The sequence below is a fragment of the Choloepus didactylus genome, chromosome 7, assembly GCF_015220235.1.
Source record: "Choloepus didactylus isolate mChoDid1 chromosome 7, mChoDid1.pri, whole genome shotgun sequence".
Lineage (NCBI taxonomy): Eukaryota > Metazoa > Chordata > Mammalia > Pilosa > Megalonychidae > Choloepus > Choloepus didactylus.
The window spans coordinates 108,417,425-108,537,951 of record NC_051313.1 but is presented as its reverse complement, the minus strand read 5'-3'; the positions used below and the strand labels follow the sequence as shown (position 1 = coordinate 108,537,951).

The following is a 120,527-nucleotide window of genomic DNA, read 5'->3' as shown; positions in this document are numbered from 1 at the left end:
ACCCTCTTTGGGGTAGACCTTGAGGGTGGGCCAGCATGGGGGAGGGTCTTTTACCCTGTGTCAGAGCCTACCTTCACCAACTATATCCAGAAAGGGAGATTTTTCAGAAACAGGGCAGCAGTTGGAATGGAATTTTCTTAGTACTTTACAACTGCCTTCAGTAAGAACAAACCTGCTTCTGTGATTAGGTGGAGGGGTGGGAGGAAAATTTTACGCATAGCCTAGTTGTCAAGGGGATGATTTGCCGACATGTTTGAGAACCCCCTAACCTATAACCCCCACTGCTGTCTTACCCCAATTTGGGATGCTAAGGTGGAGATCACCTTTCTGGCTTTCTCCTGGAGATAGCTGGGGCTTATTGGTGGCTTACCGGGCTGGGACATGGCAAAGCAGGGGCCAGAGAGTGGGAGAGCTTGGGACTCAGGTCTGTAACTGCCCAGCCCCCTTTCTCTGCTCTTGTTTCACTCCACCACCACTCACTCACTCCCCACTTCCCTACCCATGGGAGGAGACACTGATGAATTCCTATTCTCCCACAAAAGACAGACCCTGTGAATGAATCAGGCAAAGTGCTTATAATGTGTGTTGTGTGAGCGTGGCCTTGTGAGAACATGTGCGTGTCAGGGATGAGGTGGCATTTATATGTGCAGCGACCCTTGGTGTTTCCCTTCCTTGGTGGCTCTGGGGTATGTGTGTGCGTGTGTACCTGAGTGAATGTGTGTGTGTGAATCGGGGTGTGTATGTCAGTGGTTTCTACTTCCCCTGGGATGCTGACCCAGGAATAGTGGACATGGTCACAGTCCTATGTACAGAGCTTTCTTTTGTATTAAAAAAAATACTCTTTCAATAAATGTATCATTTTTGTGCACAGACTGTGGGGTCTTTGGCTCTGTTTTTCCACATAGGGAGGGAGGGAGTTGCAACCATGAAGCAAACCCCCAAAAGTTGGCGCACCGAGAAGCAAGCCCCTTTGCTTGATGAAAACTGAAGTGCTAAGGAGTAGTGTTCTAGTTTGCTAATGCTGCTGGAATGCAAAACACCAGAGATGGATTGGCTTTTATAAAAGGGGGTTTATTTGGTTACACAGTTAACAGTCTTAAGGCCATAAAGTGTCCAAGGTAACACATCAGCAATCGGGTACCTTCACTGGAGGATGGCCAATGGTGTCCAGAAAACCTCTGTCAGCTCGGAAGGCATGTGGCTGGTGTCTGCTCCAAGTTCTGGTTTCAAAATGGCTTTCTCCCAGGACGTTCCTCTCTAGGCTGCAGCTCCTCTTCAAAATGTCACTCTCGGTTGCTCTTGGGGCATTTGTCCTCTCTTAGCTTCTCCGGAGCAAGAGTCTGCTTGCAACAGCTGTCTTCAAAATGTCTCTCATCTGCAGCTCCTGTGCTTTCTTCAAAGTGTCCCTCTTGGCTGTAGCAGCTTGTTCCTTCTGTCTGATCTTATATACTGCTCCAGTAATTTAATTCAGACCCAGGCTGAATGGGCGGGCCAACTCCTCCATGGAAATTATCCAATCAGAGTCATCACCCACAGTTGGGTGGGGTGCATCTCCATGAAAACACTCAAAGAATTACAATCTAATTAACACTGATAGGTCTGCCCACACAAGATTACATCAAAGATAATGGCGTTTGGGGAAACATAATACATTCAAACTGGCCCAGGTAGTTTGGGTTGTTGAACCCTGCCTGGTTTAATTTAAGGAAACTTTTTAGAGGCAGGGACCTTTCTTCCTGTGCATGGCTTTGTTGGGGGCTTAGGCCGACACGGAGGTGGGCAATTTTAATTAAGAGGAAAAGTGACACAACTAACCCAAAGCATTGCTGAGGAGGGCGAGCAACATATGGGTAGCTGACCTACTGAAACCTCAAAGGAAAGCCCTAGGGTTGGAGTTTGGGGTAAGTGCCAGTGATTTAGGTTACTAGGTTTGAGGGAGATGAGCGGATGTTGTGATGGGGGATGAGGAACGCAGACCCAGATAAGGGGAGAGGCATTTTAACGTTTACTGTGGATAGAAAAAGCTGTCTACTTTGCCTGCAGAGAGAAGAGCGACGTGACCCCAGATCCCCAGTTACCCTTGCAACGCCGCACATCCCCCGCCAATTCCCTTTCCTCAGTGCAGCCGCCGGTGGCCACCACGCATGCTCCACTCGCGCTCTCTTCCGCAGCGCTTGGCAGTGGGCCGCGGGGGGACCCGTAGATACACGGGTCGTGCTCGCTCTCTCTGTGTGACCCGGAAGGGAGCTGCTGCGGGGGGCGGGGCCAGGACAGCGGGACTGGCTGCTGGGTCCCAGCGAGCGCCAAGCCGGGAGGTGGGAGGTGAGAAGAGAGTTCCGCGTCCACCCGGTCCCTTCCCCACCCCTCCCCTGTTCCCTCCGGGGTCCCCTGACCACTCGCCGTGGGGCTGACGGAGATAACGAGGTCTTGCTCGCTGAGACTGGCTCGGTTCTGTCAGCCACCGCGGACCGTTCCCCCCCATCCTCACCCCGTCCCCCATACCTGTTCCCACTGCTAGGTCTCTTCCACTGCCCCCACTGTCTGTAAGCTTGGGCTTTATCTTGGTGCCTGCTGGCCTCATCCCCGGGTCCCTGCACCTCACATCTCAATTTACTGCTCCTGCTCTAGGCCTGCTCTACGGATGCTTCCCCGTTCCCCGCTTCGCACCAGTTGAGGCCTATTCCATTGCTTTTCTTCTCCAACCTGGTATAATCAGGAGCCCATCACCTCACCGTTCTCCGTTCTAACTGGTTCCCCCTGCTGACTGAATCCTTAACCCCACCTAGCCCCACATCCTTGTTTCCCCTCTCCTTCACTCCTGACTTCTATTCTCATCCTCTGTCCATATATTCCCACATGACTCCTGCCCTGATGCCCATCTCTCCCCTGGGTTTACCTTTCATTCTATTCTCACCATTCTCTATTACCCCATACACCTGCTTCATATCACACTAATCTCATCCCTATCACTAACATAACCATCACCCCACTCCCTTTTAGAATCTTTTGGCTTAATACCTCTCTCAGTTTATCTGATGACTGCCCCTACCTTCCTCTCTAACAATAATAATTAGGTTGTTTACTGAGCACTCAATATTTGCTGGTCACTGTTTTAAGTGCTTTACATACATGATCTTATTAAGTCTTTACACCAACTGTAAGAGGTAGGTATAAATATTATCACCGTCTGACAGACAAGGAAGCAGGCTCAGAGGTTAAGTAACTTAGCTAAGGCTTTATAGATAGAAAGGGAAAAAGCCAGAGTTCAAAGTCATTTATTTGACTGAAATCTATAATATATTGCCTCTAATAATACCCCCACCATCTCCTGGTCTCATTCCCTACTGCCTCAATCTCATGATTACCACCCTCTGGCTTGGACCTTTGCCATATATACAACATAAGTATGAAGTGGGACTTGGTCCTTTTCTCCCATAATTTGATTTGATTCCTATCCCCACCCCCCACAATGCTAACATATACTCTCCCCATCCCCAGCCTCCTTTCCGTCTCCATTCTCTGTATCTCCTGAGGCCCACCACTTTATGTCCCATTGCAAATTTGCCTCCTCATTTATACTCCTTGCCCTGTTGCTCCTCCATCTTGACTTTCTTCACATGTTATCTCACATGTTGCTGTCCTTCCTGCTCACCCATGCCATCCTTCTAAGTTCTGGTCTGTATCTGTCAGCTACCCTGCTGTTCTGTCCAGACTGCTTAACTGTCTCTCTTCTCCTATTACCTTTTACTCTTCTCATTCTCTTCTAACTCCTACTTCTTAAACTCATTCCTTTTATCCTCTTGATGTCCTTACTTCACTCTCCTTCTCCTATAATTAAATCCCAGAGTGTGTTCAGCTATTTATTCCATCCTGTATCTGGCCCTTATTTTTGGCCTCTAAATTCTACCTGCAACCTATCAGTCACGACCCCATCCATGTCTCAAGACTCCACCCCATCTAAGTATTCTTTTCCCTTTCCCATATTGCTTTTTTCTCTCTCCTGTGTGTCCCAGGAGGTCAGGATGGGGGCACGGTGTGCCGGGGACATCATGGTGCCCTTGGGGTCCCGGCTGCAGGCGTATCCTGAAGAGCTCCTTCGACAGCGGCCTGGGCACGATGGGCATCCTGAATACCTGATCCGATGGAGTGTTCTGAAGTGTGGGGAAGCAGGCAGGGTGGGTGTGGGCTCCGAAGGCAAGGCAGAGCACATCTTCATGTGGCTGTCAGCTCCTGAGGTCTACGCCAACTGTCCCATGCTGTTAGGTGAGCTGGTGCTATCTAAGGGACCTCAGCATGAACCAGCTGGGGGTTCGGGAAGCTTTCCCCGGGATCCAGGAGGCCTGGATGAAGTGGCAATGGGAGAGATGGAGGCTGATGTGCGGGCACTGGTACGCAGGGCTGCCAGGCAGCTAGCAGAGGGTGGGACTTCAAGCCTCACTGCCGCTGTGCTCCATACTATCCACGTGCTCAGTGCCTATGCCAGCATTGGGCCCCTCACCAGGGTCTTCAGGGAAACAGGAGCCCTGGACCTGCTCATGCAGATGTTGTGCAACCCTGAGTCTCAGATCCGTCGGAGTGCAGGCAAGATGCTGCAGGCCCTGGCAGCCCACGATGCTGGTAAGAGTCAGCATTGGCGAGAACGGGCCACAGGGAGTAAGAACAGGAAAAGAACAGATTTCCCAACTCTGTAAGAGAACCTAGTATTTGGTGAATATCAGTTCAATGCAAAGGAAAAGTATAGTGTAATAGGCTATTATAGGTGTTATATAAACAGGATAAAGTGGTAGCACCTGGTTTATTTGTCCATTTCCAGTACAATGTCAGAGAAGAGAATGGGGTAGGTTTGCATTTTTTAAATTGTGGGTTGAGATTTATTGGTTATGAAATCAATTTAGTGGGTTACAACCAACATTTTTAAAGAAATGCTAAATATCAGTGCACAGCCTTAATAAGGGTAAGTTTTGTAGTGTGAAATGTGTTTCAGTTAAATATACGCATGCTTATGCTGGGTTACAATGTGAAATGTACTTACTGTGGGTCTCAGTCACAAATAAGAGAGTCTAGAAAAGGTAGGTGGGAATATTGGGGCTTGGGGAGAAGATATGGATTGGGTGTGGATTACAGGGAGTCGGGCTCATGTTCTCCTGTCGCTGAGCCAGCAAGATGGCATCGAGCAGCACATGGATTTTGACAGCCGCTATACTTTGCTGGAGCTGTTTGCAGAGACCACGTCCTCTGAAGAACACTGCATGGCCTTTGAGGGCATTCATCTGCCTCAGGTACTCCAGCTGTTATGAAGTCTAGGGCATCTGAAAGGTGGTTCAGGACTGTGCCTCAGCACCAGAGCTACTTGGGAGCTTGTTAAAGTGAAGGTTCACTTCCCCCTCTCCACCCCAGACTTTCTTAGGATCTCAGATTAGAACCCGGGAATCTGTGTTTTAAAAGATATTCCCTGTGTGTTTCTTACACAAACCAAAATTTGACAACTACAGGCTCAGGCATGAGGCCTTTGTATTTTTCTGTAGAGGATGATACTGAGAGGAAAGGGGAAAAGCTAAAGCTGGGAGATGAACCTAGGCCAAGGATTGTACCCTACAGATCCCAGGAAAGCTGCTCTTCTCCCTGGTGAAGCGCTACCTGTGTGTCACTTCCCTGCTGGATCAGCTGAATAACAATCCAGAGCCAAGCGCTGGAGACAGAGGCTCCCATTCCCCCTCGAGGGAGGAGCTCATCTGGGAGAAGAGCCGTGGGCAGTGGGAGAAAAGCCGTGGGCAGCGGAAGCTGGAGTTCAGTATGGCTGTGGGCAACCTCATCTCAGAGCTGGTGCGGAGCATGGGCTGGGCCCGGAACCTCAGAGAACAGGGCACGTTGCATCCGCGGCCGACTCGTTCGATCTTTCAGCCCTGCGTTTCAGGGCCCAGCCTTTTACTCCCCACCATCGTCAGCACCCCCGGAAGGCAAGGGCGGGCTTTCCGCCAGCGCTCTGAGTTCTCAAGCCGCAGTGGCTATGGTGAGTATGTGCAGCAGACGCTGACGCTGGGGATGCGAGTGCGGATGCTGGACGATTACGAGGAGATCAGCGCCGGAGACGAGGGCGAGTTCCGGCAGAGTAACAACGGCGTGCCCCCTGTGCAGGCGAGTGAGCGTGTGGTGGTGGGACGCTGTTGGAGCTCTCTTTTGGGTGGGGACCATGCAGGGGGATTGGGATGATAAAAAGGGGTCAGCAGTTGACCCCTCGGGGAGGAGAGGGGGCCATTTGGAGGACCGAGAAAATCTGGTGGGGTGGGCTGTGAAGTCAGGGAGCGACTCAAACCCCGAAAGCAGAAACTGGGATCTGGAGAAACGCCCCCATTGGTGGAGGCCAGGCGGGAGAGTTGGAGCAGAAGCCATCAAGGTTAGAAAGAGATGAAAGTTTGGAATGCTCAAACATTGCTGGTAGGAATGTGAAGTCCTACGGCCACTGTGGGAAACAGTTTGGTGGTGCTTCAGAAAGTTAAACATCAAATAACCATGTGACCTGGCAATTCCACCCCTTGGTAGATACCCAAAAGAAATGAAAGCAGGGATGCAGACAGATACTTGTACACCAATGCTCTTCACAGCATTATTCACTATAGCCAGAAAGTGGAAGCAACCCAGTGTCCATTGACAGATGAATGGATAAACAAAATATGGTATATACATACTATGGAATACTACTAAGCTGTTAAAAGGAATGAACTTATGATACATATGACAACATGAATGGACCTTGAAGACATCATATTGAGTGAAATAAGTCAGAAGTAAAGGGACAGATAATTGTACAATTTCTCTTATATGAAGTACTTAGAATAAACAAATTCATACAGATGGAAAGCAGAATAGTGGTTGCCAGGGGTGGGGGAAGGATGGAATGGGGAATTATTACTAAATGATTATGAAGTTTGGTTTGGGATGATGAAAATAGTGTGGAAATAGATAGTGGTGGAAGTTACATAGTCCTGTCAGTATACTCAGTGTCAAAGTATTGTCCACTTACGATTTATATAGCATAAAATGATTTTTTTATGTTATATAGATTTTACCGCAGCTAAAAATAAATTATTAAAACATGCATACACAAAAGAAAGAAAGAAAGAGATGAGAAGTGAGGCCCATCCCCGGATAGGGGAATGAAGCCTTTTTTTTTTTGATATTTTTATTCAATTGTATCTTTTTTTTTTTATTATGGGAAAAAAGATATAACACAAACATTGCCATTTTAACCATTTTTTAAGTGTATAATGCAGTGGCATTAATTACATTCACAAAATTGTGCAACCATCATCACTATCTATTTCCAAAACTTTTCTTCACCCCCAAATAGAAAGTCTGTAGCCATTAATAACCATTTTGGTTCTTAATGCTTCTTGAAAGTCTGCACTCTTCCGATTTTTCTCCTTAATTTGGAATTTTATTAGTTTGTTATTCAGTTAAATTTGTTTCAGTGGAATTTTGTTTTAAAAATTATACAAAATCTTTTGTATAAGATCATCATGAATTTTCATGCTTTTGTTTTTATAATATAAAAATTTAGATTCATTTTAATGTTTGCTTAGGAAAGTAGGCAAGACAACTAAGAAGTTGCAACTTTTTTCTTTTCCCTACATCTAAAATAGTTTCAAGTAAGAATTCTTCCTTGAAATAAATTAGGTAATTAAAAAAAAATTCACTCAGAATCATAATCATAGGACCCTATTTTGGCTTTTTGTTGACAACAGTCCCATACAGAATAGCATTCTCTTTAGAATCCTCCAATCAACTTCCGTATGCTAAGCATTTCTAATGCTTATGTCATATTTAAAAAGTTATTTTCAAGTACTTTATTATAGATGAGGAGAGAGGCATTTCAAGATATAAATAACATGCCAAATTCTTGGAATTCACAGTAAGACAAAGAATCTTTACTGATTTTTTTTATGAAGACACTTTATTGTTTTCTGATTCTTTGGAACTCAGCAGGCAGTTTCAAGTTGTATTAAGCCAGTGATCTAATCTAAAAATTCAATAAGTAATAATAGGCAGTGACTTCTTATATAAGGTTTTTAACTCATTTAGATTTATTAGTAAGAATATTGGGTGACAATAGTGCTGATAATCTGGAAAGAAACCTCTTGGTGGTACTAGAATCTGATTTGTTGTAAAATACTAAGTAGCATATATATAAAACATTGTGACAGGGTTTGGATGGGATGCATGAAATACGGGTAGCTCTTCTTTAAATACGTCCTCTTTCATATCATACATGGAAAAACTGGGGGCATTTCCAAAAAATTAGGTAGAGATCATTTCAGTCATTTGATCCTTTGGATCAAACTTGCTAAAGATTTTTTTGTATTAATATATACATATAGACTTGTGAGTGTGCTAATTCTTTGCTCTCTTATAGTTGAAATTGTTTTATAATATAAAATTGTACATGTGTTAATAATCAAAATGTTGCATTTAAAGTATCTTGAAAACTGTGTGAACTGTTAATAAAGTATTAGAATTAAAATTTAAAAAAAAAGTCTGTAGCCATTAAGCAATAACTCCCTATTTCCCCCCTCTCCCCAGCCCCTGATAACTTCTAATCTACTTTCTGTTTCTGTGAATTTGCCTATTCTAGATATTTTATTTAAGTGAATCATACAATATTTGTCCTTTTATGTCTTGCTTATTTCACTTAGCATGATGTTTTCAAGGTCCATCCGTGTTGTAGCATGTATCAGAACTTTATCCCTCTTTATGGCCAAAAATTATATTGTCTGGATATGCCACATTTTGTTTATCCATTCATCTGTTAACTGGACACTTGGGTTGTTTTCACCTTTTGGCTATTGTGAATAATGCTGCTATGAACTTTGGTGTACAAGTATCTATTTGAGTGACTGTTTTCAGTTCTTTGGGGTATATACCTAGGAGTGGAATTACTGGGTCATATGGTAGTTCTGTGTTTAACTTTTTGAGGAGGAAGGAAGCCTTTTGCTATATGGGGGCTTTTCCATGTCCAGTCAGGTGTGTATCTGAGGGCCCTGTGCCCCTGGTCTGGGCCTGGCCATGGCTTCTCACAGCCTAGGGCTTCAGAGGGGCTGAGCCCTCTTTCTTCCTGCCTCCATTCCAGGTCTTCTGGCAGTCAACGGGCCGTACCTACTGGGTGCACTGGCACATGCTGGAAATCCTGGGCCCTGAGGACACTGCTGAAAATACAACTTCAGCCGCTGTGGAGAAGGGGGAAGGGCCTACAGTGTTGGGCACAGGTGAGCCCAGGAAGGACGTTGACACAGTGCCTCTGAAAAGAGGAACGGTGACTGAGATGAAGCCACCCCTGATCAGGAGCTGCCCCCCAAGATTCATAAATCTGCTCTATTCCTGATAGACACTGAGACCCCTCTGCCTATATCCTCAGCATTTCCCTCCTGGGACTGGAAGCCTGTAGATGGGCTCTACTCTCTGCCATACCTCCAGCCTGAGCCTCAGAGGACTGAGGAATTGGGATTCCTGACCCAAGCTGAGTGGTGGGAGCTGCTCTTCTTCATCAAGAAGCTAGACATGTGTGAGCAGCAGTCAATTTTCCAGAATCTTCGGGAGAATCTGGATGAGGTATTACAGACCTGAGATACCTGAGGGGTTTGCAGGGGGGCTAGAGGTGCGATTAGAGTTCTAGACATGGGATAGTTCTCAGGAGGAGGCTGGAGCTATGAAAGGTCCTGCTGGCAGAGGAGGCAAATGCTGTGAGGGTCTAGATGTAGAAGGCGTGCAGGCCAAGGTGGGAGGTGGTCACCCTTCCATTACTGTTCTCAGGAGCTCTGTGTCTGCTTGTCCCTGAAATGCACACCCCCTTCTGTTGACAGACCATGGGCGAAAAGGCCATAGGTGAGATCTCCGTGCCCATAGAGATGGCTGAGGGTCTGCTGCAGGTTCTCAGTAATCGGTTTGAAGGTAGCATCCTCAGTGACCTGCTCAACTCCCAAATCTTCACCAAGTATGGGCAGCTACCGGATGAAGTAAACAGCTCATCTTCTTCACGAAGTCACTCCTGTACCCCAGATCCAGAAGAGGAGTCCAAGTTGGAGGCCACCTTCTCAGAGGGAGAGACTGAATCCCCCAAAACAAAGGCTGAGTCCCCTAAGGCAGAAGCAGAACCTGCCAAGGCAAAAGTTGAGCCTCCCATGGCACAGAGCGATTCACAGCTGTTTAACCAGCTTCTAGTGATTGAGGGGATGGCGCTGCCCCCTGAGATGAAGGAGGCAGCCAGTGGTGAGTCAGGTTCTTGGGGAGAGCAGGTGAAGAAGTTGGAACAAGTCCTAGGTGGTCCCAACAGAAGAAGTAGATAGGGTAGAGGGAAGCCATTGAGTAACGTCACTTTTGGGAAGTGCCTGGAAAATGCCTGGAAAGCATGCATCCAACTTCCTTTGACCTTGATTATATCTTATCAACCATCTATCCGTTTCTTTAGTATCCATGGGAAAGAAGGGTCCATTTTCCAGGGTGTCTTCATCTTCATTGTTTGACCATTAATTCCTTTCTGAGAGTTATGAAAATTCTGAATGCAACTACAGTACTGAATAACGTATTTCAGTACCATTGGGATAACTGGGCTAGACCTTCAAAGACTTTCCAACTTGGAGGTGCCACAATTCTTTTAGCTACTGCTTTTCCCCCACCAATTTCAGAGATGGCTAGAAGCTTGCGGGGTCCCGGTCCGCGAAGCTCCCTGGATCAGCATGTGGCAGCGGTCGTGGCCACTGTTCAGATATCCAGCGTGGACACAAACCTGCAGCTTTCAGGGCTCCATGCCCTCTCGCAGGCTGTGGAGGAGGCCACTGAGCGGGACCACCCTTTGGTTCGTCCTGACAGATCCCTGAGGTTAGAATATTGGGGAGGGATGTTGGTTTAAGCTGTCAGTGATGAAGAAGTGATGGTAGAAAGAAAAGGAGCTTCGAGGTCAACAGTTAGAAAGGCTGGGGGTGAAAGAAGGGCCAGCCCCAGGAGCACCTGGGCAGGAAGATGGACTAGTGTACAGCTCATAATTTTTGAGCACTTACACTGTGCCAGACACTGTGCTTATTGTTTGACGTGCATGCTCTTTAAATCCTCCTAACACCAAGGAAAAGTTGATACTACTATCACCCCCATTGTAATGAATGAGGAAACTGAGGCTTAGAGAAATTAAGTAATCTGGAGTTCTACAGATAGCAGAGCCAGGATTCAAACCTAGGTCTTTTTGCTTCTAGAGTTTGAGTTTTTTCTTTTCTTTTTCTTCCCTACTTTCCTTTTTAGTTTTTGCCTATTTTCTTAGTTATATATATAATGCATGAATACATTCGCCTTTTAAAAAATCTGAAGAACATGAGGAAATGTGAAATGAAAAGCCAAAGTGCTATTTTGCCGTTGTTACCAACCTGGTGTGTAACCTTCAGACCTTCTATATATTTACATTTGAAAAATTTTGTGATGTTGTGTTTTGATATATGTATGTTTTAATATATGCAATCATACTCTACATTTTCCTACCACATTTTTTTTCTCCCATTCCGTATGTCTTAGAGGGGTTTCCATGTCAGCCTGCATGGAGCTGCTTCTTCATTTTCACTGCTGTGTAGGACTCTGCGATATTACTGTATCCAAGTTCAAATACAGTGTTCAAATGGGTCTGTTTTCTCTCATCCCTACCAACACTGGCTATTGTTTTTTTATCTATCAGATTGGGAAAATTTGAAAGGATTGGTATCTCATTTTAATTTCTTAGTTACATTGAATAATAAATGCATGCATTTATTATTTGTGTTTACTCCTCTGTAAATATTCTGTTCTTAACCTTTGCCTCTTATTGGGTTTTTGTCTTTTTCTCATTGATTAATAGACATTCTTTATACATTCTGCATTTTAAGCCTCTGTTATTTACATTTCAAATATTTTGCTTATCTATTTTTTCAAAATTATATTAGATTAATTTCTTCTGCTCCCTTAAAAAAATCATGAAATTATTATGATAAAAACCATCTCAAAACTAATGCAGAGACAACCACTGTTAACATTTTGGTCAACATCCTTACTTACATTTCTGTATCTATTTCTATATATATTATACATGTATATTAAGTTTCTTATGATAAATCTTGGCCACAGAAGGGAATATTTATTTAAAGTATAATTGATTCACATTGTAGTTGTCATAAAGCTTATGTTCTCAGAAGAAAAGCAGATAAAAACACAGAACTTTCCCAGTACCTTTATTTGCCTTCATCCCAGAATTTCTCCTTTTCTGTTCCTCTCCTCCATGTTTCCCAGGCTGCCTCCTCAGTATGCATTTCTGTTACTGTATACTGTTACTGTCAATACCTGCTTTTCCTCTTGGGACCAACACTGTGAACCTGAGATGCTGGAGGCACTTCTTCCTGTTCCTTCAGATCAGCATCTTCCATGAAGCCCTTCTGAAGCTCATGTTGTTTGTCACTTAACTTTGTTTCTGGTGTCTTTCACTGTGCTAAAGTTTTAGGTTTTTATGTTGCTATATTCATTTTTTTATGGCTTCTAGATTTTGTATTCTACTTAAGAGGGCCTGTCCTGTTCCAAGATAATAAAAATATTTCATTGTATTTTCTAAAAACATCTATGATTCTATTTTTTATATTCATTTTGAAATCCATTTGGAACTTATTTTTGAAAATGGCATGAAATAGAGCTGCAACTTTAATTTTTTTAAATAGATAGCCAGTTGTTTCAGCATCATTTTTTTGAATGGTCCTTTAACTCTCTTCTCATCTGTTGATCTGTTTGGCTGCCCTATGTCAGTTTCAGAGTTTTAATTATTATAAATTTACATTCATATTTTGATAACTAGTAGACAAGCCTGCCATAATTATTCTTTTCCAATAATGTCTTGACTATTCTTGCATATTTTATCCTCCGGTGCTTGAATCTGTCTGTCATGTTCTTTAAAAAATCATTTTAGACATTTTGATTGGAATTACATTGAATTTATAGATTTATTTGGAAAGAGGAGCCAGAGTTCTTAGCCATTTCATTCTACTGCCTCCTAACCAGAAGCAGTTAGACCGCAGAGAAGAGGGGATCAGGAGTGAGACTAAGGCAAGGAGAGTGAGTTGGAGGCGAGTAGGGTGGGTGACGGACTGGATCTTGTGAATGGTGTTGGGCAGGGAGTCATGGTACCATGGATGGGTATTCAGGCATGACTGCTTGGGATGGGGAATCTCAATATCTCCTTTCTCTCCCTCTCAGAGAGAAGCTTGTGAAGACTCTAGTGGAGCTGCTGACCAACCAGGTGGGAGAGAAGATGGTAGTGGTACTGGCCCTGCGACTGCTTTACCTGCTCATGACCAAGCATGAGTGGCGCCCACTCTTTGCCAGGGAGGGTGGCATCTACGCTGTGCTGGTTTGCATGCAGGAATATAAGACATCCGTCTTGGTGCAGCAGGCAGGACTAGCGGTGAGTGGACTGGATCTGGTGGGAGAGATGGATGAGTGAGATGGCCATATTGGGGACTGCTGATCTTGAGGAGGTGCTGTGGTGGTTTAGATCAGTGAGTAGATATTGGGATGGAAAGAAGTGGATGGATTTAAGGGTTTGAACAGTCTTGCAGATTGAGTGCATATTTGAAGAAAGGGATAAGTTTTTAAGAATGACTTCCAGGTTTAAAATTGAGTGGTAGGGTGGATTAGGTAGTCATTTGCCAAGTGGAAGAATGTTGGAAAAGGAGGAGGTATGGGGAGAAAGTCAGCAGTTGAATTTTTAGGTATATTGAATTTCCTGTGCCTGTTTTAGTTACAGTTAGGTGTCTGGTTAATCACTAATTCTGGTTGTGACAATTCCCTCCTTTTTTTCAAGGAGGCTGAGGGACCCTCATGCAGAGAATATCCCAGATTTGGACAAAACAAAGCCAACATTGCCATCTCCCTGCCACCCTTGGCCCAGAAAATAGGGAAGAGAGGCCCTTGTCTAGGGAAGCTTACAGAAAAATTGGTGTTCTAACCACTCTAGACAGAAGTTCTGGCAGGATGTGCTTTTTGTAGCTTGAGGGTTCTTTCCTACATAGGAAAGGCCAAGCAATTGTTTTTTTTAAATAACTCAATTTTATTGAAATATATTTACAAATCATACAGTCATCCACAGTGTACAGTCAGTTGTTCACAGTACCATTATATAGTTGTGCATTCATCACCCCAATCAATTTTTGAACATTTTCATTATCTTACACAAAAAAGAATAAGAATAAAAGTTAAAGTAAAAAAGAACACCTAAAACATCCCATCCCCCATCCCTCCGTATTGTTCATTTACTTTTGTTGTTGTTGTGTTGTTTTGTTTGGTTTTAATTCAGTTTTATTGTGGTATATTCACATACCATACATTCATCCATAGTGTACAATCAGCTGTTCACAGTACCATCGTATAGTTGTGCATTCATCACCCCAATCAGTTTTTGAACATTTTCCTTACACCAAAAAGAATAAAAATAAGAATAAAAGATAAAAGTAAAAAAGAACTTCCAAATCATTCCATCCTCCCCATCCTAGCCTATTTTCATTTAGTTTTTATCCCTATTTTTCTACTCATCCATCCATGCGCTGGATAGAGGGACTGTGAGCCACAAGGTTTTCACAGTCATACCACCACAACATGTAAGCTACATAGTTACCCAGTTGTCTTCAGGAAAGGCTAATGGGTTGCAGTTCGACAGTTTCAGGTATTTCCTTCTAGCTATTCCAATACACCAAAACCTAAAAGGGGTATCTGAATAGTGCATAAGAAGGCCCTCCAGAGTGACCTCTCGACTCCATTGGAAATCTCTCAGCCAGTGAAATTTGATTTTGTTTCATTTCACTTCCCTCTTTTGGTCAAGAAGATTTTCTCTATCCCATGAAGCCAGGTCCAGGCTCATCCCCAGGAGTCATGTCCCATGTAGCCAGGAAGATTTACACCCCTGGGAGTCAGTTCCCACGCAGGGAGGAAGGCAGCGAGTTCATGTGCCAAGTTGTCATAGCTAGAGAGAGAGAGGGGCCACATCTGAGCAACAAAGAGGTACTTTGGGGGAGACTCTTAGGCACAATTACAAGTAGGCTTAGCCTCTTCTTTGCAGTAACAAGCCTCATAAGGGCAAGCCCCAAGATCGAGGGCTCGACATTCCAAATTGTCAGTCCTCATTGTTTGTGAGAATATCAGTAATAACCTAGGTGGGGACGTCCAACATTTCCACACTTTTCCTCAGCTCCTCAGGGGAGCCCTACTAATATATTTTTATTCTTTGTCCAAATTACTTTGGGATGTATTGCTATTTCACACTAACCTGTACAAACCCACCAGATCTCACTTCCTATTCAAAGTTCCATGTAATTATGGTGTTTGAATAAACTGACTGTACGAGTTAAATTATTCAGTGTGCTGTAGAAGATATATATCCTGCCCCAAATAAACATCTCTTCCCTTGGTCTCAAACAGAAGTTGAAGTTTTAAAACACAATCAATATTGTCCTTTACCCTTTGACCTGATTTGCCTTAGTGCTAACCAGATCTGCTTCATTCATATCTCTAATTGAAGTCTGGACTCTTTTTCAGCTTTTTAAACAGTTGCTATATGTGCTAATATTGACATTCATAGCTGCTAAGCTCTAGCTCTGAGTTTCAGCTGTCACACAGACACCCAAAGTTCCAGAGACTGACCAGGTTATACACAAAGGGATCAGCGGCTCAGAATTTGGAGACAGCCATTACAATTCAGGAATAGATGTGACTGCTGTGAGAGCTTACAATCTAGGGACGATTACAGTAAGCGTTCCTCTAATAAGCTGTGTTCTAAGATTCAATTCTCAGAGTTTACACATTGTAGTTCGTCCATATTGGTGAGGCATTATAATGATTATCTTTTCTTTTCTGGCGTCCTTCACTCAAAATGCTGTCTACAGGACCCATTTACCTTGTTGTGTATATCACAGCTTCACTTCTTCTAGCAGTTGCTCAATATTCTTTTGTATGCATACACCACAGTTCACCATTCTGTTCCTCAGTCGATGCACCCTTAGGCCACCTCCACCCATTGCAAATCATGAATACTGCCTCCATAAACACCAGTGTGCAAATAGACCAGCAATTTTGAAAGTGAATTCCAACAGTATAAGGGCAACAGCATGGATGGGTGCTCATGCCCTCTTAGAGCAGGCTGTCACAGGAAGAGGCTGGAAGGCTCTTTCCTTCACAGGACTAGGGGTGCTTCTCCTTCCCAAAGCTGCCAGGCATTCACAGTTTAGGCCACATGTACTCAAAGAACTCCTTGATCCTCTCAAAATGCAGGACCAAAATATAACGCTTGTCCTTAAATTCGAACTCTTGCCCTGTAACAAAATTGCATCATCTTGTTTATAACTTAAGGGCTACAACATTCAGCTATTCGGGGGAGAGTCGGATAAGCAGAGAGAAAGCCTCATTACAAAGTAGCATTCACTTGTAGGGCCCAGGCCTCAGAAAGGGGATTGACTGCCTTGAGAATCATTTCTAATCTACGCCATCCCTAGAGGGTTTCTTTTTCGCAGAGTCACACTTTTCTTCAGAAAAGACATTCTACACGCTAATGGTATATTGCTCTTTTTAATTTTATTTTTCTCTTTAGCACCACTAAACTATTTTGAACATTACAAGTATTTTTCCTGTAATTCCAGCCAGTCTGTGAGACAACCAAGTAACCTTATTGGTGAGGGCTGGATCCTGGCTATGGAGCCCAGGAGACATTAGGTTTGGGAGTGTTAGCATTTAGGTGATAATCGAAGCCATGGGAGTGGATGTGGTAGCCAAGAGAGGAAGTGCAGAGTGGCAAGAGAAGGAGCCAGGAACTTCAGTGTTTAAGGACCAGGCAAGGGGCAACCAGAGAGGGAGAAGGAAAATCAGGAGAATATGGAGTCATGAAACTCAAGGGAAGAGAGGTTTTACAAAAGAAGGACTGGTCAAGTGAGAAGGGAAACAACTTCAAGGAAAGCCTTTGAAGACAGCTAGAAGCTCTGAAAAGGCACTCTTCTGAGGGGAAGATATGGAATAAGTAGCCATCCTACTCGGTTAGCCTCGGTGCTGGGAACATGGGGGCAAATAGACATTGCGGATTGATTTTACCATCAAGTTTTAGGTTTTTTAATTTGTTTTCCTTCTTCTTCTTTCTTCCTTCTTCCTTCTTTCTTCTTTCTTCTTTCTTTCTTTCTTCTTCTTCTTCTTCTTCTCATTGGATGTCCCATCACCTCCTCCCTTTCCTTTTCTTACTCTATCTCTATACGGATAGCTCAGCTGCCCCAAAGTTTGGGATCTAGCATGATGGCCCTGGCTTTCCCCTTCTTCCTTGTGGTGGCTCTGACCATTCCTAAATCTGTTTCCATGTTCCCCTTGCAGGCATTGAAGATGCTGGCCATTGCCGGCTCCTCTGAGATTCCTACTTTTGTGACTGGCCGAGATTCTGTCCACCCTTTGTTTGATGCCCAGATGACCAGAGAGATCTTCGCCAGCATTGACTCTGCCACACGCCCAGGCTCTGAGAGCCTGCTCCTTACTGTCCCTGCAGCCGTGATCCTGATGCTGAACACTGAGGGGTCAGGGCATTACCTTCCAAACTCTGAGCTCCAGCTAAGCCCCAAACCCCACCTCTCCTCTACCCACATCTCATATGCTCCACAGAAATCCCCCTCACCTTATTACATTGAGATTTAACATTGGTGGCCCCTCTAACTGTTGTTGGAAGAGAGGCCAAGTGGTTGGGGGTAGGGAGAAAGAACAGAGACCCTGACCTTCCATCATGGGGCTGGGTAGAGTGACCTGAGGTCAGGGTCCAGATGTCCTGACCTCAGAGGGACCCTGGAGCCCTTTCCTCCCCAGCTGCAGTGCTCCTCCCCTCTGCACTTCCCTGCTTTCATTGCATTCATTCTTTTTAAATTTCTTCCTGGGCTACCCCCCCCCCCCTCCAGGTGTTCCTCTGCAGTGAGAAATGGCCTGCTCCTGCTCAACCTACTTTTGTGTAATCACCACACCCTGGGAGACCAGATCATAACCCGAGAGTTGAGGGACACTTTGTTTAGGCACTCCGGGATAGCACCGGAGACGGAACCCATGCCCACCACACGCACCATCCTCATGATGCTTCTCAATCGCTACTCAGAGCCACTGGGCAGTCCTGAACACGCAGGTACCATTGTGGAGGGGGTGGTTCTGCCAGAAGGATCGGGCAGTACCAGCCCATGGTGAGGAAGGCTGAGGTTTACATATGGTACCTTCGTGGAAAGCCACAGTTAATCTTCAGGAAATGAGTGAGCTGTTGCTCAAGTTCTGTCTTAAGTAGAACTTCCAGACTGAGATGAGAGGGAGTCTAGGTGCAATGAAATTGCCTTCTCTCAATGGCTTTTGACATCTGAGGATTCCCATCTGCCTGGGCTACGTTTGGTCCAGTCTTATTGTACAGCAGAAGGTTGGCTGAAATGCCTCCTGGGGGTGCCGCCTTTAGAGGAATTATAATTTATGGTACAGAAAGTTTGTGACTAGAAACATGAATTGTTGATGTCATAGGGAAGGAACCCTTTGTGTTTAAATATTTATTGACTTATGTAACATCATGGTTAAACAGTTAATGATAAAAGGTCAATGGTGTCTTAGAGTAAGTGAAATACAGTATTTCCGAGGTTGGCTATCCAATACTAAATTTAGAAATATCCATAAAAGGGGTAATTATATGACTATATGAGTTTTAAATGGTGTGTTTAATTGACAATGTTTACTATACTAGGTTTTGTTTAAAAATATAACTAAGTAACATATTTTGGGCCAGAAAAGAAAATTCCTCATAATTTGGTAGAAACTGCAGACATTCTCAAAATGGGAGGGAAGTTTTGGCGTGATTTTCTGGACCTTCCCATTTCTAGGTTTGATCAACTTGTATGGCTCCTCTTCATATACATTTCTTTTCCTCCCATGTGTCTGGGCCATAGCACTGGAGACCCCTAGCACCCAGGGCCAGGATGGGTCCTCTGAGCAACTGATCCGATCCCTGGTGGGGGGCCCATCTGCAGAGCTACTCCTGAACTTGGAGCAGGTGTTGTGCCGGGAGGGTGGTCCAGGAGGCTCCATGAGGCCCCTCCTCAAGCGCCTCCAGCAGGAGACCCAGCCCTTCCTCCTGTTGCTGCGGACCCTGGATGCCCCTGGGCCCAACAAAACTCTGCTGCTGACCGTGCTGAGGTGAGGGCCCTGCCCAGATGCCCTGGCGTCCTGGTGGGGGGAGCTGGCAGAGTAGAGGGACTTCACTTGTTTCCATACCCTCCCCCAGGGTCATGACCCGGCTGTTGGATTTCCCTGAGACAATGGTTCTCCCCTGGCATGAAGTCTTAGAGCCCTGCCTCAACTGCCTGAGTGGCCCCAGCAGTGACTCTGAGGTACCACAGCCCTGGCAAGGGTGGGCAAAGGAAAGGAGGCATCTGGGGCACCAAGTATCTCCTGAGATGCTCTGGAGAGCACAGCAGAGCCTTTCTGAATGGGCTTGGGGATGCTGCAGGTGAGGGCAGGAAGAGGAAGGCGAATGTCATCTTAGAGTCTCCAGAACTAGGGTTGCTGAAGTATAAACCTTTTGGCCGCACCTGGATTTTAGACTCTGGATTTAGGAGAAGCCCATATCCACCAACCCAAATATTCCCTGCTCTTCACCCTTTGAGGTTTTGTGCACTGTAGTGTAGGGCTCAGGCATCATGGTTGGCTCCTGAGATAGCTTGGCCTTGGCAGGAAGAAGCCTGGGAAGCTGTGCCCAATCTCTGCTCCTGCCAACTCACTCTGGAGTCCCAGCACCCTGGGGTTCACTTCCAGCCTTTCTTTGGTACTGTCCTTTCTCTGGGCTTTGAAGTTTCGCCAAGATCTCAGCTACCACCCTCCCCTTACTGAGCCCACCCCTCAACCCTGTATCCCCTACCCTTTGTTTCCCATGAATTAATCTGTGTGGCTCTGGGCTCAGGTCGTTCAGGAGCTGATCTGCTTCCTGCATCACCTGTCCTCAATGCATAAGGACTATGCAGTGGTCCTCTGCTGCCTGGGAGCCAAAGAAGCCCTGTCCAAAGTCTTGGACAAGCACTCAGTTCAGCTGCTGCTGGGCTGTGAGCTTCGGGACCTGGTGACAGAGTGTGAAAAACATGCCCAGCTCTACAGTAACCTCACCTCCAGCATCCTGGCTGGCTGCATTCAGGTAAGGAGGGGCTTGTGGGTATGGAGCTGCGGGAGAAGGTAAGCCAGAAGCAGGGAAGAGGATTCTGGGTATTCCTGATTGGTATGGGGGCACAGTTGGTGGCAAATTGGGGGCATTTATTCCCCAGCCTTTACCCCACATGGTCCTGTTCTGCCAGTTTGGGGAGAAAGGAGTTGAATGTCCTGTTGCCCCAGACTTTTCTCCATAAGGGTTTCTGTGTATTTTTCTATATTTCTCTCTCCTCCCTATGCCCCTTTTCTCTGATGTTCCTGCTACAGATGGTGCTGGGCCAGATTGAAGACCACAGACGAAGCCACCAACCCATCAATATCCCCTTCTTTGATGTGTTCCTCAGGCATCTCTGCCAAGGTTGGTACCTCCATCCACTTTCTTGTGGCTCCCATCCCAGCATCTGTTCGCCCCATCCCTTCCTGCTCCTTAGGCCCTTTCTTTTTACCTTCCTCAACTAACCAGGCTGTGACCTCCACCCCTTTCTCTTGCCTTCAGGCTCCAGTGTAGAAGTGAAGGAGGACAAGTGCTGGGAGAAGGTGGAGGTGTCCTCCAACCCACACCGGGCCAGCAAGCTGACAGACCGCAATCCCAAGACCTACTGGGAGTCCAATGGCAGCACCGGCTCACACTCCATCACCCTGCACATGCATCGTGGTGTTCTTGTTAGGTGTGAACATACCCATGCCTACCCACACACATGTATATTCTGATATGCCTCAAACACCTATATACACACAACCCAGTCCATAACTCCTATGCCTGAGGGACACACTCAAACCCATTTTGTGCAGTGAACATATGAATACATTGACTTGCCTTCCCTATGCTGTGTATAGATACCCCCTCACTGCCTAAGCCTGGTGGCATGCTTACCCCACTCGCCCCCCAGTACAGATGTCACTATCCTGTGCTTCCTGTTGAGGGAGATCAGCAACCCACTGACCCATTCTTCCCACAGGCATTTGTTTAATGTGTACGGTGTGCCAGGCACTGTGCAAGGGGCTGCAGATAGAAGGATAATAAGATATGGTGCTTGTCTTTAGGGAACATGCAGCCTAGTCGGGGAGACAGGCTAGAAAATCAGTAACAGTATAGAGTAAGAGAAAATATAATGGTCGACTTGTGCAGATGAGAAGGCTCCTGAAGAAGGGGTTGACTGAGCTGAGTTTGGAAGTTGAAATTAGCTAGATAAAGACGAGGCTCAGTGGACATTCCAGCAGAGGGACAATATATGTGCAAAGTGGAAGTTAGATGATACATTTGGGGGAACTTTAAGTGATTGTGTTTGACTTGAATGCAGGGTATGGGTAACATGGTGGCAGCAGGTATGATCAGAAAAGTAACCGGAAGCCAGAACACAAAAAAACTAAAAAGTCTGAACTTTATTCTGAAACTTGGGGAGCCTTTGAAGGATTTTGAGAAGGGATAAGACAAGATTAGGTTTTCAATTTAGCAAGCTCACTCTGGTAATTATGGGAGTTTGGGTTGGAGGCCAGGAGAAAGAGTTGGAAGATTTATGCAACAGTCTAGTTGAGAAATGATCAGTGTCTTCAGTTAGACAGAGAGACTAGGAATAACGAGGAGGCATTGAATTGGGAGATATTGAAAGGTAGAGTCTACAAGACTTGCCAGTGATTGGATGTAGAAGGATAGGAAAGGTTGAAGTCTACTGTAACAGAATGTTCTAGCTTGAGTACTGGGTGGATGGCAGTTTTATTTCCCAGGAGAGAAAAATAAGAAGGGAAGCAGGTTTATGTGGACAGATGTCTGAGTCCATTTTGGACATGTTGACTTTGAGGGGACTGTGGGACATGGCATAGAATTATCTCGTGGGTACATAGCACTAAAGAAGTCTGGGCTAGAGATAGAGATGGAGTTGTTAGTATATTAATTTTTGGTTGAAACTATGGGTTTAAATGAAGTCTCTGGGGGAGAATATAAAGGAAGAGCAGAGGGCCTGGGGAAGACTGACATTTAAGGAAGCCAGCAGAGGAACAGGCGCCTGAGAAGGAAATGGGGGGTTGAAGTAGCTTTTGAACTATGACCAGGGCCTCAGTTTTGACTGCTTCCTTTTCTCTCCCAGGCAGCTGACTCTTCTGGTGGCCAGTGAGGACTCAAGTTACATGCCGGCCAGGGTGGTGGTGCTTGGGGGTGACAGTGCCAGCTGCATCAGCACTGAGCTCAACACGGTGGGGACCCTTGTGCTCCCTTCCACTCACGCCCCATCCTTCTGTTTGTTGCAGGGCCTGTGAGACATGCCCAGTCCCTAGGGAATTCCCAAATCCTTTGCCCATAGGAACACATTCCTTTGTAAACAGCAATAGTGAAATGAGGGATGTAAAGCCCTATGGTCCCCTGGGCTTGATGCCAGAGAAGTGAAGGGCACACAACCCTAGCCTACTTGTCTGCTGTCAACAGTCCTTCCAACCCCACTTGTGGAGGTGACAACTTTCTCCCTCCTCTCTCTTACCCTGCCAGGTGAATGTGATGCCATCTGCCAGCAGAGTGATCCTCCTGGAGAATCTGAACCGCTTCTGGCCCATCATCCAGATCCGAATAAAGCGCTGCCAGCAGGTAGGGCAAGGGGAGAGGCTTGGAAGTCAGGAAGTAGTACAGGGTCTCTGTAGTGTCTGGGTTCTCTAACATTTTAGGGGTCAGGGCAGGCCAAGATTTCTCCTTGGTCTGCTTGGGAGATGGTCCAGGAACCTGTTGAATTCCAGAAACGTAAGGATATTCCAAGTGGCTTTAGGGAACTCAGGTCATGAGGCCTCAGTCTGTGACCTCCCATAGAGCCTGGCTTCAGTAGTACTTGATGGCTAGGATGGCTTAGGTGACAGATGAGTCTGTGCATGTTGCAGGGCGGCATCGACACCCGTGTTCGGGGTGTGGAGGTCTTGGGCCCCAAGCCCACATTCTGGCCACTGTTCCGGGAGCAGCTGTGTCGCCGCACATGTCTCTTCTATACAATTTGGGCACAAGCCTGGAGCCAGGACATTGCTGAGGACCGCAGGCGCCTCCTCCAGCTCTGCCCCAGGTGTGTGAGGCCAGAGGCGGGCAGGGATGAAGGGAGGAGGGGCAATGGCTAAGGGGAGCAGGACACTGTTAAGAAGTAAGAGGTGGGAGATGTAGTTTTGTGGGAGTCTGGAAGGTAAAACTGGAGCCAGGACATGAGGGGGATAATGAACATAGATGAGGTATATGTTGCTAGGCAGGAGTTGGGAAAGGCGATGGGACAGAGCATGTGAGTGGAGTCAATTTGCAGTTGAGTGAAGGCCTCAGGGGAATCTGTGCCTTTAATCGTTGACCATACACTTCTTGTTCCCAGACTGAACAGGGTTTTGCGCCATGAGCAGAATTTTGCTGATCGCTTCCTCCCTGACGAGGAGGCTGCCCAAGCCCTGGGCAAGACCTGCTGGGAGGCCCTGGTCAGCCCCCTGGTGCAGAACATCACCTCCCCTGGTAACCGTCCCCACACCTGGCCCCACTAACCAGCGCCTCATAATTAACTATTCCCAGGGATCACCTGAATTAATGCTCTTGGTTTTCATGGTTCCTGTCTTTATCCCTAAAGGCTCCTCTCTTTCCTGCTTCAGGGATTACTCCCTGAGGCTCTCATATTTGAGTGTCCCCTTCTACCCCCCACCCCCCACCTGTTGCCATATCCCAGGACTCTAGCTGAAGCAAACTTCAGTGGGCAGGGGCAGACAACTAGGGGTCCTGCTGTCCCCCAAATCTTTTTGTACAATTGTTCCTTCTTTCTGCTCCTCCCCAGGCTATCCTGTCCCCCGTTTCCCATGGAGACCTGTTCCTGACCTGTCTTCTTTCTCAGATGCAGAAGGTGTGAGCTCCTTGGGTTGGCTGCTAGGTCAGTACTTGGAACAAAGGGAGAACTCTCGGTACCCCCCGAGTCGAGCAGCATCCTTTGCCTCTCGAGTTCGTCGCCTTTGCCACTTGCTGGTGCATGTAGAGCCTCCTCCTGGACCTTCTCTGGAGCCATCCACTAGGCCCTGTAAGTTCTAGCCATGGCCAGTTGAGTTAGGAATTGAGCAGTGGTGATACCTGACTCCTCCTCCTCCCCTAACCCCCTGGATTTTTCTCATCCTTACTGCTTTGCTGTGGGCCTTTCCATGCCCCTGTGCCCTCTGGCCTTTCCAGGGGGTCAGCAGCCAACAGCCCTGGACTCACCCAGAGGCTGAGATGATACTCCTTCCTTTGCTTCTGTCTCCACAGTCAGCAAGAACAGTAAGGGTCGGGATCGGAGCCCCGCCCCTTCACCAGTTCTTCCAAGCAACAGCCTGAGAAACATAACCCAGTGCTGGCTGAGTGTGGTGCAGGAGCAGGTGGGCAGGAGGAACCTGGAGTCCCGGGAATGGGGTGGGGCTGCTAGGCTGTCCCCATACTGGGACTGTGCCTTTGCCTTCTTTCTTGCCCTTTTTCCTCAGGTCAGCAGGTTCCTGGCTGCAGCCTGGAGAGCCCCGGACTTCGTGCCCCGTTACTGTGAACTCTATGAGGACCTGCAGAGAGCCGGCATGGAGCTTTTTGGGCCTCGGGCAGCTTTCACATTGGCTCTGCGCAGTGGCTTCTCTGGCGCCTTGCTACAGCAGTCCTTCCTCACCACTGCCCATGTGAGTACAACCAGCCTCCTATTTAGTGGGGCTGCAAGAGTGTGTTCAATGTGCATCTACTTTCTGCTCTGTCCTTTCACCTCCTTTCACTCCCCACTCTCCCTTTCCATTCCCTTGTTTATGATTTTCCCGGTACCCCAGATGAGTGAGCAGTTTGCCCGGCACATCGACCAGCAGATCCAGGGTGGCCTGATGGGTGGAGCCCCAGCAGTGGAAATGCTGGGGCAGCTTCAGCAGCACCTGGAGCCCATCATGGTTCTTTCTGGCCTGGAGCTGGCCACTACTTTTGAACACTTCTATCAGTGAGTGCAGGTCCTGAGAAGGAGGAAGTGGGAGGCCTTGAGTCTAGAGAGGGGGAGGATGTGGGTCTTAGAGGGGAGATGAAGGAGGAGGCAGTGAGGAGGAGAGATTAAGACTCAGAGATGGCCTTCGCACTGATGGTAAGGGAGCGGGAAGGAAGAGGACCTGTGACGGGCAGGCCAGGGCAGAAGGACCTGAATTCTGGAGGGGAGGCAGGGCCTGAGCCTGCTGAGCACCCACCCTGAGGCTTGGCCTGGGCTATGTGGCTGCAGGCACTACATGGCAGACCGTCTTCTGAGCTTGGGCTCGAGCTGGCTGGACGGGGCTGTGCTAGAGCAGATTGGCCTCTGCTTCCCCAACCGCCTCCCCCAGCGGATGCTACAGAGCCTGAACACCTCTGAGGAGCTCAAGTGCCAGTTCCACCTATACCAGCTCCAGCAGCTTGACAGACTGCTCTTGGAGCAGGACAAGGAGGAACAAGGACTGGAGGAAGAGGTAAGAGCAAGGGAAAAGAGTGGGAGACTAGGAGAGCAGGAGGAGATTAGCCCAAAGAAGAGAGCCAAGGGCCCTTGAAATCCTTCTTTCCTTCAGGAGGAAGAAGAAGAAGAAGGGGCTGAGAAAGAGCTATTTATCAAAGACCCAAGTTCAACAGTTGCTGTGCTGGTCCTGTCACCACGCTGCTGGCCGGTCTCCCCACTCTGCTACCTGTACCATCCCAGAAAGTGCCTTTCCACAGAATTCTGTGAAGCTCTTGACTGCTTCTCCAACTTCTACAGCCAGAGTGAGGAGCTGGGAAGAGGAAATTAGAGATTGGGGTGAGATTGGGGTGGCAAGAGAGGAAGACAAGAGAGGAGAACCTTTGGCCAGGAGCACATAAATACATAGAAAAATAGTCCGTAGGGACAGCAGGGAAGGGTGAAAAAATTGTGGGTTGTGTCTTCATTAGTTTCTGCTCTTATCATTTCCTTCACATTTTAATGAATTTGTTCTCTTTTTCTAACTTCAGGTTGCATACTTAATTACTTTATCATCCTTTCAGACTTTTTTAAAAATGAAAGTATATAAGGCTATTCATTTCCCCTTAATACTGCTTTTGCTGCACCCTGTAAGGGTTTTAAGAAGTTTTTTAATTGAGGTATAACTCATGTTCAGTAAGTCATGCAAATCTTAATTATAAAGCCTAATGAATTACTACATGCTTACACACCCATGTAACCACCACCTAGCACCCCAGAAGCTTTCCTCTCCCATGTCCTCCTCCAGTCAGTATCTTCTTCCAAGAGAAACCATTATTCTTCCCTTTGTCACCATAGATGTCTGCCTGTATTTGAACATCACAGAATGGAGATGTAGAGTATGTATTATGATGTGTCTGATTTCTTTCAACATGTATCTGTGGAAGTTATCAAGGTTGTAAGTTGTATCTTTTGTATTGCTGAGTTTGTTTATTTGTTCTTTTTGTATTGTTGAGTCCTTTTCCATTGTTTGAAAATATTTACCCATTCTGCTGTTGATGGATGGACATTTGGGATGGTCCATACATTTTAATTATGTCGTATATGTAGTATTTTTATTACTGTTTAGTCTAAGAATTTCTCATTTCCATTATTACTTTTTCTTTGATTTATTAGTTTTTTTATAAGTATATTTTAAAACTTGCAAACAAATTTTGGTTTGTTTAGTTATGTTTTGTTTCGAGTTTCTCAAACCTTTGTTCCATTGTGGCCATGAATGTGGTTTCTGTGATTCCAAATCTTTGCAATTTATTGAGACTTCCTTTATGGCCTAATAGATGGTTACATTTTATAAGTGTTCCATGTGTGATTAAGAAAAATGTGTTCTCTTCAGCTGTTGGGTACAGGATTCTACATATTACTTTAGACTGACTTTGTTAATTGTATTGTTCAAATTTATAACCTTACTAATTTTTGTTTACTTCATCTATTACTGAGAGAGGGTGGGTTAAAATCTGCCATTATGATAGTAAATTTCTTAATTTACTTGTAATCGTATCAATTTTGCTTTATATATTTTTTGACGTATTATTAGATACAAATTTAGGATCATTTAACAGCACTATCTAGTATAACTTTCTGCAATGATGGAAAATTCTTTTCTGTATACTGCTCAATATGATAGCCATTCGTGGTTATTGAGCATTTGAAATGTGGCTAATGCAACTGAGGAACTGAAGATTTAATTTAATTTTAACAGTTTAAATTTAAATAGGTATATGTGACTACCATAATGGATAAACTACCCAGGTTTAGAATATTCTTGGTAAATTAAACCTGATTATTACTATGAAGTGACCATCTTTTTTTCTAGTAAAGCTTTTTCTCTTAAAGTTTATTTTTGTCTGGTATTAATAGTATAACAGCTTTCTTTCAGTTAGTATCTCACTAGTCTCTTTTTCTATCCTTTCATTTTAGTTTTTTTTTCCCTTTGGAAATAATTTCAAATATACAGAAAAATGGCAGATTTACTTTTTGTTAACATTTTGCCCCATTTACTTTTGTTATTTGCTCTTTATACCCACCTGTCTATCTCTATTTATGCATGTGTGTGTGTGTGTGTGTGTATGTATATATATTCAAGTTTTTTTCTGAACCATTGAGAATAAATTGCATATGTAATGGCCCTTTTCCCCTAAAATAATTTAGTACGTATTTCCTAAGAATAAAGGTATTCTCTTACATAATCACAGCTCATTTATCAGTTTCCAAAATTTAACATTGATATGATACTTTAATCTAGTGTCCATTTTCCAGTTTTGTCAATTGACTTCATAATGTCTTTTGTTTGTTTTCGTCCGGGATAGGATCCAGTCTAGGACTGCATGTTGCATTTAGTTGTCGTGTCTCTTTAGTCTCCTTTAATGTGGAGCAGTTTCTCAGCCTTTGTTTATCTTTTATGACTTTGACATTTTTGGAGAATACAGTCCTTTTAAAATTTTTAAATAGTTCCTCATTTTTTATTTGTATGATCTTTCTCATGATTAGATTCAGGGTATGTGTTTTCAGCTGGAATAACTAAGGATGGTTCTGTACTCCTCTGGGTGTTACATCTGGAGGCGCATGGTGTCCCTCTGCCCCTCATTTATGACATTAATTTTGATGATCTGGTCAAGGGATTTTCTGATTCGTCGACTGTATAGTTAATATTTTTTCCCTTACTTCTAACAATAAGCCGTCTGTGGGGGGAGATACTTTAAAACCATGCCAGTATTCTACTTTCATCAAAATTTCCCCCCCATATCATTTCAATTTTAACCTTGCCATACGCTTGTGTTTTAGGTTTGTCTTGTAAATCCTAGATTTTTATTCAACCTGATAATCTGTCTTTTTGAGTGGTCAATTTTAGGCCATTTGTAATTATGAGGAGTTATATATTTGGCCTTTATTTCTAAGCTCTTATTTTATGTTTTTTGTTTTTTTTTTACCCTTCTACATTTTAAAATTTTAGATATTTTATATATACAAAGGTATATATAAAACATATGTACAGTTTAAAGAAGAATAAATTGAACATCTTTATACATATGATTCTACCTTGTGCTTTCTTCTTCTTTTGGATTGATTGAAGTTTTTTGTTTTTTTTTTAATTCCTTTTTTGTCTCTACCAGTTGGAAGTTACATTCTATTTCTATAGTTTTACCCTTACATTTTTAACCTGTGTGCCTGATTTGTTAATAGCACTTTCCACCTTCCTGAACAATGAAAGGACCTTAGAAAATCTTAACTCCAGTACCAACCCCCATCTTACTTGTTATTGTTGTCCAATACTTCGGATTATCTTTTTTAACCAACCAACTTAGTCATTATTATTATTTTATTAAGTTGATGTTTAGATTTGTCCTCATACTAGTTGCTTTAGTCACCATTCTTTTTGCATCTTGATCTGTCTTTCTGAGTTTGGTTTTCTTCAGAAGTTTTTTCACTAAAGAAATATTGATGGTAAACATTATCAGTCTCTATTTGTCTGAGAATGGCTTATTTTCACCTTCTTCTTCAAAAAAATCTTGTTATGATAAATTTAAAACATACTAAAGTAGACAGAATAGATAGCAAACTCCAGTGTACCAACATAGATCAACTCGTGGCCAATCTTGTTTCATCTGTACTCCTACCCACTTCCTTGATTTCCATGATGTCCACCATGAGGAAACATTCCAGGCTCACCTTGGCTGATCTGGAACACAGGCTGAGGAAGAGACTCAACTTAATGTGTCTTTAAAACCGTCAATTCCTTCAGGGCAAAACCCAGGTCTCCTCTCTCAGGTGTTTGATCCAGAGAGCCTGCCTGGCACAGGGTAGGCGCCAGAGAGGCTGGCGGGTACCCGTGGCTTGCCAGGGAGGCAGGCACAGGGAAGGCTGAGACCTGGAGGCTCAGGCCAGGTTCTCTCTGTCTTTAAAGGCCCAGGCCCTGCTCCCTGCAGAGACTCAAGGAGCGAAGCTTAACTGATGGTGTCCATCACCTCAATGCCTAACCCCTGCCTTTCCCCTACTCTTTGTTTCCCTTTTTCTCAAACCTTTCCCAGGCCAGAACCATCCAGTCCTGGACATGGGACCACGTCGGCGGCTGCAGTGGACGTGGCTGGGCCGGGCCGAGATGCAGTTTGGGGACCAGACCCTGCATGTGTCCACTGTGCAGATGTGGCTGCTGTTGAATTTCAATCAGACGGAGGTGATTGCTGCCTCGACTCTGCCACTTTATCTCTGTTCCTTTCCCAAACTCTGAAACTCCTTTCATCCTCCCTCCTGCTTCTTTCCCTTCACTGCCTACTACTCAAGGAGATCCTCAGTGACCCTGTTTCTCCTCACCAGGAGGTGTCAGTAGAAACCTTGCTGAAGAATTCTGACCTCTCCCCAGAGCTACTGCTCCAGGCCCTTCTGCCCCTCACCTCTGAGAATGGCCCTTTGACACTGCATGAGGGTCAGGACTTTCCACATGGGGGTAGGTCGATGGGGGCTGGGCTGAGCCTCCACTCAGAGGACCGGGGGTGGGGGGTCTCTGGGGAGGGTAGTGTAGTAGGGAATAAGGAGCATAGGGACCTCTGAGCCCCTACTCATCTTCCCCTCTCCCTCCTCGGGTACCTGACTGGGAGTGGTTTCCAGGTGTTCTGCGGCTTCATGAGCCTGGGCCACAGCCCAGTGGGGACGCCCTGTGGCTGATACCTCCCCAGACATACCTGAATGTACAAAAGGATGAGGGCCGAACCCTGGAACAGAAAAGGAATCTCTTGAGCTGTCTTCTTGTCCGTATTCTCAAAGCCCATGGGGAGAAGGGCCTCCACATTGATCAGCTGGTTTGTCTGGTAGGTAAGGAGGAGACCATGAAGTTGGGGGATGGAGTCATGGTTGGGGCAGGGGTTGGGGCTAGGGGTCATCACAAGGGAAGGTAAGTTCCCTCAATATGAGAGCTCTGTAGGGTGACATTTCCATCTGGCTTTTCTATTCCTGATAGGGCAGGCAGATAGAAAAGAGAGACAAGACATGACTGTTTACTGTGTGCCAGGCCCTGTCCTAAGAGTTTGTCTAAATTAAGTCTTTTAATCCTCACAACAACCCTATGAGATAAATGTTTATTATTATCTCCATTTGACAGAAAAGAAAAGTGAGGCACGGGCAAGTTTAGAAACTTATCTGCAGTCATGCAGCTAGTGAGTGGCAGTGCTGGGCATTGAACCCAGGCAGGCTGGCTCCAGAGTCTGTGTACTGCCTGCCTCCCATGGGTAAAAGGGGCCTACCTGTTTTCTCTCCTCCCTCCCAGGTGCTGGAGGCCTGGCGGAAGGGCCCAAATCTCCCTGGAAGCCTGGGCCACACTATTGCCAGGGGCGTGGCCTGTTCAAGCACAGACGTCCTCTCTTGCATCCTGCACCTTCTGGGCCAAGGCTATGTGGCACGGCATGACGACCAGCCCCAAATCCTGATGTATGCCACCCCAGAGCCCATGGGTCCCTGCCGGGGTCAGGCAGACATCCCCTTCTGTGGCAACAAGAGCACTGAGACCTCTAAGCCTAGGTAGCCACCCCACATTCCCCTACCCCCACTACAGTCCAAGTCAGTAGAAAGGCATAGGTTCTCTAGGATAGATAGGGCTGCAATGAGATGGGATGGGCTTATATCAGCAAAGCCAAGCTCCCTTGTGAAAAAATTCTTTTTTTCTTTGTCTAATCCCTTTTGCCCTATCCCTGCTATTTCCCCCACTTTTCTGTCCTCATTCTGGCTTCCAGTGCCACCACTGCCTTCCTTGCCTTCCCAATCAGGGGTCTGACTGTCCCCATCCTCCTAGAGCCAGCCCTTAGGCAAGGGACCCATACACACTCTCCTTTATAGATGTCCTTCATTCTAAGCAAACATGAAATATTCTGCAAATATGTGCTGAGTGCTAACTGTGCACTCTGCTCAGTGAAATATACAGACTTAAGTTTTCAAGAAGCCTGTTCTGCAGACGAATTTGCCATAGGATTTCCCTAATTAGCCAGCATCCCTGAAGCTTTTAACCTCTGATCCAGATCACCAGAAGTTACAACACTACTTTTCATGTCAGCCGTTTGCATTTTTGGGTAAAATGCATTCTCTAGAATATTTTTTCTCAAACTTTAACGTGCATACAGTTCACCTGGGGATCTTGTTAAAATGCAGATTCTGATTCAGTAGGTCTAGGGTGGAGCATTTCAAACCAGCCCCAGTGAAACCTATGCTGCTGGTCCATAGACCACAGCCGTACACTATGTTTCTCACCAGAGTGCTGTCAGTATTTTGAGTGGGACCTACAGTGGGACTGTTCCATCCACATGGGTCCATTAGCATCCTGACCCCTGCCCAATAGATACCAGTAGTGGCCGCCAGTCACTGCAACAGCCAGTCCCAACCCCACATTTCCACACACTTTTGTGGAAGGGCATGCTCTTACAATTGCTTCAGGGTGGTTATCCCCAGGCTGGTTAGCTGAGTGGGGAGCTGGGGGCCAGGTGGGGTTTAATGAGTTGGAGTTTATCTGGTTGGATAAGTAGGGCAGTAGGGATGCTAGTCACCACCTCTTCTCTCCCCCAAGCCCAGAAGCCGTGGCTGCCCTGGCATCTCTGCAGCTGCCTGCCAGCCGCACCATGAGCCCCCAAGAGGTAGAAGGGTTGATGGAGCAGACGGTGCAGCAGGTGCAGGAGACGCTGAACCTAGAGCCAGATGTGGCTCAGCATCTGCTGGCTCATTCCCACTGGGGCGCCGAGCAGCTGCTGCAGAGTTACAGCGATAACCCTGAGCCATTGCTGTTGGCAGCTGGGCTGTGCATACCCCAGGCCCAGACTGCTCCCATACGCCCTGACCACTGCCCTGTCTGCATCAGCCCCCTGGAGCCCGATGACGACTTGCCCTGTCTCTGCTGCATGCACTACTGCTGTAAGGTAAGGCCCCAGCAGCTCTCTTCTGCCCCCAGCTCTCCACCCTGATACAGTTACCTGGGAGCTTTGGCGTTCTAGTCAGCACTACCCTTTACTAACCTGAGCAGTGTTCCTCTTGAACTAGTTTGTCATCTGTAAATGGTACCACTTGCCTTGGCTCCCTGAGGGGTGGTTGCTAGGATCCAGTGATATATATCAGTGGTTCTTAAACTGCTGCGTTTGTTATCACTTTTAAAATTCCAGTGCCCAAGCTACATCCCAAACCAGTTAAATCAGCATATCTGGAGATGAAACCCAGGCATCTGGATTTTATAAGCTCCTCAGGTGATTCCAACATTCAGCCAAGTTCGGGAACTACTGACATATGTATGAAATATATGTAAAGGCACTTTGTAAATGAGAAATTGTTATTTAAGTGGTAATAGCTATAGTTTATGGTTTCCTCATCACCATTCCAGTGCTCTTATTTCAGAACACCATCATTTCTTTTATCGTAAACTCTCATCTACTACAAAAAGATAAAGAAGTGATATGAATCAGAAAATAGAAAAACACAGAAGGGAATTATGGGAAGTTAGGGCTTGCTGCTGGAAAGCTGAAGCAGAGAAGGCCATAGCTGGAGAGAGTGCGTAGTCTTCAAAGGCAGAGAGTGAGGAGGCTGGGGTGCAGAGAACCAGGAGAGCTGAGTGTCTGGTATTCCTGTATTCCTGCCTCCCAGCTCCTTAGAACTGGCACCAGGCCCAACCACAACAGCCTGACAGAGTGAGTGCTCCTTGTCGCCATTTATTCTCGCTACCGCTCCAGCAGCACCTACTTAGTAGTGGGTGCATCTGGGAAGCATCCATTTGCATGTGCGTGTATGTGGAGCTCTATTTCCACGTCCCTTTTGCTCTGCTTCAATGTACTCTTCTCAAATAGGTGCTTATGCCCGCCCTTTCCCTGGGTTCTTAATTATTTTCTTTAACATATTGATTTTTTTCACTCAACTAATATTTGTCCTTGACCTGCTATGTGCATAGCACTGGGAGCTGAATGCAGGACTGAAAAAAGTCCGAGCACAAAGTGACCTGAGGGCTAATAATAACAGCAGCTAGTATTTATGGAGGACTAACCCCGGGCCGGGCATTGTGCCGTATTACATGCATTATTTTGTTTAACTCTTATAATAGTTCTACAAGGTAGGTATTTTCATCATTCCCAATTTTACAGATGACAGATTGAGATATTCAGAGATGCAGTAATTTGCCCAAGGTCAGGATTTGAACTTTGACAGTCTCTCTCCAGGGCCCTTCCTCTACACTTTTATGATAACTGCAGTGAAGAAAATACACTTGGGTAATGTCATAGGACATGGCTATGATTAGGAGTGGGGATGAGGAGCTTGTTGGTTCTTTAGGGTGGGAGGCCAGGGAAGGCCATCTGAGGAGGTGACTATCTGGGGAAGCAGTGTTCAAAACAGAAGGAACAGCAAGCACCAAGGAGCTGAGCTTGGTGGCTGAGGCACAGTAAGTGGCAGAGCAGTGGCAGGAGACAAGGGGAGAGAGGGGGACCTGATGGAGTCGGGATTGACAGACAGTGGATTTTATTTTCTCTTTCATAGGTTTTTAAATTGTGGTATCATATATATAACATAAAATTTGCCATTTTAACCATTATAAGTGTATAGCTCAATGACATTACTTTTACAGTGTTGTGCTACCATCACCACCATCTATCACTATAACTTTTTTATTACCCAAAATAGGAACCCTGTACCCATTAAACGATAATGCCCCCCACCCAGCCCCTGGTAACATTTAATCTTTCTCTATGATTTTGCTTATTCTAGATATTTCATGTAAGTGTAATCATACAATATTTGTCCTTTTGTGCCAGGCTTCAAGGTTCATCCATGTATCAGAGCTTTATTCTTTTTTATGGCTGAATAATATTCCATTGTGTTTATATACCACATTTTGTTTATCCATTCATCTACTGATAGACACTTGGGTTGTTTCCACCTTTTGGCTGTTGTGAATAATGCTGCTCTGAACATTGGTGTACAAGTATCTGTTTGAGTCCCTGCTTTCACTTCTTTTGGGTGTATACCTAAGAGTGGAATTGCTGGATCATATAGTAATGCTATGTTAACTTTCTGAGGAACTACCAAACTGTTCTCCAGCAGTGGATTTTATTGATGGAAGCCATTGGTGGGTTTTAAGCAGGAGAGTGATATGATCTGATTCATTTATTTTTTTATTTTTATCTGTACCGTCTCCACCCAATTTATATTTTTTAAAGATCATTTTGGCCGTTGTATGGAGAAAAGGCTTGGATGGAACAAGAATGGACACACATTAAGAGACTATTGTAACAAGAGGCAGGAGACGGTAATGTCATAGACGTGGGCAGGGGCAGTGGTGAAGATTGAAGTAGGTGGATTTGGAATACGTCTGGAGGTAGAACTGATAGGACTAGGTGGGTGTGACAGGGGCTTAGGAAAAGCGAATCAAGGATGGTTTGTGTTTTTGACCTGAGCCTCGAGGTAGAAGGAATGTGTGGTCTTTTCGGAGTTGGAGGAAATGGCTCTAGAGGTGGAAGTTGAAGAACAGGTTTTTGAGGAGAAATGAAATCTGTTTTGGGCAGGTGATGTTTGAGCTGCTTGTCAGGCACTTGTATGGGACTGACAAGTGGACAGTAGATATTTGAACTTGCAATTAAGTGGTGAGGCCTGGTTGGCATTACCCAAGGAAAGAGAAGCAGGCGCAGGGCACAGAGCCCTGTCGAGATGTAGAGCAGGAAGCCTGAAAACATGACTGAGAAAGGCCATATGTAAGGGTCCCAGCCAAGGAGAAATTCATGAATAAGTCTCAGCTTAGTGGCACAAATGGCAATGCAAGGGAACTCAAGAGAAGGGAAATCAGAGAAGAGTCTGTAGCAGTTGGGGAAGGCTTCCCAGCGTGAGCCTTGAATGTAGGAGGACTCACATAGGGCAGGAGGGGCAGTGCCAGGTGGAGCAGCCGTCTGTTTGGGCTGGACCGTGGGGACAGCAGAAGCCAAAAGCAAGCTCAAAGCAGAGGGCTTCCTTAGAGGAGTGGGGTGGTCTGGACTGAGACGCCAGGATATCGTCCCACAGTGCAGTGTTTCCCCTCCTTGGCTGTGAAGTACCGTGAGGCACCTGTGTGCCTGCAAGTGTGGGGTCTGAATTTGGAGAAATTTCCCTTTTTATCTGAAAAATGCAAGAATTTTGCATTCAGCTCCCAGTTTATATGGATTTGTTTCAGTACCAAAAGGGTTTTGTTTTATGTAGTGCTTTCCTTTGAGTCTAAATAGTCCAGTAAGGTGCTTTACATTTATCCTGTGGCTTTGATGCACTGATGTATGTGCTTTCCTGGGGGGGTTATACCATCATTTTGAAAAGCCCAGCAGTAGGTAATGGGAGAGGAATGGGGTGGCTGTGGAGCGTCTTAGGCTCAGGCTGGTGCAGATGGAGGTCGGGTGGGTTGAGTGGAGAGAGATGGGAGGTAGGAAGGCCATGCACCAGTTTAGGGTGAGGGATAACAGCCTGGTTTAGGATGAGGCAGTGATTTGGGAGCAAGAGAAGAATTCAGGAGGCAAGACGGTTCTAACACCGGTGACAGGGAGTGTGGTGGTGCCATTGCTGCGCACTTGGGGAATGCGGCAGGCATGGTGTCCTAGGTGTCTTACACTTGAGCCTGGGGAGGTGGGGACAACAAGACAGAGTCACTGGGGATAAGCCCACAGAGCTAGGATGAGAGACCACAGCTGTGTGTGCAGTGTCAGGGGCTAGCCACCCCATGGGGAAAAGGCGACCCACTGCCCAGGGCTCCTTTCTCTCTACTTTCTTGCTCTTTCTGAATCTTTCTAAGAATTTGAATCCTTCTCCTTTTCCTTGATTCTTTTTTACTGATTCCCTCCATGTCCATCTCCACAGTAATGATAATTAGGCAAATACCCTGGCCCACACATCTTCAAAGACAGCTCTACTTTGGGCCCATCCCAGGAAACTCACAGAAGCCAGAAAGATTAGGGTTGATTTTGATGTTAATCTGGAATCAGGCTTGTCTCTGGGCTGTAAGATCACTGCAGGGGGTACCGGAGGGGAGGAGGTGGGTTGCTGGGTTAGACCAGGGTACCTTCCTCCCGTGGGACTCCTGTGCTGCTCCTGCGCTGTCTGAGCAGCCCCCCTTCTCCCTCCCAGTCTTGCTGGAATGAGTATCTGACAACTCGAATTGAGCAGAACCTTGTGCTGAACTGCACTTGCCCCATTGCCGACTGCCCTGCCCAGCCCACTGGAGCCTTCATCCGTGCCATCGTCTCCTCTCCAGAGGTCATTTCCAAGGTATCCACTCTCCTCTGAGAGGGACTGCAGTGCAGAGTCACAGGGGCAGGCCTGGGGACTAGGCTGACATGCAGGGTGCTGGGGGACCTGGGGGGCTTGTGGGGGGGGGGGGTCGTGGCATTGCAGAGCATCAGGCCCTCATTTTGTGTGCTCCCATGGCCCCACAGTATGAGAAGGCCCTCCTGCGTGGCTATGTGGAGAGCTGTTCCAACTTGACCTGGTGCACCAATCCCCAAGGCTGCGATCGCATCCTGTGCCTCCAGGGCCTGGGCTGTGGGACTGCCTGTGCCAAGTGCGGCTGGGCCTCCTGTTTCAACTGCAGCTTCCCTGAGGTGGGCACCCCAGGCCGTGAGCTAGGGCTGACACTCCTCCCCTCCTTGGCACCTCCCACCCCGCCACACACAAGACTATGATTTGTCCTTCCTCATCTTCTACCACCCAACTGAGCTCTGCTCCTCCTCCTCCATTCCTCCAAAGATGACCTGTGTCCTCACCTCCCCCTCCTGCTCCAGGCGCACTACCCTGCCAGCTGTGGCCACATGTCGCAGTGGGTTGACGATGGCGGCTACTACGAAGGCATGAGTGTGGAGGCCCAGAGCAAGCACCTGGCCAAGCTCATTTCCAAGCGTTGTCCCAGCTGTCAGGCTCCCATCGAGAAGAACGAGGGGTGTCTGCAGTAAGAAAGGGGGTACTGTGGGCAGTGGGGAGTCAGAGGGCAAGGGAGAGGTCTCCTGCGAGGGTGGGAGGCCTGGCAATGAGGAACAGGCAGTGGGACTTCTCATAAAGCTCAGCAAACAAGGGCAGTCACTCGATCTCCCCTCACTTGGTACCCTCCAGAGTGATCTCCTGGATCTTGATAGTACTTGTCCATTTTTAAGCCTGCACTGTATGGAGAAATTCAGAAGCAAGGCACACTCAGTAGGGATTAAGGAGACTATAAGGCACAGGGAAGGGACAGGGGCATCATCACTGATATGCCCAGGGTCCTTGACATTCCTGGGGCAGCTCTGGCCAGAGGCAGGAGCCCTCTGCCAGCAAGCTTCCTCCATAGCATGACCTGTGCCAAATGCAACCATGGTTTCTGCTGGCGCTGCCTCAAGTCCTGGAAGCCAAGTCACAAAGACTTTTACAACTGCTCTGCCATGGTAAGGGGATGGGCATCGGGCATTGGGCAGAGGACCAGGGGTAGTCAGAGTGGGTGCTGCTGCCCAGGTCCTGGGGAAAGAGGGTTTTATGTCCAGACACAGGCTAACAGCTGTTGGGACAGAGGCTTAGCGGAAAGAGGGCCAATGCCAGCTGGGGCCACAGGCACTGGGAGTTCTGTACATGTTGGTCTGTTCACAAGGCCTAGTCTGTTCACGGCTCCAGAATAGGGCTGCTCACATGAGGTGGCAAACAGAAAGGGTGGGGAGGGCTGGGCATTCACAGGGGGACACCAGGGCAGAGCAAGGAGGAACAGGACTGTGGGGTCAGATCTTGGCTTCTCCACTTAGTGTGGGGCTTGAAGCAAGTCCATGTATGTCTCAAAGTCTCAATGTCCTCATCTGTAAAAGGGGATAATAATATTAACTGACACAGTTATGAGGACTAAGCGAAAAAATCTTAGAGAGGCCTCCATAAATGGTAGCTATTAACCCCATCCCATCCAAGCAAAGCACCCACTAACCATCCCCACCTGTCTTTCCCAGGTAAGCAAAGCAGCTCGCCAGGAGAAGCGGTTTCAGGACTATAACGAGAGGTGTACTTTCCACCACCAGGCCCGGGTGAGCAGGGAGGAGACAACTGGGTCGGTGAGAAGGTCACAGGCCTCTGGGGGAGGCCGAGGGCTGAATGGGTTAGTGGGCTATCCTGACCGGAAGGGCAGGACGGGGCTGGAGCCGTGCCTGCTGCTGCTGAAACACCTTCCTCTGGACAGGAATTTGCTGTAAACTTGCGGAACCGTGTATCTGCTATCCACGAGGTGCCCCCGCCAAAATCCTTCACCTTCCTCAGTGACGCCTGCCAGGGTCTCGAGCAGGCACGAAAGGTTGTGATGGATGGGGAGGGGGTCAGGTGGATTTGGCTGCTTTCAAGTACCCTGTCTGGGTAGAGGGATGAAAAAGCCGTTGGGGCGAGAGGTGCCAAGGCTCAGGCAGAGCTGGGGCTGACTTGCACCCCCTAGGTGCTGGCCTATTCCTGCGTGTACAGCTTCTACAGTCAGGACACTGAGTACATGGACGTGGTAGAGCAGCAGACCGAGAACTTGGAGCTGCACACCAACGCCCTGCAGATCCTGCTTGGTGAGCCCTTTCTCCTGCCCTGCTCTGAGGAGCCCATCCCCAACCAAACCAACGGGCAGGTAAAACAGCCCCCCCCCCTCTAGGACCACCACCTTCATTCTGCCTTCTTTCTCTGCTTAATTCTTCACAGCCCTGCCGCCACTAGGCTTTTCTAAGTTAAGGTTTAAAGTACAAATAAAGTACATGCTGTAAGTGCCTGCGAGCGCAGCTCTTCACCCGCCATTTTATTTAGTTGTAGTCTATCCCCCACTAGAACACAAGCTCCATGAGAATGAGTGTCTAGAGCAGGGCCTGGCACTTGATAGGTGTTCAATAGGTGTTTGGTGAAGGAAGGAATGGCTGAGAATGAAAGAAGGGGAGAGAGCCCCCGTGACCTGTCCCCCACCCTCGCAGAGGAGACCCTCCTACGGTGCCAGGACCTGGCCACCTCCTTGCGCCTCCTGCGGGCTGACTGCCTCAACACGGGCCTGGAGCTGCTCCGGCGGATCCAGGAAAGGCTGCTTGCCATCCTGCAGCACTCCACCCAGGTATCCTACCCCACCTTGTACCTTCTTCCCCTTCACTTAGCAGGTTTGAGGTTCCTCCTATGCCCAGCACAGCCCCTGCTCTGGGGAGAGTCCAGAAGGAAAGGCAGCAAGGGTGGGTGCATGTTAGGAGACCTGGGTGCACGTCCCAGGCTGTTGGATGATGTTGGAGCCTGACACTTAACCTCCCTGGGTCTCCTCCAAAATAAAGGGTTAGTTTTCCCAGATCAGGGTTATTTGGCCAGGTGCTCAACAGAATCACTTGGGGAACTTTTTCAGCTGTGTAGATTCAGAGTCCCAGGGGTGGGGGCCAGGGGTCTGGGATCCACTGGAGTAAGGGATCTCTGAGCTCCTTTCCAGTTCTGGTACCTGATGATGAGTCTAAACTATGAATCCTGCCCTCAGGGAGCTTACTGACGGCTCAGAAAAGATATAGATACACATTGTAAGCTCCATAAGCACAAGGCTGTGCCTCCCGTTGTATTCCTGGAGACCACTGAGTTACATTACACCAAAGGCAGTAGTATAAGTGCTGCGGGAGGGGAGGGGAGAGAGAGGCGGTGGGAGCCTTCCTCCCAGGGGCTTGGCACCTGATGGGCCCTCAGAAAACACTGGTTGAAGGAATGCTAGGCACAAAGGCCCAGCATCCTCCACTCCCCTACCCCAAATCTCCGTCTCCTTGCCAGGACTTCCGGGTTGGCCTCCAGAGTCCAGCAGGCCTAGAGGCCCGGGAGGCCAAGGGACCCAACATGCCCGGCCATCAGTGAGTAGGAGTAGAGTGGTGGGGGCAGTGGGCAAGGTCAGGCTTCTCCTGGGGCTGAGTGCAGTGGCTCTCCCTAGGCCCCAAAGCTGCTCAGGCCTGGAGGTGGATGAGGACGAGGAGGAGGAGGAAGAGGATGAGGACGATGTGCCCCAGTGGCATCAGAACGAGTTCGACGAGGAGCTGGACAATGACAGCTTCTCCTATGATGAGGAATCTGAGAACCTGGACCAAGAGACTTTCTTCTTTGGCGATGAGGAGGAGGATGATGAGGTCTATGACTGAGGGGCAGGACGCAGGGAACACCTGGCGCCACCCCAGAGTCCTGGGGCCGAGTGGGCAGGGAGGGGCCCTGCTCCTTCCCACTGTTGTTCAGGGGAGGTGACCCAGTGTCGCAGCACCTTCTGCTTACTGAATAAACTTTTTCTCTTTTCACATAACGCCCTGGAAGTGGGCCAGGCAGTTCACGAAAGGCAGGCTTCAAACCCCACTTCTCCCTCCTTCCCCAGGCCCCCTCATTTTTTACCATTTTCTACGTTCTCAGAGAAAAGCCCAAAGCAGACCCGTTTTACCTAAATTGTTAAAGGTAAATCAAGGTTCTTAGACAACCAGGCCAGGTACAGATGGCCCACCTGTCCCACAGAACCAGCCCAGTTTCAGAGGAGACAGCAGCAGCCACCCTCGATCACCCACTTTCCTCAGAACTCTTAAATGCTCCTGGTGGGTGCATGAGGATATTCAGAGGATCTCATCTTGGGGGCCTACAGGCTTTCAAAAGGTCTTTCTAGACCTTAAAAAGAAGGGGGCTGGGGAGGGGAACTACCTCTTCTCCCAAACACATACACAGTTAGAATTTTAAACATATCTTTTAATTTGGGGCCAAAGGGCAGAAGGGTTACTAGAGAAGTATCTGGGATCAGAAAATCTAATAGAACATGATTAAGTCAAGCGGTTGGGTCAGGGGAAGCAGTCTCAGGCTTGGGAAGTTCAGACTCAAAGTATCGATCCAGCATGGCCTCCACCTCTTCCTCTTCATAGTCCCACACCTGGAACTGTGAGCCATCTGCTGCTCCCCGGATCATGGCGGAAAGCACTGGGGAGAGTGGAGGAAGGTGAGGGTGTCTCCCTCATACATTTCCCAACTCCACTCCCTCCCCCTGTCCCTTGATGGGGGTTGGGTCCACAGAAGGCTGTGGAGGGAAAGGTTGACCATCTAGGGCTTGGAGTGCTCACCTCGGCCAGACTGTGGGCGGAAAAGGCACAGGATCGGCTTATTGAGGGCCACGGCCCGGCCCAGCTCATAGCCTACACCCAAGGATGGCTGCGTCACTTCTGCCACGACCACTGGGAAGAAAGATGAGGCTGAGAAAAAGGTTCAGTGTCTATGGCACTTGGGGTTTGTAAGGAAAAGATGACATGGTCTGGTTGTGGTGAGGAGGGAGCTCTAAGGAGTCCTTTCCTGGTGTGGAGGCCAGAGATGTCCAGCATCCCACAGGAGGCTGTGGGTGGGAAGGAAGACCACTCACTCACCATCTGCCTGCTGCAGCCACGCCAGGTCCCGCTCGTGGATGAGCCTGTCACCCCCACCAGCCTCCTCCCCTGTGGGTGAGGGAAAGTTGGTGAAGGATGCACTCCCACCCAGGTTCTCAGTACTCAGTAATTCTCCCCTACCCTCACCACTCCCACATCCATCCTCCCCAGATGCTAGATGACTTCCAAGGGCCCTTCCAAAACTAAGATTCTGTGAAAAGGAGTGAGGAGATGGACTATCCACAAGAGAAAGCCAATCCTGCATAAAGTGGCATGTGTGATCAGGGCCAGATGAGCGATACAGGTGAGATTAAGGGAAGGACTATGTCACTGTGAGTCCCAGTGATCAGGGAAAAGTGCAATGGCACTTGGCCTTGTGGTGGAGAGAAGGACTTAGCAGACCAGGATGGTAGAGTCTAACATGGTCCTTCTCAAGCTTTGGTGGGCAGGGAATCACTTGAAAAGTTTGGTAAGGAGCCTGGGCCTCTACTTCTAAGCTCTCCAGGTGATTCTGATCTATACAAAGCCAGAGAACCACAGCCCTAATGCAAGGCAGGCCAGTAGGAAGAGGTGGGCACAAAGACTGGAGAAGCAAACTGGGGTCAAAGGGTTCCAGCCTGATTAAACATTATCCTCCAGGACAGTGAGAATGACAGCCACCCTCATCAGAGCAGAATCACTGGAGAGCTTGTTTAAGGCTTTATCCTAGACTGCTGTATCAGAATTCCTGGGCCTGGGAAATCTGCAGTATAAATAAGCTCCCCCAGTGACACCTAACACCCTGAAATTCAAGAACCAACAGGCAGGGATAGATATACCATGAACCCAATGAACCTTAAGCTTCAGAGTCCCTCACTTGCCAAGGCCCTTTCCAAACCCCTAGCAATATTGTCTTATTAAAGACATCTCCCAAAATTGCATAAGACCCCACAAAACATGGATCTGCCCCTGGCTAGGGCAATGGAGAAACACTTAAGGTTTTCTCAGCAGAAATACAAGAGTAATAGGTACAATTTTTGAACTGAAAGGGTCGGAGAGATTTCAGACCAGTGGATCAAAGCCATACTTTAGGAAGACCCAGCAGCCAGGAGCAAACTACACAGGATATGAGAGAGAGACTGGGGGTGACTGGGAGAACTGGGGTCTCTCAGGGTCTACGTGAAGGCTGATGCCTTGACAGGAAAGGGGGGAAGCAGGAGGATAAGCTTTGTTTCAGGTGGGGTGAAGATGCTGAACTCTGATTTTGCACTTTTAAGATGATGGTAGTCCCCCCACCTCATGCTGTCCCACAGGCCCCTAGATTGTGAGAAAGGTGAAGAACTAGCAAGAGCTGGTCATTATCTATGGGGAGCTGAGAACCAGGACATACTAGGATTAACAGGTAGGGGAGACTACGAAGGAGAAGGGTTGAGGGGCCAGAGAGACAGGGTCTGTCCTGTCACAGAAGCCAGGGAAGGAGAGGTTGACAGGGGCTAACCAGGCAGAGGGGAACCAAGGTATAGCCTGTGAAGATGCAGTGAGCTTATTATACCCAGTTCAGTATCTCCCATCAGACAGCTCTGATAATTTTTTGTGACCTCCGATTTTCAAAGCACCTAAACAAACTATGTAAAGACCACATAAGTAAGGCCAACTTGCATAGGGCCAGCGAGGTGAAGTCGCAAGACAATGCCAGGGAAACGACAAATGTCAAGGCTAAGGACGGTGAACGGGCAAGGAAGAGGCCAGCGGGTAGCGGGGAACTGAGCAAAGCTGCCCGATGCACCCTCATTCTGCTCCTCCCTACCAATGCTCGTGCAAGAAGCTGAGGAATGTTCTCCAAGAAGGAACCAAAGGTCAAGATAATAACTGAAGGATGACACTGGGCTCACAGCCACAAGTGTATTCGGACATAGGCGGCCCTAAGTCCGATGGCCGGGTTGCCTTCTTGGGCAGGGGCGCTAGAGGGAGCACTCAGGGCAGGAGGGCGGGCTCCAGGCGTCGGGGACGCGCCGCGGGGTCATGGCAGATTACCGCCTACCGAGACCGCAAGTTTCCGTGGTGCAGAGTCGGACCGCTTCTCCCGCCAGCCGGTCCCCACCCGTCCTCGCCGCACCCCGCGCCCCAGGCGGCCTCACCGCGCGCGCCCAGCTCGGCAGCCGCCACGTGCTCAGTGAGCACAGTCCCGAAGCGCCGCAGCCGCGACACGATCCGACCGTACAGCGCCCGGTCCTCGCGTCCGCCGCGGATGCTCCCGCAGAAGTACAGGGCCCTGCGGCCCGGCTTGCCCGGCTCCCCTGGCTCCCCTCGCTTGCGCGATTGGGACACCGCTTCCGCCATCCCCACCGCCGCTGCCGCCCGTCCTGCCGCGCCAGGGGGCGCTAGCCCGCGACCACGTGACCCGCCGCCCCGCCCCGCTCAGCTCCGAGGCTGCCACACCTGTGAAATAAGGACCTCGTGTTGGGAGTAGCTCATTACCATCCAGAGGCTGACAACACCCTCACGCCTCTCCAGCCGGAGACCTCTTAGGACCCCATCAACCCCCGGACCTCCCATTCGGCTGCCTTATAGGCACCTTAACTTCGATTTGTGCGGGCGGAGTTCCGGGTCTTTGCCCCCCACCCGCTTCTGCTCCCCAGCACAGTCTTCCCCGCCTCAGGTAAAGGCAGTTCCCGTCCCCCCAGCTGCTCAGGCCCTAAAACTTGGAGTTATTCTTGACTTTTTTTTTCTCAAACCCTACATCCATTCCATCAGCAGCAACTCCTGTTGGTTCTCTGCCATCTATTTCCAGAATCCACTGCTGCCACCCTCATCCAAGCCTCTCCCCCCTCCCCACCTTTCTTAATATCCTCCTAACAGGCCCCCTACTCCCCTCGTCAGTCTGTCCTCCACTCAGCACCCGTTAGTTGGATCATGACCCTCTTCTGCTCCCAGTTCTCCAGTGGCTCCCACAGTCCCTGTTACTCTCACTAATTTTTCTCCAGCTACACTGGCTTCTTGGCTGTTCCTCAAACATGCCAGTCATGCACTTGCTTCAGAGCAGTGACCTTTGCTGTTCCCTTTGCTTGGAACTGTTTTCTCCCAGAGAGCTTCATGGCTCACTCCCTCCTCTCCCTCAGGACGTTGTTCATGTGTCACCTTCCCTGGCCACCCTATTTAATATGGCAGCCTCCATCCCCCTGTACTCCCCACTGCCCTTCCCTGCCTTGCTTTTTCTCCATCTCTCATACCATCTTTACTTTGCTGTATGTCTTTCTACACCCAGTAGAATGCAAGTTCCCAGGACAGCAGGGATTTTTGTGTTTTATTCACTGCTGTATCTCCAGCTTCTAGAACTGTGGCACATAAAACACATTTGTCAAATATTTGTTGACTGAATGATGGATTAAGTTAGATGATGCATTTGTCAGTACTTTGCAATCTGCTCAGCCCTGTAATAGGTGGAAATGAGCAGTATCTGCAGGGAGACAGGCAGACACACCATTGTTCACCAGTAATAACAATGATTTCCCCCTCATTTTATTAGGAAAACAACACAGATATATGACAAAAGATTCAATAGAACAAGAAGGTATACAGTGGAAAGTGAGTCCCGAGACCCCCAGAGAGAGAGCACCACCACTGTTTTTTCCTGTATTCTTCCTGAATAATAACTGTGGTAGTTTGGAGCTGTTATGTACCCCAGAAAAGGCCATGTTCTTTTAATCCATTCCTGTGGATGTAGACCTATTGTAGGTAGGATCTTTTGATTAGGCTATTTCAATTGAGATGTGACCCCCCTCATTCAAAGTGGGTCTTAATCCTTTCAATGGAGTCCTTTATAAGAGGATAAAACACATACAGAAGCTAAGAGATGAAATTAAAAGAAGTTTAGAGAAAATCCCTGGAGACACTAAGAAAGGGCCACAGAAAACAGAGAGGAAGCCGCTGAAGCCAGAAGCTGAAGCATGGAAACCTGGGAGAGAAAGACCAACAGACATCACCATGTGCCATCCCAGGTGACAAAGGTGTCCCAAATGCTGGTAGCCTGACTTCAGAGTCCAGGTATCGTCCTGTTGATGCCTTGAGTTGGACATTTTCACAGCCTAAGAACTATAAATCATAAGCTAATAAATCCCCATTGTAAAAGCCAATTCATTTCTGGTATATTGCATTCTGGCAGCTTTACCAAACTGAAATAATGACTATTAAAATACTAAAGCATGGAAGTATCCAGAAGACATGATAATAATAATAATAAGATATACAGAGAGAAAACAAAGAAATTTGGGAATATTTCTGTTCACTGATGGGCCCAACCACAAAGACTTGGACCTACCATAGGGCAAACATGTATACACAGCTGTGTGCTAGCACTCCCACAGCCACACACATGCATACAAGCACACACCTTTGGGAAGTAAGCCTCAGGAGCCACATGGAGGTTGACTTGAAGGGCAACCTTCTTAGTCCTCCTTACCCTTGCCCACATCTTCCCTCCAGTTCTCTCCATCAAAGAGGAATGCACACACACGCACACACACACGTGCACATACACAATCACATATAGAACATCTTGTTTCTGCCTCTGTGTCTTTAAAAAACAAACAAACAAGCCCTATCCCCTTAGGCTGTGGCAGGCATCCCCTTCCCACTTCAGGCTGAAGGAGAGAGAGTAGAAGGGATATTTTGTCTTTCCAGATGGAAAACCAAGGCCCTGAAATTGGTTCTATGCCACTCAGTTGGTTGAGAATACAGAAACAGCCATGACTTGCAGGTCTTCAGGCTCAAAGCAGAGTGGCCCGAGGCGGGGTGGGGTGGGGTGGGGTGGGGTGGGAGGGGGTGATGGGGGGATGAGGGCAGTGGACAGTCTAGAGAAACAGTATGATGGGGGAAAGGATTTCACCTGGTCAGGAGGCCAGGATCAAGTCCCGATTCAGTTACTAACCAGCTCTGTGACCTTGGTCAGATCCCTTAAACCCTCTGAGTCTCAGTTTCCTCATCTGTAAAATTGATAAGAAAAGTCATCCTACTTGACTTACTCACCTGGTTTGAATACGATGCAAATAAGATTTAAGTATGTGAAAACAAAGCAAAACACAAAGTGCTATAAAAATCTAAGTCATTGCTCAATTCAACAAAAATGATTTTTCTTCTTATAGAAAATGTCAAATTTATACGCTAGTAGGAGAATAGCAAAAATAATTGTATGATTCCATTTAAATGAAATGTCCAGAAAAGATACATTTATAGAGACAGCAGATCTATTCTTGCCTAGGGCTGGGGCGGGGGGTGGGAACAGTAATTGATTGCAGAGGGCACAAGGGAACTTTTTGGGGTGATGGAAATGTTCTATAACTGGATCCTAGTTGATGGTTGAACAACTATATGTTTACTAAAAATTATTAAGTTACACACCTACAATTGGTACATTTTATTGCTATGTTAATTATACCTTAATAAAGCTGTTTTTCAAAAGCAAAAATAGAGAAAATAGTATAATAAGACCCCATGGACCTATCACCCAGGTTCACCAATTATCATCTGATGATCAGTCTTGGTTCATTTCACACACCCACTTTCCTCACTGTACTATTGTGATGCAAATTCAAGATCATATTATTTCATTTAAAAAATATTTCAATATGTATCTCTACAAATATGTACTCTTTTATTTTTAAATGTAACCAAAGTGCTATTACCAGCTAAAAAATGTAACCAGATTTCCTTAAAATATTCCATCAGCGTTTAAATTTCCAACTGTTTTATAAATGTTATAAATGTTTGTTTAAAATAAGTATCAAAATAAGGTCTCTATATTGTGATTGGTCAACATACATTTTAAGTCTCTTTAATCTATATGTTCTTCCTGCATCTCTCAATCCCTTTCCTGTGCAAAGAAATGGGCTCATTTGTCCTGCCGAGTTTTCTACAATCTGGATTTTACTGATTATATCTCTGTGGTGTCCTTTAACATGTTCCTTGGTCCCCTGTTTTTTCTATAAATTGGAGTTGAATCTAGAGGCCTGATCAGATTCAGATTGAATTTGGGTCAAGACTGCTTCACAGGTGCTGCTTGTACTTTTATCATGGGGTACACAGTGTCTGGATAGCTGTCTTTTTTGATCTTAGTAACCATAGATCATCATTCATTCATTCAGTAAGGGGATAAATCAATTAAAAAAAAAAAAACCTTTGATCATAAAATTAAACCCAGCTGCAAAAAACCACCTAAAACAAATGAACTGTTACAAAACGAATTCTCTTGTAACCATCACCATATTAAGAAAAATCTTCAGCCCAGATCACAGCCCCCTACCTCCCTCCAAAAATAACCACTGTCCTTACCTTTATAGTAAGGAAACAAAGAAGGGCATAAAGAAACTTCCTTATGTTTCTTTATGTTTTTTTTCAATTCAGTTTTATTGAGATATATTCACATACCATACAATCATTCAAAGTGTACAATCAGTTGTTCACAGTACCATCATATAGTTGTGCATTCATCACCCCAGTCTTTATGATTTTTTCACCCAAATGTGCATCCATAGACATTATGGTTTCATCTTACCACTTTTTATATGCTTTTCAAATGTCTTAATCTACAGGTTGGGGGACATACTTTTTAAGCATTTGTTTTGGGTGAGAGATGCAGTGTGAACTAAAGGAGAGTCTGAAACTTTAGACCCTCTTTGACTTGGAGAAGGGACAGCCTTAACTCAAGAATAGAAGAAATCCCATTTATGCCATGAAGCAATGTGCAAAGCATTGAGCAATTCAAAGAAGGCAGAAATCAAGCATCTGGAGGATCCCTTCCAGTTTATCCTCTCCCTCCTGCCATTTAACACACAGATCAAACCTCTGCTCTGGCCAAGGAGGAGTAACAGGGACCAGATTTATCCTTCCATGTTTAACAGCTAAAAAACTGAACAGAAAATATAAAACAATGGTTTTCAAATATTGGACATCAGGCAGCATCGGACAGTAATCCCTGAAGGATGAAAACAAAGGAGGTGAGCTTCAGGATTACCCCAGTGACTGCCTGCAGGGAATTTCCAGGCTGCTGTGCAAGGAGAGGAACCCAGGCTGAGCCTGGCAGTCTCCTTGATCTTAGGAGACAGAGGTAGGAGGCCAAGGAGCCCAAGGCCGCTAGAGTTTGCAGGATAGAATACAGGATAGACTAGAGAGCTCTAGAGAGCTTCAGAGCATTCCCTGTGAGTTGTCAGCTCAGGACTGATAAGCACATGTATGTGAGGAAACTATCCAAGTTTGAGAATGAACATCTAAAAAGAGTAGAGTGAACAATCTGGGGTTCACGTAAGGATGGAGCTCACACAAAGAATCTTTTCCCACAACCAAAGTGAAAAACCTCATAATTCATGGGGTATTGGGTAAGGTATGTTGAAGTGTTTTCCCGAAGTGGTGGGAAAAAATTAGCCCTCGACTAGAGGCTTCTCTGGTCCCACCTAATAAAGGTTCAAAAGTAATCCTTGAAGATGTAAAGGACTTGTAAGCAGAAAACTCCAAAACATTGCTAAAAGAAATCAAAGACCAAAATAAATAGAAGGATATTCCGTGTTCATGGCTTGGAAGACTAAATATCATTAAGATGTCGATTCTACCCATCAGCATTTAAATCTACCCAAATTGATTTACAGATTCAAAGCAATCCCAATCAAAACTCCAACAGCCTACTTTGCAGAAATGGAAAAGCCAATTATAAAATTAATTTGAAGGGTAAGGGGCCCTGAATAGCCAAAACATCTTGAAAAAGAAGAACAAAGTTGGAGGACTCACACTTCCTGACTTTAAAGCTACAGTGGTTAAGACAGCATGGTACTAGCATAAAGATAGATGTATTGACCAATGGAATCAAATTGAGAGTTCAGAAATAGACCCTCACCTCTATGGTCAGTTGATTTTTGACAAGGTGGCCAAGTCCATTCAACTGGGACAGAATAGTCTCTTCAAAAAATGGTGGTGGGAGAACTGGATATCCATATCCAAAAGAATGGAAGAGGACCCATATCACAGGTGCTGCTTGTGAGTTCAAAAAGAACTCAAAATGGATCAAAGATGTAAATATAAGACACAGGACCATAAAACTCCTAGAATAAAATTTGGGGAAGCATCTTCAAGATCTTGTGGTAGGCAATGGTTTCTTAGATTTTATACCAAAAGCACAAGCAATGAAAGAAAAAATACATAAATGGAAACTCCTCAAAATTTAAAACTTTTGTGCTTCAGAGGACTTTGTCAAGAAAATGAAAAGGCAGCCTACTCAATGGGAGAAAATATTTGGAAACCACATATCCAATAAAGCTTTAATATCCAGAGTATATAATGAAATCCTACAACTCAACAACAAAAAGACAAACAACCCAATTTTAAGACTTGACTAGACATTTTTCCAAAGAGGAATTACAAATTGCTAAAAAGCACATGAAAATATGGTCAATATCACCAGCTAATAGGGAATGCAAATCAAAACCAAAAGGAGATATCATTTCTCACCTACTAGAATGGCTACTATTTGAAAAAAACAACAACAGGATACTACAAGTGTTGGACAGGCTGTGGAAAATAGAAACACTCATTCATTGCTGGTGGGAATGTAAAATGGTGCAGCCACTGTGGAAGACAGTTTGGTGGTTCCTCAGAAAGTTAAGTATGGAATTGCCAAATGATCCAGCAACCTGCTACTAAGTATATGCCCAGAAGAATTGAAAGCAGTGATGCAAACATTCATTTGCACACTGAAGTTCATAGCAGCATTATCCATAATTGCCAAAAGAAGGACACAATCCAAGTGTCCATCAACTGATGAATGGATTAAAAAAATGTGATATATACATACAAGGGAATATTATTCAGCTGTAAGAAGGAATGAAGTCCTGATGCAAGAGACAACATGGATGAACCTTGAGGACATTTTGTTGAGTTAAATAAGCCACAGACACAAAAGGACAAATATTGTATTATCTTATTAATATGAACTAATTATAAGCAAACTCATAGAGTTAGAATCCAGACTATAGGTTAACAGGAGATGGAATAAGGGTAGAGAATGGAGAGCTGGTGCTTAATTTGTGCAGAATTTCTAATTAGGTTGATTGTAAATGTTTGAAAATGGATAGAGGTGATGGTAGCACATTATTGTGAGTGTAATTAACAGTACTGAATTATGCATGTGAACAGGGTTGAAAGCGGGAAGTTTAGATCATATGTGTCACTAGAAGGAAAGGTAGAGGATAAAACATGGGACTGTATAACACAATGAACCTGTTGTGGATGATGACTGTGGTTAATAGTGCAAATATAAGAATGTTTTTTCATGAACTAGAACAAATGTACATCACTATTACAGGGTGTTAATAATAGGGTGGTATATGGGAAAAAACACACCTAATGCAAAATATGGACTATAGCTAACAATAATATTTTAATATTCTTTTATCAGTTGTAATAAAGGTACCACACTAATGTTAAACATCAACAGTAAAGGGGTATAAGGGGTATGGGGATTTTCTTTTTGGAGTAATGAAAATGTTCCAAATTGATTACGGTGATAAAGGCACAACTGTGTGATTATACTAAGAGCCACTGACTGTACACTTTGGATGGATTGTATGGTGTGTGAATATAGCTCAATAAAACTGCTTTCAAAAAAGTAAGCCTTGAATAATTGACTGTTTCTAAGTAAATTAACTGCAACCTGGTAAAAAAACTCAAGAATATTTACAGAAATAAAAATATCTGGGATTCAGAAAGGTAAAATTCACAATTTTTGCCATTCAATAAAAAATTACTAGGTATGGAAGGAAGCAGAAAATGCAACCCATAATGATGAGAAAGAGCAATTGAAATTGATCCAGAAATGATTCAGATCATAAAGTTAGTAGACAAGTGCATTAAAACAGCTATTTTAACTCCACTCTTTGTAATTCCACTTTAGTTCAAGAAGCTAGAGGACCACCAGGATGGCTATTATTTAAAAAACAGAAAACAATGAGTGTTTTTGAGGATTTGAGAAATTGGAATACTTCTACATTATTAATGGGAATGTAAAATGGTGCAGCCACTGTGAAAAATAATTTGGCAGTTCCTCAAAAAGTTAAATATAGAATTATCATATGACCTGGAAACTCCACTTCTAGGTATATACCCAAAAAAATTGAAAAGAGGGACTCAGATACTTGTACATCAATGTTCTCATTAGCATTATTCACCATAGCCAAAAGGTAAAAACAACTCAAGTGTCCATCAACAGATGACTGGATAAGCAAAATGTGGTGTATACGTATGTTCTGGCTTGCTAATGCTGCCTTTTGCAAAATACCAGAAATGGATTGGCTTTTATAAAGAGGGTTTATTTGGTTACAAATTTACAGTTCTACAGCCATCAAAGTGTCCAAACTAAGGCATCAAAAAGACGATACCTTCATTGAAGAACAGCCAATGGCATCCGGAACACCTCTGTTAGCAGGGAAGGCACATGGCTGGCATCTGCTGGTCCCTAATTGTGTTTTAGCTCCTCTCTCAGCTCCTGTGCATCCTTGGCTTAGCATCCAACTGTTCTTCTGGCCACAACTCCAAGCATCTCTGAGCATCTCTGTCAGCTCCTAAGCATCTTTCCAAAAGTCTCTCTCAGCTGCTCTTGGGGTGTTTTGTCCTCTCTTAGCTTCTCCAGAGCAAACTCTGGGCTAGCATCACAAAGTGTCAACAAGCATCTGGGTCTGCTCCTTTTAAAGGACTCCAGTAAACTAATCGAGACCCACGCAGAATGGGTGAGGTCAAATCTCCACGGAAACATTCAATCAAGGGGTCACACCCTAATCAAAAAGATTAATAAGTCTGTCCCCACAAAACAGCATTAAAGAATATGGCTTTTTCTGGAGGACATAAAAATACAAACAGGCATAACATACAATGGAATATTATTCAGCTATAAAAAAGGAGTGAAGTTCTGATACATACTATAATACAGAGGAACCTTGAAAACATTATATGGTGAAATAAGCCAGATACAAAAGGACAAATATTATTTCATTCTACATATATGAAATATCTAGAATAAGCAAATTCATAGACAAAGAAAGTAAATTGGAGGTTACAAGGGGCTGGGGAACAGGAGAAGTCCTCATTGCTTAATGATTACAGAGTTTTTTTAGGGATGATAAAGTTTTGGTAATGGTTGGTGGGGATGGTAGCACAACATTGTGAATATGACTAATACCACTGTGCCGGTTTGGATGTATTATGGCCCCCAAAATGCCATTGTCTTTGATGCAAACTTGTGGAGGCAGACCTATTAGTGATGATTAGATTGGAATCCTTTGCTTGAGTGTTTCCATGGAGATATGACGCAATTAACAGTGGGCGAGACCTTTCACTGGATTATTTCTATGGAGTTGTTGCCCCACCCATTCAGGGAGGGTCTTTATTGGATCACTGGAATACTTTAAAAAGAGCCACACAGGCCCAGATGCAGTGCAGCTGACATTTTGGAGAGCAACTGAGAGTGACATTTTGAAGAGCTGCTGCAGCCTAGAGAGAAACATCCCGGGAGAAAGCCATTTTGAAACCAGAACTCCAGAGCAGATGCCAGCCACATGCCTTCCCAGTTAACGGGTTTTCCGGACACCATTGGCCATCCTCCAGTGAAGGTACCCGATTGTTGGTGCCTTACCTTGGATACTTTATGGCCTTAAGACTGCAACTGTGTAACCAAATAAACCCCCTTTTATAAAAGCCAATCCATTTCTGGTGTTTTGCATTCTGGCAGCATTAGCACATGCTGAATTGTGTGTTTAAGAAATGTTTAAATGGGAAATTTTATGTCATATATATGAAAAAATTCAGATTGATGGGTTTTCCCTGAACTTATGCCCTAAAACTTCTGTTAGAAGCTTAAAGGGTAAAGTGAACAAGAGGTAAAAGAGCCAGAGTTTTTTCAAAAACTTTCCAATAACAAGGTAATCAGGAGTTCCGGAGAATTGAACTTTCTGGTTAGCACTGGGACAGTCAGCAAGCTCTATTCAAATCATAAAAAAGAGATGATTTCAGTCCCTGCATTAGTCAACAGAAAAGAGCAACTGGTAGAGAATAAATTATTTCCCCTTTTTAAAAAAATAAGAAAAAGGAAGCTCAAGGAAAAATTGAACATAAGTAGAGGTATGGAAGATATTAAAATGATACAAATTGAACTTCTAGAGATGTAAACTGCAGTGGAGGCTACAATGGATGGAACTGACAAGAGATTAGACATGCAAAAGAAAAAATTAATAATTTAGAATACATAGCAATAGAAACTATCCAAAATGAAACACAATGAGAAAAAAAAGACTGGGAAAAAAAATTGAAAAAAGCACATCAATGAACTATGGGATAACTTCAAATGGCCAAATATATGGGGTAATTGGAGTCCTGAAGTAATTGGGGGAGGCAGAAAAAATAGAAGATAATGGCTGAAATTTTTCCAAACTTGATGGAAACTATAGAGATTTCATCAAAACTCTGAACTACAAGAATCTCAACAAAGAAACATGAATAAAACTACACCAAGGCACATCATAACTAAATAGCTTAAAACAAGTGATAAAGAGAAAAATCTTAAAAGTAACAGAAGTAACACACATTACATATAGAAGAACAAAGGTAAGAATGACTGCAGATTTCTCATCTGAAACTATGCAAGCTAGAAGGCAGCAGAATGAAATTTTTAAAGTACAGGGGAAAAAACCACAACAAAAAACCTATCAACCTAGAATTTTAACACAATACCCAGATTAGACTGTGTTTTTCCTCTGCTCAAAATTCTTCAGTGATTTCCTGTTTAAGGGTCAGCTTCCCCTGAGCCATACACTCTAAGACAGAGATTATCAAACAATAATTTCATGCTGTTTATTGAGAAGTACTCTCGGGATCAGCATCTGTGGAGGAGTGAAGAAAGCAGGATTGGGCAGAGGGGGAAGTGGAACATTGATGCAGTCTTAATAGAAGCCTCAGCTGACAGTATCAAGAGTTTTGAAAATAGGATGTCCCTTTAGAGCTGTCCCAATTGGGGTGAAGGGGCTGGGCCTTTATACTCACAGGTTGATCATTGATTGGATGGGTGGGGTGCTGCAGGAAGAGGGATCAGTCTTGGGTGGGGCAGATCCCTTGGCCAAAGGCAATTCCCAGAGAGGAAGTCAGCTGACAGCAGTCAGCCTTCTACATCTCAGGCAGCTGGGGGAAAGAGTACCTAGATTCTGAATGGGGATTTGGGCATCTCACTACAGCATCCTCTACACTCTCACCAACTAAATGGGCAAAATCCAATCTTCTTATCATAGAACACAAGATCCTTCATGATCTTGCACTTGCTCACCACAAGCCTCATTTCATGCAGTCTTCTCAGCCTGGAAGTCCCTTCCACTCTCTGCCCTGAACCCACTTGTCTGCTGGCAAACTCCTACTAATCGTTCAAATTACAGCTGAATGTATCTCCTCTGAGAAGCCTCCCTTGACTACCCCTGCAGACACAGTGATCCTTTCTCTTTACGGTAGCCCAGCACAGACTCTGAAGCCAGGGTTTAGATCTCAGCCCTGCCACTTGTTAGCTGTGTAATCTAATGCAAATTACTGAACCTCTGCATTTTAGCTTTCTCATCTATACAATGGGGATAACAATAGCCCTCTTACCTCAAAGGATTGTTATGAGGATTAAATGACTTAATATGTGTAAATTTAAGACAGTGTCTGGCAGGAGTAAGTAGCTGCTGCTATTATTATTGTTATTGTTATTATAATTGAAGGCATTCAGTATGCATTTGTTGAAGGTATGAAGGATGGAAGAAAGGAACAGGGAGATACAAAGTGCAGAGTATGTTCAGGGAATGTTGAGTAAGACAATCCTTCTGTTAGAAGGGGAGTAATATCCTCGACCAGCCCATGATGGGAAAAGTTTTTAATGTCACAGTAAAGGCTGTGTATCTTTTGTATGGTAAGCAGTAAGAAACGATGACAGAGTTTGTCAACAGATGGGGGAAAAAGTCAAAGAAAGAGAGGGATAGATTGAGCCATGAGGTAAGGCAAACGTGGTGAAGATATTGTTAAGCTGAGGAGTCGTGGGTACAAGTACAACTACGGGGTGGTGTTAGACGAGATGGGCGATGGGGACACGTGGGAGGTTGGGTCCAGGTGAGGGGAAATGGGTTCAGAGTAAAGTAATATGAACATATGGAGGATGGAGTGGGTAGTTAGGTGAGGCTGATGGGCCAGGTGAGGACTGTTAGGGACTGCTGGGAGTGAGAAACATAAAGGGTGATGAAGACAGGTGAGGTTTATGGGGACCGGTAAGAAGTGATGGGGCCCCACGTGGGGCTGGCAGGAACCCATGAGAAGAATCAGAGAGCTGCAGCTGGATCATCCGAGAGGGAGTCCCAGGGATGGAGAGGTTGCGAGAGGGGCAGGGTAGAATGTGATGTCAGAGGATGGACGGTGATGTAAGAGCTGGGGCGGTGGGGCGGTGATGTCAGGGCTGGTGCTGATGCTGGCGGCGCGGTGCATTGTGGGCAGCTCCCCGCTCTGCCGCTGCTGCCGCTGTAACCCGAGGAGGATCGGGGCCGGGTCGGGCCGGGCCGGGATGGTCCCGGTAGGGAGGCCGCCGCCGCTGCCGCCGCTGCCGCCGCCGCCGGAAGCAGCCGGCCGCCGAGCGCCGCACTGAGCCGCCCCCGCCCCGCCGCGGCCCCGGGGGATGCGCCGCCCCGAGCCGCTGCCTCCGCCGCCGCCGCAGCCTCAGCCGCAGCGGGCACAGAGCAGGTGAGGCGGGGCGGGGCCGGGGGATGGGACCAGGCGGGGCAGGGCCGGGCAGGCCGGGGCCGGGGGTCGGGGAAGGGGCTCCCTATGGGGGGCTCATCGGGCCTCCGGCCTGGCTCCCCTCCCAGCGCAGCCTTCTCCAGCTCCCCCTCCTTGCTGCTGCCTCCGCCCGAGCCGGGACGCTGGCCTACCCAGCCTGGCCGCATCCCGAGGCCTGGAGCCGCTCTCAGCCCCCAGCAGCCATACCTACCCCCTCCAGCCTGTCCTCTAGGGATTCCGTCCCCACCACTCGCCTCTGTCCCCTGTTCCTATGGCTTCATTCTGACTCTCCTGTCACCCCTGACAAGTCATTCCCAGCTGTCTCCATAACCTCTCTCCCTTGTCCTCAGTCCCACCATTCTGTTTCCCCCACTAGTCTCCTGACCTATGCCTTTACCCCTTCAACTGTCCCCAGAAACCCCTCTCATAGTCTTGCACTTCCTCACCTGTCATCGTTGTCACTCACCTATCTCCATCTTACCCACTCCCCTCTTTTCCTGTCAACCCTCATCCATTCTGTTCCCCTCTGTCCCCTCCCACTCCTATTTTCACCTGTTCCTATTACCCCTCACTGGTCCCCTTCATCTCTCCTTACCTGGACTCCCAGATTCCCATACACACCTGGCTCACACCTTGCTTAGTTACAAACATCTATATTCACAAACAGCCAGATGAGCTCTCAACCACTTAGTTACCCGTTTGTCTGTCTCTCTGTCACACACACACATCACTGGCCGCACGCTCTCATATATGCACTCTCTGACAGATATTCATAACAACCTCTGCAAGCCCTCTCTCTCACTACACACCCATGCCACCTAAAAGGGCCAAGGAGGCAGAAATGGAGCAGCCAAGTTCCTCATGTTTGTGACTTCCAACCCCAGTCTGAATTGAGTGTAGTCCTCTGAGGCAGGGAGTGGGAAGGACGGTGGACAGGGAGAGGCAGGCAGCCTTCTTATCCTCCCACCTCACTCTCTCTCTTTCCTACCTCACCTGTTCTTCTAGGTTTGCCCCTCTGTAAAATGGGAGCAGAACCCCAAATTTCCTCATTAATAACCTATAGAATCCACCATCACAGGGCTGCCAGAGGGCACCTGGTCTATCTCCTAAGGCCCCCCTCCCCACCAGTTCAGTTGCTACTTCAGTCTTGTCCTAAACCTGTCTCCTTCACCTTTATTTCAGAACCCCCACTCAATGCCTCCCTCTTGCTTCTTCCTGTCATTTCCCTTACTGCTCTCAGAATTCCTGATGTCCCATATCCCACTTTGGCAGAAAGAGGGAAGAGGCCTATTTGCTATCCCCACAGTCCCACTACTCTGAAGGGGTGTAGATTGCAAGAAACAACTTCAGCTGAGTCATTTGAAGACAGAAAAAGAGTGACAGTCTCCCTCTCATGAAGGCCCCTTCCCCACCCGATCCCCTCGACACACCATGACTTGTTGAAAGTTGTTTCCATGCCTTCACCATCCCACCCTACCCTCTGTCTCAGGATAGGAGCCCTGGGAAATTATCCCAACCCAAGAAAAGACAGGTTTATGGAGTCCCCATCCTATCCATCAATATCTTAGGCATTTTCCTCCCCTCCCAGCCCCCAGCCCCAGCCTAAGTAACTTCCCTTTTCCTCTTCCATCTGTGACTCTCCAGGGTCACTGCGAGGGCAGAACTGTGTGTATGTAAAAAGCATAAGGGGAAAGAGGAGAGGAAAAATCTTGTTCTGGGTTGGCAGAGATCTCAAAAAGCCAGCTCTTCTGACCCCTTGCCTACACTGTGAACACCACACACAGACACACACACCACACAGAAAAACACATCCAAGACACTCAGACATGCAGAAGGACACACAAAGACATATAGATTCATGCAAAGATACACACAGAGATACACGCACACATGCACACACTTGCATTTCCCTGGGTAATGTGTCTGGCTTTCTCAACCTCCCCAGTTAGGAAACTCTCCCTGATAACCAACTTTTATCCATCCCAATGTGGCGAGAGCTGTGTTCCTCCTTGTCTGTTCCTGAGCAGACACAGAAAGGAGTGGTGGGAGGCTCTCTGTCCCATGCCCAGACCTACTCCTCTCTGTCATTCTTCCAGCCTTCTGCGAGGCTGCTCCTGCTTTCCTGTTCTCCCCAACCCACTCCCCTCATTTCAGAATTCCCTCTCTGCCTCCGGAGTGGCCATGGTACTGGCATCCCCCTGAAATCCAGGTCTATCACCTATGTTCATCCCGTGGCTCACATCCCTGCTTCCCAACCCTGTAGTGGTGCCAGCAGGTTTGGCTCCCCACTGAGAGTGGTGTGTGCCTCTTGGCTGCTGCACCTTCCCCATATAGCACCATCCTCAAGGGGCTGCAGTGTACCATCTCATTTTCTTGATTATCAGATCTCCCATGGTTGAGTGGCAGGTCTCTGTCACTCTGGTGTGGGTCGTCTCTGTTCACCCGTTGGTCAGCCCGCCTTTCTCTAAGCCTCAGATGGACATTCTGTGGCACAGGGAAGGTGTGGGTGTCCCAGGCCTCAGTCAAGCCACCACAGGCCAGTCCTTCTCGGCCTGGGTCTCCTTTACATGAGTGTGGGTCCCAGTCCAGTATGGCCCCTTGGTGAACAAGTCCCCTTACATTAGTTAGCCTATGTCTCTTTGGTAAACACTTTCTCCATGGCCTGCTGACACATCATTTTCCTCTCCTTTTTTTCATCAACATGTGTGTCCTGTTGCTGGTTTTCTCATCTCCACTTGGTAGTTTATATCTCCCTTCCTGTGACTAGTATTTCTGTCTTCTCCCCTGACCCCCACCGGGCATTTCCACAATGCTTCCCCAGTAACCCTTGGAGCATCTGCCCAGCAGGCCCTGGAATGATGCCTGCCAGGAAAGTGGAGCTTTGTGCCAGGCCGAAATCCCCTCCTCCGTATCTGCAAGGTGGTCCTGGGCCCGCAGCCCGCCCCCACTCACTGCCGTCCCCGCTCCCCCAGGTAAATGGCCCCCCAAGGGCAGGCCCTGCGGACACCCCTCCCTCGGGCTGGCGGATGCAGTGCCTAGCGGTCGCTCTTAAAGACGAAACCAACATGAGTGGGGGAGGGGAGCAGGCCGACATCCTGCCGGCCAACTACGTGGTCAAGGACCGCTGGAAGGTGGTGAGTGAGTGACCCGGCGGGCCAGAGGAAGGGGCGAGGGGAGGAGGAGTGGAGGGGAGGAAAGACCTGGGGACGCGTTAAAACAGGTGCCCTCAGAGCCCCAACCCTGAAAGGCAGGTGCCCCTGAGCTCCTTTGCGCGCTGCATGCCGGTCGTTATTTTTGCTAACACGTGTGGATACTCGCTTTCTCCCAGGGCTCCCTCTCGAGCCCCGCCCTCTGCCACCCCTTTCCCGGCTAGGTCAGGTTGGTCGGGCCCAGGCCGGAACAACTCCTGGTTGGTCGTCCAGGCACAAGCTGCAGAGCTCAATGGGGGAGGAGGGAGGAGATAGAGGGAGGGGGAGGGAGCTCTTTCTCTGCCGCACCTTGGAGGACAGTGAATGAGAATGTGTCCCTCCGCTGCCGCAGAGGACTGAAAGCCTTGGGTTAGAGCAAAGAGGCCCTGCAGGCTGCTCCCACCGCATCCGCACTCCATCTTCTCGGTCCACCCTCCCCCGCTCACTGGTTCCTGCGGCAGGTGCAACACGCCGAGACTCTATCTCCCAGCGTGCCTTGCTCCTCCAGTCCTGTACTTCAGGCTGCTTGGCCTGCTGGGAGTTGTAGTCCAAGCCTGCCCAGGGGTTTGGGCCTGGGTGGGAGAGGGTGTGCGTGAGGATTGCAGGAAAGGCAGTGTCTGGGGAGTGGGGTCTACTGTAAATCAAACTCCGCCTCACCGCCCTTTTTTTGCGTCTCTCAAGAGCTCTCACGTGTCCTGTTATAATCATGAGGGCAAGAAGATGTGGCGGATTACGGGCTTGTCGCGTAGGGGAAACCGGTATGGGGAGCCAGGCAGAAGAGAGAGGACGGCAGGGGTCGGGTTTACACTATGTCTGTATATTTGTGCGCGCGCGCACGCGTACCCGTGGTTTGGGGGTGAGTGGGGGAAGCTCAGCTCACTAGGGGTGCGGTGTTGGGGCGGGGGCGGAGACAGGCGGCTCTCCATGATAACAGCCACCAAAAGCACAGGTCCTCTAAAGGGACAGGAGCAAAGGTGGCAGCGTTGTCAGGGACTGGGGTCAGAGGTGGGGTGGGGTAGTGGAGGAGGAGACTCCTAGGGCTGGAGGGGCTAAGGAGCTGAGGGAAGGGACTGTTTTTTCCTAGAGGGGACCCTCCTGATAGGGAGAATAACAGAATAGAAATTGGGGGAGGGGGAGCCAGGACAGTAATCAAAAGAATGAGGGTCTGGCAAAGTGAGGAGTTTTCCTCCAAGACACACACGAGTTTAGTTTCTGGCAGATCGGAAGCAGGATAGCATTTGCATTGAAGAGGTGAGAAAAAGATGGTGATCACAAGCATACTTAGCTTGAGTTAGAACTTTCTTGTGCTTTTTGAAGGAGGTAGTGTGAGATGAGTGGGGAGAGAAATGAGGGGTGGGGGGGTCAGGTATGCAGACTTTCCCAGGCCTGCTGACCTCTTCCATTCACCACTACCACCACCACCATCACCAAGGAACTAGAGAGGATGGGTGCTAGGTGCCTCACTTCAGCTTGCTCTCAGCAAGGGGTGGACATAGATGTGAGGCAGAGCTCAGAAACCAAGAAAAAACTGCCCAGAGATGGGCTATGGCCAGGGGGTCATGGGGACCAGTGCCATTAGATAGGATATTTTAAAAATAATATTTTATTCTTCCTGAAGGTTTTATCAGAATCATAATATCAAACATTGAACAATAATTTTTAAAAACTTAGCATTTGTTTTGAGCACTTAGTGTTGCCAGGCACTATAAAATACCTTATGTGGATTATCTCAACAATCTATGAAATATTGTTATTATACCCATTTCACAGATGTGGAGACTGAGGCATAGAGATTAGCTAACTTGCCATGTTGCTGTGACCAGGCCTTTGTGACTGCTGATCAATAAAGTCACCAAACTATTACTCCTTCCCAAGATTTAGCCCATGCAAGAATCAGGACCACAGAGCTGAAGGATTCTTTGTGACCAATTCTAGTCTGACTCTCTTAATTTTACAAAAGAGGAAAAATGGCAGCCCAGAGAGTTTAATAGACTCATCCCAGGACACCCAGTGCTGGGCCTCAGAAGCCAGGTCTCCTTTTTCCTAGGTGAATGCTGGTCCTGTTATGTCCTATTTCTCCTTCAGTTTAGGAAGGTCCTTCTGCAAGAGAGGGAACACAAAAAAAGTTAGGAGGAGGGGAGGGATAGGTTCTGGGAAAGCAAGGAAATCTTTTGGTTTCTGGGCTGTGGTCAGGGCCATGTTATGACTTTCATGGGTTCTAAGCACTTCTCCCTTCTTGGGCCACTTTATCCAGTTAAAAAAGTACTGAAAATTGTATTTTACAACTGCATTGTTATATATTAAAACATTTTCTTTGACTTAAAAATTCATTATTTCCCTCTGATTTTAAAAGAAATTAAAACGTTTTTATGGACCCTCTAGAAGTATCATGAGCCTAGTCCCTGTGCCTACTGTGTCTAGCAGAAAAGTTGGCCCCAGCTTTGGGGCCCAGGGAGGAGGGTGTCAGATGAGTCGGTGGGTACAGACGCCAGCTCCCCACCCCGGGAGGTTCTGTTTGGGGGGCATTAAGGAAGGGGAAGTGGGATCTGTTTGGAAATGAAGGGGGTAGAGAAATACCGTTGGGCACCTTGGGAAATTCAGGGAGTAGATGTCAAAAATGTCTTGGCTGCCTCAGCCCTCCTTACTTACCTCCGGCAAGGATTTTGGCTCATGGCAGATCTGGGCTTGAATCTCAGTACTCACACTTTTAACTCTGATGTGGTCAACAGTTCCTATAACACAGGGGTTAAGAGTTTGTATTCCGCATCTGATTGCGTTTAGATGAAACCAGGCTTTGCTACTCGATAGCAGTGACCAGGGGCAAGGTTCTTAACTCTCCGTGCCGCGGTTTGTCTTCTGTACAAAATGGGCAATTGTAGGAGCTGCCTCATCTGGTTTGTCAGGACCCTTTGGGAATTAACTGAGATGATGTTTGAGTCAGATATGGTTACTATTCCCTGTTCCCACCCCTTTGCCCTTTCCTTCATGCCCACACACAGCAAACAATAAAGGAATCTAGAAGATACTCGAATCTTCCCTGTGTTTCCATTCCCCAGGGGGAGACAGGCTGTTGCTTCCCTTGAGCTCTGAGTCTGCCCCCTCCTGGTTCTGAAATTCTTGCAGAAGTCTGACTATAAATTTCATCTCCAGTAGAGAGGTACTCGTTTCTCATTGTTCTCCTCCTTCCTCTTTTCCTCTCTCCTCCCTGAGCACAAAAACCCCGAGATCTCACCCAGCCTTTCACTCCTCTTCTAAATCTTCCCTTCATCTTTCTCTCTCTTTCTGGAGAGCTTTCAGTAGTGACCTGCAGGGACCTCCTGGGCTTCCAGCCCTGCCCTGCTCCCTTCCTCTCTCCATTCCCGTATTTCAACCACCATTAAACATTTATTGGGCATCGGAGTGCTGAATAAATGCTACAGGGAGGGCCCAGGGATGCAGGAGGCTCAGAGTCTGGAGTTTACAGCCTGGTTGGGAGCTCGGAGCAGCTTTGATCCAATCATGAGCAAGCCCGGAGATGCTCAGGGAGGGCAGGCGGCCAGATGCAGCAGCTCCTCGAGGTGTGAGAATTGGGCTGACCATCTTTTTTAAACCCAATGAGCCCCCACCTCCTCCCTGCTCCCAAGTCCCTCCCAGCAGCACCCTCACCCTCCAAGATCCCTTGACCTTTGACTTGAAATTATTTTTCATCCCTCTCCGTAATGCAGCTTTGCTCATTTCCCCTTGCCAATTCTTCCTCCATCACAGTTCTTCCCTCTGCCTTTTCTCACTACCTGCCCCCACCAGGGGCCCAGCCCTCATCACCCCATTCCTCAATTCAGCAAGTGGCTCCTCTCCAGGTCTCCCCGTCCCAGTCCTCTTCCTTGTGGGGGCCCTGCTGAATGCCTTGCCCTGTCACCACTAATGAATGCCATAGCCTGGTCTCTGGGACCCTCCACTTTCCCTTTGTCTCACTCCCCCACACCCTACCCCATCTTCATTCACCAGGAACTTATTAAACACTCACTGGATGCTAGGCATTTGCCAGGCCTTCTGGGCCCAGAATCTGGTCCAAACAGCCCCCTTTGCCCCCCTCCCCCACCCCAGCTCACTTTCTCACCTTTCCACCCAGCCAACTTCCAGTCCTAGGGTGCCTTCCCCATCCTAAGCAGAGCCACCCCACTATGGATGTTGTCCCACTGAGCTTACTACTCTGTTCATCCCAAGACTGCTAAAGGGTAGTGGTGTTTGATGCTGGGCTGGGTCTGTGACTGACTGAAACTTGCTTGAGGTTTTGTTTCTGGGAGTGGTGACACAGGTCTGGCTCTGAATTTTCCCTGGCCCAGCTTGATCCTGTGTGTCCACTCTCCACCCCTCCACCTACCTGCCTCCAGGGGTGGGTCCAGGAAGGGGGACGGCTCTCAGACTGCTTGGACCTCCAGACTCTGGCATGAACTAGCTTAGCAGGTGTCTGAAGTTGGCACTGTTTATCTTTCTGCCAGCCTGCCCATGTTCCCTCTTCCCTCCAGATGCGAGGGCTCCAGGTGGACAGGGAGGCTGGGGGAGGAGGGCCTGGAGGGTCAGATCACCAGTGCACTGTCCCCTGAACTGATTCTTCTCCAGGACTCCATTCCCCCCATGCTGCCACACAGGGCCCCATGACCTTGGAGAGGAGGCTCACCTGGTTCTGGGCGTCTTACCGGAGGCCTATGGAGTGGCCCAAGCTTCAGCAATGGGCCTGGCAAGTGAGCCCCCTTGGCTGGATCTCCTCCCCACTCCTCCTCTAAAAACTCTTTCCCTCGGGTGACATCTTTCAGGAGACTGCTGATCCCAGGAAGGGCCCAGCTTCCCTAGGGGTCCACCCTGAGGCTGGTTTGTCCTTGAAATTGCTTTTCCTTCCGGATTGAGGTTGGTCAGCAGGGAGGCCAGGAGTGGTGTTTGCTGTGCTTGGAGAGAAGGAAGGTCCAGGGCAGCCCTATACAGGCTTGGCTCCAAGTTTATATGAATCACTGTTCTCATATCCTTTCTCACTGCCCACTCTGTGTGTGTGTGTGTGTGTGTGTGTGTGTGTGCACCTGCACATCGATGGTTGTGCACCATGGGCTGAGCTGCCTGTCTCAGGGTGCTGGGAGAAGAGATGAGTGGGACCAGGAAGGAAGTCATGGGGTTCTGCCCTTCAAGAATACCCTCTGCCCCCATCAATGAAGGATGAGACCCAGCAGTAGGTAGGATGAGTTGCTGCTCAGCCTGATCCCTGTGCACCCCCCACCCTCATCTCTGTAGCTCAAGAAGATCGGGGGCGGGGGCTTTGGTGAGATCTACGAGGCCATGGACCTTCTGACCAGGGAGAACGTGGCCCTCAAGGTGGAGTCAGCCCAGCAGCCCAAACAGGTCCTCAAGATGGAGGTGGCCGTGCTCAAGAAGCTGCAAGGTGCAGGCCTGGGGCAGGGGATGGGAGGGGACAAATGATGGAGCCAGTTGCTGAGAGGGATGATGGGATAAGAAGCCGGGGGGGGGGGGCAGGAGGGGAAGAGGTGATAGCACCAGAAACTAAGAGGTTGGTGATAGGAGAGGTAAGATGGGTCCAGAATCTAAGAGAGGTGATAGGGCAAGAGTTGGTGGTGGCAGAGGTAGATGGGGACATGGTTGAAGGTGATGGAGCCAGAGTCTAAGAGAGACAATGGGGCTAAGGGCAAAGGGAGGTGATGGGAGAGGCGGTCATGGGGCCAGGCCTTGGGGTCAAGGACAGAGAGGAATCAAGAGTGCACCAAGAGTCCGTCTTAGGGTTGGAGGTGAGGAAGAAGGGGTTGGAGTTGGGAGAACGCTATCTGTGCCTTCAGGGAAAGACCACGTGTGCAGGTTCATTGGCTGTGGCAGGAACGAGAAGTTTAACTACGTAGTGATGCAGCTTCAGGTGGGTCCTGTGGCCCATCCTCTCCCCTCTCTGTGACTCCTGGGGTGGGGAAAGGTCACTGTGGCTCCTGGGAGGAGTGGGGAATGGGCTCAACCCTTCAGGCCTGGGCAGAGCGTCATAGCGGTGGTGGTTGGGATGGCAGCTCAGGGGGGTCTGCCCCCGCCTCCCAGGGCCGGAACCTGGCTGACCTGCGCCGCAGCCAGCCGCGAGGCACCTTCACGCTGAGCACCACGCTGCGACTGGGCAAGCAGATCCTGGAGTCCATCGAGGCCATCCACTCTGTGGGCTTCCTGCACCGTGACATCAAGCCAGTGAGTGCTGCCCTCCGCCCCCTCGCACACACATGCCTCTTCTCTCCCTCTCTCTCTCTCTCTCCCCCTCCCTCTACCTCTACCTGTACCCCACCCCCTGCTTTCTATAAAAGCCCCAGCTCCTCCCTCCTCTGCCTCCAAGGAGTGCACACCCCTGCCCTCTCCCTGTCCACACCCATCCCCTCTCCTCTGTTCTCTTCTCTTCCTCTCCCTCACCCCTGACCTGAATAGTCCTTGAACCTAGAAAGGTAAAGAGGGTAGGGAAGGAAGGGGGGGAATTGAGGGAAGGGACTGAGGATCTGGAGCAGGGTAAAGAATTCCAAGTAGCTGATTTTTTGGCATCTTGCAGCTTGGTGGTAGAGAACTTCCCATTTTACAGGGATGAAAAACAAAGGCCCAGAAAGGTTAATTGAATTGCCCAAGGTCACACAGCAAGAACAACCCAGGTCTCCTGGTGCCTTAGAGCAGGATGGTTACATATTACCCTGCTGCAAAGTCCTGGGGATTTAGAGTCAGACAGATCTGGGTTCAAACCCTGGCTGTCATCACTTGCTGTGGGATCTTAGAGAAGTTCTCTAACCTCTTTGGTCTTTAGTTTCCCCAACTCTAAAATGAGGATAATCATGCTGCCCTACAGATGAGACAGCGTAACCTGTGAATACACATGTGAACCCTGATGTTTTATTCTTATGTGAGTGTCCCTGGGGGTGAGGAGCCTTCACCCTGGCCGCAGGGCTATTTCTTGGTGCCCCTTGAGGTGGGCCTGGTCGGGTAGGACCCCTCAGGGCTCACAGCCACTGTCTTCCCTCAGTCGAACTTTGCCATGGGCAGGCTGCCCTCCACCTACAGAAAGTGCTACATGTTGGACTTCGGACTGGCCCGGCAGTACACCAACACCACGGGGGATGTTCGGCCCGTGAGTACCACCACTCACAGGAATCCCCTGCCTGCCAGTCCTGTCAGGACAGAGGACGCCTCCCCACCCCGCTCTCCAATCCGGGGACCCTTCACAGAAGGTTCTTCTCCACCAGCTTTCCTTGCAGCTGCCTAAGCAGGCTTGGCCTTGTATTCAGTGTCAGTGTCGCCCAACTCTGGGGCCCTCTCTCACTTAGCCTGGGCACGCAGTGGAGTCCACATTCACACCCTGTGATCTTTTCCCCTTCTCTAGCCAAGGACAGGTGTGGAGGAGGGTGGTAGGGAAGGCCAGGAGTCAAGGAGCTCAGGACCGGGAGGTGGGAGAGCAGCCATGGGGTTGGTGGCTCAGGTCTACATAGCAGCAGGGGGTCGTCAGGGTTACAGTGGGCAGAGTTGGGCTTGGTGAGCAGGTCGCAGTGTGGCCAAGGTCGGGGGCAGTGCATAAAGTTCCTAATGTTTTCTCCTCTGCAGCCCCGGAATGTGGCTGGGTTTCGAGGGACTGTTCGCTACGCCTCGGTAAATGCCCACAAGAACCGGGTGAGTAGTAGGACCTGGAGCAGAGGAAATGGGGGCAGAACAGGCACAGGTCAGGGGAAGGGGTAGGGGGACAGCTGATGTCGAGGTGTGGAGAGAAGTCTGCGGCAGGCTGGAATCTGCCACCCTGCAGAGCCTGTTGGTGCTCCTGGACTTTACCTTCTGCCTTTTTTTCTGGGATCCCATCCTCTCCGTTCCTACCACACATCACTAGGGTGAGAAAGCATAGCCAGAAGTTGTTTTGACTGTGGGATCCTGTGCGTGTTGGAGGGGTGGGAATGGAGGCGTGTTCTCAAGGAGTCCCCAGCTCTGCCCATAGGGGTGGGATGTCAGGCCTGCCTTACACATGCTCCTCAGCAAAGGGTCAGCTCCCCATTACTAGGAAAGGGGTGAAGAGCCGTGCGTGACCCCCTTCCCGCCCCACCGTCCCCCAGGAGATGGGCCGCCATGATGATCTGTGGTCCCTCTTCTACATGCTGGTGGAGTTTGCAGTGGGCCAGCTGCCCTGGAGGAAGATCAAGGACAAGGTGAGCCCCCAGCAGCTGGGACTGTGGGGTGGAGGGGATGGGGGTGCTGCTGGGCCTCCATCTCTCTGTGCCTCCTCACCTCCAGGAGCAGGTGGGGATGATCAAGGAGAAGTATGAGCACCGGATGCTGCTGAAGCACATGCCCTCCGAGTTCCACCTCTTCCTGGACCACATCGCCAGCCTCGACTACTTCACCAAGCCCGATTACCAGGTGGGAGCCTGCCACGGGCTCCTGCACCACTGCCTGCTCCCACCCTGATACCTCTCTGTGGTTGACCGTCCTCCAGCAGCACCCACTACTGCCAAGGCCCTGTGTCCCTGCCAACTTGGCTCTGAGCAAAGGGTTTTACACTCTCATAAACAGTGGTCGTAGCTGAGATTTATTAAGAGCTCACCATGTGCCAGGCTCTGTGCTCAGTGCTTTTCATGCTTTAACTCATGTAAGCTTCCAAACAAGCTTGGGATGATAGTGAGTGTTATATTATTGCTCAAACACTTAATAATTAACAAAACCAAATGCTTTCGAGTATTTTATTCCAAAACTCTGCAGGAGGCCACGTGGGTGAGTGTCCCCATTTCATAAATAAGGAAACTGAGGCTCAATATCATTTGTTAGGTGCAGGACTGGACTCAGGCACAGATCATCTGACTGCAAGTCCAGTGCTCTTTCCAAGATGCCACCACCACACCCCTATGGGACCCAATGTCCCTGACTGGGGAAATGTCAGCAATGTTCTACTAAGGATCTGCTATGTGCTTAGCATGGTGCAGGGAGCACAAAGCAGTTTAGACAGTATCTGGCATGCAGTAGTCACTCAGTGACATCATGGGTCCTAACAGTAGAGAGGGCCTGCCCTGCGTTCTGGAGAGAGCCAAGCCAGGAGTATAGTGATTTGGGGGCCTCAGAGAGTTAAAGCTGCCTGCCATCTCCTGTATCCAGAGCCCTGGCCACTGGCAGGGGTGCTCAGGCAGCAGGAGGTCATGCCCCTGATCTTAGCACAGCCACATGGGGTTCCCAGGACACACAGCTGCAAGCACATCCTGTACCTGGCCCTGTGCTAGCTGCTAGACAGATAGAATTGGCAGATAGGAATGCTAACCATGCAAACCCAATGCACAGATGAGCTTTGTGGGTAGGAGAGTCAGGGAGGCCTTCAAAGGAGAGAGGACGAGTGAGGCATCCCAGGACAAGGAAGCAGCCTGTGCACGGGTGTGACACCATGCAGTGCACTTGAGAAACGACTAGTGGCTCAGGGCTGCTGAGACTTCTGCTGAGCTGGTAGAAATGGCAGAGGAAGTGGGGGCGGCGATCAGGGGCCAGATCATGGAAGACAGGTGTGGGTCCAGCCAGTGGAGCTTAAACCAAGATGATAATTTGCATGCTTATTTGCATATCACATGCATATTTTCACTTAAAATCAATGTGCCCTTCTCTTCCAAGTGCCCCCTCTTGGCCCATCCCTGCCCTAGAAGTTCTTTCTCTTCCCTCTGCAATTCCAGCAACTGCCCCTTCCTTCCTTCTGGCTAGCTCCGGGGTCACCTCTCTGTCCTCCCGCCACCACCTTCCTTGCAGTTAATCATGTCGGTGTTTGAGAACAGCATGAAGGAGCGAGGCATCGCTGAGAATGAGGCCTTTGACTGGGAGAAGGCGGGCACCGACACCCTCCTGTCCACAAGCACCTCCACCCCGCCCCAGCAGAACACCCGGCAGACGGCAGCCATGTTTGGGTGAGTCGGGAAGAGGCACTGGTGGGGTGGGGCAGCCGCTGACAAAGCCAGCTCTCTCCTCCTCTTCCTGCTTGGAAAGACCTGGCTGTCTCTCCTCCTTTTGGTGCTCAACAGTGGATTTCTTGAACTTTGGGAAGTTCTCCTACATCTCCGTCCTCTATCTGGTGGCAGAGTGGGCATCCTCCTCATTTGGGGGTTTTAAGGCTCCGCAGGGAGCCCTTAGTAAAATTACCTGAACCTCATAATTTATCTGTTTCTCATCATTCATATCCACTCATTTAATGAACATGGCTTGAATCCCTGCTGTGTGCCAGGCACTATGGGGCACAGAGAAAAACGTTACAGCCCATACCCTCAAAGTGCTCTCACTTGAGTCTGAGATATTTGTGATCTGTGGGCCAGCAATTGTAGAACCGTGTGACAGGTATAAAGGCAGAGTTGGCCCAGGGAGAGGTCAGAGTGAGAAGGGGCTCCCCGCCAGTCCCGGAGTGGGCCAGGGAGAGAAGTAACAGGGGCTCCAGGGGACAATTCAGGAAGGAGACTCCACAGGACTTGCCAGCACATTCTTGGCACCCAGTTCTGTAAAGACATTTGCTCAAGGAATTCCAGAATGATTCTCTTTCTATCAAGCCCCAGGTTCCTTCCCTGTTCCCATTCCTGGGTCTAAAAGAAGCCAGGCAGTGGGCTCCAATAGAAATTTGGCAGTGTATTTAAAAGCAGCAGGGTGCCCTGTGGAAACAGAGAGAGGTGGGCAGCCCCATCTCCTTGCAGCCCTCTGCAAGCTCAAGGGTGGTCTGGTTTCAGAGACTTTGTGATCCTGGGATGGTGAAAAGCCCTAAGACACTCCCACCTCTGGCCGGACCCCCTCTCTGCCCATTCCCATGGGTGGTGGGTGGTTTCCAGGGCCTGTGCTGGTGGGAGGGGGCCTCAGGAGGAGAGGGCACCCACATGCCAGCCTCTTCCATACCCCCTCCTGGCTCTCCAGGGTAGTCAACGTGACACCAGTGCCTGGGGACCTGCTCCGGGAGAACACAGAGGATGTGCTGCAGGGAGAGCACCTGAGCGACCAGGAGAATGCACCCCCGATCCTGCCCGGGCGTGGCCCTGAGGGACTGGGCTCCAGCCCTCACCTTGTCCCCCACCCCGGGGGGCCTGAGGCCGAGGTCTGGGAGGAGACAGATGTCAACCGGAACAAGCTCCGGATCAACATCGGCAAAGTAACAGCGGCCAGGGAGAAGGGCACAGCTTCCCCCACCCGTTTCCAACCCTCAGGCCCCCTACCTCGTTCCTCCCCAGCAGTGTGCCTTCCTTCCCTGCCTGTTTCCTGTCCCGTCCAACCTCCTGGCCTTCCCCATCTCAGGGTCATCGTCATCCTACTTTGACCTCCCTCTACCTCCTTCACCCAGAGAAAACCACCAGACCCCCATGCCACCTTGTCAGCCCCCAGTCATGCTACTCCCCTCTCCTGCAGACCCCCTGTGTGGTGGAGGAGGAGCAGAGCCGAGGTGTGGGGGTCCCCAGCTCTCCGGTGCGTGCCCCTCCAGACTCCCCGACAACCCCAGTCCGCTCTCTACGCTACCGGAGGGTCAACAGCCCTGAGTCGGAGAGGCTGTCCACAGCAGATGGGCGGGTGGAACTGCATGAGAGGAGGTGGGTCAGGGGCCAGGGCGATGGTCAAAGGCCCCGTGGTCCCCTCTGCCTTCCTAAGGCTGGTCTGGAGGACAGGTCAGACGCGAGGCAGAGGGCAGGAGCTGGGAGGTACTGAGGGGGTTAAACCTAGGCCTGGGGTCAGACTTGTTCGGGGTCAGTGACGGAGTCTGGGACAGAGGGTGAGGGATCCGGGCAGATCCCAGCTCATGCCACGAAGGGATGCAGAGCCCCTGGGCCATAGGAGGGGCAGGCTGGGTCCTCAGGCCCAGAAGAGAGTGGGGGTAAGGGGTGGGGTGGGGTGGGCTTCTTTCCATAGCTCTTTTCCTAGAGGCTGCAATTATGGATGCCTCAAGAGCAGCTGAACTGGGGTCCCCTCAGCTTTGGGGGAAGGAGTCTGGGAGAAGGGTTCAGGGCCCTGCTCAACTGGAGGAGAGGGTGGGCCAAGTTTTGGGGGTCAGGGCTGAGACATCTGAATGTCAGGGAGGGGAGGACCCCTGGTCGGTGGGAGGGAGTGTTGGGGAGTTTAAAGCCAAGGTGAGCCTGTAGCAGCAGAGGGTGAAGTGGGGAGAAAGGGGGCCACTGGGGTAGGATGGGAAGGGGGATGGTCGACCTTGGATGGTGGGTGGCAGGCAGAGCTGGGTCGGGGGTGGGGGAACCCCAGGTGGGTGAGGCCCCTGAGAGATGTGCACACCCTCCCTCAGTCTCTGGTGAAGCCTCACCCCCACAGCAGGGCTTCCCGAGACCCACACCCACTGTGTGTGCTTCCTCCTGCCCCACCTCAGCACGAGGTTCCTCTGGACTCAGTCACAAACTTCACTCCTCCTCTGGGATGGGGGCACGGGGCCGCTGTGGGATGTGAGATGCCGGAGACGTCCAAGGGTCGGGAGCCCCACTCCAGGGCCTGCAGCTGCCCCAAGGCAGGAGGGTTGTGGTTCCCTGTCCTCTGGGAGCCTACGGGCCTCACACACACACTCACACTCACACAGGCTGGCCAAGCTTGCTGGAGACGGAGAAAGGAGGGAGGATGGAAGGAATATGAGTGGAGAAGAGATGGGGGTAATGCCCTGAGCAAAGTCAGCCCTTAGGCTGCCTGCTTTTAGGGAGAAGCCAACTGGTTTGGCCTGGGGTGATCCCTGGTTTCAGTGGTGATGGGGAAAGAAGGGATCTGAGGAGAGATTTTCCAAAACGGAAGGTTCAGGATCTCACAGACAGGGCAAAAGGGTTTGGATGGGCTCTAGGGTACTTGGAAACCTAAGAAATTTTGAAACAGACAGGATTTAGATCAAGGCCCCGCCGCCCCACCGCACTTGTCTTCAGTCCCCTCCTCCCCATACACACCCTTCAGGCCCCTCACTTCCTTTTGGCTCCCTCTCTCTCCTTTTTGTCCATCAAAGCAAACAGTGCTCTCAGGAAAGAAAGTGATATCAGCCATTTTCATGGGAGTATAAATATAGGCCCCTGGATGGCCTCTCTCCTAGGGTGCTTTTATTTTAAGCCTTAGTAACAAATCAATAAAATGTGGTGTAGAGTCAGATTTGGCAGGTCCCACACAGGCTGGGCAGACGGGAGTAGTCTGAGGAAGGCCCACAGATGGTTCTGATCTTCACCCCTCCCTGCTGAATTGAATCACAGGCGCCTTGCCGGGGGGAGAATTAAAGCCAGGCCCCACCCACAGCCCGAGTGTGAGGATGTGACACAAGCCCCCAATCAGCTAAGCCTCGGTGGTTCTCCATGGGGGGCCCCCTGGCATCTGGGGGAGGACAGCTCTTCCTGTGTAGCATCCTCCCCCGTCCACATGCTATTGTATAACCCACACTTTGGGGCCATTGCTCCCAGTTGAGAACCACTGTGGTGGAAGTAAGGTGAAATTCACAACACAGTTCAAGATCATGACAAAAGAGACTTCCCCCTTGCCACGGCAGGAAGTCAGATGGGACCCAGTCCCTGCCTCACAGAGTGCCCAGGCTCCTGGGGAGGCAGGTGAGAAAACAGACACATAGTGTGCTCTGTGGTGAGAGGGGGATGCAGGGTACCCTGGGAGAGGAAACTAAGCCATCCACGCAGCGTGGGAAGGTTCCCTGTAGGAGGCAACTTAGAAACTGGGTCCCACCACAAAGGGAGAAGAACCTGCCAGGTGGAGGGGACAGAATATATAAAGGCACAGAGGGGTGATGGTGTGGGCCATTTGGGAAAACAGGAGGCAGTCTGAGATGAGTCTGGCCAGGGCAATGGGGAAACTGGGCATTAGACTGTGAGGGGCCTTGAATGCCAAACTAGGGAATGGGGACCCTGCTCTGGGGCTGGGAGCCAGTGGAGTTTGTTAAGCTGGGGGCTGACAAGGCCCATTTTGGGGATGGTGAAACCAGCTGGGCAGGCTTGGAGGGTGATGGTAGAGGAGGCTAGAAAAATAATTTGCAAACTCAAGGGCTATATGGGCATGTTTACCTTGAATGCAGCAGGAGGGAGCCACTGGCAGGGTTTGAACCCTAGATGGACAAGAACAAAGTTAGCTTTAGGAAGATTTGATTCCCTGGGGTGGTCTGGAGAAGAGTGTTCCTTAGACACAGGGAACAAATTTTATTTATACATTTTATATTCCTGGAATATGGTAAGCATTCAACAAACTTTTGTCAGATGAATGAATGAATCAATCAATGAGTGAATGGACAAACTAATGAAATGAGCATGGAGAATGGGGCTGAGCTTAGAAGAGGACAAGGGGGAGCCCGGGAGGCTGGGCCTGGTCCCAGTGGGGGAGGTGGTATAGTCAGGAGGTTCTAGGCGTCACACTCCACCTCACCCCCTGCTTGGGGTCGTTGGGGGTCCAGCAAGGCCAGGCATTGAACCCCGTGTGGGGTGACTTTGCAGGTCCCGAATGGATCTGCCCGGCTCACCCTCACGCCAGGCCTGCTCCTCGCAGCCAGCCCAGATGCTGTCAGTGGACACGGGCCACGTCGACCGGCAGGCCAGTGGCCGCATGGACGTGTCAGCCTCTGTGGAGCAGGAGGCCCTGAGCAACGCCTTCCGCTCAGTGCCGCTGGCCGAGGAAGAGGACTTCGACAGCAAGGAGTGGGTCATCATTGACAAGGAGACAGAGCTCAAGGACTTCCCCCCCGGGGCCGAGCCCAGCACTTCGGGCACCACAGACGAGGAGCCCGAGGAGCTGCGGCCACTGCCAGAGGAGGGTGAGGAGCGGCGGCGGCCCGGGGTGGAGTCTGTCGTCCGGCCCCGGGGGCGCGGCATGCAGACTCTGGCCGAGGAGGACCCACGGCAGACACAGCCCCAGCCCCTGCCACCCCAGCTGAGCCAGGCCGACGGCAGGTCGGAGACATCGCAGCCACCCACGCCTGGCAGCCCTTCCCACTCGCCCCTGTACTCGGGACCCCGCCCTCGACGGAGAGAGTCAGACCCCACAGGCCCACAGAGACAGGTAAGGCTGGACTTGCACCCCACTCCCCACCCTTGGGCGCCCGGAGTCCTGGCTTGTAGGCCCGGAGTGCTCCCACATGCGTGGGGGCTACAGACAAGTATCCCCACAATCACAGGACTATGATCAAGGTAGACAGGTTTAAGGGTCTGAAACCACGCTTGGGGGCCAGGCAAGGCTTCCCAGGGGAGGTGCTCCCAGCTCTGAGTGGGGTCTTGAATCACGAGTAGCGTTAGCCAGGTGACAAAAAAGGAGGAAGGCCTCCCGAGCTAGGAAGACAGCCTGGGCCAAGGCCTGGAGGTGGCTGCCAGAAGGGCCTGCCCTGTGGCTGGGGCGCTGCACAGGAGGAGGCTGCCGAGGTAGGTCATGGGACCCCAGCGTGGGGCCTCTGGGCTAAGCCAATGACCTGGGGCTTGATGCTGGGGGCTTGGCTTGCCTGAAGGCCTTAAACAGAGGTGTGCCATGATTACATTTATATTTTCAGATGGTTACTCGGGCTGCTGTGTGAAAAATGAATTGAAGGGGCACAAGCACCATGGTGGCCTGGACCAGGGTGGTGGCTGTGGGGAGAGGCCCAAGGGGGCAATGATGGAGTGGAGGAGGAGGCTTGGATGTTGCCCAGTGTCAGGGGTGGATGTGGTGCCATCACTGAGTGGTTTTGAAGGGAGAATGGATTCAGGTTTGGACAGTGACCTTGTGATACCTGTGGGATGTTCATGCGGAGGCCTCTGAGGCTCAGGGGAGATCTCGCTGGAGATAGGGATTTCAGGGTCTCGGAAGCTAGAGGAGAGAGTGATGTCACTCAAGAGGACTGTGTGTGTGGGGAGAGCAAGGGTGAGGGCAGAATCTGGGAAACACCACCCTGTAAAGGGGGATGAGAGGAAAAGAAGGCCTTGAAAGACTGCGAGTGGGCAGAGAGAGGTGGGAGGAGCCAGGGAACAGGTGGTCATTAAAGTCAGGGACGGAGATGCTGAAGGGGGAGCAGACAGCCTTGTGGATGAGAGGCTGGGGCAGGACAGGGGTGAGGAGGACAGGGGTGAGGGCAGTGGGGAGGGGAAGGAGGAGGTCCCTGTAGACAGGGCGGGCTCCACGAAGGAGGAGAGCGCCGTGAACTGGGATGGATGGCAAAGGGGAGAAATGGAGTGAGCAGGAGGGCTTCTAAAGTGGGCAGGGGGGTGGGTGTGTTGAAGACCCATCTCTTGTGGTATTTTGGTTATTTTCTTCCAACAAGGACAGGGTGTTTGGGGCTGGCAGACTGCCACTGGTCTGGCCCAGGTTCTCTGTGTGCAGCGGAGGCCAACCTCTGACCCAGGAAGTGGGTGCTGACTGTTGCATGCACTGTGTGCTGAAAGGGGCCCATGGTCCCACAGAGGGGCTGGGGAGAGCCAAGGAGGTGATACTAGAAGGGTCTCAGGGGCTACACCGCTCTCCACTCGATCATCCCACATTGGGACATGCACCCCAGTGGCCCTGGGAGGTGCTGAGGTGCAGGGCTGGGAGCCAGTTCTGCTTCTTGCTTGGATTAGGGGGCCCAGCCTGGAGCCCATGGTGCCTTGAGTAGGGTAGCTCTGGGCAAGGGGTGTAATCAGGCCCCATCCTGTGCTGCCTAAAAGAGAGGACCTCTGAGCCGTGATTCTCGGGAGTGCGCCTCCTAGCCTTGCCCTGGGAACTGGGCACTTTGGGGAATCAACAAGTAGGTCCATGAGCCCCACTCAGAGAGGTCCTAGCTGGCCTGAGACGGATGCACAGCCCTGGTGGGGAGTGGCTTCGCATGACTGTTGCTGACCCGGACACTGTCCTCCCCAGGCCAGCACTGGGTAAGCAAGAGAAGGAGCAAAACTGGTTTGAGGCTCCGTCACTCCATCACTCCTCTCTCATTCATTGATTCATTGATTCATTCCCTTAGCCATTCAACATTTTCTGAGCATCTACTAACTGCCATGTGCCAGAGGCTTTAGGGATCATATGGATTTGTCTCCCATAGGAAGCACACAGTCCAGGAAGGGAGACAGACGGTGTTGGTGTGGGGTAGAGAGACAGCTCAGAATGAAAGTCAGGAGGCTGGGGTTCTGGACCTGGCTCTGCCGGTCCTTTCCCAGTGACTATGGCCCAGTCACCCCTCACACCGCCCCCCCCCCCACACCAACTTTGGGCCTCCAAATGAGGGAGCTGAGCTATCTCTGCCATTTTTTTCAGCTTCAGATTCCTGCCTGTGTCCTGGTAGTCACCCTCACAGTGGGGAATTCTGGCCGGGGGTGAGGAGAGACAGATTTGGGGGAGCAGGTGCAGGGTCATGCTTTTGACATACACGGTGCTGCCTGTTTCAGCGAGAAATAAATTGTACGTGTCTGTAGGGGTTGGGTGTTTTGGGGCCTCAGTTTCCCCACAATGTATGGAACGGAGTGGGGGTTACATTCTGCAATTATGTGTTTGCATTTCTGTGTCGACTTAACTCAAGGTGTGCAGCATGTATGGACATGTCCATGTGTGCACAGATGTGGGTGCCCACATACATAGTGGGTCTGCAAGTGTATAGAGAACCACAGAACCCTAAAATGTCAAAACTGGAAGGAGAATAGCAAGATGGAAATAATTCCAGTGACAATGATAATAGTTGGCACTTTATGGTCTTTACTATGTGCCAGGTGCTAATCTAAGTATATTACATATTTTATTGGTATATTCCTCACAAAACTATGACTAGGCAGTCCTGTTTAAAAGGTAAGGAAATGAGGCTCAGAGAAGCTCTCTTTAGCCTGGGGTTATCAGCTTGTAAGTGGTAGAAGTGGGACTTGAACTCAGGAAGTTGGTTCCAGGGTCCATGCTCTGAACGCCTTGGTCTGAGGCCTGCCTGTTTGGTAGAGGAGCAAACACAGACCAGGGAGAGCAGACGGTTTGTGCAGAGTTATAGATCACCTGCTGTGTGCGAGCATGTGTGTATGCTCACACATGTGGACATCCGCTGGCTGGCCCATGTTGGCAGGTCAGTGTGCATGGTGGCCTCTGTGTGTGTCTGTGTGTGCCTGTGGGTGAACAAAGGGGTCTGTCATATGTTTTGCCAAATATTTCAGTCCATCAGGGTGAAGCAGAGACCTTCCTTGGTCAAGGGCCAGGGAGGAGGGAGAAATGGGCTGGTATATCCCCCCTGTTTCTCTGGGCTGGCCTGGAGGGGTTCCTGAGCCAGCCTGGGGCTCAGTGGGTCTCCCAAACCTGGCTGCACATTGGGATCACCGCTCGTGAACTCCCTACCTCCTGGGATGACTAGATGGTGTGACTCAGGGCAACAGGAAGTGTTGTTGTCCCCCACCCCTCCATCCGCCACCTTTCTGCAAGGAATCCCCACCATAGACCCAGATATTTTCTCAGTGTTTGATGTGTGAACTTCCTCCTAACAGCAGTCATTAAAAATATGAGCACCCGCAACTCTGTCACCTACACCCGTGGGGAGCAGGGCCGAGGAAAATGTGGAACCAGGCCCAACTTTAAAGCATCTATTGTTCTTTGCTTGTGCATGACATGATATTTAAAATTTTTTTCTTTACCCACATCTCACTTTATTCTCAAGGGCATTTAAGGTACAAATTAGAAGTGGCTGAGAAAACTAGGGCAGAGGGCAACGCAGGGGACAGGGTATGTGATTTGGGGGAGGAATGTTTGCCATCCTTTGCCGGTTGTATCTGGCAGATAACCCAGCAGGTCAGCATTCCCTGAGTACGTGGACATTGGCTTAGCAGCCAACAAAACATTTCCATGCCATGCACCGGGCAGTGTGCTTGCTAGGGGCTGAGAGACAAAGATGAATAAAGCTTCACAGTCCTGCCCTTCCAGACTCACAGTCGAGTGGGGTGGGGTGGGGATGCAATAGTCTGTGAATAGATGTTTATCATCAAGGGCCTAACAGAGAACAGACAGCTTGCATGGGAAGCTAGGGGTGGCCTCGCAGAGGAGGTGATCGTTCAGCTGGGTTTTGAGGACAAATAAGTGGCCACAAGCCACCTAGGCTAAAGGGGCAGGAGCACACTGGGATTAAATGTCAGTCTAGGGACATCCCCCTGGCTGGGATGTTAAACTCTAGCTGCCCACACATGTTGGGAAAGAGGGGGTCTCAGATAATTATGGGTCCCTCTGTCCCTTGTATCTCCAGGTGGGCCGAAGCCCCCTAATCCCCAACACAGATGGGATAATTGAGGACCCTAGACCTGGGGATTACATGTACTTACCTTGGCCAAAAAGAAGCTGGGAGGGAAAGATGGGTGGGGACACAAATAATCCTGTTAGAATTTTCTCTCTCGTGCTCAGTCTGCTGGATGGTCCATGCCAGGTCCCTTGTGCTCCCATATGACACAAGGGAATAACGTGGCCAAATGTCCCAGGCTCCCTCTTCCTTCGGCCCCCTGCTCCCCCAAGCAGCTGCCCCAGCCAGTCGTCACTGCCCCACTAAAAGCCATTTAGACTGGCCTCAGTTTTAAGAAGAGCTAAGGACCAGAATGAGAAAGTCAACACCCAAACCACCATTTCCATTTCCTTGTGCCTGGGCCACTCAGTCCCACTTCCCCTGTTTCCTCTGAAGGCACGTGGGCATGCGGGCAGGAGTCCTCCTGATGGCAGCTCAGCCACAGCTCAGCCACGTTCCCTCCACGGGCTGCCTTGTGGCTTGATGTGGAGACGGGGGTAGGTTGGGAGCCTGTTTAGAGAAACGATTTCAATTTGCCCCTCCCTACCCGTCCTCTATCCCTTTCCTCGTAGTGAAGAGCAATTGGAAAGATGATAAAACCGCTAACACAGTCCACTGCATTCACGCCATGGCAGGCACTGTTCTAAGCTCTCTGCACATTATAACATCTCCATAACAACCAGCCACCCTCTGGGGTGAATGCCATTATTACCGCCATTTTACTGGTGAGGAGCCGGGACACAGAGAGATTAAGTAACTTGCTCAAGGTCACCCAGGTAGTAAGTGGTGGAGTTGAGATTCAAACATGAGTAGTCAGACTCCAGAGTCCGTCCCTTTTGCTACATTGTCACCAAGACCCTGACACCCCCACAGTGGGGGCAGGGGTGCCAGGGCAGGTGGGGGACAGGGAATGGTCTCTGATGGGGAGCATGGAGTCTAGCTCTGAGGGGGAGGATTCCCTGTCCTAGAGTGAAATCCTGGTAGGGTTAAAACAGGAAGGCTTCCTGGAGGAGGTGAGTGACCCTGGTCTCTGCAAGGAGACCATGGCATGAAGGAGTGCCAGAGAGGAGGAGGAGGGGGACGGGCACTGGCGGCCGCACCCCCCTCCACCCTGCCCCTGCCCGACCCTGCCCCGCCTGCCCGGGACGCCGGCGCCGCGGGGGCTGTGAGCGGTGGGTGGCCCCCGAGACGGAGCTGTCGAGTCTGTGCCTGACGCCTCTTTTCCCTCCACTCTCTTGGTCTCTTTCAGTTGGAGGAGGACAGACTCTCGGGGCACTCCCTCCCGCGGTACAGCCCCCTGCGACGACTGGCGTCCTCCGTGTTCTCCTCCTCCACGCTGGAGACCGAGCATTACCCTCACCCCGGCGGCGGCGGCTCCTCGGGCTCCTCCGGCTCCCTCATTCAGCGCAGCCGCTCGGCTGAGAGCAGCCCCGTGCGGGCGCCCCACCGGCGCCATGCGCCCCTGGCCGCCGGCAACCACAGACTCGTGCCCTCGGTGCTCCGCATCTCGCGGTCCCAGCTGCAGCAGGTGTGGGCCCGGTTCACCCACAAGACCTAGGCTGGGCCCCCCCCCTCCTGGAGGGGGCAGGTGGGGGGGGGTTGGGGAGCAGGCAGAGACCATGGTTCCTTCCCAGGAGGCAATAATCACACACTCACACACCCCATCCCATCCCATCACACAATACACCTCCCCCCCATAAAGTTGGCCCAAGGTACTGTAATACCCCCACCCCTACCAAAGGCTCGTTCCCTCCCCGCTCCATCGTCTCCCTTTGCTCGGTGCCAGTCAGATGGTGTAGGGAAGGGTGGGCGGTGGTGCAGTTGTGTGGACAGGATAGGGGCACTCAGCTGGAGCCACCAGTGGGTCCAGAGGTCAGTGGAAACCAAGGTGTCAGGGAGGCGAGGTGTGCTGGGCCAGAGTCAGTCTGGCATGGGGTTGGTTCTGTTTAATCTGTGATCTTTTTGCATGGATGGGACCTGGCTCAGGTCCTGAGGGTGGCAGGAGACCAGGGCCATCTTGGCGTGGTGTGTGTGTCTGCCTGATCCGTGTGGGGCAGGATGTATGGCCCTGTGTATGGGATGGGGGCTTGGCCAGCCATGTTTAGTGGCAGGAAGGCAGAGGGGGGAGTTCTGTGATGGCCCCGCCGATGGGGAATGTCTCCATGCTCAGTGATGGTGGGATGGGCCCTGTGACCTAGTGACCCTTTCCCATGCCAGTGTCACAGAGGACAGGGTCCCTGCCCCTCACATCTCACTCCAGGAGGCCTGGCCACAGGAAACCATCTCTGGGGTCAGTCCACTGCAGGCTGCCCCTCTCCCAAGGTATATCTATCATCCAATGGCAGGATTGGTTGCCGGGCCCCAGCTCCTCAGGAATTGAGGATGGATAAGCAGAGGTCTAGGCTCAGTCACTCAAAGCGGGCTGGAGCCTAGGGGTGAGGGCGCCAGTCTAGAATTGGTGGCAGAGGGGGTCGTTGCCATGGATGTGGCAAGACCTTTGAGCTCAGCAACAATGCAGATGTCTCAGGACAAATTCCAGGCAGCACCAGCCCCACCACTGCTCCTCTCAGGGGGTGACTCCTTCCTGCAGGTGCTCAGCCAAGCAGGTGGGCCCCCAGAGGCCATGGTGAAGAGAGGGCACAGGGCAGGCAGGTCAGATGGGAATCTGGAGATGGGCAGGTCAGGATGCCAGATTGCTCATGCCCTTTCTACCCATATCTCAGCCCACAACTGTCACTGCACCCTCCCCCAAAGGTTCCCTTTCTTCATTTCTGCCCATGTCAGCTAGCACCTCTGTTCCCCTGGGGAATGGGGTGGTAGTAAAGAGGGTGCCAGGAAGGGCAGTGCCTGGGTAAGGAGGGAAAGGGGAGAGGAGGCCTAAAGGTTTGCAAAACGTCTGTTGCAGTGAGATTTTGTCTGTGCGTGTATACTTGTACATGTGTACACGTATGCATTGTGAGTATGCATGTGCTTATACATGAGCATTTGTACATGTGGCAGAGCTGCCATGGATGGATGCTCAGTCTGTGCACTGCATAATTCCAGGGAGTGCTATTTACATAGACCCCAATGTGAACGGCACCCCCTGAAGTTACACAATGCTGCAGCCATATGTGTGTGGTGGTCATTGCGTGTGCATGTGTGTATTAGGGAGTAAAAAAAGATGTTTGAGCAGTCCTCAGTAGTCTCCTATGTACCTGCTCTCACCCTGGCTCCTCCCTCCACTCCCTCCTCCCCCTGACCTCTGCCTCACTCAATGGCCCCTCACCTCCCTAGCTGTCTCTGATAAGTAGAGGACTCAGGACCCCTGGAGCTGTCCTCACAGATGGTGGGCATTGTGGTCTGGCTCATCTCCATGAGCTGCTTCCATACCCACCAGACTCCTTTCTCCAAAATATGTTTTCTGATATTGTCTGGGCTATAAGCGCCTTACCCATCTGTCCTTGAAAGCCAGACTCGGGTCCTTGATTGCTGTCCCTTATCCCCATCCCACTGCTCGCTTTTGTCCCTTTCGAAGCGGAAGACTTTGTTGCCCTCAGGGCTGTTTGGAGTTGCTCCACACCCTGCAAGGTGGAAGGTAGAGGAAGGGTCAGGGCAGACTCTCGGAGAAGGGACAGAAAACAATAAGCACAAAGGTGAGGGAATGGGGATGGACATTAGCCCCACTCCCCTCCTTTCGGCACTGCCTCCCTCCCCACCCCCTACTCTCTGGCCCTCTTCCCATCCTCCCCCAGTAGGGGCGGGGGTTCTGCTCACCATGAGCCACTCCCTAAGTCAGCAGCAGTGGGGGAGGGCCTCTGCTATCTGGGGTTAGGTAGAAACCAAGCACTCCGTTTTCCTGGCATTCCCTCCCAGAGGGCTCCACTCTCCAGCCCTGAGCACAGATCCGACTCAGTGCCCAGGACCTGGAGGTACTCTAAGATCCCAAAGTGCCTTGTGGCTTATCAAAGATGATGGCACTCACATTAGCCTCGTTTTACCATTAAATACATATTACTATTTCCAGAGTCTTTGGAGGGGGGCAGTCTCCAAAGGTGATTTGGGGGGTGGCTGAATTTTTGAACAGGCACACACCAAAACTGATACCTGTGAGAGAGAGCATGTCCTTTAAAGTAACTGTGAACTGATCTCAACTAATTGGGATAAGGCCATGATTCAAAACAGTTTGTCCTTTAGGGGACATCCTTTGGCAGAACCTCTGTGGTGGAGAGAGTGTTTTGGAAGCCATAGAGCTCTGGGCTCACAGGAGGCCATCTGATAATGTTATTATCTTTTGAGGGTGGCTTTGAGTTTTGGAAGCAGCTAAGGTCATTTGAAGCCAACTGTGTTGAATCAAGTTCACATGAAGCTTGCCAGAGCCCTGCAAGGTTTGGGGTTGGGAGCTGCCTGTCTCTAGTTCCCAGGCTCGGTAGGAAGTTATGACGCTGTAATGTTGTCAGGCTCTGTTTTCTCAAGGGTTTCCCAAAGGGGAGGCTAGAATATTTCAAGCACACAACCTCCCAAGGTGTCAGCTTTGAAATGTGACAGCACTCATTTGTCATACTTTGTAAAAGGTGATGTTTTTTGTTCTTTATAGTCACATCCTGCAGATAGGGGTGGTTTCCAATTATTTTTCATCTTATTTAAAGCTTTTTATGTACCAGGCAGTGATCTAAGCACTTTACAAAATTAACTCATTTAATCCTCATAATAGCCTATGAGGTAGATCCCAGTATTATCTGCATTTAATGGACCAATCAGAATATTCAATTTACTAGAACATATATGCTACCTGCCAGTGTCAACTAACAGAGTTCTTGTTTGGTAGGAGTTTTAAGAACACTTGATCTGTGTATTGGTTCATTTATTGTCTTTTCTGGTTGGCTCCTCCTCACTCTATCTAGGAAGAGGGGAGCTGTCTGTGAGCCATTCTTGCCTTCCTTTGTACTCCTATCTTGGCAGGGGATGGTGTCCAGGCAGGGGGCACTCCAGAGTACTGGAGCGGCTGAAATGGCTGGGCCCTTTCGCTCCAGAGGCCCCTGACCTCTCACTTCCACTTGGCCCCAAGCATCCATAGCAGCTCTAGGAATTGAGGGGCGGAGCAAGAGTTACCCTGAAAAAGCAGGTGCTGAAAACCTTGGCCTCAGTGGCGCCGGGAGGTCCTAGGGCTCAGGCTTGCAGACAGGGCAGTTTGGGTGTCAGTGACCACTGACCACGGGACTCTGAGCTGGGTGTCACCAACTCCACAACGGGAGCCAAGCAGGAAGTAGGCAGATTTGGGGACTGTGGTAAAGAGGGGACCCTCCTCCGCCATCCTCAGCTCAGCCAATTATGCCACTATCTTCCAATTTTTATGTGAAATCTCTCAATTTTTAAATGTTGGCATCTAATTTTAAGGAAACAATTTTTTAAAGAAAAACGACTGCATGAGACAAACAAAACTCGTTTACAGGGGAGGTGACCCTGAACAGTTTGCCTGTCAGCCTGAGGACTCCCCGCATCCCACTTTCTGTCTTTTCTCAATTGACACAGCCCAGGGCTGCAGTACTCAAAGGAGAACGGTGTCCTTTCCTAAGAGCTCAAATCAGGTGGGCTTCCTAGAGGCGGCAGCTCATGCACTGGGGAGGTATGCTGTCTGGTGTGTGTGGACTTGGCGAGCCTGTGGTATGTGTGCCCAAAGGTGTGGGGGGACTAGTGGACTTGCTCTTGGTGAGCGGGGTCCTTCTTGTAGGACCAGTATTTTCTTTGTGGGATAGGGTGTGTTCTGAAGGCTCTGGGTCAGTGAAAAAATGCTCTATTAAATTCCCAACTATTCTATTTATATACACCCGCCCCCCCCGACACACACACACACACACACACACACACACACACACTCAAGGCAGCTTGGGTCACAGCAATAACCGTCCAGCACTCTCACCCCAGCCGCTAACATCCCAAACCCATCCATCTCCCTTTGCATTCCCAGTTTGGGGGAAAATGAGCCTAGCCCTGCCCAGTAGGTGAGCCACAAAGGCACCTCTGAGCCATACTTACAGCATTAACTCTTGCCTCCCTGAGACAAGGGGGGCAGACCCCTCCAATCCCAGGAAAGCCTGAGGTCCTCTCTGTGGGGGGTTCTTGGGCCTCTTCCTTTGCTATCTCTCCCCTCTACCCTGCCTGAGTCCCCTTTTGTGGGAAGGGGTGGTGCTGTCTGCCTAGGTTGGGTTGGGGGCGTCGTGGAGGGGAAGCCTGGGCCTCTGGGATGGGCAGAAAGAGCTGGGTCAAAGTCACTGTGTGGGGTGGCTAGAGGAGGGGACCACACTTAGGGAGGGTGTGGCTCTGATCGGGGATGGGGGTCCCCTCAGTGTGGGGCACAGGGAATGTGCATCCTCTGCTGTCCTTGGGTTGATATGGTACCTGGGATTTAGCACAGACTTTAAGGACGGTGTGCACACCACCCCACCCCACCTCACCCAAACTCCACTTAGATCTGGGACACTCCCAACCCAAGGGGCAGGAGTTAGGCCACCCCCATAGTCCTTGGTAACAAGGAGTGTGGAAAAATCACTGTCCTTAAATTGGGGAGCATGTCCCCAAAGTTCACATTATTCCCACTAGGGACAAGAGTGTCCCCTGGGGCTGGTGGGCCTCTGAAAAATTAATTGAAAGCCTCCCTTTCCCTGAGGGAGAGTTTCTCAGCCTGAGGGCCACATCCCTCAAATATCCCAACAGTTCCCCGCACACCACACAGTGGCTTCCCAGCCCCGGGATCCCTGAGCCTGAGTGGAGAGGGTGAAGAGTTGAGAAGGGGTGGGTGAGGAGGGGAAAAGGAGCCCAGAGGACTATGGGGACCTTCCTAGATCTCTTCCTTCACTCCGTGCCCCCTTCAGTCTCACCACTTATTCTCCCTTCTACCTGCAGAGGCTATGGGGGGTGCGGGAAGTGGGGTTCACTCTGTCACCCACTAACTGTCCCTCACATACTTAGTATGCTCCGCGCACATCTCATCCTCTCTCCGGACAGCAAACTAGCAACCCCCGGCCCGGGAGAGCACAAGGATCTCGTTTCCGGGCCCCTCTCACAAGTTTCTAACTGTAACGGGACCCCAACCACCACTTTAAACTCTGTCTCCGCCCCCGGCTCCCGACACCACACCCCTGCCCCCGCGGCCGTCGCACCACGAATGTACGTTCCGTCTTTTTAACAAGCTGCTACACGGCCTGACCAGGGTACCGCCCGGCCTCGAAGCCCCCCGCCCCCGGGGCCCGCCCTACGCGTCTCCAGAGCGTCCCTCCCGGGCGCGCAGCCTCTGTCCGTGACCTGGGGGGGCTCCACCCCCCCCGCCGAGCTGCCTGCTGCTAAAGTACTTCACTGGGGTTAGCGCGCCCGCCCCTCGCCTTCGCGACTTTTTGTTTGCTTTTCCCTGCTGCTGGCTCGCGGCCGCTGGGTCCCTGGCCCCAGGCGGGGGCGGGGACTGGAGTGGTGTCTTGCTCTGTAGAGGGGTGCAGACGGGGGGGGCTGGACGGGGAGGGTTGGCTAATTCTGTAGGCTCGAAGGGCTCCCGTCGCCCCACCCCTGATTCCCGTTACCTCACCACCCACAGGGCTGCTGCCCCCTCCCCGCCCGAAATAATTGGCCTTGCAATTGGATGCCAAAGAGCCCAGAGTTAAGGGGGAGCAAAGCTTGGAGCCTAGGTCTCTTAGAGCCATCCAACACCCAGTTTTTTTGCCCACGCCCCAGCGTCCGCGTCCCCTGCTCGACCCCACTCCACTGTCGAGGGAAAACGTGCCCCTCCTTCCAGCTCTTCCCCTCACCCCCGAAAATAAAACTCAGGGACCAACATCTGCTTCCTTTGCACTTGCTCCGTCGACCCCTCTCCCCACTTGGAGAGGCTTCTCAGGGGGAGGGGGCTGGGTTCGGGGCTCTTGGAGCTGACAGTATTGAACGAGGAGAGGGGCCGCCCCTGCCCCCCTGAGAGGTGGAACTGGTGGGATGGGGACATTCAGCTCCTTCCTCCAGGTCCCGGGCATCCACCTCCCAGCGTCAAGGATGGAGGAGGCAAGGGATGAGAAAGGGGTTGGCGAGAGGACTCTCCCCGGAGGTCCCGAATCCCAGCCGATTTATTCCTGAGCCTCCCCCTCCCATCATAACCCCCCCCAGGACCCCTTTTGTACTGCAATAATACTGTATTATACGCTTGCACTATTCCCCGACCCTGGCCAGCGTAAGCATGCACGAAAAACTCAAAACCACACACACACACGAAGATGGGACGCTTTTTTTCTTCCTCTTTCTCTCCGGGGTGCGTCCTCCTTAAGTGTACACAGCGGCGTCGGGGAGGGGGGCCCGGGCCGGGGTGGAAGAGCATGCACTGAGCCCCCCGCCCCTAGACTGCGAGTACTGTACAAATCCAACACTTGAAACCGACACGCACACGTGCGGCGCCGCCACGGGGGTGGGACACGGACACGCACTCAGGCGCACACGGCTGTGCACCGGCGGGGGTGGGGGGGTGTCCCGCCGCCAAGCGTCGCTGTGCGAGGGATTTTGTGCCTTTTTAAGTCCCTGTATGTTAATACAGACAATCCGGAGAGCTTGTGTACTACCAAATCCTGATTAAAGACACCTTCCAGGAATGCACGCCTCCGCCTCCTTTCTTTCACTGTCCCCTTTCCTTCCCCACAACTCAACTGCAGACCCTAACTTCAGTCTCCCGGTAGGGTGCAGGACGGAGGATAATCTGATGTAGACTCAGGAACTGGGGCTGGCACGTTCCGTTCGTGGGTAGGGGGCGGTTAAGGGATCCAACCTCACTCCTACACCAGCCATACCTGTGACCCCTGCAGGTGGGGAGATGGAAAGGGCCTGGGGAGGCTCAGCCTAGGTGGACCTGAGCAACCTTCACCCTGCTGGCTGTCTCCTTCCATCCCAAGAGAGTGTTTGGGGTGGACTCTGGTCTCTGGGTCCCTTCCTCTCTGCTAGGCCATCATCCTCCAACTCTGAATTGCTGTTTGCCGCCAAGGAGGTGGGAGTCGGGGCGGGGGGGGCACCTGATCAACTTCCCATGGGCCATCAGTCTATTGAAGCCGAGTGTGTAGTGGGCTGGAGAGTTGGAATGCTAGAGAGGGGCACTGGGGGGAACTGGGGAGCTTTCTTTCCTCTGTCATGCTGCTATGATGGGGGGAGGGGGGATAGTCTGAGATTGCCCTGGCCTGTCCCCTACCCCCTCCACCACCTGAGTGGCAGTGCCTGTTGGGGTGGGTGGGGGGGATCAGTGAGAGCAGATGATTGTACTGAGTCTCGGGGAGTGCCAAGGCAGAATGTGACTTGAAGGAAGCACTAGGTCAATGAAAAAGACAAACACTAGGGAGAGAATTGCAGTGATTTCTGAAACTGCAGAGAGAGAGAGGGAGAAAGAGATTAAGCCAGAGACACCACAGGAAGGTGGAGGGGGAGAGAAGAGAGGGCAGGGGAGACCCCAGGCAGGGTCAGGAAGAAGCTGCAAGAGGCCAAGCCACAAGGTCAAAAAGGGGGCAGAGATGGGTTGGTGATGCTGAGATCTGGGGGTGAAGGGTGTGAGATTCTGCACACAGCTAGGGGAGGCAGCTGCCTTCCCGGGTCACCTCACTCTTTGCCAGCTCGGCGCAGATGACTTTCCCAGGCCAGAGTGCCCGGATGTGTGGCACTGTGCTGGGGGGGGGGGGGCAGGGGGAAAGGAGGGCTCTTGGTTTGGCAGAGGTGTGCTGAGAGGGGAGACCTAGCAGACAAACCAGGAGATGCTGGTGGGGGAGCTGACAGAGACAACACTGCCGACACCTCCTTCTCATCTCCTTCTCCCAGGCTGAGCAAATACAGAGCAGGAGCTGGGGTTTCTCCCAGGGATTCTGCCTCCCAGCCTTCCAGACTGGAAGAGGGGAGCTGAGAGGTGTCTGGGTGTCTTCTGAGGGAGGAGGAGGAGGGAGGGGGAGGAACTGCTGTGAGAGGTACAAAACCCTCCCCCCACCTCCACCCCCACTTCCTGGAGGGAGTATGTTAGGGCTCACCCTCCTGCTTTGGTCACTCAGCCCCTGCCAGCCCTCTTCTCCGACCTTGGGACTGTGGGCTGATGAGCAGTGCCCAGTGTCTGGCCTTGGCCAGGGTCCAGACAGGGAAGATGCCTGGTGAACCCTGTGTGGGCTTTGGGCATGGCGTATGTGGAGTAACTTGTCTGCCTGTCTGAGAGGGCCCTGGCTCAGTACCCCCAAGGCTGAGGAGAGCCCAGTTCTGTTGGTCCTGCTGACCTGAATAAACATGAGGTCATAGCCCTCAGCCCTCTGGACCGGGCTTGATAGGGGTTGGGGTGCCGAGGCTTTCATCCTCTCTGCGTGTCCCAGCTCCAATGTCCTGCACCCCTCGCCCATCAGCCAACCCTCACCACATCTGCCACTGGCCAAACTTGCACCTGAATCACCAGGAAGCTTTAAGGCAGTCAGATTTCTGGGCCTCATCTCTGACCTATTATAGAATACAGGGCTCTGTATTTTCAAAAAGCACCTTGGATAATTCTGTGCCCGGCCAGGCTGGAGAACCACAACAAGCAGATTGGAATCACAAAGGGTCGTTGCTCTGGGGAGGGGGCAAGAAGGTGTAGCTGCCCCTGCCCCTGTCTTCTCTTTGCTGACACCCAGCCCAGTGGCTTCCCTCCGAGCTGGAGCTGGGATAGGGCGGGGTCCCTCCACCCTCTCCCACGGTGTTATCAGGCCTCAGAACTGGCACACCGAGGGTGTCTGGTGATTGCTGGCTGAGTGAATGAACACCAGATCAAATGGATGAATAACTCACCGGGCTCTGGCCTCCAGGAGAGGCAGGGAGGTGAGGGAGGACTTCCCACCCTCTGAGCCCAGGCCCTGCCCCTCCCCAACATGGAACCAGATGTGGAAGGGGCAGAGGGACTTTGAAACAGAAAACCCAACCTTTCCAGGCAGGCTTGGGGGGCACAATGATCCTTGGAGCAAAGCTGTCCCCATACTGAGCTTCACAGCCCTTCCTGCCAAGCACGGAGTACCCCAGGTTTCCCTGCATGGGACGGGTAGGAGACCAGTGAGGCAACGGAAAGGGTTTTGGATTCTGAATCACCCTGGTTGATGTGTTTCTCAACTTGAGCCAATGCCCAAGCCAGTGCCTCTCCAGGTCTCGGCTTCCCAGTCTGAGATTAGAACTGGATGACCGATTTTCCGTTCTTCTCATTCCACCTCCCTCCCAGACAACAGGAAGGCAGAGCTTTGAGATAGAAGGGTGGGAAGACGGTCCATTCTCCAGGTGGGGCTTTTCCAGAGAGATCCAGGGCCTATCAGAAGGCAGGGGAAAGGGCGGTTCTAACAGGGATTCCTAGTGTCAGAGATGGGAGAGGGAAAGTAGGCAGAGGGTCTGCTGAGAGGGTATGACCTGGTGGGGTCAAAGGACATCTCTGGTGGGTGGGATGTGCCTGGTGTTGGGTGGATGAATTCTGAGCTGGACAGGAAAGATGATCAGAACTCCATGACTGCCTGTCTGTCTGTCCCTGGCCCTCAGTTCTGGCACTTATCCCACTGCCCCCTCTGGCCCAGTGGCTCACAGCACTCCCCTCCAACTCTGCCCAGTTGCTTTCTCTGGCCTGGACATGGTACCCCAGCACAAGGCCTGGTAGACAGTCAGCGCTTAATGTTTGCTGAATGAGTGAATGCATAAATGAAGAATGAATGACAAAGTAGTGTAGAAAAAGAAAACAATTGCTGGAGACTCCCAATCTGATGTGGAGGGGACAAAGTTCTAAGGACATTTCCTTCCTGACTCAAACAGAGCATGCTGGGTCCTGCCTGAGTTGGAGGCTACCCTGACTTGCACCCCCCCAATGCCCCCCAACTCCCCTTCACTCCCCACCCACCACCACCCACCCTGCCATCAAGTCCTCACCTGTGGTCTGATTCAAGGAAGATTATGGCAGTTGGGGAAGGGGGATGTGTCACAGCCTTGGGCAAATCCTCAGCCTTTGAGATTCCTGCCTTCTCCTCCATCAGACTTTGAGCTATTTGCATGGGATACCTCAGTTGGCATTTCCCTATCCCTCATAGGTGTGGCATCCGGGCTTTTCTGGGGTTGGGGAGGTGGCAATGGTCTCCAATCCAGGGTGAGCAAGGCAGGGGGTCAGAGGAGGAGATGGGAGGGAGCAAACATCTACTGAACAACCGCTTGTATTTCCTCGTTTATGATCACAACATTTTGGAGTCTGCACCGTGGTCTGATATGGAGATTGCACATTCACAAAAACAAGGACCATGCCTGTCTTGTTCAATACTTGATCACAGCCTCTAACATGGTGGCTGGGGACAATAAACATTCCAGGACCACTTCTGGAATATATGAATGAATGAGGGGCAAAAATAAACATGGTCTCTGCCCTCGAGAGGTTTGGCATTTAGTAGGCGAGAGAACCATGCAAACACACACCTGTTATGTAGGGTTGCAGGCTGGCTGATAGAGAATGTGGAAAAACAAGTAGGGAGGGGCGAGTGAGGAAGTCTGCTTGGTGGGTAGACAGGAAGAGGACAGGAAGGCTTGGCAGAAGAAGAGTGGTTTGATCTCGGCCCTGGAGGAAGAGTAAGGATTTATCCTGTGAACAGAGGAGGTGAGAGGGATCATGCCCGATAGAGGAAACTGCTTGGGCAAAGTCCCAGAAGTGTGATGCATGATGCGTTTAAGGAACTGCTGGTGGTATCAGGCTGGCTGGAGCTTCAGGTGGGGCCTCAGAAGGGGCTGCAAGAAGTGAGGCTGGAGCAGGAGGTAGGAGCCTGATCATAGAGGGGTGTGTGTGGGGCGGTTGGGGGGGTGGGTACTCATGTGCCAAGCCAAGGATTGGACTCCTGAGGACTGTGGGGGCCACCACAGGTTTGAAGTAGAGAGAGATGGGCATCAAATTGAAGTTTCAGGAAGATCACTCGGGCTGCCATAGGAAAGGATGGATGGACAGTGTGGGACTGGAGAGAACAGGCTGGTGGCTGGTATAACCAGCAGGCAAGACAAGGCCATCCTCCTCTTAAACAGAGATGTTCAAGAGGGATGCTTGGCCGGACTCCCTGTGAGCCTGGGCTGGGTGTGAAGGTGGAGGAGGTGTAAGGATGACCCTGGGGCTTTGGCTGTGGATGGGCTGAAGACAGAGACCTAGTGTGTTCAAAAGGCTAACGAAGGGCTGGACACTGTGGTAGAAACCATCATCCCACCCAGGAACAAGAGTGTGACAGCCCTGCTGGGGCCTGGTGCTCTGTGGGTGCCTGGGGATGTTTGTGGATTGAATAGGGGAGAGCTGGAGAAGGGACCAGGAAATGAGAAGGGACACTACACAGCAGCTGAGATCAGGCCTTTTGAGTCCGGGACGAAGGAGGCTAAGAGGGGATGTGGTTGAAGTCTAGAAAACCAAGAACAGGTCTGGGCATCAGTTGCAGAGGGCTCTGTGTGAAGCCTGGAAAAGGAAAACTTAATCCAGTCAAAAGAAACTGTTTTTCATGGGTGACCATGAACTCCTGGAGGAGATGTGGATTCCAAATATATCTGTAGGGGCTGGACAAATTCCTGGCTGACAGAGCCAGGATGGGGCAGGAGGAAAGAGGGCTGGAGCTCCAGGGGGCCCAGCCTGCAGCTCTGGGGGATGGCAGATGGTCCTATCTTTTTGCCTTTGTCAGACACAGGCTGAGGCAGCCCTGAGCAGCCAGTTTTCTGGCTGCAAGGAACTGCACCCTGTGAGGAGGCAGTGAGGGCTGACCACCCACTGGCCAGCCCAGCCTATCTCAGAAGATAACCCAGACACTCTGCGGCCCCTCCCTGGGCCTGGTCTCCTTACCTGTGAAAGGGAGGGTTGATCACAATGGTCTCTAAGGTGACTTTTGGTTCTCATTTCCTGCTGTCGATTGAAATCTAGGGTTGTTCTGTGATTCAGGATGGAGGAGAGGAGGAGTGGAGAAAATAGGCAGGGAGCCAAAAAAGCCACCAGGATCAGGGCCTGGGACCTCAGGGGGGGCCTGGAATGTGGACACAATCATTCATTGGAGATTTACTGAGCACTTACTAGGTGCCAGGGAACATTCTAGGCCCTGGGGATCTAGCAACGAGCCAAAGAGACCCAGTCCCTACCCTCATGGAGTGCACAGAGCAGTGTGCATGGCCGGCACATGGGTCTGCAGGCTTGTGGGTGCAGCTGAGGTCCTCACGGGCCCAGGGGGTGGGTGACCTCAGCGGGTCCCTGCGTGTGCTCCTTGCAGGTGTTCTCCATGGCACCCCTGTTTGAGGTGAACGGCCTCCCACGAGCTGTGCCGCTGAGCCTGCCCTACCAGGACTTCAAGAGAGATCTCTCCGACTACCGGGAGCGGGCACGACTCCTCAGCAGGGCCCGGAGGGTGGGCTTCTCGCACATGCTGCTTGGCACCTCCCAAGTCCCGCTGGCTCCTGTTCAGCCTCAGGCCAACGGGAAAGAGGAAGAGGAGGAGGAGGAGGAGGAAGAAGAGGAAGAGGAGGAGGAAGAGGAGGAGGAGGAAGAAGAGGAGGAAGAGGAGGAAGAGGAGGAGGAGGAAGAAGAGGAGGAGGAGGAGGAAGAGGAGGAGGCGGCAGTGGCTCTGGGGGAGGCACTGGGGCCGCACAGCGGCTCCAGCAGTGAGGAGAGTGAGAGGAGCACCGACCGAAGCCAAGAGGGTGCCCCGTCCACGCTGCTGGCCGACGACCAGAAGGAGTCCAGGGGCCGGGCCTCCGTGGCCGACGGGGACCTGGAGCCTGAGGAGGGCTCCAAAACACTGGTGCTTGTCTCCCCTGGCGACATGAAGAAGTCGCCCGTCACTGCTGACCTGGCCCCCGACCCTGACCTGGGCACCCTGGCTGTCCTCACGCCTCAGCACGAGCGGCCCCAGCCTACCGGCAGCCAGCTGGACGTGTCTGAGCCAGGCACCCTGTCCTCCGTCCTCAAGTCTGAGCCTAAGCCTCCGGGGCTTGGGGCAGGGCCAGGGGCAGGGGCAGTGGCCACAGGGGCCGGGGGAGCAGCAGTCACCTCCTCACCCTTCACCAAAGTCGAGAGGACCTTTGTGCACATCGCAGAGAAAACCCACCTCAACGTCATGTCTTCCGGTGGGCAGGCCTCGCGGCACGAGGAGCTGGGCACTGGGGTGGAGCTGGGCCTGGAAGTGCCCTCGGATGGGAGGCCTACAGAGGAGGGGGTCCCCATGCCCCTGGAAAACGGCATTGCCCTGTCAGGGATGGATGGGACAGAGACTGAGGGCTACGGCCTGTCCGCTCCCCCCAGGGACACCCCCTCGGAGGTGGCCACCGACTCACTGCCCAATGGCTCAGCCCTTGCTGATGGGCCAGCCCCAGCGTCCCTGCTGGAGCTAGGCCCTGAGAAACTGTACACTGTCTCCCCTAGTCGCCATGCCATGCCAGGCCCTTGCCCAAGGAGCCGTATCCCCGTCCTGTTGTCTGAGGAGGACACGGGCTCGGAGCCTTCAGGCTCGCTGTCAGCCAAAGAGCGGTGGGTCAAGAGGGCACGGCCGCAGCAGGACCTGGCGCGGCTGGTGATGGAGAAGAGGCAGGGCCGGCTGCTGCTGCGGCTGGCCTCGGGGGCCTCATCTTCCTCCAGCGAGGAGCCACGCCGCGCCTCTGAGACGCTCTCGGGCACGGGCTCTGAGGAGGACACCCCAACCTCCGAGCCCGCGGCACCCAGGAAGGCCGGGCGGGCAGCTGCCACCCGGAGCCGGATCCCCCGCCTCATCAGCATCCGCATGTCCACAACTGCCGCAGCCCAGCAGCCCCCCAGAAGACCCCAGGATGTGGCTCCAGCATCAGACACAGCCATCACCAGCAGGTGAGAAACCGCTGCCTGCCCCAGGGTGGGCAAGGGCTGACCAGAGGCAGCCCCCACAGCAGGGGCTTCCCTGGGGCCAAGGTCAGGGGCAGTTAAGTTTAGAAGGGACCCTCAGCCACACCTTCTCCCCAGCTGTGCTCTGTATCTCATCTGACTTGGGCCCCAGCTCTGTCTCTGGGCTTAAGGGAATAGATGAAGAATGCCCAGAGGGAGCCAGGGAGGCCAGTCTTGGGCAAGGTTGATGGGAGCAGTGGGGTTTGCACACAGCCTCTGGTGTGCCATGCGGCATTGGAAGCTAAAGGATAAATCCAGAGCATTGACTAGTTGGGAGAAAACATTATTTCTTATTAATATAAACCTGGGTATTTATAGAGTAAGATGCAAACTCCATGAGCTTTTGAAACAGAGATGTCAGAGCCAGCAGAAGGCAGTTTGGGAGCACCCCCTGGACGTATGTAGCCCCCACAGGTCCTGTTCTGAAGAATTGAGCACCAGGCCTCAGTTTACCCATGTGTGCCATGGTCTCTTCACTCTCATCCACCTCTGAGAATGCAGAATTTTAGGGCTAACTCAGCATTCGGGAGGATTCTGAAAATGTCTCCCTTTTTTTGTTTCTTTCCCCCTTGTTTTCTCTTGTCTTCTGCCCTCTGCTCCTCTTGCAGGCTCCAGCTGCAGAAACCCCTAGGGTCGGCTATGGCTGCTGACCTCCGCCCCAAACAGCCCGCAAGCCGCGGTCCCGGCCCAGGCCGAGCCCGTGCCGGCGCCAGACCCCCCAGCCACGCCCCTGCCCCCCGCAGTCCCGGCCTCCCCACCGCCACCGCCACCGCCACCTCCGCTGCGCGCAATTCCAGCGCGTCCCCGCGGAGGCAGTCCCTGTCCCGCAAGGAGAGCCCCTCCCCATCGCACCAGGCTCGGCCCAGGGCCCCCCCATCCCGGGGAGCCCCGCAGGTCCGGGCTCGGCCGGACGGCACCCCCTCTCCAGGGGGTCCCAAGAAAGGACCCAGAGGGAAACTCCAGACTCAGAGCGCAGCAACCAAAGGCCGGGCAGGCGTCGCCGAGGGCCGGGCCGGGGCCAGATAATGACGCCCGCGACTCTCCGCGCCCGGCCGGACTGGCCCTCCCCGGCCCCCCGACCCTTACACCCCGGCCTCCCACCCGCAGCCGGCCACACTGGAACAGCTCCCAGCACAGCCTTACGCGCCTGACGCGCGCCACCCGCGGCCCCAGCTTCCCGCCTGCACACGCGAGGACGCGCGCGACCACGCGCCGACTCCTCCCCCTCGCCCGGCTGGTGGGGGGCGCCGCGCCGCGCGGGGGAGGAGCCGCCTCCCCTTCCTTCCCCTCTGCTCGCGACTCCTGCCGCCCCGCCGGTGGGGTGGGCCCACACGGTTTCTTCCTCCCCGGGAAGGCTCAGCCACATCTCACCCAGGACTCCACTTCTCGAGATGCCCTATTCACCCACTAGGCCTCGGCTGCTCCTCGTGCTCCCGCAGGGACCTCTGCTTACACCGCCCGCGGCGCCTTTCACTGCTCCTGACCCTCTGCCAGCCAAAGCCGCCCCCGCCCCCTTTTCAGAGAAAGCAGCCTCAAATTCCAGAAGTGGAGGCACCTGGGGGCCACACTACAGTCCCCTGGAGCGTGGTGGCCCGGGAGGCGGCTTCTCAGCTGCCAGCCTGGGAGTAGGGGTGCGGTGTGTGGCCAGGGCCATTGGTGTACTCGGGTTGGTCAGCTCCATCCTGGATGTCCCCGTGGGACCCAGTGGGCAGACGATTCTTGGGGGTGGGGGTGGGGATCCCCTACATCTCTAGCGTGCAGTGATCCCTCCCCTAATTTTGTGTGGGCTCTTAGTAGGAACTTTTCCAGTGTGTCAGCTACCTTCTTGGGTGAGCAATTCCCAGTGGGAAGTTGGAGGGGGGCTTTAAAAGAGGTTTCATCTCCTCCCTTGGTCCCTTGATTTAGTGCTCAGGACCCCTCACCATCAGGAATTCCTTCTTGCCATTGAGCCTGAGTCCTGCCTACTGCTGTGTCAGTGACTTCCTCCTCTCCTGAGTCCCGTGGCTGTGGGGAATGGCTGGCTCTTATCTCCTCTGTGCTGGGCCTTGGGAGATTCAGAGACTCAGTTTTGGCTGGATTTTCCTGCTCTCGGGGCTGTGGAGAGGGGACTAGGTCAGGCCACCACCTTCCCCAGTGGTCAGAGGGGGCAAAGACAGGCAGACAGATATGCAGCTGGTCCCCAGACTTGAGGCAGAAAGGCCCTTCTAACTTCCAGATTATATGCTTGTGTGATGAGCCCCAGTCCCAAGCGTCCCCCCTCCAGCTCACCCTTCAGCCCACCCCTCTTGCCCTCCCTGCAGCCCATGCAGCCAAGCTGTTCCTGCAGATGCCGAGGACAGCACTGCTCCATGAATTGGTGAGGGGCCTCCTCCCGGGTTCTGGCTCCCACATAGCTCACCCACCTCATCAGGAGTCTGATCTGCCTAAGTCTGGGTCAGGCAACACACTGGCTGCAGAGAGGACAGCCAACATTATCTATCTGGGATAGGCCCCCTGCAGGCCTCTTCCGTTCTCAGCACCTGCAGCCTCTGCCCATGGCCTGTCCCCTCTGTCTCCCTGGGCCCCAGAGAGCAAGCCGAGACACCCAGAGGAAGAGGAAGTCCCCAGCATGCCCCAGCTGCCTGGCATATCCAGCCACCATCACCCAGAAGGAGGCCCAGGAGGAAGGATCCCAGGAGCCGCCTGGTGGTGCCAGCTGCACCCCTTGTGGGCAGTCAGCAGGCTCGGGCAGTGCTTCTAGGCCAAGGTGGTGGCTTCCATGCAGACCAACCCAGGGGAGGACTCAAGAGTGGATAGTCTTTGAAGTCCACCCCATGCTGACGCAGAAGCACCCAGAACACTCAGGAAACCTCTCCGGACAGAGCCCTCCTTGTCAACCTGAGGCTCTCCCAAGGCCTCTCCTGCCCTCTGGATCCAGCAGCAGGGGTGGAGGAGGGGCCACTCCCTCCCACCCAGAGCTTCTTGGAATTACAATCAGCTCATGCCAGGTGGGGACCAGGGCATGACCTCTGGTGCCCAGGGGCTGGGCCTGCTCCTTGCCACCAACCGAACCGTGAATGTAGGGCCCCAGCCTCACTCCTGCCCCAGGACCAACAACACCCTGGTTTTGGAGTTGGGAGGAAGAGGGGGAGCCTGAGAGAGCCCCAGGCCCACCCCCCACCCCCAGCTTCACCCAGCACTGGAGCTGGACAGAGACACAAAACCCCATTAGCCCTTGGGATTTCAGACTTCCCTGGGGCTCCCAACTGACCTCAGGCCTCTGTGTCATTGTCACTGGAGTGACTAGGCAAAGAGGTTGAGGGGGGTGTCAAGGGGACTGACTCTGCTCCTGTCCCCAGGGAGGATCCAGGGCAGAGGAAACCACATCTCCCAGCACCCCCGTCCCCAGCTGCAGCCTCTTCCCCCATAAGCATCCATCCCCCCCACCAGGCCCTCCCTGTCCTGAGCCCCTCCTTATAAAAGAGGGTCACCCTTGCACTTCCCCATTACGACAGCCTGTGTCACTGGCTCAGATGTGAGGTCCGCTCACCCAGAACATGCCAGCCCTCCCCCACCTCACTGTGCAAGAAGGGAATGCAGGAGAGGGGCCGTGCCCTTGGCATTGGGCTCCCTGCTTCCCAGCTCCTTGAAGGGGCCTGTCTTGCTCAGTCTTCTCAGCTCCGAGGACTAGCCCTGAGGGGCATGGGGTGGGGACAGAGAGTCACCCTCCTCCAGGAAACCACCCAAGAATGTTTACACGCCAAACAGAATGTAACCCCCCTTCCCCCTCCCATCACTGCATGGCCTCTGCCCATCCCGCGCCTGTCCATCCCCACTCCACATCCCGGAAGCCGCTGTCATGATTAGATAGGGTATCGGAAGGGGAGTAGCCATCACACCATTAAAAAGCCTGTGGACCTTTCCGTTGGCTTGGACTCTTCTTCTCTTTGGAGTGGGAGGGTAAGTGGACTGGGGAGGAGAGAAGAGGGCCAGATGGTGGGCAGATGGGGAGGACTCTTTATCTTCTGGCAGCAGGCTTTGTGTTTACAGATGAGGAAGGCTCAGGACAGATGCAGGTAACTTGCTTAGGGTCATGCACATGGACCCTATGTATCTCTCTGACAGCAAAGCTTTGCATGCTTCCACAGCGTCCCTGGCTGCCTCTTTTGCAGACCAGAGAATCCTGAATCTAGTTTTGTGCAGAGAGACTGAGGCAGAATTGTCATTGCCCCAAAGGTTACAGACAAATGTGAGAGTGTTTGGAAAACCACAGCGTGCCATAGCTCACAGGCAAGGAAGAACAGTGGTCATTATTCCAGCAAAATCTATCAAAATCATAAAACACACCTAGCCTGTGACCTAGCATCTCTACTTCTAGAAGTTTATCCTATGGATATACTAGTACACTTGCCAAAGTATGTGTGTCCAAGATTATTCATTGCAGCCCTATATGTGTAGCTCCACAGAGCCTCATTTGCAGTTCTGAAACCCCAAAAGTTCTGAAAACTGGGAGTGTTTTCATTTGGCACAAACTCATTTGGTATCAGAATCTGACAAGACCATTTCTAGTCATTATTTATTCCATTACATACATTTTGCAGCAGAAATACCCATGTGTTTGATTATGGGGTACCACTCCAGACCCTTTTAAGGTATTATATGGAGTATGCATTCAATTACCTTTCTACATATATATTTAAAAATCTTAATTCCAAAAGAAATCTGACCTTAATGGTTTAAATAAGACACTGTGGACCTATAAAAGAAAAGTTTATCAACAATTTAAACTCCATCGAGGCAGGTTAGTAGAGCATGGCCCGACCATATGATGGGGAGCCCTCTGGGGTCCTGAGCCTCTAAAACGAATGTGGCAGCTCTTGGTATATGCTTATGAACAGGTTTCTAAAACTAAGAATAAGTAAAAGAACAAAGTATCTAATGTACAACTATTTGTGTCTACAGGGAAGGTTAGCTGTGTTAGAAGTCTCAGGTTGCCCTGGGGGGAGGAGAACTAGGCAGAAGGGAGACTACTGCCGTGGACTTGCTATATACCTTTTGCATTTTGAACCCTTGTAAATCTTTCACCTAGTCAATATATAAACAATTTCTGAACCAGGTCAGAATCCTGCCCTGTCTGGGAACCAGGGGGTGAAATGGCTCAGGCTCTGAAGTCCTGTCCTCCCTGGGAGAATGCCATTTGGGCACAGCTCTGACACTTCAGAACCCAGGGGATCATCTCCTGCTCTCCACCATGGCCTCCTGGGGGGGCGGGGCGGAGGGTGTCCAGGGCCGGATTCACCAGTTCACCAGCCTCTGATGGGGCCTGCAGGCTTTCACCTTCCTCCTTGTTTAAAATGTCAAACGCAGGACATGCCTGTAGTAAAAGGCAAACACTAAACATGTATAAAATATGAACACCCCCCCATCTATGACTCTGACCATTTAGAGGTAACTCACATCAACAGTCAGGTGTGTACTCGCTCAGAACTTTCACTTTATGTTTACAACAATAGCACGTGTGCACGGTGCTCTCTCTCCCTCCCTCAATGTACTCTCACAAATATATAAATAAAAAGCAGTGTATATTATACCTACTATTCTGAAACTTGATTTTTATGCCTAACAATATATCTGGAGCATTTAGATCTTCTTCATGTTCTTTTTTTAAACAACTTTGAGATACAATTTATATACCATACAATTCACCAATTTGAATTGTACAACACAATGATTTTTAGAATATTCATCAAGTTGTTCAAACATCACCACAATCAACTTTAGACCATTTTCATCACCCCATAAAGAAACTCCATACCCATTAGCAGTCACTCCCCATTCTCCCCCAACCCCATCCAGCCCTAAACAACCACTAATCCACTCTCTGTCTCTTTAGATTTGCCTATTCTATACATTTCATATAAATGGAAACAAACAATATGTGGTCTTTTGTGACTGCTTTCATTATTTGGCATAATGTTTCCACTCCTGTCATAGCATGTATCAGCACATGGGTATTCATGCATTATTTAGCATTCATTCAATCCATTTGTTCAACTAATTCTGCAGGCTGTTGCTGAGTCTCACATGTACCAGAGGCTATGCCAGACATTGGGCACTGCCTGGTCTCTGACACAGAGCACAGTGTACCCTCAAGGAGGGCTCTATAAATTCACTTTCATTTCACACGTGGCATGTGATCTGATACAGGAGACTCAGGGAGGGGCACTCAACCCAGACTGGAAGCTTCAAAGCAGGCCCCTGGATGGATGTGACTCCTAGATTGAATCTTGTGGGTTGTTGTTTTTTTTTTTTTTAATTTTATTGTGACAACATATATACAATATACAATTTCCCATCTCAACCACTTTCATGTGTACAATTCAGTAACATTAATTATATTCACAACATTGTGCCCCCATTGCCACGATTCATTTACCAAACTTTTTTCTTATCACCCCAAAAGAAACTCTACCCATTAAGCAATAACTTCTCACTACTCCCACCCTCTGCCCCTTGTAACCTCTTATCTACTTTCTCTGTGAATTTGCTTATCCCCTCATACAATACCTGTACTTTTGTGTCTAGCTTGTTTCACTTAGCATGATATTTTCAAAGTTCATCCATGTTGCAGCATGTGTCAGACTTCATTACTTTTTATGGCTGAATAATACTCTAGTGTGTGTACATACTACATTTTGTTTAGCCATTCAACTGTTGATGGACACGTAGGTTGCTTCCACCTTTTGTCTATTGTGAATAGTGCTGCTATGAACAGCACTCGAGTCCCTCTTTCCAATTCTTTTGGGTATATACCTAGAAGTGGAATTGCTGAGCCATATGGTAATTCTATTTTTAACTTTCTGAGGAACTATCAAACTGCTCTCCACAGTGGCTGCACCATTTTACCTTCCCGCCAGCGATGTCCAAGTTCTCCTATTTCTCTGTATCCTTACCAACACTAGCGATTTTCTGGGGTTTTGTTTTTGTTTTAGTTTTAATAATGGCCATCCTAGTGGGTTTGAAGTGGTATTGCATTGTGGTTTTGATTTGCGTTTCCCTAATGGCTAATGAGCATATTTTCATGTGCTTTTTGGCCATCTGTATATCTCTTGATTGAATCTGAAGGACAAACAGGAGTTGACCAGATGATGAGAGGACATTCCTGGCAGAGACAGCAGCATAGGCCAAAGCGTGCAGGTGTGAGAACTGCATGTGGTTCAGTGTGGTAAGAGGTGTAAATCAGGGAACGAAGAGGATTAAAGCAAGGGCAGGACCAGGCCTGGGTCATGGACAGGCTATACCAATGAGGATGGCTTTGGGAGGTTGTAGAGATCCTCTGCCCACCTCCCTCCCTCCCCCGAGCTTGAGACCTGCCAGGCACCCCTACCTCCCAAGGCCCAAGCTTTCCAGTCTGGGACTACTTGACGCTCCAGCCCCTTGTCAGACCTTCTCCCTACACACCTCCAGAAAGGCATTTCTTTTCTCTGTCCTGTGGTTAAAGAGAGGTCTTAGGACAGGGGCACAGGAAGATAAGTGGCTTGAGCAAGGTCACTCAGTGGCTAGATGGGGCCCACAAGACTAGGAACATTTGGAGGAGCTGTTGACAGTAAAGGAGAGACCACTGGGGCACCCTGGGAGAAAAGACAGGGTGGGAATGCGTAGGGGCACTGTGTCTCTATTACCAGATGCTGGGACCTGCTGGAATTTTCCCATTGGCTGCCCATGAGTCAAGGCCAGAAGAAAAGCTACGATCAATCCAAGACAGGGATGGTCAGGGTGACCTTCTAAATCCTCAGCAGTAGCAGGAGTCTGGTCGTTGCCCAAGGTGATGAGGTGGTAGGGGAGGAGAGTCTGCGTGGCCGTGGGAATTTGGCCATGGGTCAGAGATAAGAATGATACAAGCCCATATCTATCTGTTCTAGATGGCATATTCTGCATTCCTATATGCCAGTAAACCTGAAGCGTTGTAACACCAGCATCACCACCACCACCACCAGTGTTACTATAATAATCACCTCTCTATCACCACCATTGTCACCCCTGTATCCAGTACCACCATTATCCGCCTCTTGCTTCCTATCACTCCCTCCCACCCCCACCGTGTCATGCCTAGCAGTACCACTGTTCACACACCACGTCACTGATTTAGTAGCAACTTCTCCAGAGCTTTCTCAGGGGTCCAGCCTGGTGCAGACAGGGACACTTTGAGCTCCACAGCTTGGGTCAAGTGCAAGACTCCTGGGTTGGGGGCCAGGGCTCCTGGTCCTCTCTTCAGCTCTACAGCTGAGACACTGTGCGACACCCCAGCAAACCCCACCCCCACTCTGTTTCCTTATCTGTTCAACAAGGAAGATAGATTAAATCAATGGCTTTCAAACTTTTTTTTTTTTAAGCCTGAGACTTTTTTCAAAGAACATCTTCAGAAGCTAACTATTTTTGAAATCTGAACTCCTTGGAACAGAATTTGACAACTCCTTGGTGCACAGACCCTCTCAGCTCTGCCTGCTCTGAATTTGGTGAATGAGATTGGAATAAATCTGACATTTCTGACTTTTGTTGTGCTTTTGCCACAGGGGCCATGGCTGGGAATGAATGGGAGGGACACATTCAGCAAACCCTGGGTATCAGGCATTACAGGGACCGGTGGCAGGATGTTGGCAAACCCCCTCTTTTCCTACCCACCAAGGCGCACTCTGGGGAGATCTGGAAATGGGGGAATGGGGCACACAGGAGGGACCACATGTATGGAGAGAGCCACTGAGAGGAGAAGTGGGAGGGTGATGCATCTGGGTCCCCAGAGAGGCCAGGCTGCCCCGTACAATTCCAGGTGCATCTTGGGCCAGGGCATAAGCTCCAGGTGTGGACCCAGGGATCCAGGGAGGCCTCAGGGCTCAGCAGAAAGAACCCTTCACCTGGTCAGGGTGGGCCCTCAGTCCTGAAACACAGGCTGCCAGTCGGGCTGTGGCTGCCAAGAGGCCAGGCTAACCTAAGGCCTCCTAGGACAAAGGGCATCCAGGGATAACTGGCACTGTGCCCAGGGCCTCCTCCTCTCAGAGACTCAGAGCTCTGTTGACTAAGGGGCTGGTTGTCTGTCTGGCACACAGCCAGCTTCCCCATCACAGTGGCCCAAGGCTCCCCAACCCAGACCCTGAGCACAATGTGTAAGCCCCAGAGCCATATTGTCGGTGACCTCTGAATGGATAGCAGCCCCTTCCCCCAGTCACTGGGCCAGATGGGCAGGGGTTCCTGAAAACCTGTGTGGCCAGGGAGGGCCCAGTGCTGAGCCAGCCCCTGAGGGCTGGATTCTGGCTGCAGGCTCTCTGCTCATCAGTCTATCCTGCTCCCCTCCCCCAGAGTCCAAGGGTCCAGGTGGTGGGCGGGTTAAGCTGTGCTGGGCACTCCAGAGGGAGCCTGCGCTAGGGACGGTTGGTGGGTGGGCGCCATGGCCTTCGAGGAGCTGTTGGACCAGGTGGGCGGCTTCGGGCCATTCCAACTGCGGAACGTAGCACTGCTGGCCCTGCCCCGGGTGCTGCTGCCCCTGCATTTTCTCCTGCCCATCTTCCTGGCTGCCGTGCCTGCCCACCACTGTGCCCTGCCCAGCGCCCCTGCCAACATTAGCCATCAGGACGCCCCTGGCAACATTAGCCACCAGGACATGTGGCTAGAGGCCCACTTGCCCCGGGAACCTGATGGCACGCTCAGCTCCTGTCTCCGCTTCGTCCACGCCCGCCCCCTCCCCAACACCACGTTGGGGGAGGAGGGACACAGCCATGGGGAGCCCGAAGGCGAGCCCCCCACAGTGCCCTGCCCCCAGGGCTGGGAGTATGACCGCTCGGAGTTCTCCTCCACCATTGCAACTGAGGTACAGGAGTCCTGAGGTTGGGGGACATGTGAGTGGGATGGGCCTGCCACTGCCTCAGGTGGTTACTGTGTGATATTAGATACTTAACTTTACCTCTTAGAGTCTCAGTTACATGCATTGGCAGAAGGAGTATTGAATGTAAAGCATGAGCATAGTTCCTGCTTGTACTAAAGGGTCCATACAGAGGAGCTGCTATTGTTATCAGTAACTAGGAGGTGATGAAGGCAAGGAAGGGCTAAGAAGGCTCCAGGGAGTTGGGGCAGAGAGCTCAGAAGGGTGTTTCTGCAGTTAAGAGAAGGAGAAACATCAGAAATCTCCTTCTCTCCCTGCTTCTTTTCAGACCAGGATCTGGGATTTAGATAATCCATCTGGAGGTGGGGTGAGGGTGGGGCAGCCTCTCTCTGGGGTCGGTCAGGACTCTTGTCATCCTGCTCAAGGCCCTCCATGGGAAGAAACCAAGGCTGCAGCACTGGGGAAGGGCAAAGCAGCCCCCTACCCCCCAACAGGGGTGAATAGTTGGGGTGTTAATATCTGGCATGGAGGCAGAAAGATGACACAATTGACCTCAGAAGGCCCCAGGGTCTGGAGAGGAGGGGCTGGTGGCAGCTGGAGGGGGCCTGTGCCTATGGGAGGCCCCTCCCTGCCTGTCCCTGCAGTGGGACCTGGTGTGTGAGCAGAAAGGCCTGAACAGAGCCACGTCCACCTTCTTCTTCGCTGGTGTGCTGGTGGGTGCTGTGGCCTTTGGATACCTGTCTGACAGGTGGGGTGAGGTGCGGGGCCAATAGGGGAGTGGGGTGGGGGACCCTCTCCCTCTAAATGGGGTATGGGCCTAGTACACCTCTGTCCTGGGACCTCCCCTCCACAGCAGAGCTGACCCTCCATGGCCCCCTTGCAGGTTTGGGCGGCGCCGCCTATTGCTGGTGGCATATGTGAGTACCCTGGTGATGGGCCTGGTGTCTGCAGCCTCGGTCAGCTATGTCATGTTTGCTGTCACCCGTACCCTCACTGGTATAGCCCTGGCTGGCTTCACTATCATTGTGATGCCTCTGGGTGAGGCAGGCGAGGGATGGGTAGGGCCTACAGGGTTGGAGGGAGGTGGCTCTTAAGGGTGAGACTGAGCCTGTCTGGTCCCTACTAACTGTCTTTCTGTCTCCGGCCCCTTCCCTGGGCCCAGAGCTGGAGTGGCTGGACGTGGGGCACCGCACCGTGGCAGGTGTCCTGAGCAGCACCTTCTGGACAGTGGGCGTGATACTGCTGGCACTGGTCGGGTACCTGATACGTGACTGGCGATGGCTTCTGCTGGCTGTCACCCTGCCCTGTGCCCCAGGCATCCTCAGTCTCTGGTGAGGCCTTCAGGCACTTGGGAGAGCTGGAGATACAGAAGCCCAGAGACAGAATTAATTGGAGACTGACTCAAAGACAGAGAGACAGAGAGAAAGGGAGACAGCCCGAGTCAGTGACCGAGAGGCAGGAAGAGACAGAAAGACCAATAGACAGAGCCTGAGACACACGGAGGAAGATGGCACAGGACAGTGAGAGACACAGAACAAGATTTAGAGAGACAGAGACAGAACAAGCGAGAGACAGTGAGTGACAGACCAGGACTGAAAGGTAGGTTCAGAGTGACAGATGGAGATCAACACAGTGAGAAATGAGAGAGAACAATTCAGTGAGAGACCTGAGAGCCAAGAGATGGAGAGACAAAGACACAAGTTGAGGCCAGCCCTGAGGAGGGTGGGGAGCTGGGCCAGCCCGGGGAGGTGGGGGGGAGCCCAGGCAGGAGGGTGTGCAGTTCCTCCTGAAGAGGAACTGGCTTTGGATGACCCCTCTGTGTGTGTCTGTCCCTCCTTCTGTGCCCTCCTGCCACCCAGGAATGGACTCCCAGGCAGAGACAAACCCAAACCTGGGCAAGGAAGTCTGGGAGGAGGTAGCTTTGGAGTTAATCTTAAAGGATGAATAAGAGCTCATCAGGTCTGGGGAGCTGGGGGAAGAGGACGCTCCAGGCTGAGGGGACTGCATGAGCAAGAGCCTGGAGGCTGACAGCCCATGGTGGCTTAGGGTGTTGTTGTAAGTTAGCTCCAGAGCCCAACTGTCTGACTTGGAAGGGACTCCTGTTTGTTCCCTAGGTGGGTGCCTGAGTCTGCCCGCTGGCTTCTGACCCAGGGCCGTGTGGAGGAGGCCCATGTGTACCTGCTCCGCTGTGCCAGGATCAATGGGCAGCCTGTGGGTGACAATGGTCTGAGCCAGGAGGTGAGGGTGAATGTGTGGGTGTGGCCCGGCAGGTGCCCCCCCCCCAGGGCCTCCTGTGGAGAGCTACAAACTTTTGCAATGTCCTATTTGGCTCTGGTGGGTCACTCTTCTCAGCTCCCTTATGCACCTCACCTTTGCCACTGCAGAGGAGAGGAGATCCAGAGAGAGCAATGTGCCCTGCTGAGGACACAAAGCCAAGTCTGATGTCACAACCTCACCTCCTCTACCAGGCCTTGAACAAAGTGGCTATTGGGGAGCGTGTGGCCCACAAACCCTCGTACCTAGACCTGTTCCGCACACCCAGGCTGCGACACATCTCACTGTGCTGCATGGTGGTGTGGTGAGAAAGGGACTGGCCTGGGATGGGGTGGAGGTGGGGGGCAGCCTCCAGGATGGTGCTGAGTGTGGGAAGCATGAGGAACAAGTGAATCGTGGAGGGCAGGAGGATCCACCTCTGGGATCTGGCTGGGGGAGGTCAGAAGATGGAGAAGGCATCAGATACCTGGGTTTCAATTCAGGCTTCACCACTTCCTTACTTTATGATCTTGGACAGGTCCCATAACCACTCTGAACCTCAGTGTCCCTTCTGTAAAATGGGGATGCCTTGTTTCCTACTTTACATAGTTGCTCTGAAGATTAAAGATGCTTCGGCTGCTGGCATAAACTGCACACTCAGGGAAGGATATGGGGAGAAGGAAGATCCTAGGCAGGGAGGTGGTCCTCCTTGGGAAGAAAGGAAGAGGGGGATGGGAAGTCTGGCCTCCTGAGCAGCATCGCGACCTCCTTCAGGTTTGGAGTGAATTTCTCTTATTACGGCCTGAGCCTGAACGTGTCGGGGCTGGGGCTGAACGTGTACCAGACGCAGCTGCTGTTCGGGGCCGTAGAGCTGCCCTCCAAGCTACTGGTCTACCTGTCAGTGCGCCACGCCGGACGCCGCCTCACGCAGGCCGGGTCGCTGCTGGGCACGGCCGTCACTGTGGGCATCAGACTGCTGGTGTCCTCGGGTGAGCCCCGCCCGCTTCCAGGAGGCCTGGCCCTGGCACCCCGCCCGCTCCCCAGAGACCACGCCTCCTGGCAAAGAAACCCCGCCCTTTCCCGGGTAGCTCGGAAACGCAGCCTATTAGGTTCCGCCCACTCCTCGGAGACTCCACCCCCCATCCAGGGGGCCCTCTGCTCACCTACAAGGCCTGGCTCATTGTCTGACCCCCTTTTCCTGCAGAGATGGGGTCCTGGAGCACCGCTCTGGCAGTGATGGGGAAAGGTTTCTCGGAAGCCGCCTTCACCACTGCCTACTTGTTCACGTCGGAGTTGTACCCCACCGTGCTCAGGTGAGTGGGGCCTGGGCCCCAGACAACTCACCTGGCACTTAAGCTTGTCTGTCACATCTCTAACCAACCCTCCTACCCCGCCACACACACACACACTGCACCCCAGTCCCTTGCACCCATTCCTCACACCACACCCAGAACAGAGCTAACCAGTGCCCGTCTGTGTTGGCCTAAGCCTGGGAGAAGTGGGGACCAGCCAGCATTTTATCTAGTGCACTGTGTGACCCTGAAACAAGTCAGGCAACCTCTCTGGGCCTTCCTTAGAGGAAAATGGTCACAAGAAACCCCATCCTGCCCACCCCATCGCATTCACCACTGTGAAGGCAGAGCCACCATTCTGGGTTGTCTCTGGACACAAGGTCTGGGGGATCTTTTGGCCAGGAGGTAGCAGGTGGGAAGAAGAGGCCTCTAGGCAGCTGGGTATGTTTAGAAAGGTTTGATCCTCCTCTAGCAACATGGCAGGGCCTGTGCAAGCTGCTGACTCTCCCTTCCTTCCACACGCCCCAGCACCCACCACAATTTCTTGTGACTTTTCTTCTCCTTTGATTATTACTCTTGAAGGTAGCTGAATGGCACTTTATGAGAATTGGGGGTCCCTGGCCTGGCAGAGAAGACCAACTGAAATAAGCCCTGGCTGTCTTAGCTGTCTGGGGAGAAGGGGGTACCAGGGCCTGCCAGCCCTGAATGGGGAGCCCTATGGGGCATAAATAGGTGTGAGCTCACCAAGTAGGTTTAAGCGCTGATCCCCCCTTCCCATCCTCTCTCTCTGAACAGACAGACAGGGATGGGGCTGACTGCACTGGTGGGCCGGCTGGGGGGTTCCCTGGCTCCACTGGCAGCCTTGCTGGATGGAGTATGGCTGCCACTGCCTAAGCTCACTTATGGGGGGATTGCCCTGCTGGCTGCCTGCACTGCACTCCTGCTGCCAGAGACTAGGCAGATTCAGCTACCAGAGACCATCCAGGACGTGGAGAGGAGGAGGTGTGTGCACAGGACAGTGTGTCTGGGCATGTACGAGTATATGCATGTGCATGTTATGTGTGCTCAGGTACCTGGTACCTGAGGAGTTAGAGGAAGATGTGCCTGCACATGTGTGCTTGGTGCATGTATGTGAGTATGTATAGGTGACTATGTTTCAGGTATATGTAAACTGTATATGTAAAAATGTATGTGAGTCCATATGTGTGTGTACACAAATACCTGAGAACTGAGGAAGAGGTGTATGTGAACACACTCAGGTCTGCCTACACAGCAGGTATGTGTACAAGCATGTGTGTGAGTTACTTGTGGGAGTACACGTGTTTGGATACAGGGGGTTGAGAAGAGCCCTGGGCCTGCTCTGATGGGGCAGGCTGGGGTGGTAAACTCAGGGGCTAAACTCCCCCTCTGCTCACAGCTCCTTCCTCCCCAGTGCTGTGTCCAACCTGCAGGAGGAGGAGATGCCCATGAAGCAGGTCCAGAACTGAGGATTGGGGCCAGCTCTCCACAGAAGCTCTGCAGCAGGAGCTGGGAGAGCAAAAGGGAAGGCCCTGTGGCTGGGGACATTGCATTGCCGCTGGAGCCCCTCCCTGTGCTCACCCAGCCTTGACTGTTCTATCTCTAGCAACAGGGTGAATACTCAGGATGCAGTGGACCACTGTAGAATTCTGGCCCCCCTTCCCCTGGCTGGGGAATCTTCTGCGAATAAAGGTGCTTCTAAGGTTGGGGCAAAAGTGAGGAGCTGTGGGAAGAGCCCTGGATGGGAAGCCACTGGGTTTGCCCTGGGTTCTGATCCCAGCCTCCCCACTGATTTGCTGTGTGACCTGGGCATGTTCCTTTCCTTCTATGAGCCTCAGTCTGTTTGTTTCTTAGATGGAATAATGAAGCCTCTTAGCAGACTTCACCACAGAATCTGTTGTTATACTCAAATGACATGTTGAAGAAAGTACTTTTTCTAGAGATGGTGCTAAGGGACAGAAGGGACAGTCCTATGATGACTTCTGGTACCAGTGGAGCTGGTGGACATGCTGTCCACTGTGTGGTGCTGGAAGCTACCCAGTGCCAGGCCAGGCGTCTAGGGGAACAGAGCTCTTTGTCCCCAGGCACCCTGCAGGGCAATGTACCCCCCACCTCCATACTCCCCACTTTCCAATCCTGTGTCTAGGCCTCCAGCCCACAGAAGAGGTGAAGGCATGGGAGCCAGGATTTTACTGGAGAAATCAAAGAGGCTGAGATTCAATAAATACAAGTTTTATGAGTAATTTGAAACTCCAGAAGTTGTTGGGGAAAGAGGCTGGGAAGGCTAGGGGGCTACCTTTCAAAATAGGGTGGCCTTTGTTCCCAGACCTGATAGGAATGAGAAAGGGAAAAGTTGGCAGACAGTCTAAGTCCAGACTCTGACCCATGGGCCTGTACCTTCCACAGAGCCTAAACCCTGGCCCCCAGGATCCTACCTCTCCCCACCCCCACAGGACTGGAGAATTCTGTAGCTCCCACTGGACCATGGAGGGGATGGTAGGAGGCTCGAGTTAGGGTGGCCTCTCCTGTGACCATCTCATTCAGATTTTATCTCCACTGGGTCATAGATGTAGCAGCCCACATCGCCAATGTTCACACCTGAGGGAGAGAGCCCCATCAACAAAGGCCTTCAGTTTGGGGGGGAGTGTTGAGGACTGGAGGGAACTGAGAGGAGGCTGGGGTGTATCTGATTACAGGGGAAGTTGTCCACACATCCCCACAGACCAAGTACATGCCATATTTCAGACCCGGTGTCTGGGATGCAGTTGCCTACCTTTGGGGCCAAACAGGTAGCCGTAGCAGGGGATATGACAGTAGGGGACACCGTCATGCTGAGACACAGAGAGAAAGACAGCCTGCCTCAGCCTGGCTCCCTTCTCATTTCCAGCCTCCCTCCTTCCAGCATACCCACCCACCCCTGAACTGCTCACCTCGGCATGGCTCCCAGCAGTCAGGGTCTTCTGACAGCGCTGGCACCTCAGACAGGGTCGGTGCCAATTTCTGCCCAAAGACATCACCTTCTCAGCTGGTGAGGGAAAGAGGCTGTGGTTCTGGGGACAGGGCAGGGAGACCCACCTATCTCAGACCACCTCCCTGCCCCTTGCTGCATGCCCTGCACCACCCTCCCCAAGCTTTCCACTGTCACTTACCAAAATAGACAGGTTCCCCACAGCCAGGGCACAGCGAGGTCTCCCCAGTGAACGTCTTCATGTGGGGAGGGCCTTTAAGGGGAAGAGGCCCTGGCTAGGGCTGAGGTGGGGGCCAGGGCCAAGCAGGGCCACCAGCACCTGCCTGCATCTGACACTATCCTCTTCTAAAAGCCATGCTCATCCCAAAGCCTCCCACCCAAGCAGCCAAGGGTCTACCTTCCTCTGGTCAAGAGCCAAGTCCCATCTGACCCCAACCTCCTGCTCCATCCCTCTTTGCAGGAGGGACCACCTGCTTCCTTCTCATCTTCCCAGGGGCTCAGGTGCACATGAGTCCAAACATGTCAGCAACTCAATCCCCAGGAAACCTGAGCTGATACAGGAGCTGGCCAGGGCAAGGGTGTCAGGTGTTGGGGAGCACAGTGTCAATGCCTTCTCCATGGGGTGGGAGGGAGGAGCAAGGACTGGAGGGGAGAAGCTGAAGGCACAGGGCTGGCCCCATCCCAATGACCCCTCAGCAGGTCATTCCTTCCATGGCCCTGGCCTGGGAGAGGTCCCAGTTCCAGGTCACTTCTGCCTCTGACTGGCTATGTAATTGCACGAGGTCACTTGCCCTCTCTGGACCTCAGTTTCTTCACTGAAAATGGGAGTGATAATGCCATCTGCCCTATTTACTTCTTAACTCAGCAGATGACACAAGGGAAAATTAAAAAGGAGACCACGAATCACTTTGTCAAGAACAAAATTGCAGGAATCTGAGGCAGAGGGCTGGGCAGACCATCTGGATCCACTTCCTGCTCCAGCCAGGGGAAGGGCCAGGAGGAGAAGGGGCTGAAGCCCAACTTCACTTACTTTTTTTGCCTTGGGGGAGGCCAGTCCTGGGTCTGGAGGGGCTAAAGCTGCGGGGGCTGAAGGGAGTGGTGCTGGCAGGGCTGGGAGTTGGGGGATTGTAGAGATAAGAACCCACACCACCAATGTTCACACCTGCAGAGAGGAGGGGAGGCCAGGCTTCAGCCTTCAGCCCCCAGCCATAGGGAGGGTTCTCCTGCCATCTGCCCCCTTCTGGGTCGGTACTTACCCCTGGGTCCAAAGAGAGCTCCGTAGCACGGTTTATGGCAATATGGCCTCCCATTGTGCTGGGCACAAGCAGAGAGAAGAAAGTTGCATAGGACCAAGGGCACATCTCCTGTGCCCCACATGCCTTCCCCTAAGACAGGCTACCAGGTGTGTCTGTCCACTGGCCTGATCTGGTGGGGCTGGGTGGGGTGGAGAGAGGGCTGGCAAAGGTGGGCACTAGCCAGAATTGCCAGGGTAGTTGAGGGAGGAAGGGCAAGAGGAGGTCAGGAGGCACTGGTGCTGCCCCTCCTCCACCAGGCATGAAGTCCACCAGCACAGCCCAAGTTCCCCAAATCCTGGCTGGTGTGTGCTGCACGGGTTGGCAACGGTGGTGACCTAAGACCAGCCTCCAGGGCTGAAACTGGGAGCCAAGGTCTGGGAAGTACTGACACAAGGCTGTGCATCCTAGCTGGGCCTCACCTCTGCATGCCCGCCGGGGGACAAGACGCTGTGGCAGCGCTCACATTTCAGGCAGAAGCGGTGCCAGTTCTTGCCCAGGGAGCTCACCTTCTCAGCTGTGGAGGACAAGGGGGAACCGGCCTGCGCGGTGCCGGGCCGAGATCGAGAGCCCTCCCTTCACCCTTCAGCCCTCTGGGGGAGCCAGCTCTGCCCGCCCTGCTCCCTGGAGACAATGGGGTCTCCAAGAGGACAGCGCCATCCCGTCCCAGTGCCATGCGCCCACCAGGGTCTTAGATGGGGGGAGAGCATGAGGGGCGCGCTTGGAAGCAGGTGGGGAGGCAGAACACCCGACCCGTCACAGCTGGAAAGGGGGTTCTGGGATCGCACCGTCGCCAGTCCCTCGCGTCCTCAGGGAGTCAGGAGGCTCACACTCCCCCGGTCATCTCCCCCACCTCCCCTCAGCCCGAGCCTCACCGAAAAAAACGGGTTGCTGGCACCGCGGACAGGTCCAACTCATAGCTCCGCACCGGGCAAGGGCGCCGCACACAGTAGGTACCGCGGCGGGGCTCCGTCCCCGCCCCCGCCCCTTCCGCTGGCTCCGCCCATGGCACAGCTTTGAGCCTCATTGGGCTGGACCCGCTGCCCCGCGGCGCCGACTGGGCGCCAGAAATTAGAACCACTTCGCGTTAGGGACACAGGCGACCTCGCAGTTACTTTGAACGCTGCCTATGACCCCTGAGGAGGAAAGCGGGTCCCGAAGCCGAGTGAGCGCCGCACTGGTAGGGGAGGGGTGCAATGGAGACGCCTGGGTGGGTGATAACTAGTTTCTGGCTTGGTACAGAGAGAAAATGTCCAGAATACAAACGCCATGAAAACACTATTCTCTCCCAAAGCAGATTTGAAATGGTTGAATCCCGCGTCAACACCCGAGCGAAGTGGTTAACAGCAACGAAATATGAAGCCAGGCCGCCTAGATTCGGAGCCCATCTTTGCTATATACTGTTTGGCTTCAGACAAATTACTTAACCTTCCTCTGCCTCCATTTCCTTATCTGTAAAATGAGTGTGATGATAATAGTCTCTACCTCATAGGATTGTTGTGAGGATTAGATGAGTTAATACAAGTTAAGTGCCCAAAGAGTGCCTAGCACTTAATACTATAAAAGCGATAGCTTTCATCATGGTGGGTCCTTTACTGAACTCAAGACTCTTAGTTCGGAAGCCTCAAACCCTGTAATTGTACAAGGAAAACACTGTATACAGACCACATTTGAGAATGCTTGCTTATTAAACTTAAAAGTAAAATTTAGACAACTTTACATATTTCTAATTTAGTTTGCTCTCAGATGTTTAAATATTTGTTAAAAGTAGCATAGCAGTGTACTGCAATGTACTTTCAAAGACATTATGAACAAAATGAAAAACTGCCCACAGAAGAGGAGAAAATATTTGCAATTTACATGTCTGATGGGGTATAGTATCCAGAAAACATAAAGAATTTTTACAACTCAACAAAAAGATCCCGAATTTAAAAAATAGGCAAATAATTTGGATAAACATTTTTCCAAAGATAAAGAAATAGCTTATAAGGACATGAAAAGATGCTCAAAACCCTTTGTCACTAGGGAAATACAATTCAAAACCACAATATTTGTCCTTTTGTGTCTGGCTTATTTCACTTAGTATGATGTTTTCAAGGTTTATCCATGGTATCTGTTTGAGTCCCTGCTTTCACTTCTTTTGGGTGTATACCCAAGAGTGGAATTGCTGGATCATATGGTACTTCTATATATAGCTTTTTGCCTGTTTCATTTTTAATGGTGGAGGGCTTGCATACTGCAAGACAAACTTTTCTACACTTTCTCATTTGCTTTTTGCTTTGGGAAATATTTAAAGATCTTCAGTTTTATAACTGTTTTAAAGGGCTTCTTTAACAAACTTGAAAAATATTACAGTTTTAGCCTCCACTGAATATTATTGCCATGCTTCTGCCTTTCTCATCTGTTCCTTCTCAAAGAGGGCTGCTCGAAGTTCACTGCCTTTTGCTCTCTACGACTCCAGTGGGAAGGGTCGCACTTCAGGAGGTTGGGGAACTGCATTTGGTATATTTATTCTTAGATATCCTGCCTCTCGTAGGAAGGCTAACTTCATCTGCTCAGGGATTTACTCCCCTTATAATGTCCATGGAACATCAAATAATCCTTTGCCAATTCCCTCCAGTGCTTTTTGTCTTGGATCACTTTGTGCACGTGCCTCATCTCTCCCAGGCAGGTTGTCTTTACCTCGGTATCCAGCCCAGGGCCCAACACGAGAAGCAAGCGTCAGGGTGTGAGTACTATGATGCTTTCACACAACCTGCAATATCAGCAGGGCAAATGCTTTACTGCTTCCCATATTCTGTGGCCTTCTCATATTGTATAGCAGGGACAAACACAGTATGCCTTGCCTCCTCTATTTCAGTGCTTAGGAAAGACTAGCTGAGGCTCCTTTCTTTCCAAACATTTGGCATCCATTTGCAGTTTCAACAAAGTACAGTATTTCACTTTTTCTTCCTTGCCTGGTTTCCATTATTCTGACACTAAAAGAGGCTCTGTGAAGAATGCTAACAGGGAAAATTAACAATTCTTGTAGGAAAAAAATTTTTGAAGTGTTGTGAAGAATAGTTGGTATAATTAAAGTCACTAAATGTGTCATCTCCTCTAAAAAAGCAGGCCCCTCTCTCATAGAGATGATTGTTTCCTTTGTGCTCCTGCTTTCCCCTGCACAGACCTCTGTCACAGTTACCTGTAATGTTGTTGACACTTGTTTACTTATCTTTCTCCAATTGACAAGACTGATTGAGACTTACTTATCCGTGTGTCTAGCACCGAGTACAGTGTGGGTGCTCAGTAAATGATAGCTACTACTATTATTAAGCTCTCTTAACATTTTTTCTTCATGTTCTTAAGCTTTATTATTAGATACATGTAAGTTACAGGACTGTTGTGTTTTCTTGATGAATTGACTCTTCTTTTGTAGTTGTTAGAAAGGCTAAAGAAACTAGCTTTCAACTCTAGATGAGAAGGATGGTGGTGGTGGTGATAGATAATGACCTCAAACATTTGGAGGACTGTTCACATACATGGAAGAGACCTTGAATAGAGGTGACAGGGTGACAGATTTGAATTCAATCCAAGAAAAACCTTCTAAAAGAGCCCAACATAGAGTGGCTGCTTCAGACACTAGTATGCTTCCTTTCTCTGGATATGTTGTAAGTAATACTGGACGACAAACCAACTGATCATCAGTGTTGCAGAAGGGATGCAAGCATCGTAAGCAGACAGATTTTTACAATTTGGTCTCTTCACAATTTGATGATCTATGATTCTGTGATTTCAATTTGATGATCTATGATTCTGTGATTCCATTCCCAAGGAGGAGTAAGAATTTTGTGTTAGCAAGGGAGCACTGCTAAAATAAAGACAGCTGTCATCTATGGAGTGCCAATCACTGTATCTGTTATTACTGATCCTCACAACCCCCCGATAAGGGGTATAAATGTTACATTTCCAATTGTACAGAAAAGGAAAGTGGCTTGGAGAGTTAAGAAATTGTTCATCATACAGACCCAAGCATTCTGACTCCAAAGCCCACACTCTTTCTACTCCGTGCTCCCAAGAATTGGTTTCTGCTAAGCTGCCCATGTGTTTGAAAGGATGCTACACTTATCTGCACAGCCACCTCCATACCTGAAGATAAGAGGGCCTATTCAGGTAAATAATGGGTTGAGGGGCAAGGGATAGGGAGATGTCATTAAAACCTTTCCATGTTCTTAGTGTCCTTAGATAGTTTTAAACTTGGCTCTAATACTCTCCATGCCCAGGCCCGCCACCTCTACAGTCTTCTAGGCATTCTTCCTGATGTATCAACCCCTCCAACCACACTAAATGAGCTTCTTAAACTTGCCAACTTCTTTACTTCAGGGCCTTTGAAAATGCTATCTCTTTTCTGGGAACTCACTTCCCCAATTATCTTCTCCTCACTAATCCCTGCTAACTTCTGCTGTCCCTCCCCTACTCAATACCAGGCTATTGGCCCCAGGCCTTCTCTCCCATAGCATCCTGTGCTAAGGATAGAAGAAGCCTAATCAATGGCAGACTTGTTTTCTCTGTCTGAGTGCTGAAGTAAATAAGAAAAAAGGCAAACGGAGACCCATGTATTACCTTTAATTACCTTTACTATTGATAAAGGCAAGGTTGTAGCTTAGTAAGAGAGCTAAATAGGCCTGCCAACTACCTGCCTACTCTGTGCCCTAAGCCTTGTCTGCCTCATTAGTCGTTAGCTCCATGGGACCAGGGGCCAGAGCTGCCTCCCAACCTCTATGCATGTTTCCAGTGCCTTATGCAATCTCTGACACACAATGTTCAACAAATATTTGTTGATGAATGAATAAATGTTACACACAAGTCCTCATCAGAAGATGGGAAGGGACTAGTAGGGACTGAGAGTTCACGGGACACTAGTAGCAACAGAAGCTCTGGAATGAAGGAAGTTCAGCTACTTAGGAATAAAGTCTCAAGAGTTTGTTTCTTAATGTAAGTGAGGATCAGTGTGTATGACATGAATCAGGGAATATGATGTACACTGATTATAAATACTAGGTAACTAATAAAATAAGAACTGAAAATTTGCTTTGGTAGCAAACCAGTCCCACTAATTAGTCATTCACAAGAACTTACTAATTAAGCTTAATTAGCATGTAGCACAATTACGTCTATCATTAAATATATGGCAAATGAGAGAATGTGGGAAATTGTTATGTAAACTGTAAAGCACCTTATAAATATGGCTGCTATTCTGTGTCAGGTTAGCATTGCAGAGAGTTTTGATTACAACTGTAAACTCTACCCATTTTATGTCTTTGTAGACTTATTCAAGTACTTGGTCACATGCTTGTCACTTATAAGGCATTATTAAGAACTTTGTTCCTAGATGACTCTTTTGAAAGGGAAACTATTCAGTTCTAGTATGTTAGTGAAAAATCAGTCTTACCTCTTCATAGTTGTGTTTCTTAACCTTTATTATCCATAACTCTTACGCTTTCTCACTTCATCTTTTGCATATCCCCTGTAACCAGAAAACTTTACCTTTTGTAGTTCATATTGCTTAAAATAAATAAATAAAACAGAAACACACATGTTGAAAACAAAGACTGAATATGCTTTCTTAAAAACACACTAATCCTCCCATCTGTAGAGAATTGCTGCTTTATAATCACACATCATTTGTGGCTCTTGGAAGAGTCTGATTTTTTCCCTTGTTTTCTAGCATCATCTTGCTATCACATGAACCTGTTGAGAACACTATTTAGCTACTTGCAGTGGGATTAGCTGCCTGGGGCTATTGAGTGGGCTATATTTTGTGATTCAGTGGCATCAGCTGTCTAATTCAGAATCAAAATGTCAGAAAAGGATCCCGATACCCACCTCCACCCCACCTCCTACTTTGCCATGGCTGCCTTCAGCAAGTGCTCACGAACACAATAACCGCTTCAAATGATGGATTTCCAAGCAAAAAGGGATTTGCTAGTATCTTTGGAAATGTGTATTTCACCTGAGAGTATATAAAAATAACTACCCTTGAATAATTTGCAACATGAAAAATGTATCCATATTCTGGAAACTGAGGAGAAAAAAAGGGGATTGAAACTTAATGATCAGGTTGCTTATTAATCTGATAGTTGGTGATGATGTAAACTACCAGCATCTTCTTAATTTCTGAACTAAGGTCTTGGGATACATTTTTTTTTTTTACAATATAAAAGAATTGTCCTTCCAGGTCATGAGACCTTGTTAATGAAACTAAAAACAGTTTAATCTTATGAATTCAAACAAATGCAAATGCTTACCTTTCAACAGAGGAGTCCTTCAGTCCTCTATTGTGATGGTTAGGTTCATGTGTCAACTTGGCCAGGTGATGGTGTCCATGTGTCTGGTCAAGCAAGCACTGGCCTAAAGTTACTGCAAGGATACTTGTGGCTGGTTAATAAACCAGAAGGCTGGTTTATTAAATTAAGAGTCATTAATTGACTGCACCTGTGACTGATTACATCAACGAAGGGCATGTCTTCTACAATGAGAGTATTCAATCAGCTGGATTTAATCCAATTACAGTCGAAGACTTTTAAGGGAGAAAGAGAGAGAATCTTCATTTCTTCTTCGGCTAGCCAGCATCTCCTGAGGAGTTCACTGAACACCTTCACCAGAGTAGTCAGTTTGCTGCCTGCCCTATGGAATTTGGACTCGTACATCCTCCCACAGTTGCATGAGACAATTTTATAAAATCTTATTTTTACAGATTCTCTTGTTGGTTCTGTTTCCCTAGAGAACCCTAACTAATACATCTATGAAGCTCAAGACCATAGAATCAAAAGTCAAGTTCCAGCCTCTTCCCAATTCTAACATGACAGGGCTTTTTCTTTTCTTGTCCTGAGCTTTTGGAACAAGCAGGGTCATAAGGTCCTTATTTCTAATCTCTACCAAAACAAAACAAAACAAAAAGGCAGCTACCGCCAGTATCTTAATAGTAGGGACAAGAACCTGAGCACCTATCTCTTGATAAAATGTCAAAAGGAGAAAGGTTACAAATAAAGAAGATACTGAATCTTTGATGCTCTATAGGGAGCATTTTTATTTTCTACTTAGCATTTCCTTTGGAGAATCTCATCTCCAGCTATTCCGTGTTAACTCAACTTAATCTAGATTGTTCAGTAGGGCAGAACCTGACTTCCCATGGTGAGCTTGTAACCTGGGCCTGGTTAGAGTACTCCCTCCATCTGGCCACAGTAACTGTTCAGGGATGGAAAAATGACCCAAGTCAGTATCCTCCATGAGACCTTTGGTCCTATAAGGAAAGACACACTCTCATTCTCTAGATAGAAGCCTATAAGAACCATAGCAGCTTGAGATTTCTGGGGGCCATCTTACCACTGAGTGGAGAAAGTCCTGAAAATGGAGCCAAGCAGAGCTGTGGGAGTGTGGAAGATAGTCCTGATGACATCTCTGATCTCCTAGATCTAGCTCTGCCTTGGTTTCCCAGTTATCAAGCCCATAAATCCCCCCCCCACATTTTTTTTTTTTAAGCTTGTTTGAGTTAGATTACTGTTACTTACAACCAAGAGTCCTAATTACTATTACCTTTAACATGTATCTTTATACCAGTAGAAGTGCTTCTTCTTGTATTTAAGAATAACATGATGTCAACCCATAATATTCTTTGAAATTGCAATGAATGTACTAAATGCCACTGAATTGCTTGCTTTAAAATGGCTAATTTTCAGGGATGGGGGAGGAGGGAATGGGGAGTTACTGCTAAATGAGTATGATGAGTTTTGCTTTGGAATGATGAAAGTAGTCTGGAAATAGTGATGAAAGTTACCCAGTATTGTATATGTATTTAATGCCAAAGAACTGTCC

At 50.3% G+C, this 120,527-nt stretch overlaps 5 protein-coding genes across 18 annotated transcripts; 3 read left to right on the top strand and 2 right to left on the bottom strand.

Annotated features, from left to right (window-relative positions):
- Nucleotides 1-3,756: 3,756 nt before the first annotated feature.
- CUL9 (cullin 9) lies at nt 3,757-40,896 on the top strand. Of its 4 annotated transcripts, none has more exons than XM_037842653.1 (40): nt 3,848-4,617; nt 5,125-5,279; nt 5,599-6,135; nt 9,125-9,260; nt 9,380-9,603; nt 9,855-10,260; nt 10,677-10,869; nt 13,246-13,453; nt 17,392-17,588; nt 17,961-18,178; nt 18,975-19,221; nt 19,310-19,415; nt 19,985-20,212; nt 20,491-20,581; nt 20,720-20,891; nt 22,308-22,413; nt 22,703-22,798; nt 23,083-23,258; nt 23,550-23,683; nt 24,054-24,233; nt 24,455-24,564; nt 24,667-24,849; nt 24,991-25,151; nt 25,422-25,644; nt 25,741-25,930; nt 29,690-29,835; nt 29,976-30,105; nt 30,267-30,466; nt 30,922-31,082; nt 32,209-32,554; nt 36,753-36,893; nt 37,061-37,225; nt 37,406-37,569; nt 37,945-38,038; nt 38,582-38,656; nt 38,809-38,919; nt 39,055-39,172; nt 39,566-39,699; nt 40,383-40,459; nt 40,537-40,896. In XM_037842653.1, exons 1-40 carry the CDS (start codon nt 3,936-3,938, stop codon nt 40,739-40,741), a joined length of 7,626 nt encoding a protein of 2,541 aa, XP_037698581.1. In that variant the 5' UTR covers nt 3,848-3,935; the 3' UTR covers nt 40,742-40,896. The 4 variants fall into 4 exon arrangements, 3 of the variants coding, with proteins under 3 accessions (XP_037698581.1, XP_037698579.1, XP_037698580.1); XM_037842651.1 differs by having other exon boundaries at nt 3,851-4,617; nt 30,922-31,172; XM_037842652.1 differs by having other exon boundaries at nt 3,852-4,617; nt 9,410-9,603; nt 30,922-31,172.
- A 407-nt stretch (nt 40,897-41,303) lies between these two features.
- DNPH1 (2'-deoxynucleoside 5'-phosphate N-hydrolase 1) lies at nt 41,304-44,342 on the bottom strand. The gene is made up of 4 exons (XM_037842654.1): nt 44,104-44,342; nt 41,987-42,055; nt 41,690-41,800; nt 41,304-41,549 (listed from the first exon to the last, which is right to left on the bottom strand). Exons 1-4 carry the CDS (start codon nt 44,303-44,305, stop codon nt 41,401-41,403), a joined length of 531 nt encoding a protein of 176 aa, XP_037698582.1. The 5' UTR covers nt 44,306-44,342; the 3' UTR covers nt 41,304-41,400.
- Nucleotides 44,343-56,669: 12,327 nt separating this feature from the next.
- On the top strand, nt 56,670-98,899 carry TTBK1 (tau tubulin kinase 1). Its single transcript, XM_037844316.1, has 15 exons — nt 56,670-56,746; nt 59,755-59,916; nt 65,230-65,377; nt 65,787-65,860; nt 66,031-66,171; nt 66,983-67,087; nt 67,558-67,623; nt 68,055-68,147; nt 68,233-68,358; nt 69,721-69,875; nt 70,861-71,092; nt 71,347-71,525; nt 74,394-74,955; nt 93,358-94,943; nt 95,606-98,899. The coding sequence occupies exons 2-15, from the start codon at nt 59,809-59,811 to the stop codon at nt 96,021-96,023; spliced, it is 3,993 nt and encodes a 1,330-aa protein (XP_037700244.1). The 5' UTR covers nt 56,670-56,746; nt 59,755-59,808; the 3' UTR covers nt 96,024-98,899.
- A 5,456-nt stretch (nt 98,900-104,355) lies between these two features.
- SLC22A7 (solute carrier family 22 member 7) lies at nt 104,356-110,618 on the top strand. 6 transcript variants are annotated; one of them, XM_037844041.1, is made up of 10 exons: nt 104,356-104,838; nt 105,495-105,563; nt 105,734-105,806; nt 106,013-106,181; nt 106,965-107,088; nt 107,235-107,428; nt 107,878-108,092; nt 108,308-108,416; nt 109,191-109,397; nt 109,813-110,618. In XM_037844041.1, exons 1-10 carry the CDS (start codon nt 104,419-104,421, stop codon nt 109,880-109,882), a joined length of 1,650 nt encoding a protein of 549 aa, XP_037699969.1. In that variant the 5' UTR covers nt 104,356-104,418; the 3' UTR covers nt 109,883-110,618. The 6 variants fall into 6 exon arrangements, with proteins under 6 accessions (XP_037699969.1, XP_037699966.1, XP_037699968.1 ...); XM_037844038.1 differs by having other exon boundaries at nt 105,495-105,598; nt 105,734-105,846; XM_037844040.1 differs by having other exon boundaries at nt 105,495-105,598; nt 105,734-105,888; nt 107,319-107,428; nt 109,828-110,618.
- Nucleotides 110,619-110,629: 11 nt separating this feature from the next.
- Nucleotides 110,630-118,038, bottom strand: CRIP3 (cysteine rich protein 3). Of its 6 annotated transcripts, none has more exons than XM_037844044.1 (8): nt 113,549-118,038; nt 113,096-113,190; nt 112,638-112,695; nt 112,412-112,543; nt 111,563-111,634; nt 111,344-111,438; nt 111,187-111,268; nt 110,630-111,011 (listed from the first exon to the last, which is right to left on the bottom strand). In XM_037844044.1, the coding sequence occupies exons 1-8, from the start codon at nt 113,589-113,591 to the stop codon at nt 110,950-110,952; spliced, it is 639 nt and encodes a 212-aa protein (XP_037699972.1). In that variant the 5' UTR covers nt 113,592-118,038; the 3' UTR covers nt 110,630-110,949. The 6 variants fall into 6 exon arrangements, with proteins under 6 accessions (XP_037699972.1, XP_037699973.1, XP_037699976.1 ...); XM_037844045.1 differs by having other exon boundaries at nt 111,187-111,244; nt 113,549-118,037; XM_037844048.1 differs by lacking the exon at nt 111,563-111,634 and having other exon boundaries at nt 111,187-111,244; nt 111,344-111,413; nt 112,408-112,543.
- Nucleotides 118,039-120,527: the final 2,489 nt, after the last annotated feature.

Bases quoted from the DNA above. Each gene is read 5' to 3' on its own strand.
- CUL9 (XM_037842651.1), top strand. From the start codon at position 3,936: ATGTCTCAAGACTCCACCCCATCTAAGTATTCTTTTCCCTTTCCCATA. The intron at 17,589-17,960 runs GTCAGGGCATTA...CCCCCCCTCCAG, and splicing joins CTGATGCTGAACACTGAGGG to GTGTTCCTCTGCAGTGAGAA. The intron at 31,173-32,208 runs GTAGCCACCCCA...CTCTCCCCCAAG, and splicing joins ACTGAGACCTCTAAGCCTAG to CCCAGAAGCCGTGGCTGCCC.
- DNPH1 (XM_037842654.1), bottom strand. From the start codon at position 44,305: ATGGCGGAAGCGGTGTCCCAATCGCGCAAGCGAGGGGAGCCAGGGGAG. The intron at 42,056-44,103 runs GTGAGGCCGCCT...CCTCACCCACAG, and splicing joins TGCCGAGCTGGGCGCGCGCG to GGGAGGAGGCTGGTGGGGGT. The intron at 41,550-41,689 runs GTGAGCACTCCA...CACTCTCCCCAG, and splicing joins CCGCCCACAGTCTGGCCGAG to TGCTTTCCGCCATGATCCGG.
- TTBK1 (XM_037844316.1), top strand. From the start codon at position 59,809: ATGCAGTGCCTAGCGGTCGCTCTTAAAGACGAAACCAACATGAGTGGG. The intron at 66,172-66,982 runs GTGAGTGCTGCC...GTCTTCCCTCAG, and splicing joins TGCACCGTGACATCAAGCCA to TCGAACTTTGCCATGGGCAG. The intron at 67,624-68,054 runs GTGAGTAGTAGG...ACCGTCCCCCAG, and splicing joins TAAATGCCCACAAGAACCGG to GAGATGGGCCGCCATGATGA.
- SLC22A7 (XM_037844037.1), top strand. From the start codon at position 104,419: ATGGCCTTCGAGGAGCTGTTGGACCAGGTGGGCGGCTTCGGGCCATTC. The intron at 105,889-106,012 runs GTGAGGCAGGCG...CCCTGGGCCCAG, and splicing joins TATCATTGTGATGCCTCTGG to AGCTGGAGTGGCTGGACGTG. The intron at 107,429-107,877 runs GTGAGAAAGGGA...GACCTCCTTCAG, and splicing joins CTGTGCTGCATGGTGGTGTG to GTTTGGAGTGAATTTCTCTT.
- CRIP3 (XM_037844044.1), bottom strand. From the start codon at position 113,591: ATGAGTTGGACCTGTCCGCGGTGCCAGCAACCCGTTTTTTTCG. The intron at 111,635-112,411 runs GTAAGTGAAGTT...TTCCCCTTAAAG, and splicing joins CCTCCCCCAAGGCAAAAAAA to GCCCTCCCCACATGAAGACG. The intron at 111,012-111,186 runs GTAGGCAACTGC...TCTCTCCCTCAG, and splicing joins CTACCTGTTTGGCCCCAAAG to GTGTGAACATTGGCGATGTG.